The sequence below is a fragment of the Argopecten irradians genome, chromosome 12 (genome assembly GCF_041381155.1).
Source record: "Argopecten irradians isolate NY chromosome 12, Ai_NY, whole genome shotgun sequence".
NCBI classification, from domain to species: domain Eukaryota; kingdom Metazoa; phylum Mollusca; class Bivalvia; order Pectinida; family Pectinidae; genus Argopecten; species Argopecten irradians.
In genome coordinates, this window is record NC_091145.1 from 41,523,121 (window position 1) to 41,655,696 (window position 132,576).

General features: G+C 36.3%; 3 protein-coding genes across 8 annotated transcripts; 2 read left to right on the forward strand and 1 right to left on the reverse strand.

Annotated features, from left to right (window-relative positions):
• The first annotated feature begins 4,825 nt into the window (after positions 1-4,825).
• On the forward strand, positions 4,826-58,500 carry LOC138335872 (sortilin-like). Of its 4 annotated transcripts, XR_011210342.1 has the most exons (24): positions 4,826-5,077; positions 6,472-6,531; positions 6,915-6,982; positions 8,434-8,533; positions 9,076-9,252; positions 19,879-19,899; positions 21,435-21,505; positions 21,726-21,805; positions 22,697-22,830; positions 35,388-35,471; positions 36,008-36,068; positions 36,488-36,738; positions 37,309-37,411; positions 38,121-38,197; positions 38,873-39,158; positions 39,680-39,803; positions 40,431-40,505; positions 49,690-49,800; positions 50,804-50,924; positions 54,364-54,473; positions 54,947-55,064; positions 55,264-55,377; positions 56,472-56,593; positions 56,678-58,500. XR_011210342.1 is itself a non-coding variant. In XM_069285042.1 (23 exons), exons 1-23 carry the CDS (start codon positions 4,835-4,837, stop codon positions 56,484-56,486), a joined length of 2,604 nt encoding a protein of 867 aa, XP_069141143.1. In that variant the 5' UTR covers positions 4,826-4,834; the 3' UTR covers positions 56,487-56,638. The 4 variants fall into 4 exon arrangements, 3 of the variants coding, with proteins under 3 accessions (XP_069141143.1, XP_069141144.1, XP_069141145.1); XM_069285042.1 differs by lacking the exon at positions 56,678-58,500 and having other exon boundaries at positions 56,472-56,638; XM_069285043.1 differs by lacking the exons at positions 56,472-56,593; positions 56,678-58,500 and adding an exon at positions 56,351-56,392.
• An 8,875-nt stretch (positions 58,501-67,375) lies between these two features.
• Positions 67,376-72,149, forward strand: LOC138335873 (ATP synthase subunit gamma, mitochondrial-like). Its single transcript, XM_069285045.1, has 7 exons — positions 67,376-67,499; positions 68,042-68,076; positions 68,429-68,560; positions 69,552-69,753; positions 70,319-70,462; positions 71,057-71,277; positions 71,827-72,149. The coding sequence occupies exons 1-7, from the start codon at positions 67,462-67,464 to the stop codon at positions 71,925-71,927; spliced, it is 873 nt and encodes a 290-aa protein (XP_069141146.1). The 5' UTR covers positions 67,376-67,461; the 3' UTR covers positions 71,928-72,149.
• Positions 72,150-76,871: 4,722 nt separating this feature from the next.
• On the reverse strand, positions 76,872-103,355 carry LOC138335874 (protein SSUH2 homolog). 3 transcript variants are annotated; one of them, XM_069285049.1, is made up of 14 exons: positions 103,189-103,355; positions 98,955-99,268; positions 93,385-93,663; positions 92,520-92,684; positions 91,707-91,776; positions 91,235-91,364; positions 90,885-90,945; positions 90,381-90,505; positions 89,932-89,994; positions 86,798-86,901; positions 81,059-81,151; positions 80,562-80,664; positions 79,686-79,784; positions 76,872-78,598 (listed from the first exon to the last, which is right to left on the reverse strand). In XM_069285049.1, exons 1-14 carry the CDS (start codon positions 103,215-103,217, stop codon positions 78,452-78,454), a joined length of 1,782 nt encoding a protein of 593 aa, XP_069141150.1. In that variant the 5' UTR covers positions 103,218-103,355; the 3' UTR covers positions 76,872-78,451. The 3 variants fall into 3 exon arrangements, with proteins under 3 accessions (XP_069141150.1, XP_069141148.1, XP_069141147.1); XM_069285047.1 differs by lacking the exons at positions 98,955-99,268; positions 103,189-103,355 and adding an exon at positions 98,032-98,190 and having other exon boundaries at positions 93,385-93,698; XM_069285046.1 differs by lacking the exons at positions 98,955-99,268; positions 103,189-103,355 and adding an exon at positions 96,979-97,136 and having other exon boundaries at positions 93,385-93,698.
• Positions 103,356-132,576: the final 29,221 nt, after the last annotated feature.

Consider the following 132,576-nt stretch of genomic DNA (forward strand, 5'->3'; position numbering starts at 1 on the left):
GTCAAGGTCAAGTAAAGATAGTTGTCAATGTCATTTTGTGGTACATTTGTCAAGGTCAAGTAGAGATAGTTGTCAATGTCATTTGATGGTACATTTGTCAAGGTCAAGTGGAGATAGTTGTCAATGTCATTTGGTGGTATATTTGTCAAGGTCAAGTGGAGATAGTTGTCAATGTCATTTAGTGGTACATTTGTCAAGGTCAAGTAGAGATAGTTGTCAATGTCTTTTGGTGGTACATTTGTCAAGGTCAAGTAGAGATAGTTGACAATGTCATTTAGTGGTACATTTGTCAAGGTCAAGTAGAGATAGTTGTCAATGTCTTTTGGTGGTACATTTGTCAAGGTCAAGTAGAGATAGTTGTCAATGTCATTTGGTGGTACATTTGTCAAGGTCATGTAGAGATAGTTGTCAATGTCATTTGATGGTACATTTGTCAAGGTCAAGTGGAGATAGTTGTCAATGTCATTTTGTGGTATATTTGTCAAGGTCAAGTGGAGATAGTTGTCAATATCATTTAGTGGTACATTTGTCAAGGTCAAGTGGAGATAGTTGTCAATGTGCTTTGGTGGTATATTTGTCAAGGTCAAGTAAAGATAGTTGTCAATGTCATTTTGTGGTACATTTTTTGTGGTCATGTAGAGATAGTTGTCAATGTCATTTGATGGTACATTTGTCAAGGTCAAGTGGAGATAGTTGTCAATGTCATTTGGTGGTATATTTGTCAAGGTCAAGTGGAGATAGTTGTCAATGTCATTTAGTGGTACATTTGTCAAGGTCAAGTAGAGATAGTTGTCAATGTCTTTTGGTGGTACATTTGTCAAGGTCAAGTAGAGATAGTTGACAATGTCATTTAGTGGTACATTTGTCAAGGTCAAGTAGAGATAGTTGTCAATGTCTTTTGGTGGTATATTTGTCAAGGTCAAGTAGAGATAGTTGTCAATGTCATTTGGTGGTACATTTGTCAAGGTCAAGTAAAGATAGTTGTCAATGTCATTTGGTGGTACATTTGTCAAGTATATTTGTCATGGTATTGCGACAGAACAATAATGTCAGGTGCCAATGAAATTGTTAAGGGCATGTGGCAGAATATATGTTAGGGTCATTAGCCAATGCCATGTGGAAGGAACAATAGCCAAGGTCATGTGGAAGGTACAATAGCCAAGGTAATGTTGAAGGTACAATAGCCAATGTCATGTGGAAGGTACAATAATCAAGATCATGTGGAAGATACAATAGCCAAGGTCGTGTGGAAGGTACAATAGTCAAGGTCGTGTGGAAGGTACAATAGCCAAGGTCGTGTGGAAGGTACAATAGCCAAGGTCGTGTGGAAGGTACAATAATCAAGATCATGTGGAAGATACAATAGCCAAGGTCGTGTGGAAGGTACAATAGCCAAGGTCATGTGGAAGGTACAATAGTCAAGGTTGTGTGGAAGGTACAATAGCCAATGTCATGTGGAAGGTACAATAGCCATTGTCATGTGGAAGGTACAATAGTCAAGGTCGTGTGGATGGTACAATAGCCAATGTCATGTGGCAGGTACAATAGCCAATGTCATGTGGAAGGTACAATAATCAAGATCATGTGGAAGATACAATAGCCAAGGTCGTGTGGAAGGTACAATAGCCAATGTCATGTGGAAGGTACAATAGCCAAGGTCATGTGGAAGGTGCAATAGCAAAGGTCATGCGGAAGGTACAATAGCCAAGGTCGTGTGGAAGGTTAAATAGCCAAGGTCATGTTGAAGATACAATAGCCAAGGTCATGTAGAAGGAACAATAGCCAAGGTCATGTTGAAGATACAATAGCCAAGGTCATGTAGAAGGAACAATAGCCAAGGTCATGTTGAAGGTGCAATAACAAAAGTCATGTGGAAGGTACAATAATCAAGGTCATGGGGAAGGTACAATAGCCAAGGTCGTGTGGAAAGAACAATAGCCAAGGTCATGTGGAAGATACAATAGCCAATGTCATGTTGAAGGAACAATAGCCAAGGTCGTGTGAAAAGAACAATAACCAAGGTCATGTGGAAGGTACAATAGTCAATGTCATGTGGAAGGTACAATAGTCAAGGTCAAGTGGAAGGTACAATAGCCAAGGTCCTGTGGAAGGTACATAGTCAAGGTCGTGTGGAAGATACAGTAGCCAAGGTCATGTGGAAGGTACAATAGTCAAGGTCATGTGGAAGGTACAATAACCAAGGTCATGTGGAAGGTACAATTGCCAAGGTCATGTGGAAGGTACAACAGCAAAGGTCATGTTGAAGGAACAATAGTCAAGGTAATGTGGAAGGTACAATAGCCGAGGTCATGTTGAAGGTGCAATAACAAAGGTCATGTGCAAGGTACAATAGCCAAGGTCATGTGGAAGGTACAATAACCAAGGTCATGTGGAAGGAACAATAGCCAAGGTCATGTGGAAGGAACAATAGCCAAGGTCATATGGAAGGAACAATAGCCAAGGTAACGTGGAAGGTACAATAGCCAAGGTCATGTGGAAGGAACAATAGCCAAGGTCATGTGGAAGGTAAAATAGCCAATGTCATGTGGAAGGAACAATAGCCAAGGTCATGTGGAAGGTACAATAGCCAAGGTAATGTTGAAGGTACAATAGCCAATGTCATGTGGAAGGAACAATAGTCAAGATCATGTGGAAGGTACAATAGCCAAGGTCGTGTGGAAGGTACAATAGCCAAGGTCATGTGGAAGGAACAATAGTCAAGATCATGTGGAAGGTACAATAGCCAAGGTCATGTTGAAGATACAATAGCCAAGGTCATAGGGAAGATATAAAAGCCAAGGTCATGTAGAAGGAACAATAGCCAAGGTCATGTTAAAGGTGCAATAACAAAAGTCATGTGGAAGGTACAATAATCAAGGTCATGGGGAAGGTACAATAGCCAAGGTCGTGTGGAAAGAACAATAGCCAAGGTCATGTGGAAGATACAATAGCCAAGGTCGTGTGAAAAGAACAATAACCAAGGTCATGTGGAAGGTACAATAGTCAATGTCATGTGGAAGGTACAATAGTCAAGGTCAAGTGGAAGGTACAATAGCCAAGGTCCTGTGGAAGGTACAATAGCCAAGGTCGTGTGGAAGATACAATAGCCAAGGTCATGTGGAAGGTACAATAGTCAAGGTCATGTGGAAGGTACAATAGCCAAGGTCATGTTGAAGTTACAATAGCCAAGGTAATGTGGAAGGTACAATAACCAAGGTCATGTGGAAGATACAATAGCCAAGGTCATGTGGAATGTACAATAACCAAGGTCATGTGGAAGGTACAATAGCCAAGGTCATGTTGAAAGAACAATAGCCAAGGTCATGTGGAATGAACAATAGCCAAGGTCATGTGGAATGTACAATAACCAAGGTCATAACGAAGGTACAATAGCCAAGGTCATATGGAAGGTAAAATTGCCAAGGTCATGTAGTTAGAATGAATTTGATTTCCATTTCATTAGATTTTTTAATATATTGTATAGTTTTGATCACATCTCAAAGACTCTGCGGGGACTTTAAGAATAAGAATGGCATTAGTGATCCAGCGTCCTGCCGTCAACATTTTCCATTTAAGAACTTCTCAAAACTCAAGAAGTCCAGAGATAAGATATCGTACCTGTTACATGTTTGATAAAGGGCTTTTAATTTGTTCAAATGAATGACCTTGTCCTTCGTTAAGGGTCACAGGGGGCAAATAGTCTGAAATCTATAAACAACTTCCTATCAATAAGAAAGAGGCCTAAAGACCTGTTATTGGGTATGTACAGGGAATGCTGGGATGAAGGGCTTCCAAGTTCGTTAAAATGAATAACCTTGACTTTGATAAAAGCATGGGAAAATCTCCAATCTACTCTCTTGGACCTACGTAACAACATTCACCCTGATCACCAAACAGGTAGCAGGTGAGCGACTCGGGCCCATTCGGCCCTTGCAATTGGTTTATAAGATCTTAAATACCTTGATTGACAATCATTCATAGCAAAAAATCACTGCAGTTTTATAGTTTCAGTACACCCAAATATATTTGGTTATAAGCGCTTCTTAGTAATCAAAATTGTAAAAAAGATTGTTCTCATTTTAAAAACAACAAATTTGAGACATCAGTGTATTTAAAAGAATTAAGTATTAAATATTTCCACTTAAATAAACCGATAATTAGCTAAAAAGTCACTGACTTATTATCCATTAATGAATTATGAACAGTATCCAGCCTAATGCAGATATCATATTGAGGTAGATCTAAGTCATAGCTAGCTGTTATAATAATGGAACTTGTATCCAATCTTTTATTTATAATTGGGACATCCTTTTAATATTGAATTGCAAAATGTGTTTATGATCAAGGATTTATAAGTGAGACATATATATACGTCCTTGGTTTAATTGATTGATGAAACCATGCATCATTTGAGGAACTGACAATATTGTAGACAAGACTACGTACTTCGTGCAGGGCACTGATTTTTAAATATGTAGATCTACTAGGAGGTATATCACTTATAAATCCTGTAGATAGCTAGATCTATCAGAGATTTAAATAGTTAATTACTATTTAAATCTCTGGATCTATTATGGAAAAAAATTGGATATCCATAAATTTATTTTGGAAATTAGAATTAATTATATGTATGGATGTATTAGAGATTTGTTTTCCCCAAGGATTTAAATCTATATATCTTTATTTAATTTTATTATCAAAAATTATGATAAAAAATCACTACTGTATGTCATGAGGAGGAAGAAATCAGCAATGGTCTAAGGGCAGACAACTCCTGAATCGTTTCTTTGTTGATAGGTGGCGCGGTTCTGTCACGTGAAACAACATCACCAACATGGCGAACAGAATGTCAGCTGTGTGTTGTCAGCTTGTAATTGTGTACCTTCTCGTGGTCGAAGGCACTCTTAATGTGCATAAATTTGAAATGTCTGATGATATAAACCTAGAAGTTCCGTTGTCAAGATTAAGAAGATCGACAGGCAGACACAGGCGAAGTGTTGACGATCCTAACTGCAGGGAACAAGAAAGCAACTTTCTGCAAGACATCTTGTCCAAAAAAGTTCAGTTGGAAGAAAAAGTAAATTATCATGCCATAGACTGTCTAATTGAATCATTTCTTGAATAACGTGTACCATTCTATTTAATATGCCTTAACATAATAAGTATTCAGTGCACATATTACTTTCATTTTTATTTAGATTGGATCTAACATGAGTTTGTTGTTATCTAACTTTATCTTTTATATTTTATATAAACAGTGATACTATAAAGACTTTGAGACAGACCATTTCTATGGTAACACTTAAGTAAAGCAGCAGATCAACCTCCGATATCAACCAAATAAGGGTTTATTTCGTATGCATGGATGAAAAACAACCCATACATGTATAATTGATTTATTCTTCCTGTTTCACATAGAATTGACCATTATGTAGTTTATTAAAACAATAATAAACTTTCTCTATCTCCCAACTTACATTCTATGGTCCATATGAGAAGTCACAAAATAAAAATCCCATTTGGAGATCAGGAAATCCACATGCAATTACAGTTCACACTTAGTTATGACAGCAACATAAGCCTTAATTGTAGGTATGGATTTTGATTCGATTGATGTTTCGATATATTTTATAAACCCATTTTGCATAAATCTTTTTTGTGATATTGACATTTTTTGAAAATTTTGCTGAGAGTAAGTCAAACCAGATAAAGACCACACAAGGAAAAACGGTCATCATACGCAGGTAGAAATGGGTCATTTATAAATTAGGACCCTGAAAAATGGTCTTATTAAACAGGTGGTCTTTTATAACAGGTTTTACTGTGTAGGTTGACAAATGCATTCTGTGATATTGTACACAAGCAGGAGAAGGAACAGGGCGCCGCCAATAGAGCTATCCCAGGCCTTCATCATTACTATCATAACAGATCAATATACCAACAAATCTTACATTTGTTATATGCTAATGTTTGCCATCATACATATACACCACTTATATATCAATCTTGTTGTTGTGGCATGGCCTTGACATCTTAATTATCTTTATCAATGTCCATAACAAAAAATGGATAAATCATTATCATTTATGATTAGCCCCGGGCAATTAATCTGGTATAATTTTGATGACAGCAGTACAGTTCACATGGTGAAAGATCCTTTAAATATTAGTTCAGGTCGATGTAAACATTAGGTTGGGCTGTCAGTAAGCAAGAAAATAGTGAAATCTATTGCTGGGACACTAAAACACACTTTATATTACTGCATTGTTATTTACCATGATGTATAATTAATCCATGGGGCACTTCAAATTTTTCATTTAGATATAGGTAATTATAATGAAATAAATACATGGTTAATTAAAATCTTTCTTTCATTAAGTCAACATAGATATATTCATACCAACACCCCTGTGACTTAGACATTCAAAGTTGAGAATAAAAAAGAATTAAACCCCAAATTTCTTGTTTCAGAGTGTGTTTGATACTGACTCCAGTACCAGCATGGCACTAGCATGGGCTGGAATGAATGGGGTAAGTGATTAACGTTGGGTTGAGTTGTATCTAACTAGTCAGCTTCATGTATAACTGTCAACAAAATTCTCAATCTTAAAAGACTTACATTTGATGTCCAAAACTTTTCTGCCAAAGTTTGATTCTCCTACCACTGGTATTGATTAAAACCAGAAATTGGGACGACTTGTTACCCTAATAAATTTCCTGTGATTCTTAATTTCATAGATATTGGTATATTGATATTGTTATATAATATAACAATAGATATTGGTATATTGATATTGGTATATAATATAACAATAGATATTTGTATATTGATATTTTTATATTTAGTTTGCCAAATAGTTAAGATTTATTTTAATTATATGGATATAATATGGGTTGTTGTATCTATTGTACAGGGTTTGATGGTGGTGACCTCTCGTGTTAATGCAAATGGACTTACAAATTCCTCACATGTGTATAAAAGGTATGTGTTCTGTAGAGAAGAATTATCTGCTTTTCATTTGTAATTGCTACAAAAAGTGTCAGTGTATACATAGGTTAAAGACTCTCTTTAATTTGCACACATGGAATTGAAGACAGTCCTTAAATAACCCTATCTGGTAGTAGGACTTTAAACCCAATAAAACAAACAAATGAAATTAGTGTGCTGTCAATGCTTATTGTTTTTCAACAAATTGTAAGACAAGTTGCAGTGCTCGTTAATATTAAGTTAAAAGTATTGATAAAATGTAAGGTAAGTTAAAAGTATTGATAAAATGTAAGGTAAGTTAAAAGTATTAATAAAATGTAAGGTAAGTTAAAAGTATTAATAAAATGTAAGGTAAGTTAAAAGTATTGATAAAATGTAAGGTAAGTTAAAAGTATTAATAAAATGTAAGGTAAGTTAAAAGTATTAATAAAATGTAAGGTAAGTTAAAAGTATTGATAAAATGTAAGGTAAGTTAAAAGTATTAATAAAATGTAAGGTAAAAAGTATTGATAAAATGTAAGGTAAGTTAAAAGTATTGATAAAATGTAAGGTAAGTTAAAAGTATTGATAAAATGTAAGGTAAGTTAAAAGTATTATAAAATGTAAGGTAAGTTAAAAGTATTAATAAAATGTAAGGTAAGTTAAAAGGTATTAATAAAATGTAAGGTAAGTTAAAAGTATTAATAAAATGTAAGGTAAGTTAAAAGTATTGATAAAATGTAAGGTAAGTTAAAAGTATTAATAAAATGTAAGGTAAGTTAAAAGTATTAATAAAATGTAAGGTAAGTTAAAAGTATTAATAAAATGTAAGGTAAGTTAAAAGTATTGATAAAATGTAAGGTAAGTTAAAAGTATTGATAAAATGTAAGGTAAGTTAAAAGTATTAATAAAATGTAAGGTAAGTTAAAAGTATTGATAAATTGTAAGGTTTTATTGTGAGTAGTAATCTGAATATTCATAAATCAAAACCAAAGTTACATATATAATTACAAACCAATGACAACCTGTTGAGCATTTCGAGGACTATTATATATACAGAGGCTTACCATATTGGTTCCAGTAATACTGGTGTAAGGACGTATATAACTAAGGTGCTTAAAAATGAGAATTTGGACTTTTGATAAGTTATTTCACAAACTAATCTTCAGCCGTAAAACATAGAGTTGAAAGAAATGAAATAAAGGAAGTGTAATATAGTTTTAAAAAATTTAAGGCATTGAACTTGAGACTGTAAGAAGATGAAGTGTCACTTCTAACAGGAACTGTGGATCTTATTCAGTTAGTGGATCAAATACAGTATTTGTATAGACAAGAAATACGAAAATAACCAGAATATCAAACAGTGTCAGAATTTGGTTTTGTTCGAATACATAAACCTGTGTATAGTCAAGTAGAAATAGTTACCCGGTATTTTCCTTGGATTAATTTATTGATGTCTATTTCAGTACTGATTATGGCAAAACATTTAAAAAGATTGACAGATTAGACAGTGCAAAAGTGAGAAAACACAATGGACTACAAAGAAATCCTCACAACCCTAAAAAGGTAACTTGTTACACCAGGCATTATCACTGGTGATCTACTGAAACATGACCAATGTACAAGGATATGCATATATCAGGGAATAATAGCAGTCATTTTATAGAGATTATCATTAAGGCAGGATGAATCTAACCTCAAGGCAAGTTTTATGTTTGACAATATAAGCATTGTGTATGATTTAACTCACCCTTCTTGGTTTTAAGTGAGATAAAAGGTTCTATGAATCATTTGGTGCAGCATATGTAGAGATCTAAAATAGATCTTATTCCGTCTTTGCATATTACAGAGTTAACTCCCTTGCGGGTAGGTATCCATTGTGACTTCATTATTTTATGGCACAATTCCCATTGTTTTGTCTGAAAAACATGACGTTACACTCTCATACACATGGCATTACAATTAATACCTACCCGCAAGGACAGATAACTTTGTAATATGCAAATTCAGAATACTGTTGTAACAGTTAATCTGCAGATACTAATAATTTGTGTCTCTAGAGAAGAGAAAGTGTCATTTTAACCTGTTTTTATTGCTGTCTTGTCTAGCTGTACCTGGTTGGTGAGAACACAAGTAAGTCATCCCTGTTGTACATCACAGAAGATGCAGGTTTGACCTTCCAAACAGTCACTCTACCGTTCCTCCTCAGTGACGAGATCACCTTCCACTCTCAGCAAATGTACGAAGATTACCTTATTGTCAAGGAAGTCATTTACGGTAACAATGTAAGTCCACACAAAGAAACATTTACGGTAACAATGTAAGTCCACACAAAGAAACATTTACGGTAACAATGTAAGTCCACACAAAGAAACATTTACTGGTAACAATGTAAGTCCACACAAAGAAACATTTACGGTAACAATGAAGTCCACACAAAGAAACATTTACGGTAACAATGTAAGTCCACACAAAGAAACATTTACGGTAACAATGTAAGTCCACACAAAGAAACATTTACGGTAACAATGTAAGTCCACACAAAGAAACATTTACGGTAACAATGTAAGTCCACACAAAGAAACATTTACGGTAACAATGTAAGTCCACACAAAGAAACATTTACGGTAACAATGTAAGTCCACACAAAGAAACATTTACGGTAACAATGTAAGTCCACACAAAGAAACATTTACGGTAACAATGTAAGTCCACACAAAGAAACATTTACGGTAACAATGTAAGTCCACACAAAGAAACATTTACGGTAACAATGTAAGTCCACACAAAGAAACATTTACGGTAACAATGTAAGTCCACACAAAGAAACATTTACGGTAACAATGTAAGTCCACACAAAGAAACATTTACGGTAACAATGTAAGTCCACACAAAGAAACATTTACGGTAACAATGTAAGTCCACACAAAGAAAAACGGTACAATGTAAGTCCACACAAAGAAACATTACGTAACAATGTAAGTCCACACAAAGAAACATTTACGGTAACAATGTAAGTCCACACAAAGAAACATTTACGTAAAATGTAAGTCCACACATTTATGTAACAATGTAAGTCCACACAAAGAAACATTTACGGTAACAATGTAAGTCCACACAAAGAAACATTCCACACAAAGAAACGGTAACAATGTAAGTCCACACAAAAGAAACATTTACGGTAACAATGTAAGTTCCACACAAAGAAACATTTACGGTAACAATGTAAGTCCACACAAAGAAACATTTACGGTAACAATGTAAGTCCACACAAAGAAACATTTACGGTAACAATGTAAGTCCACACAAAGAAACATTTACGGTAACAATGTAAGTCCACACAAAGAAACATTTATTGTATACCAATGTAAGTCCACACAAAGAAACATTTACGTAACAATGTAAGTCCACACAAAGAAACATTTACGGTAACAATGTAAGTCCACACAAAGAAACATTTACGGTAACAATGTAAGTCCACACAAAGAAACATTTACGGTAACAATGTAAGTCCACACAAAGAAACATTTACGGTAACAATGTAAGTCCACACAAAGAAACATTTACGGTAACAATGTAAGTCCACACAAAGAAACATTTACGGTAACCAATGTAAGTCCACACAAAGAAACATTTACGGTAACAATGTAAGTCCACACAAAGAAACATTTACGACAATGTAAGTCCACACAAAGAAACATTTATGTAACAATGTAAGTCCACACAAAGAAACATTTACGGTAACAATGTAAGTCCACACAAAGAAACATTTAGTATACAATGTAAGTCCACACAAAGAAACATTTACGTAACAATGTAAGTCCACACAAAGAAACATTTACGGTAACAATGTAAGTCCACACAAAGAAACATTTACGGTAACAATGTAAGTCCACACAAAGAAACATTTACGGTAACAATGTAAGTCCACACAAAGAAACATTTACGGTAACAATGTAAGTCCACACAAAGAAACATTTACGGTAACAATGTAAGTCCACACAAAGAAACATTTACGGTAACAATGTAAGTCCACACAAAGAAACATTTACGGTAACAATGTAAGTCCACACAAAGAAACATTTACGGTAACAATGTAAGTCCACACAAAGAAACATTTACGGTAACAATGTAAGTCCACACAAAGAAACATTTATTGTATACCAATGTAAGTCCACACAAAGAAACATTTACGGTAACAATGTAAGTCCACACAAAGAAACATTTACGGTAACAATGTAAGTCCACACAAAGAAACATTTACGGTAACAATGTAAGTCCACACAAAGAAACATTACGGTAACAAGTACATGTAAGTCCACACAAAGAAACATTTACGGTAACAATGTAAGTCCACACAAAGAAACATTTATTGTATACCAATGTAAGTCCACACAAAGAAACATTTACGGTAACAATGTAAGTCCACACAAAGAAACATTTACGGTAACAATGTAAGTCCACACAAAGAAACATTTACGGTAACAATGTAAGTCCACACAAAGAAACATTTACGGTAACAATGTAAGTCCACACAAAGAAACATTTACGGTAACAATGTAAGTCCCACAAAGAAACAACAATGTAAGAAACATTTACGGTAACAATGTAAGTCCACACAAAGAAACATTTACGGTAACAATGTAAGTCCACACAAAGAAACATTTACGGTAACAATGTAAGTCCACACAAAGAAACATTTACGGTAACAATGTAAGTCCACACAAAGAAACATTTACGGTAACAATGTAAGTCCACACAAAGAAACATTTACGGTAACAATGTAAGTCCACACAAAGAAACATTTAGGTAACCAATGTAAGTCCACACAAAGAAACATTTACGGTAACAATGTAAGTCCACACAAAGAAACATTTATTGTATACCAATGTAAGTCCACACAAAGAAACATTTACGGTAACAATGTAAGTCCACACAAAGAAACATTTACGGTAACAATGTAAGTTCACACAAAGAAACATTTACGGTAACAATGTAAGTCCACACAAAGAAACATTTACGGTAACAATGTAAGTCCACACAAAGAAACATTTACGGTAACAATGTAAGTCCACACAAAGAAACATTTACGGTAACAATGTAAGTCCACACAAAGAAACATTTATTGTATACCAATGTAAGTCCACACAAAGAAACATTTATTGTATACCAATGTAAGTCCACACAAAGAAACATTTACGGTAACAATGTAAGTCCACACAAAGAAACATTTACGGTAACAATGTAAGTCCACACAAAGAAACATTTACGGTAAAACAATGTAAGTCCACACAAAGAAACATTTACGGTAACAATGTAAGTCCACACAAAGAAACATTTACGGTAACAATGTAAGTCCACACAAAGAAACATTTACGGTAACAATGTAAGTCCACACAAAGAAACATTTACGGTAACAATGTAAGTCCACACAAAGAAACATTTACGGTAACAATGTAAGTCCACACAAAGAAACATTTATTGTAACAATGTAAGTCCACACAAAGAAACATTTACGGTAACAATGTAAGTCCACACAAAGAAACATTTACGGTAACAATGTAAGTCCACACAAAGAAAACATTTACGGTAACAATGTAAGTCCACACAAAGAAACATTTACGGTAACAATGTAAGTCCACACAAAGAAACATTTACGGTAACAATGTAAGTCCACACAAAGAAACATTTACGGTAACAATGTAAGTCCACACAAAGAAACATTTACGGTAACAATGTAAGTCCACACAAAGAAACATTTACGGTAACAATGTAAGTCCACACAAAGAAACATTTACGGTAACAATGTAAGTCCACACAAAGAAACATTTACGGTAACAATGTAAGTCCACACAAAGAAACATTTACGGTAACAATGTAAGTCCACACAAAGAAACATTTACGGTAACAATGTAAGTCCACACAAAGAAACATTTACGGTAACAATGTAAGTCCACACAAAGAAACATTATTTATACAATGTAAGTCCACACAAAGAAACATTTAGTAACAATGTAAGTCCACACAAAGAAACATTTACGGTAACAATGTAAGTCCACACAAAGAAACATTTACGGTAACAATGTAAGTCCACACAAAGAAACATTTACGGTAACAATGTAAATTCACACAAAGAAACATTTACGGTAACAATGTAAGTCCACACAAAGAAACATTTTACGGTAACAATGTAAGTCCACACAAAGAAACATTTACGGTAACAATGTAAGTCCACACAAAGAAACATTTACGGTAACAATGTAAGTCCACACAAAGAAACATTTATTGTATACCAATGTAAGTCCACACAAAGAAACATTTACGGTAACAATGTAAGTCCACACAAAGAAACATTTACGGTAACAAATGTAAGTCCACACAAAGAAACATTTACGGTAACAATGTAAGTCCACACAAAGAAACATTTACGGTATACAATGTAAGTCCACACAAAGAAACATTTACGGTAACAATGTAAGTCCACACAAAGAAACATTTACGGTACCAATGTAAGTCCACACAAAGAAACATTTATTGTATACCAATGTAAGTCCACACAAAGAAACATTTGTAACAATGTAAGTCCACACAAAGAAACATTTACGGTAACAATGTAAGTCCACACAAAGAAACATTTACGGTACAATGAAGTCCACACAATGAAAAAGTCCACACAAAGAAACATTTACGGTAACAATGTAAGTCCACACAAAGAAACATTTACGGTAACAATGTAAGTCCACACAAAGAAACATTTACGGTAACAATGTAAGTCCACACAAAGAAACATTTACGGTAACAATGTAAGTCCACACAAAGAAACATTTACGGTAACAATGTAAGTCCACACAAAGAAACATTTACGGTAACCAATGTAAGTCCACACAAAGAAACATTTACGGTAACAATGTAAGTCCACACAAAGAAACATTTACGGTACAATGTAAGTCCACACAAAGAAACATTTACGTAACAAGTAAGTCCACACAAAGAAACATTTACGGTAACAATGTAAGTCCACACAAAGAAACATTTATTGTAACAATGTAAGTCCACACAAAGAAACATTTACGGTAACAATGTAAGTCCACACAAAGAAACATTTACGGTAACAATGTAAGTCCACACAAAGAAACATTTACGGTAACAATGTAAGTCCACACAAAGAAACATTTACGGTAACAATGTAAGTCCACACAAAGAAACATTTAACGGTAACAATGTAAGTCCACACAAAGAAACATTTACGGTAACCAATGTAAGTCCACACAAAGAAACATTTACGGTAACAATGTAAGTCCACACAAAGAAACATTTACGGTAACAATGTAAGTCCACACAAAGAAACATTTACGGTAACAATGTAAGTCCACACAAAGAAACATTTACGGTAACAATGTAAGTCCACACAAAGAAACATTTACGGTAACAATGTAAGTCCACACAAAGAAACATTTAGTAACAATGTAAGTCACACAAAGAAACAATACAATGTAAGTCCACACAAAGAAACATTTACGGTAACAATGTAAGTCCACACAAAGAAACATTTTACGGTAACAATGTAAGTCCACACAAAGAAACATTTACGGTAACAATGTAAGTCCACACAAAGAAACATTTACGGTAACAATGTAAGTCCACACAAAGAAACATTTACGTTACAATGTAAGTCACACAAAGAAACATTTACGGTAACAATGTAAGTCCACACAAAGAAACATTTACGGTAACAATGTAAGTCCACACAAAGAAACATTTACGGTAACAATGTAAGTCCACACAAAGAAACATTTACGGTAACAATGTAAGTCCACACAAAGAAACATTTACGGTAACAATGTAAGTCCACACAAAGAAACATTTACGGTAACAATGTAAGTCCACACAAAGAAACATTTACGGTAACAATGTAAGTCCACACAAAGAAACATTTACGGTAACAATGTAAGTCCACACAAAGAAACATTTATGTAACAATGTAAGTCCACACAAAGAAACATTTACGGTAACAATGTAAGTCCACACAAAGAAACATTTACGGTAACAATGTAAGTCCACACAAAGAAACATTTACGGTAACAATGTAAGTCCACACAAAGAAACATTTACGGTAACAATGTAAGTCCACACAAAGAAACATTTATTGTATACCAATGTAAGTCCACACAAAGAAACATTTACGGTAACAATGTAAGTCCACACAAAGAAACATTTACGGTAACAATGTAAGTCCACACAAAGAAACATTTACGGTAACAATGTAAGTCCACACAAAGAAACATTTACGGTAACAATGTAAGTCCACACAAAGAAACATTTACGGTAACAATGTAAGTCCACACAAAGAAACATTTACGGTATACCAATGTAAGTCCACACAAAGAAACATTTACGGTAACAATGTAAGTCCACACAAAGAAACATTTAGTAAATGTAAGTACACAATGTAAGCCACACAAGAAACACACATTAAGTCCACACAAAAACATTTATGGTAACAATGTAAGTCCACACAAAGAAACATTTATTGTAACAATGTAAGTCCACACAAAGAAACATTTAGGTAACAATGTAAGTCCACACAAAGAAACATTTACGGTAACAATGTAAGTCCACACAAAGAAACATTTACGGTAACAATGTAAGTCCACACAAAGAAACATTTATGTAACAATGTAAGTCCACACAAAGAAACATTTACGTAACAATGTAAGTCCACACAAAGAAACATTTACGGTAACAATGTAAGTCCACACAAAGAAACATTTACGGTAACAATGTAAGTCCACACAAAGAAACATTTACGTAACAATGTAAGTCACACAAAGAAACATTTACGGTAACAATGTAAGTCCACACAAAGAAACATTTACGGTAACAATGTAAGTCCACACAAAGAAACATTTACGGTAACAATGTAAGTCCACACAAAGAAACATTTACGGTAACAATGTAAGTCCACACAAAGAAACATTTACGGTAACAATGTAAGTCCACACAAAGAAACATTTACGGTAACAATGTAAGTCCACACAAAGAAACATTTAGTAACAATGTAAGTATACCAATGTAAGTCCACACAAAGAAACATTTACGGTAACAATGTAAGTCCACACAAAGAAACATTTACGGTAACAATGTAAAGTCCACACAAAGAAACATTTTACGTACAATGTAAGTCCACACAAAGAAACATTTAGTAACAATGTAAGTCCACACAAAGAAACATTTACGGTAACAATGTAAGTCCACACAAAGAAACATTTACGGTAACAATGTAAGTCCACACAAAGAAACATTTACGGTAACAATGTAAGTCCACACAAAGAAACATTTATTGTATACCAATGTAAGTCCACACAAAGAAACATTTACGGTAACAATGTAAGTCCACACAAAGAAACATTTTACGGTAACCAATGTAAGTCCACACAAAGAAACATTTACGGTAACAATGTAAGTCCACACAAAGAAACATTTACGGTAACAATGTAAGTCCACACAAAGAAACATTTACGGTAACAATGTAAGTCCACACAAAGAAACATTTACGGTAACAATGTAAGTCCACACAAAGAAACATTTACGGTAACAATGTAAGTCCACACAAAGAAACATTTATTGGTAACAATGTAAGTCCACACAAAGAAACATTTACGTAACAATGTAACACACAAAGAAAATTTGTAACAATGTAAGTCCACACAAAGAAACATTTACGTAACAATGTAAGTCCACACAAAGAAACATTTAGTAACCAATGTAAGTCCACACAAAGAAACATTTACGGTAACAATGTAAGTCCACACAAAGAAACATTTACGGTAACAATGTAAGTCCACACAAAGAAACATTTACGGTAACAATGTAAGTCCACACAAAGAAACATTTACGGTAACAATGTAAGTCCACACAAAGAAACATTTATTGTAACGGTACCAATGTAAGTCCACACAAAGAAACATTTACGGTAACAATGTAAGTCCACACAAAGAAACATTTATTGTATACCAATGTAAGTCCACACAAAGAAACATTTACGGTAACAATGTAAGTCCACACAAAGAAACATTTACGGTAACAATGTAAGTCCACACAAAGAAACATTTACGGTAACAATGTAAGTCCACACAAAGAAACATTTACGGTAACAATGTAAGTCCACACAAAGAAACATTTACGGTAACAATGTAAGTCCACACAAAGAAACATTTACGGTAACAATGTAAGTCCACACAAAGAAACATTTACGGTAACAATGTAAGTCCACACAAAGAAACATTTACGGTAACAATGTAAGTCCACACAAAGAAACATTTATTGTATACCAATGTAAGTCCACACAAAGAAACATTTACGGTAACAATGTAAGTCCACACAAAGAAACATTTACGGTAACAATGTAAGTCCACACAAAGAAACATTTACGGTAACAATGTAAGTCCACACAAAGAAACATTTATTGTACCAATGTAAGTCCACACAAAGAAACATTTAGAACAATGTAAGTCCACACAAAGAAACATTTACGGTAACAATGTAAGTCCACACAAAGAAACATTTACGGTAACAATGTAAGTCCACACACAAAGAAACATTTATTGTATAACAATGTAAGTCCACACAAAGAAACATTTACGGTAACAATGTAAGTCCACACAAAGAAACATTTACGGTAACAATGTAAGTCCACACAAAGAAACATTAACATGAATACAAAAACTGTAACCAATGTAAGTCCACACAAAGAAACATATTATTGTATACCACAATGTAACGTAAGTCCACACAAAGAAACATTTACGGTAACAATGTAAGTCCACACAAAAACTTACTACAATGTAAGTCCACACAAAGAAACATTTACGGTAACAATGTAAGTCCACACAAAGAAACATTTACGGTAACAATGTAAGTCCACACAAAGAAACATTTACGGTAACAATTAAGTCCACACAAGAACATTGTACACATGTAAGTCCACACAAAAAAACATTTACGGTAACAATGTAAGTCCACACAAAGAAACATTTACGGTAACAATGTAAGTCCACACAAAGAAACATTTACGGTAACAATGTAAGTCCACACAAAGAAACATTTACGGTAACCAATGTAAGTCCACACAAAGAAACATTTATTGTATACCAATGTAAGTCCACACAAAGAAACATTTACGGTAACAATGTAAGTCCACACAAAGAAACATTTACGGTAACAATGTAAGTCCACACAAAGAAACATTTACGGTAACAATGTAAGTCCACACAAAGAAACATTTACGGTAACAATGTAAGTCCACACAAAGAAACATTTACGGTAACAATGTAAGTCCACATAAAGAAAACATAGCTTGAATTTGCCAGTTTTATATAACTAGATAAAGTTGTGGGGTTAGGGGCTGCACCCTTGTAAGGAAGTACTGTGGGTTTTACTAATTCTTACCATACTGTATAGCCACATATTTTGTGATTTCCAGAATATCATATAATGTTATAATTGCAAAAATCTGTTCCTTGAAATATTAAGAAATGTTGAATCATATAAACCTTTTGAGCAAGATTGCAAAATTTTAAGACTGCAAAGTTTGTTTTTCTTGTTTTGAGATCAAATGATGAAAACTTCGACCCACGAATATAACTGGCTAAACAGTATTGCTCTGTATTGAATGTGTGGATATGTTCTTGTAGTATAACTGTACATCAATATCTATAATGTTATAACAAATTTTAATTAATTGGACAAAAAGAAACTTATACGATAAAGTCCTCAGTTCTACTAATGCTTTTCTGACGTTATTTCTCTGAATTGAATGTGTTATATATATGGCACTTACACCATGCAATGTCTGTGTGTTAAAGCAGTTAGAGTGCTATGTTTAAATTAATTAGGCAAAAAAATGTGTTCAGTAAAAAGTAAAATCATGTTTTCTAAACCAGTTATTGATTCTATTGCCCTGCAATAACAAAAGGAAGGAGAAACATAAAAACAATAATTGTTTACTGATGCGTTGTCAAGCTGCAAATTTTCAGTGATAATTGATATTCATTAAATATTTTGATAAGTACCTTTATTAAGGAATGTTTCAGGATTACAGAAAAATATACTTTACTGATTTAGTTCTGCATAGAAATTTCATTATAAACTCACAGATAACAATAATAATGTTTGTGCCTTGTGTTATAAATACCACTTGAGATATATATTCTGGTTTATAAACACGTGTTACCCTGGTCTATAAGGAATACACACTATCTGTAGGTAACAGATGGCACCACCTGTTTGACTGATCTTGTGTAACACTATGCCATAGTGGTATCAGTTAAATATGGATTAACTAGGTATCTATGTAATCTAAATTTAATTTTAAAATCAATTGTCCTTCTGTTATTACGTGATATAGTGGTGGGGGGGACATATTGATTTTGCTCATGATTATTACTTCTTCCACTTTCTTATGTAGTGAATGTGATGTGAATATGTGAATAAAATGGTAAGGTGAGCAGTTTATAGGATACTAAAATTGTTAAGTTTAAATGGTACAATAAATTAGGCCTCTACAATATCTTTTTTAATTTAATATTAAGGGGAGATAATCTAGTATAAGAATCAACCGTGGAATTCCTATTAAGAACTTATGGCTAGATGGCTGGTCTGGATGATAAAATATGCATATATTTGTGTAAAGTTGTACAATAAAGTTATGTTTACAAGGATTTCGTTTCTATACATCTCTCCTGACTCCTTATGCCAGGTATCTAGATTGAGTCAGTTTTACAATGCAATTAATTTAAAAGGTTGTTACAAGATACATGTTGTTGTAAAGTTTAATTCATTGTAATTCTGAGATAATTCCGAGAGGTATTTATCAGTGATTTCTGACCGATAATGTTATTCATGCTTTTTAGGCAAGGAATAAGCAGTTAATGGTATGTTGTATTCGTTCTACAGCCTTTTTCCAGCAGCAGTTAGTCGTGTACACACGTAAAGGTTCTCCAAGAGTTCAGTCATGTCCTAATTAGGGTGATTAAAATATACTTATCATAAACAATTTGACAAAACTGCTCTATCTACATGTACGACACTAAATTCAATATAGATTTCTCCAAGACATTGTTCCTTCTTAATTTCGTTGGTGTTTTCAACACCATACAATTGGAAAATCTACTGCCTATATATAATAAAATAGATTTGGATTTGATGAGTTACTGATTGAACTCTTGGGAGAATTTGTATTGATGTTGTGACATATATACCCACTGTTGCTGTACTTATATTAGGTGGCTACCATGTAAAAGATATGACACTGTATGGGATATGTTTGCAGATAAAGTATCTAATTCAAAAGTTCATTGCTTGGCTATTGCGATAAAATATATATACTTTAATGCATTATGTCTGAATGAGCCTGTTACTTTAATGATATAATAGTATGGTAAAAGCATCACAGTTACACAAACCTATTGAGCCTGTAGCATGACTTGTGTTTTATAATGTAAATTAATTTTAGAGACAATGCTAGTCCCTCCTCACAATTGTTGTCTGTTGTATCACCTGTCTAGCACCAATACCTCGTATAAACTACTGTGAACATATTGTATCCTTGTTTTTATGTCTGATTATTATTATTATATCAAGGTACTGTATACTCTAATTACTACCACCTTGTTTTGTTTACTTCAGTTCTGGCAGTATAGTGTTGATGGTGTTAGTATTGATGTGTGAGATATAAGATAAATTAATAGCTTAATCTTTTCTTTTTAAACAGTGATATATTAACGAGCATTTTCATTGGCTTAAAAATTTACTTTATCAGCCCATAAAGGACAAAATGGCATCGCCGTTTGTAACATTGTTTCTGATTGGCTGAGATAACGGCATAGCCAAAAGAGTCCCAAAATAAATTTTGAATATTATTGAGATAATCTTAAGTAAATTGAATTATAAGGATTAATTTGAAAAGATTTTTTATGTTATGGAGATATAACACAAAACTTTAAGTGTACTCTCATCATAAAACGCTTCGTGGTTTATTTAGAGTACACTCAGATTTTTGTGTTATATCTCTATAACATAGAATATCAATTTAAGTTAATGTTTACTAATTAAAGGTTAATTATCGCTTACAAAGTACACGAAATGTAATAGCACATGAAAATCAGTAGGTTTACAGTACCGGATGTTTGAAATTAATTGTAGGGATGAAAAATACATTATAACAAACTAGTAAAGATTCAGCATTACTTTATTATATTAAACACACATTTGAATCTACAAATGTAACAATGTCTCATTATCAGTAACTCGTGTGTGTTTTTGTATGATTAACTATAAATGATTCTTTAGATTTATTATGCTATATATATCATTGCTGATGGAAATAACACAGACACATTCTATTTTCTGATCTGTTCAATATTTTGTTAAATATGTATTTTAAGTGAAATCTGTTTTGCTGTTTCAGAACCTGTACATTAGTACAGACAATGGAAAGACATGGGAGAAAGTGGCTGATTATGTGGAATCCTTCAAATGGTTAGTACAATGTAGCTGGTTCATTAACTTTTGTAGAACAGTGTATATAACCCAGGTACACTGTTATAACAAGTAAAAACTGTATTACATAACTTCTTTATCTTTATGATTTGCACCGAAGACATCCAATTTCTAAGGATAGAAAGGCTTTGATCACTAATTCACTACACATGTTTTGTAGAGAGAATAGGATTCTGACGTGTAGTCATTTCTTTTTCAGGGGAAGTTACTCTTCTGAGCCTGGTACAACAATTTATGCAGCAGTTGATCCTAAAAGGACTCATCCATTTTTCGCTGCTTGTAAGTTTACATATTCATGCATTAAAGGTAGGTCTTGCCCAATGATATATAAAGACAACGAAATCGAAATTTATCCTGTACATAGATATAATCTTCAGACCATTTTCAATGTATACAGTGAACAAAATAGATGCCATAGTGGTTAGTTGCCTAGCTTGACCAGGAAAATACTCTTCTAAAAATAGAGCGAAGTCCAGCTTTACATAGAACATAACATATTTTTTTCCAAAACGAGGCTGCATCAACAAACGTAAGCGTGCAAAAAAATGTCCGATAGCAGTGACAGTCTTGACATGGTATGTTTGGTAAAAAAAACCAACAACTGGAAGTCACTACAGCGATGGATTGTTTATACATAACATATAATTTAAAACATTTCATGTTACTGACATACGCTTGCTAGCTTAGCACATCAAACATATATATTTACATTTTCACTGCAATCCCATTAAGTAACCTTACCAAACGCAGTTGGCTGTCATATAGATAATGAACTTCAAGCGCTTATTATGACGTCATTATAATTGTGACGTCACAAATGTCGTGCCAGCGATCAGGGAAGACGGCTGTTCAAATGGCTGTTCCATCCATGACGATAACGAATGATTATTTCATTATTGATGCAAAATTCCTTGGGATTTCATCATAAAATTGTAACCAAATGTAAATATAATAAAAAAAATTATTTGGTTGGGCGAAACTTACCTTTAATTAAGCAGGCCAGCTAATTAGCTTTTTGTTGTGTTGTGTTTTCTTTTCATTCGATGTACTCTTGTTTTCTTCCAATACACTTTTCATCCACATTCACCATTCATGCATGTCAGGTCTTTATCTCACCATTTTGTGTTGTCACAATTTTAATTGACCTTGTTCTTGTGTCTTCAAATGCAGTTTACCAAGTGATATATGAGCTGAGGAAATCAACTGATGCTGGTAAAACCTGGACACCCATTATGAAGAATGTTGTGTCGTTTGGACACCAGGGGAAGTTCCTATATGCCTCTGTGTTAAAGCATGTAGGGGAGGTGAGGATCATAGTACAGTGTTAAATCTTCTTCATCAGTGTTATACTCTTTCTTTACACAAATGTGAATGTATTATGTACAGTTTTCAGTTTTATTTGTTTTCTCACACTATTATCAAAAGTACAGATAAGGAATTCAGAATTCACAAATTTCTGATGTGAAAAAACAAACAAAAAAGAAGAAAAATATGATATATGATATGCTTGTTACATTAAAATTTTCTCTGGAACAATTTAGTGTGTAAAAAGAGAAGAAACCTCCTTGTAAACTGACTCCAGAAGTATAGTTTTGTTAATTAGGTGTATATTGTGGATTAGGAAAGATCATCTCTTCATATAAATATTTTGCAGCAGCAACAACAACGGACGTTATGGGATGACGATGATGTGGTATAAAGACATTATAATTTTATCTTGTTATCATTAGCTTGGTGACCTTATACCATGGTGCCCCTGTCCATCTGTCTGTGTGGCATCAACTTTTACTTTAAACAACTTCTTCTCCAAAAGTTGGTCTAGACATCTGATATTGGACCTGTAGCATGAAGGGTTTTAAAGATTGTTCATATATATGACCTTGACGTTTATTCAATGTCATGGAGGTCAAAAAGACTAGAATATTTAAACAAGTTATTGTCCATAACATAGAGGCCTAGAGACCTGATATTAGGTCTGTAGTATCCTGGGATAAAGGATTACCAAATTATTCAAATGAAGGACATTGACCTTCAATCAAAGCCACAGAGGTCAAATAGGGCATAGGCTAATAATCTTAAAAGGACTTCTTGGCAACAACTAAGAGGCATAGAGAACTGATGTTGGGGCCTGTAGAATGCTGCAATGAAGGATTACCAAGTTTGTTGTCATATGTAGAAAATCTTATTGATTACCAGATGACTTAAGTATGCACCATGATTCAGACCCACTGGACCTTTTATGTATTTTACCAAAAACTTAGATCTTATCACATTTGAACCATATTTCGGTATCCACACAATCCCTTCAGTTCTAATTGACATGGAGAGGCTGCTTGGTGTGTGGGGCAGTAGTATTATCACATCTTTGTGACATTCTATATCAGAACTCAGGTGATTGAAATAAGTTATATCCTGTTTTGTCAAGTTTTGTGGTATTTATTGGATCAGAGGGAGGCTGAGTATAAACTTATAGTGTACCCATCACTTTGGTAAACCTCTGTGACTTTGCCTCATTCTTTTTGATGCTTTACCTTGTATTTCCTTACCCATCACTTTGGTAAACCTAGGCGACTTTGCCTCATTCTTTATGATGCTTTACCTTGTATTTCCTTACCCATCACTTTGGTAAACCTAGGCGACATTGCCTCATTCTTTATGAAGCTTTATCCTGTATTTCCTTACCCATCACTTTGGTAAACCTCGGCGACTGTGCCTCATTCTTTTTGATGCTTTACCCTGTATTTCCTTACCCATCTTTTTGGTAAACCTCAGTGACTTTGCCTCATTCTTTATGAAGCTTTACCCTGTATTTCCTTACCCATCACTTTGGTAAACCTAGGCGACTTTGCCTCATTCTTTTTGATGCTTTACCCTGTATTTCCTTACCCATCATTTTGGTAAACCTCGGTGACTTTGCCTCATTCTTTATGAAGCTTTACCCTGTATTTCCTTACCCATCACTTTGGTAAACCTAGGCGACTTTGCCTCATTCTTTTTGATGCTTTACCCTGTATTTCCTTACCCATCATTTTGGTAAACCTCGGTGACTTTGCCTCCTTCTTTATGAAGCTTTACCCTTATTTCCTTACCCATCACTTTGGTAAACCTCAGTGACTTTGCCTCATTCTTTATGAAGCTTTACCCTGTATTTCCTTACCCATCACTTTGGTAAACCTAGGCGACTTTGCCTCCTTCTTTATGAAGCTTTACCCTGTATTTCCTTACCCATCACTTTGGCAAACCTCGGTGACTTTGCCTCCTTCTTTATGATGCTTTACCTTGTATTTCCTTACCCATCACTTTGGTAAACCTCGGCGACTTTGCCTCATTCTTTATGATACTTTACCCTCTATTTCCTTACCCATCACTTTGGTAAACCTCGGTGACTTTGCCTCCTTCTTTATGAAGCTTTACCCTGTATTTCCTTACCCATCACTTTAGTGAACCTAGGCGACTTTGCCTCATTCTTTTTGATGCTTTACCTTGTATTTCCTTACCCATCACTTTAGTGAACCTCGGCGACTTTGCCTCATTCTTTATGATACTTTACCCTCTATTTCCTTACCCATCACTTTGGTAAACCTCGGTGACTTTGCCTCATTCTTTTTGATGCTTTACCCTGTATTTCCTTACCCATCACTTTGGTAAACCTCGGTGACTTTGCCTCCTTCTTTATGAAGCTTTACCTTGTATTTCCTTACCCATCATTTTGGTAAACCTCGGTGACTTTGCCTCCTTCTTTATGAAGCTTTACCTTGTATTTCCTTACCCATCACTTTGGTAAACCTAGGCGACTTTGCCTCCTTCTTTATGAAGCTTTACCCTGTATTTCCTTACCCATCACTTTAGTGAACCTCCGCGACTTTGCCTCATTCTTTTTGATACTTTTCCCTGTATTTCCTTACCCATCACTTTGGTAAACCTCGGTGACTTTGCCTCATTCTTTTTGATGCTTTACCCTGTATTTCCTTACCCATCACTTTGGTAAGCCTCGGCGACTTTGCCTCATTCTTTATGATACTTTACCCTGTATTTCCTTACCCATCACTTTGGTAAACCTCGGTGACTTTGCCTCATTCTTTTTGATGCTTTACCCTGTATTTCCTTACCCATCACTTTGGTAAACCTCGGTGACTTTGCCTCATTCTTTTTGATGCTTTACCCTGTATTTCCTTACCCATCACTTTGGTAAACCTCGGTGACTTTGCCTCCTTCTTTATGAAGCTTTACCTTGTATTTCCTTACCCATCACTTTGGTAAACCTCGGTGACTTTGCCTCCTTCTTTATGAAGCTTTACCTTGTATTTCCTTACCCATCACTTTGGTAAACCTCGGTGACTTTGCCTCCTTCTTTATGAAGCTTTACCTTGTATTTCCTTACCCATCACTTTAGTGAACCTCGGCGACTTTGCCTCATTCTTTATGAAGCTTTACCCTGTATTTCCTTACCCATCACTTTAGTGAACCTCGGCGACTTTGCCTCATTCTTTTTGATGCTTTACCCTGTATTTCCTTACCCATCATTTTGGTAAACCTCGGTGACTTTGCCTCCTTCTTTATGAAGCTTTACCCTGTATTTCCTTACTCATCACTTTGGTGAAACTCGGTGACTTTGCCTCATTCTTTTTGATGCTTTACCCTGTATTTCCTTACCCATCATTTTGGTAAACCTCGGTGACTTTGCCTCCTTCTTTATGAAGCTTTACCCTTATTTCCTTACCCATCACTTTGGTAAACCTCAGTGACTTTGCCTCCTTCTTTATGATGCTTTACCCTGTATTTGCTTACCCATCACTTTGGTAAACCTAGGCGACTTTGCCTCCTTCTTTATGATGCTTTACCCTGTATTTCCTTACCCATCACTTTGGTAAACCTCGGTGACTTTGCCTCCTTCTTTATGATGCTTTACCCTGTATTTCCTTACCCATCACTTTGGTAAACCTTGGTGACTTTGCCTCCTTCTTTATGAAGCTTTACCCTGTATTTCCTTACCCATCACTTTAGTAAACCTCGGTGACTTTTCCTCCTTCTTTATGAAGCTTTACCCTGTATTTCCTTACCCATCACTTTGGTAAACCTCGGTGACTTTGCCTCCTTCTTTATGAAGCTTTACCCTGTATTTCCTTACCCATCACTTTGGTAAACCTAGGCGACATTGCCTCATTCTTTATGAAGCTTTACCCTGTATTTCCTTACCCATCACTTTGGTAAACCTCGGTGACTTTGCCTCCTTCTTTATGAAGCTTTACCCTGTATTTCCTTACCCATCACTTTGGTAAACCTCGGTGACTTTGCCTCCTTCTTTATGAAGCTTTACCCTGTATTTCCTTACCCATCACTTTGGTAAACCTAGGCGACATTGCCTCATGCTTTATGAAGCTTTACCCTGTATTTACTTACCCATCACTTTGGTAAACCTCGGCGACTTTGCCTCCTTCTTTATGAAGCTTTACCTTGTATTTACTTACCCATCACTTTGGTAAACCTAGGCGACATTGCCTCATTCTTTATGAAGCTTTACCCTGTATTTCCTTACCCATCACTTTGGTAAACCTCGGCGACTTTGCCTCATTCTTTATGAAGCTTTACCCTGTATTTCCTTACCCATCACTTTGGTAAACCTCCGCGACTTTGCCTCCTTCTTTATGAAGCTTTACCCTGTATTTCCTTACCCATCACTTTGGTAAACCTCGGCGACTTTGCCTCCTTCTTTATGAAGCTTTACCTTGTATTTCCTTACCCATCACTTTGGTAAACCTCGGTGACTTTGCCTCCTTCTTTATGAAGCTTTACCCTTATTTCCTTACCCATGACTTTGGTAAACCTCGGTGACTTTGCCTCCTTCTTTATGAAGCTTTACCCTGTATTTCCTTACCCATCACTTTGGTAAACCTAGGCGACTTTGCCTCATTCTTTATGATGCTTTACCCTGTATTTCCTTACCCATCACTTTGGTAAACCTCGGCAACTTTGCCTCATTCTTTATGAAGCTTTACCCTGTATTTCCTTACCCATCACTTTGGTAAACCTCGGCGACTTTGCCTCATTCTTTATGAAGCTTTACCCTGTATTTCCTTACCCATCACTTTGGTAAACCTCGACGACTTTGCCTCCTTCTTTATGAAGCTTTACCCTGTATTTCCTTACCCATCACTTTGGTAAACCTCGGCGACTTTGCCTCCTTCTTTATGAAGCTTTACCTTGTATTTCCTTACCCATCACTTTGGTAAACCTCGGTGACTTTGCCTCCTTCTTTATGAAGCTTTACCTTGTATTTCCTTACCCATCACTTTGGTAAACCTCGGTGACTTTGCCTCCTTCTTTATGAAGCTTTACCCTGTATTTCCTTACCCATCACTTTGGTAAACCTAGGCGACTTTGCCTCATTCTTTATGATGCTTTACCCTGTATTTCCTTACCCATCACTTTGGTAAACCTCGGCGACTTTGCCTCATTCTTTATGAAGCTTTACCCTGTATTTCCTTACCCATCACTTTGGTAAACCTCGGCGACTTTGCCTCCTTCTTTATGAAGCTTTACCCTGTATTTCCTTACCCATCACTTTGGTAAACCTCGGCGACTTTGCCTCCTTCTTTATGATGCTTTACCCTGTATTTCCTTACCCATCACTTTGGTAAACCTAGGCGACATTGCCTCATTCTTTATGAAGCTTTACCCTGTATTTCCTTACCCATCACTTTGGTAAACCTCGGCGACTTTGCCTCATTCTTTATGAAGCTTTACCCTGTATTTCCTTACCCATCACTTTGGTAAACCTCGGTGACTTTGCCTCATTCTTTATGAAGCTTTACCCTGTATTTCCTTACCCATCACTTTGGTAAACCTAGGCGACTTTGCCTCATTCTTTTTGATGCTTTACCCTGTATTTCCTTACCCATCACTTTGGTAAACCTCGGCGACTTTGCCTCATTCTTTATTAAGCTTTACCCTGTATTTCCTTACCCATCACTTTGGTAAACCTAGGCGACATTGCCTCATTCTTTATGAAGCTTTACCCTGTATTTCCTTACCCATCACTTTGGTAAACCTCGGTGACTTTGCCTCCTTCTTTATGAAGCTTTACCCTGTATTTCCTTACCCATCACTTTGGTAAACCTAGGTGACTTTGCCTCATTCTTTATGAAGCTTTACCCTGTATTTCCTTACCCATCACTTTGGTAAACCTCGGCGACTTTGCCTCCTTCTTTATGAAGCTTTACCCTGTATTTCCTTACCCATCACTTTGGTAAACCTAGGCGACATTGCCTCATTCTTTATGAAGCTTTACCCTGTATTTCCTTACCCATCACTTTGGTAAACCTCGGTGACTTTGCCTCCTTCTTTATGAAGCTTTACCCTGTATTTCCTTACCCATCACTTTGGTAAACCTCGGCGACTTTGCCTCATTCTTTATGAAGCTTTACCCTGTATTTCCTTACCCATCACTTTAGTGAACCTCGGCGACTTTGCCTCCTTCTTTATGAAGCTTTACCCTGTATTTCCTTACCCATCACTTTGGTAAACCTAGGCGACATTGCCTCATTCTTTATGAAGCTTTACCCTGTATTTCCTTACCCATCACTTTGGTAAACCTCGGTGACTTTGCCTCCTTCTTTATGAAGCTTTACCCTGTATTTCCTTACCCATCACTTTGGTAAACCTCGGTGACTTTGCCTCCTTCTTTATGAAGCTTTACCCTGTATTTCCTTACCCATCACTTTGGTAAACCTGCGGTGACTTTGCCTCCTTCTTTATGAAGCTTTACCCTGTATTTCCTTACCCATCACTTTGGTAAACCTCGGTGACTTTGCCTCCTTCTTTATGAAGCTTTACCCTGTATTTCCTTACCCATCACTTTGGTAAACCTCGGTGACTTTGCCTCCTTCTTTATGAAGCTTTACCCTGTATTTCCTTACCCATCACTTTGGTAAACCTCGGCGACTTTGCCTCATTCTTTATGAAGCTTTACCCTGTATTTCCTTACCCATCACTTTGGTAAACCTCGGTGACTTTGCCTCCTTCTTTATGAAGCTTTACCCTGTATTTCCTTACCCATCACTTTGGTAAACCTCGGTGACTTTGCCTCCTTTCTTTATCTTTATGAAGCTTTACCCTGTATTTCCTTACCCATCACTTTGGTAAACCTCGGCGACTTTGCCTCATTCTTTATGAAGCTTTACCCTGTATTTCCTTACCCATCACTTTGGTAAACCTCGGCGACTTTGCCTCCTTCTTTATGAAGCTTTACCCTGTATTTCCTTACCCATCACTTTGGTAAACCTAGGCGACATTGCCTCATTCTTTATGAAGCTTTACCCTGTATTTCCTTACCCATCACTTTGGTAAACCTCGGCGACTTTGCCTCATTCTTTATGAAGCTTTACCCTGTATTTCCTTACCCATCACTTTGGTAAACCTCGGCGACTTTGCCTCCTTCTTTATGAAGCTTTACCCTGTATTTCCTTACCCATCACTTTGGTAAACCTCGGCGACTTTGCCTCCTTCTTTATGAAGCTTTACCCTGTATTTCCTTACCCATCACTTTGGTAAACCTCGGCGACTTTGCCTCCTTCTTTATGAAGCTTTACCCTGTATTTCCTTACCCATCACTTTGGTAAACCTAGGCGACATTGCCTCATTCTTTATGAAGCTTTACCCTGTATTTCCTTACCCATCACTTTGGTAAACCTCGGTGACTTTGCCTCCTTCTTTATGAAGCTTTACCCTGTATTTCCTTACCCATCACTTTGGTAAACCTCGGCGACTTTGCCTCATTCTTTATGAAGCTTTACCCTGTATTTCCTTACCCATCACTTTGGTAAACCTCGGCGACTTTGCCTCCTTCTTTATGAAGCTTTACCCTGTATTTCCTTACCCATCACTTTGGTAAACCTCGGCGACTTTGCCTCCTTCTTTATGAAGCTTTACCCTGTATTTCCTTACCCATCACTTTGGTAAACCTCGGTGACTTTGCCTCCTTCTTTATGAAGCTTTACCCTGTATTTCCTTACCCATCACTTTGGTAAACCTCAGTGACTTTGCCTCCTTCTTTATGAAGCTTTACCCTGTATTTCCTTACCCATCACTTTGGTAAACCTCAGTGACTTTGCCTCCTTCTTTATGAAGCTTTACCCTGTATTTCCTTACCCATCACTTTGGTAAACCTCGGCGACTTTGCCTCCTTCTTTATGAAGCTTTACCCTGTATTTCCTTACCCATCACTTTGGTAAACCTCGGCGACTTTGCCTCCTTCTTTATGAAGCTTTACCTTGTATTTCCTTACCCATCACTTTGGTAAACCTCAGTGACTTTGCCTCCTTCTTTATGAAGCTTTACCCTGTATTTCCTTACCCATCACTTTGGTAAACCTCAGTGACTTTGCCTCCTTCTTTATGAAGCTTTACCCTGTATTTCCTTACCCATCACTTTGGTAAACCTCGGCGACTTTGCCTCCTTCTTTATGATGCTTTACCCTGTATTTCCTTACCCATCACTTTGGTAAACCTCGGCGACTTTGCCTCATTCTTTATGAAGCTTTACCCTGTATTTCCTTACCCATCACTTTGGTAAACCTAGGCGACTTTGCCTCATTCTTTATGAAGCTTTACCCTGTATTTCCTTACCCATCACTTTGGTAAACCTCGGCGACTTTGCCTCCTTCTTTATGAAGCTTTACCCTGTATTTCCTTACCCATCACTTTGGTAAACCTAGGCGACATTGCCTCATTCTTTATGAAGCTTTACCCTGTATTTCCTTACCCATCACTTTGGTAAACCTCGGTGACTTTGCCTCCTTCTTTATGAAGCTTTACCCTGTATTTCCTTACCCATCACTTTGGTAAACCTCGGCGACATTGCCTCATTCTTTATGAAGCTTTACCCTGTATTTCCTTACCCATCACTTTGGTAAACCTCGGTGACTTTGCCTCCTTCTTTATGAAGCTTTACCCTGTATTTCCTTACCCATCACTTTGGTAAACCTAGGCGACATTGCCTCATTCTTTATGAAGCTTTACCCTGTATTTCCTTACCCATCACTTTGGTAAACCTCGGTGACTTTGCCTCCTTCTTTATGAAGCTTTACCCTGTATTTCCTTACCCATCACTTTGGTAAACCTAGGCGACATTGCCTCATTCTTTATGAAGCTTTACCCTGTATTTCCTTACCCATCACTTTGGTAAACCTCGGCGACTTTGCCTCATTCTTTATGAAGCTTTACCCTGTATTTCCTTACCCATCACTTTGGTAAACCTCGGCGACTTTGCCTCCTTCTTTATGAAGCTTTACCCTGTATTTCCTTACCCATCACTTTGGTAAACCTCGGCGACTTTGCCTCCTTCTTTATGAAGCTTTACCTTGTATTTCCTTACCCATCACTTTGGTAAACCTCAGTGACTTTGCCTCCTTCTTTATGAAGCTTTACCCTGTATTTCCTTACCCATCACTTTGGTAAACCTCAGTGACTTTGCCTCCTTCTTTATGAAGCTTTACCCTGTATTTCCTTACCCATCACTTTGGTAAACCTAGGCGACTTTGCCTCATTCTTTATGATGCTTTACCCTGTATTTCCTTACCCATCACTTTGGTAAACCTCGGCGACTTTGCCTCCTTCTTTATGAAGCTTTACCCTGTATTTCCTTACCCATCACTTTGGTAAACCTCGGCGACTTTGCCTCATTCTTTATGAAGCTTTACCCTGTATTTCCTTACCCATCACTTTGGTAAACCTCGGCGACTTTGCCTCCTTCTTTATGAAGCTTTACCCTGTATTTCCTTACCCATCACTTTGGTAAACCTCGGCGACTTTGCCTCATTCTTTATGAAGCTTTACCCTGTATTTCCTTACCCATCACTTTGGTAAACCTCTCGGCGACTTTGCCTCATTCTTTATGAAGCTTTACCCTGTATTTCCTTACCCATCACTTTGGTAAACCTCGGCGACTTTGCCTCATTCTTTATGAAGCTTTACCCTGTATTTCCTTACCCATCACTTTGGTAAACCTCGGCGACTTTGCCTCATTCTTTATGAAGCTTTACCCTGTATTTCCTTACCCATCACTTTGGTAAACCTCGGGCGACTTTGCCTCATTCTTTATGAAGCTTTACCCTGTATTTCCTTACCCATCACTTTGGTAAACCTCGGCGACTTTGCCTCATTCTTTATGAAGCTTTACCCTGTATTTCCTTACCCATCACTTTGGTAAACCTCGGTGACTTTGCCTCCTTCTTTATGAAGCTTTACCCTGTATTTCCTTACCCATCACTTTGGTAAACCTCGGTGACTTTGCCTCCTTCTTTATGAAGCTTTACCCTGTATTTCCTTACCCATCACTTTGGTAAACCTAGGCGACATTGCCTCATGCTTTATGAAGCTTTACCCTGTATTTACTTACCCATCACTTTGGTAAACCTCGGCGACTTTGCCTCCTTCTTTATGAAGCTTTACCTTGTATTTACTTACCCATCACTTTGGTAAACCTAGGCGACATTGCCTCATGCTTTATGAAGCTTTACCCTGTATTTACTTACCCATCACTTTGGTAAACCTCGGCGACTTTGCCTCATTCTTTATGAAGCTTTACCCTGTATTTCCTTACCCATCACTTTGGTAAACCTCGGCGACTTTGCCTCATTCTTTATGAAGCTTTACCCTGTATTTCCTTACCCATCACTTTGGTAAACCTCGGCGACTTTGCCTCCTTCTTTATGAAGCTTTACCCTGTATTTCCTTACCCATCACTTTGGTAAACCTCGGTGACTTTGCCTCCTTCTTTATGAAGCTTTACCCTGTATTTCCTTACCCATCACTTTGGTAAACCTAGGCGACTTTGCCTCCTTCTTTATGATGCTTTACCCTGTATTTCCTTACCCATCACTTTGGTAAACCTAGGCGACTTTGCCTCCTTCTTTATGATGCTTTACCCTGTATTTCCTTACCCATCACTTTGGTAAACCTCGGCGACTTTGCCTCATTCTTTATGATGCTTTACCCTGTATTTCCTTACCCATCACTTTGGTAAACCTCGGCGACTTTGCCTCATTCTTTATGAAGCTTTACCCTGTATTTCCTTACCCATCACTTTGGTAAACCTCGACGACTTTGCCTCCTTCTTTATGAAGCTTTACCCTGTATTTCCTTACCCATCACTTTGGTAAACCTCGGCGACTTTGCCTCCTTCTTTATGAAGCTTTACCTTGTATTTCCTTACCCATCACTTTGGTAAACCTCGGTGACTTTGCCTCCTTCTTTATGAAGCTTTACCTTGTATTTCCTTACCCATCACTTTGGTAAACCTCAGTGACTTTGCCTCCTTCTTTATGAAGCTTTACCCTGTATTTCCTTACCCATCACTTTGGTAAACCTAGGCGACTTTGCCTCATTCTTTATGATGCTTTACCCTGTATTTCCTTACCCATCACTTTGGTAAACCTCGGCGACTTTGCCTCATTCTTTATGAAGCTTTACCCTGTATTTCCTTACCCATCATTTGGTAAACCTCGGCGACTTTGCCTCATTCTTTATGATGCTTTACCCTGTATTTCCTTACCCATCACTTTGGTAAACCTCGGCGACTTTGCCTCCTTCTTTATGATGCTTTACCTTGTATTTCCTTACCCATCACTTTGGTAAACCTCGGCGACTTTGCCTCATTCTTTATGATACTTTACCCTCTATTTCCTTACCCATCACTTTGGTAAACCTCGGTGACTTTGCCTCATTCTTTTTGATGCTTTACCCTGTATTTCCTTACCCATCACTTTGGTAAACCTCAGTGACTTTGCCTCCTTCTTTATGAAGCTTTACCCTGTATTTCCTTACCCATCACTTTGGTAAACCTCGGCGACTTTGCCTCCTTCTTTATGATGCTTTACCTTGTATTTCCTTACCCATCACTTTGGTAAACCTCGGCGACTTTGCCTCCTTCTTTATGAAGCTTTACCCTGTATTTCCTTACCCATCACTTTGGTAAACCTCGGCGACTTTGCCTCCTTCTTTATGATGCTTTACCTTGTATTTCCTTACCCATCACTTTGGTAAACCTCGGCGACTTTGCCTCCTTCTTTATGAAGCTTTACCCTGTATTTCCTTACAGTCTAGTGTTGATTTGGTCAATTTAATGGTGCTTCTTCATAAAGTTATCCTCTTGGCCTACTTAGATAACAAAGGATTATTTTAAAACGAGCTGTATTGTAATTGATAAGAAAACATATTCTGTAGGACAAAACTAAATATTTTCTTTGATAGAGTATGTACGGTATTCTATCCCCTGTCTTATTTTTGAGCCCTCAAATTAACCTTCCTTGAATTAAAACTTTAGTTAAATGCAGACTGAAAATTTTGACTTTTAGAAAAAAAGGGTACCTTAATTTTCATTTTCTATGCTTAAATAGGATATGGGGACAGGGTAAATGCAAACCCTGTTTAGCTGGGACTGTGATCCTTTATGTAGTATGATAAAATTGGATTATTCATTGCTTGAAACTTCATTATATCAAAATGAATGAAATTGAAGTCACACCAAAGATGTTCTTGGTGTTTGGTGTTAGAAGAGAAGATTGAATGTACATAGAATAAGGTTTTATGTCTGTTACTGGGTAAAATACTCAGACAAATTCTGATTGTTGCAGAAAATAATTATTTTGAAGTCTTCAATATTATTTTGAAGTCTTCAATAATTGGAAACTTTCACCTAGAAAATTATCATGATAGACAATGCATGTTTTCCATGTGTTTTGAATGTTTAAAGTACTTCAGGCCGGTAAACATGTTGTGATAAGAAATTACCTATTTACAGCTTATTGTTGACAGATCAGTAACATAATGTCAAAATTGTACATGTATCACATATTTTGTTACAGTCAAATGAACGTATCATGAAGGTTTCCGCAGATGGTGGAAAGAAATGGTTTGAGGCACAACTTCCTACACTCGACTCTGACATGGTAGGTGTCAAGGTTATAAATGTTCGCCGGAATACACATATGGCTCTGATTGCTCTAAATAAAAAAACACTTTACTTATGTCAAAACATCAGTCATTTCTTTATATAACTTAAATCCGTTTTTGAGTTTCGATTTTGGGTTAGAATTTCTTATTTAACTATTGGTAATTATGTCGTTTTTAAATTTGCAAGAAATTACAAAAAAAAAGCACTTTCAAAAAGGATAGAAAACTTTTTATTTTCAATAAAAATCAGCATTTTCCTGTCTTACTTACACATCACGTTGGCGCTTACCATCCGAGAGCTCTCTGTGTAGACCTTTAATATCAAAATATTACACAACTAAATGTTAAAATGGATCAAGACAGGTAGCAGTCCTAAATGAACACTTTCCTTCGTCAGATGTATTCATTATCTTTCTAAATCAAAGGATGACTGCTACATGCAATACACACAGTTAATTATATAATATGTATTACATGTATTGCTTTATAGTACATTCTTCACTGAGTTACCAGTATGTTTTTATGCCTTCAGTTTTACTCTGTCATGGACATGGAAGAAGATTTGGTTTTCATGCACGTCGATGATCCAGGAGGTTTGTTTATATTTCACAATTAAAATCACTTATTTGATGCAACTGAAGAGTACTAGGTGGATCAAAAGTTCATATACATCATGGCTTAAAACAGTTCTTACTGTTGACACATAATGTATTAAACTAAACATGAAAATTGTGTGATATTTTCAACACAAATCCTTTCGTTTGCATCTTTTATAGTAAAGCCAGCCTAGTTTTGAATAAAATGTTAAAATCTTGCTGAGTGTTAAAATCTCGCTGAGAACATACTGATTTTGTTGATGCTGTGACGTCACGAGGCTGCAGTGAATGGGTAGCCATGTGATACAACCTCTGGCGTGTGTATTGCCCTAGACTAGCCAGTATTACACCCATAGGTATAGGAGATAATAAAATATTACCAAGATTGACTTTACCTAAATGCTGACCTTTTACAGATACAGGGCACGGTACCCTATACACATCTGGAGGTAAGGGTGTAATCTACTCACGTTCTCTGGAGAAACACTTATACCCAAACTACGGCGACACCACCGACTTCTACAGGATGGACTCCATGAGGGGCGTGTACTTCGCCAGTCAGATGAGTGGTGACGACAGCATACACTCCATGATAACCTACAATCAAGGAGGCAGCTGGCAGCCTCTCCCTCGCCCACAAGGCGCTGACTGTAAAGATGAATCCAAGGTACAGGGAAATATTTTGATGTTCATGTTTCATTTAAAGGCATATTTTTGTTTAATACTTTTAATACTTTATTTACAATTTTTATATCACTGATTATCATCATTATATAATTGATTATCATTATTATATCACTGATTATCATTATTATATCACTAATTATCATTAGTATATCATTAATTATAAATTGTTATATAATTAATTATCATTATTATATCACTGATGATCATTATTATATCACTGATTGTCATTATTATATCATTAATTATAATTGTTATATAATTAATTTTAATTTTTATATCACTGATTATCATCATTATATCACTGATTGTCATTATTATATCATTAATTATAATTGTTATATAATTAATTATAATTGTTATATCACTGATTATCATTATTATATCACTGATTGTCATTATTATATCACTGATTATCATTATTATATCATTGATTATCATTATATTAGCATTATCATATCATTGATTTAAATCTGTCTAACTATGTAACACAATGGCACTTCAGACTCAATGTTGTTACCTGGATTTTGATTGTCTTTATTTTTTGTGCCAGGCCTGTAACCTACAGATACACAACACCTACAGTATAACCCGAGGTATCCTGGCTCAGTCTCCGGTCAGTGTTTCTAGTGCGGTCGGTGTGGCCATGGTACATGGTAAGTATAATCAGCCATTTACGTGGCGTTGTTATCACACAACTGGCCCGTCCAGCCATGTCATATGGCCATGTCATAAATATTGTAAGACACACATGTAATAACACTATTATGGCATCATATGTAGTTTTGACGTGATAATCTTCATGTGACGTCACATGATTGTTCCTGTAGACTGAAACGTCACATCCGAGCAGGATTTTTAGAGACGAAATTAAAAGTTTCACCTGGATTTCTATTAATAAAGGTTATGTGATTAATTGAATCTTACACTCATGACTATGTAATATAAATTTTATCAAACTTTTTAGATAATTTGATATGCCACTCGGCTAAAGGCTCTTTAGCAATGATTGTGTTTCATCTTATGATCTGTCATAATGTGTTCTGTGAGTTTGCTGTCCATAAATTTTTCATAATTTTAGCTTGCTTCTCAAAGAGCGGAATCTCTGGCATCAGTGTCAGCATCAATGTCTGCATTGGTTAAAGGTTTGGTGCAAGTGGTGATATTGTACTGTTATCTTACAAACGATATTGATCTTTTTATTTGATTGTTGTGAAGGGTATGGACAATCATTTTAAAGAAGAAAATGCTAAATTTTGATAACTTCAAAGAGGCCAAATGGGCCAAAATTATCAGGTGGAATTTTTGGTACAAGTTGTGAGATGTTGTCCTTGTACAATGATTGATGTAATCCTTGTATTGTAGGACACGTGGCTGATGCTCTCCAGACAACCAATCCTGATGTGTATGTAACTCGAGATGGTGGATACAAATGGTTCAAGGTAAACCTAACTTTGATGTGATAACTATTCAGGTGTTTTCTTAACACTTATTTATTGCTTAAATAGCTGAGAAACTTAATGGTATGTTAGTGTTGATTTTTGAGTGCCCTGTCTTTGATGATTTATGTTTTACTATCCACTCAAACAGAATCTTGGTCAAGTTACTCTTTGTCAACAAAAATGACTTTTAGATTAAAACCTAACATTTACATGTAATGCTCTTGTTGTTGACCTTTAGTTGCTTTAGGCCAAGGATGGTGACTGTCTGATCATTGATTAAGTGTTTGACTTTGAGTGACTTGATTCAAGTCATGAGTTACCACTGACCTGGAGTGGCTTGTTTAGGCCATGAGTTGCCCCTTGACCTCTAATGAGTTATTTGTTACCTTGAATGAATTCATTCAATTCATGAGTTGCCCCTTGACCTATGTCAGTTTAATTTTGACCTTGAATGACTTGTTTAGGCCATGAGATGCCCCTTCACTTTGAGTTACTTGTATAGGCCCCGAGTTGCCCCTGGACCTTTGTCGGTTTATTTTTGACCTTGTGTGGCTTTATTTCAGACTCTAAATTGTCTCTACTGTCCGTTTATTTTTGACTTTGTGTGGCTCTGTTTCAGGCCCTGAGTTGTCCCTACTTTCAATTTATTTTTGACCTTGTGTGGCTCTGTTTCAGGCCCTGGATGGCCCCCATCACTACCACATCGCTGACAGTGGCAGTCTCCTGGTGGCTGTCCCCTCCGACACTGACAGACCAACCGTCATCAAGTTTTCCACAGACGAGGGGCGGTGCTGGCACTCCTACAAGTTTATAGCCAATGAGACAGAGGCCATCAAGTTTACTGGTCTACTGACTGAGCCTGGCTCAACGTCCATGACAGTGTCTGTCTGGGGCTACCATCCAACAACCAGAAAATGGACCACCTTCGTATTTGACTTCCAAAATGTCCTCAAACAGAAGTGTAAGTGTAGAAAATTATTGACAAAACGAAACATCAGAACTCAAAATATGGCCTATTTATCTGTGTACAATATATTTCTCTAGTTATTATATAGAGTCGGTGTAGCAATATACACCCAAGGAATTACTGTAAAGGTGACATATGTCATTTATTGTAAGTTATATCAGATCTAACATGTCCTGATTGAAAAGGTTTAATTACAAGTGACACAGCTCACTAATCATATACTTAAAGACTCCTTATTGATAACAAAAATGATAGAGTTGAAGAAACTTGTGTCTTAGTCAGGTTACTATTACCTAGACACTGGAGCATTGTACTTGGGCCGTGGGTTCACTAAGACGAGGCATTGTATCATTTTCAAACAGCAAATCACTCAGACACATGTTCAGGCACATTTTCACCGTTGATGAACATATATGATCTGTAGATTTGTCATGTAAATCTGTTTTTCAGTTTCTTGTTACATGTATCAAAAACTTAAGGCTAGGAAGATAATATTTGTTTTTACTGATTTCCAGGTACATCCAATGACTATGAAGACTGGCTCGCTCATGAATCTTTACGAAAATATGAAAGTGATTCAATGAAGGGCTGCTTACTGGGAGAGAAAGAAACATTTAAGAGATTAAAACAGGACTCTTGGTAAGATTTCAAATTCTCTTGGACATGTTGTTTATACCATAATTTAACAACACAAAATATCAGTTACTGATAGATAAACAACACAAAATATCAGTTACGGATTGATAAACAACACAAAATATCAGTTACGTATTGATAAACAACACAAAATATCAGTTACTGATAGATAAACAACACAAACTGCCAGTTACTCATAGATAAACAACACACAATATCAGTAACTGATAGACAAACAACACAAAATATCAGTTATGGATTGATAAACAACACAAAATATCAATTACTGATAGATAAACAACACAAAATATCAGTTACTGATAGATAAACAACACAAAATATCAGTTACTGATAGATAAACAACACTAAATATCAGTTACTGATAGATAAACAACACAAAATATCAGTTACTGATAGATAAACAACACAAAATATCAGTTATGGATTGATAAACAACACAAAATATCAGTTACTGATAGATAAACAACACAAAATATCAGTTACTGATAAACAACACAAAACGTCAGTTACTGATAGATAAACAACACAAAACATCAGTTACTGTTTTATAAACAACAACTTCTCTGTCTTGTATTGGTAATGTAATTGGATACTGATTTGATGTTTCAGGTGTCACAACGGTAACGACTACAAAGTGGAAAAAGATCTACAAGCTTGTACCTGTTCCAGGGAAGATTATGAATGGTATGTAATCAGATAAAACTGAAGATAAAGTAAAATGCTGTGACAATCATATGTATCCTCATATGTATAATGTAGATGTTCTGTCATACAGAATGTACCAGAAACTGACCTACACAAACTACCTACTTGATGTTCTGTCATACAGAATGTACCAGAAACTGACCTACACAAACTACCTACTTGATGTTCTGTCATACAGAATGTACCAGAAACTGACCTACACAAACTACTTACTGGATGTTCTGTCATACAGAATGTACCAGAAACTGACCTACACAAACTACCTACTTGATGTTCTGTCATACAGAATGTACCAGAAACTGACCTACACAAACTACCTACTTGATGTTCTGTCATACAGAATGTACCAGAAACTGTACACAAAAAAGAATGTACCAGAAACTGACCTACACAAACTACTACTTGATGTTCTGTCATACAATTACCAGAAATGCTAACAAACTGACCTACAGAAACTGACTACACAAACTACTACTGTTGTTCTGTCATACAGAGTACCAGAAACTGACCTACACAAACTACCTACTTGATTTCTGTCATACAGAATGTACCAGAAACTGACCTACACAAACTACCTACTTGATGTTCTGTCATACAGAATGTACCAGAAACTGACCTACACAAACTACCTACTTGATGTTCTGTCATACAGAATGTACCAGAAACTGACCTACACAAACTACCTACTTGATGTTCTGTCATACAGAATGTACCAGAAACTGACCTACACAAACTACTTACTGTTGTTCTGTCATACAAATGTACCAGAAACTGACCTACACAAACTACCTACTTGATGTTCTGTCATACAGAATGTACCAGAAACTGACCTACACAAACTACCTACTTGATGTTCTGTCATACAGAATGTACCAGAAACTGACCTACACAAACTACTTACTGTTTGTTCTGTCATACAGAATGTACCAGAAACTGACCTACACAAACTACCTACTTGATGTTCTGTCATACAGAATGTACCAGAAACTGACCTACACAAACTACTTACTGTTGTTCTGTCATACAGAATGTACCAGAAACTGACCTACACAAACTACCTACTTGATGTTCTGTCATACAGAATGTACCAGAAACAGACCTACACAAACTACCTACTTGATGTTCTGTCATACAGAATGTACCAGAAACTGACCTACACAAACTACCTACTTGATGTTCTGTCATACAGAATGTACCAGAAACTGACCTACACAAACTACCTACTTGATGTTCTGTCATACAGAATGTACCAGAAACTGACCTACACAAACTACCTACTTGATGTTCTGTCATACAGAATGTACCAGAAACTGACCTACACAAACTACTTACTGGATGTTCTGTCATACAGAATGTACCAGAAACTGACCTACACAAACTACTTACTGTTTGTTCTGTCATACAGAATGTACCAGAAACTGACCTACACAAACTACCTACTTGATGTTCTGTCATACAGAATGTACCAGAAACTGACCTACACAAACTACCTACTTGATGTTCTGTCATACAGAATGTACCAGAAACTGACCTACACAAACTACCTACTTGATGTTCTGTCATACAGAATGTACCAGAAACAGACCTACACAAACTACTTACTTGATGTTCTGTCATACAGAATGTACCAGAAACTGACCTACACAAACTACTTACTGGATGTTCTGTCATACAGAATGTACCAGAAACTGACCTACACAAACTACCTACTTGATGTTCTGTCATACAGAATGTACCAGAAACTGACCTACACAAACTACTTACTGGAGGTTCTGTCATACAGAATGTACCAGAAACTGACCTACACAAACTACCTACTTGATGTTCTGTCATACAGAATGTACCAGAAACTGACCTACACAAACTACTTACTTGATGTTCTGTCATACAGAATGTACCAGAAACTGACCTACACAAACTACCTACTTGATGTTCTGTCATACAGAATGTACCAGAAACTGACCTACACAAACTACCTACTTGATGTTCTGTCATACAGAATGTACCAGAAACAGACCTACACAAACTACCTACTTGATGTTCTGTCATACAGAATGTACCAGAAACTGACCTACACAAACTACTTACTGTTTGTTCTGTCATACAGAATGTACCAGAAACTGACCTACACAAACTACCTACTTGATGTTCTGTCATACAGAATGTACCAGAAACTGACCTACACAAACTACTTACTGGATGTTCTGTCATACAGAATGTACCAGAAACTGACCTACACAAACTACCTACTGGAGGTTCTGTCATACAGAATGTACCAGAAACTGACCTACACAAACTACTTACTGTTTGTTCTGTCATACAGAATGTACCAGAAACTGACCTACACAAACTACCTACTTGATGTTCTGTCATACAGAATGTACCAGAAACTGACCTACACAAACTACCTACTTGATGTTCTGTCATACAGAATGTACCAGAAACTGACCTACACAAACTACCTACTTGATGTTCTGTCATACAGAATGTACCAGAAACTGACCTAAACAAACTACCTACTTGTCAGTTTGTCTAACATACCAGACTATGTTAGGTATTTGTGTTACATCAGCTATGGTAATGTTAGACCAGGATCAAACATCAAAGTTGTACAGATCAGACTGTATTTAAGGTATTTGTTTAACAGGGACTATGGTAGGTTAAGACCAATATCTAAGGTACAACATCCTAGTTTTACAAACCACACATGGTAACACACACTTGGACCAGTTGGTCAGTGCTAATGATCCATGCCTGGCCATGGCTTGTACCTGGATATAGTGCATGCCCTGATTTTCACTTGTAAATACGTATATATAAAACGTGTGCACTCAAAGCGCAAAAATATGGTACTTGACATATTTATTTTACTACGACATTAGTATATGTAGACAATTATTAAGTTTTACAGACGAGATTAAATTTGTTTATTTTACTGGGAAATTAGTATCATTAGACAATTATTAAGTATTACAGACTAGATTGTATTTTTTACTTTACTACGACATTAGTATCTGTAGACAATTATTAAGTATTACAGACTAGATTGTATTTGTTTACTTTACTACGACATTAGTATCATTAGACAATTATTAAGTATTACAGACTAGATTGTATTTGTTTACTTTACTACGACATTAGTATCATTAGACAATTATTAAGTATTACAGACTAGATTGTATTTTTTACTTTACTACGACATTAGTATATGTAGACAATTATTAAGTATTACAGACTAGATTGTATTTTTTACTTTACTACGACATTAGTAATATTAGACAATTATTAAGTATTACAGACTAGATTGTATTTGTTTATTTTACTACGACATTGTATCATTAGACAATTATTAAGTATTACAGACTAGATTGTATTTGTTTATTTTACTACGACATTAGTATCTGTAGACAATTATTAAGTTTTACAGACTAGATTGTATTTGTTTACTTTACTACGACATTAGTATCATTAGACAATTATTAAGTATTACAGACTAGATTGTATTTGTTTACTTTACTACGACATTAGTATCATTAGACAATTATTAAGTTTTACAGACTAGATTGTATTTGTTTATTTTACTACGACATTAGTATCATTAGACAATTATTAAGTATTACAGACTAGATTGTATTTTTTACTTTACTACGACATTAGTATCATTAGACAATTATTAAGTATTACAGACTAGATTGTATTTTTTTACTTTACTACGACATTAGTATCATTAGACAATTATTAAGTATTACAGACTAGATTGTATTTGTTTACTTTACTACTACACATTAGTATCATTAGACAATTATTAAGTATTACAGACTAGATTGTATTTGTTTATTTTACTACGACATTAGTATCATTAGACAATTATTAAGTATTACAGACTAGATTGTATTTGTTTACTTTACTACGACATTAGTATCATTAGACAATTATTAAGTATTACAGACTAGATTGTATTTGTTTACTTTACTACGACATTAGTATTATTAGACAATTATTAAGTATTACAGACTAGATTGTATTTGTTTACTTTACTACGACATTAGTATCATTAGACAATTATTAAGTTTTACAGACTAGATTGTATTTGTTTATTTTACTACGACATTAGTATCTGTAGACAATTATTAAGTTTTACAGACTAGATTGTATTTGTTTATTTTACTGGGAAATTAGTATCATTAGACAATTATTAAGTTTTACAGACTAGATTGTATTTGTTTACTTTACTACGACATTAGTATCATTAGACAATTATTAAGTATTACAGACTAGATTGTATTTGTTTACTTTACTACGACATTAGTATCTGTAGACAATTATTAAGTATTACAGACTAGATTGTATTTGTTTATTTTACTACGACATTAGTATCATTAGACAATTATTAAGTTTTACAGACTAGATTGTATTTTTTACTTTACTACGACATTAGTATCATTAGACAATTATTAAGTATTACAGACTAGATTGTATTTGTTTACTTTACTACGACATTAGTATCATTAGACAATTATTAAGTATTACAGACTAGATTGTATTTTTAGCTCACCTGGCCCGAAGGGCCGGTGAGCTTATGTCATGGCGCGGCGTCCGTCGTCCGTCGTCCGTCGTCCGTCCGTCCGTCAACATTTCCTTTAAATCGCTACTAGTCATAGAGTTCTGCATGGATTGTAACCAAATTTGGCCACAAACATCCTTGGGGGAAGGGGAACAGAACTTGTATAAAGTTTGGCTCTGAACCCCTGGGGGCAGGAGGGGCGGGGCCCAATAGGGGAAATAGAGGTAAATCCTATAAATCGCTACTTGTCATAGAGTTCTGCATGGATTGTAACCAAATTTGGCCACAAACATCCTTGGGGGAAGGGGAACAGAACTTGTATAAATTTTGGCTCTGACCCCCCGGGAGCAGGAGGGGCGGGGCCCAATAGGGGAAATAGAGGTAAATCCTATAAATCGCTACTTGTCCTAGAGTTCTGCATGGATTGTAACCAAATTTGGCCACAAACATCCTTGGGGGAAGGGGAACAGAACTTGTATAAATTTTGGCTCTGACCCCCCGGGGGCAGGAGGGGCGGGGCCCAATAGGGGAAATAGAGGTAAATCCTATAAATCGCTACTTGTCCTAGAGTTCTGCATGGATTGTAACCAAATTTGGCCACAAACATCCTTGGGGGAAGGGGAACAGAACTTGTATAAATTTTGGCTCTGACCCCCTGGGAGCAGGAGGGGCGGGGCCCAATAGGGGAAATAGAGGTAAATCCTATAAATCGCTACTTGTCCTAGAGTTCTGCATGGATTGTAACCAAATTTGGCCACAAACATCCTTGGGGGAAGGGGAACAGAACTTGTATAAATTTTGGCTCTGACCCCCCGGGGGCAGGAGGGGCGGGGCCCAATAGGGGAAATAGAGGTATATCCTATAAATCGCTACTTGTCCTAGAGTTCTGCATGGATTGTAACCAAATTTGGCCACAAACATCCTTGGGGGAAGGGGAACAGAACTTGTATAAAGTTTGGCTCTGACCCCCTGGGGGCAGGAGGGGCGGGGCCCAATAGGGGAAATAGAGGTAAATCCTATAAATCGCTACTTGTCCTAGAGTTCTGCATGGATTGTAACCAAATTTGGCCACAAACATCCTTGGGGGAAGGGGAACAGAACTTCTATAAATGTTGGCTCTGACCCCCCGGGGGCAGGAGGGGTGGAGCCCAATAGGGGAAATAGAGGTAAATCCTATAAATCGCTACTTGTCCTAGAGTTCTGCATGGATTGTGACCAAATTTGGCCACAAACATCCATGGGGGAAGGGGAACAGAACTTCTATAAATGTTGGCTCTGACCCCCCGGGGGCAGGATGGGTAGGGCCCAGTAGGTGAATTAGAGGTAAATATTCGAATTCCTTCAGAAAAGAAACAATGAACCTTAGAACATTACTTGGCATTACAAACCAGGTGAGCGATACAGGCCCTCTGGGCCTCTTGTTTACTTTACTACGACATTAGTATCATTAGACAATTATTAAGTATTACAGACTAGATTGTATTTTTTACTTTACTACGACATTAGTATTATTAGACAATTATTAAGTATTACAGACTAGATTGTATTTGTTTACTTTACTACGACATTAGTATCATTAGACAATTATTAAGTATTACAGACTAGATTGTATTTGTTTATTTTACTACGACATTAGTATCATTAGACAATTATTAAGTATTACAGACTAGATTGTATTTGTTTATTTTACTACGACATTAGTATCATTAGACAATTATTAAGTATTACAGACTAGATTGTATTTGTTTACTTTACTACGACATTAGTATCATTAGACAATTATTAAGTTTTACAGACTAGATTGTATTTGTTTACTTTACTACGACATTAGTATCTGTAGACAATTATTAAGTATTACAGACTAGATTGTATTTGTTTACTTTACTACGACATTAGTATCATTAGACAATTATTAAGTATTACAGACTAGATTGTATTTTTTACTTTACTACGACATTAGTATCATTAGACAATTATTAAGTATTACAGACTAGATTGTATTTTTTACTTTACTACGACATTAGTATCTGTAGACAATTATTAAGTATTACAGACTAGATTGTATTTGTTTACTACGACATTAGTATCATTAGACAATTATTAAGTTTTACAGACTAGATTGTATTTGTTTATTTTACTGGGAAATTAGTATCATTAGACAATTATTAAGTATTACAGACTAGATTGTATTTTTTACTTTACTACGACATTAGTATCATTAGACAATTATTAAGTATTACAGACTAGATTGTATTTTTTACTTTACTACGACATTAGTAATATTAGACAATTATTAAGTTTTACAGACTAGATTGTATTTGTTTATTTTACTACGACATTAGTATCATTAGACAATTATTAAGTTTTACAGACTAGATTGTATTTGTTTATTTTACTACGACATTAGTATCATTAGACAATTATTAAGTTTTACAGACTAGATTGTATTTGTTTATTTTACTGGGAAATTAGTATCATTAGACAATTATTAAGTTTTACAGACTAGATTGTATTTGTTTATTTTACTACGACATTAGTATCATTAGACAATTATTAAGTTTTACAGACTAGATTGTATTTGTTTATTTTACTACGACATTAGTATCATTAGACAATTATTAAGTTTTACAGACTAGATTGTATTTGTTTACTTTACTACGACATTAGTATCATTAGACAATTATTAAGTTTTACAGACTAGATTGTATTTGTTTATTTTACTGGGAAATTAGTATCATTAGACAATTATTAAGTTTTACAGACTAGATTGTATTTGTTTATTTTACTGGGAAATTAGTATCATTAGACAATTATTAAGTTTTACAGACTAGATTGTATTTGTTTACTTTACTACGACATTAGTATCATTAGACAATTATTAAGTATTACAGACTAGATTGTATTTTTTACTTTACTACGACATTAGTATCATTAGACAATTATTAAGTATTACAGACTAGATTGTATTTGTTTATTTTACTACGACATTAGTATCATTAGACAATTATTAAGTATTACAGACTAGATTGTATTTGTTTACTTTACTACGACATTAATATCATTAGACAATTATTAAGTTTTACAGACTAGATTGTATTTTTTACTTTACTATGACATTAGTATTATTAGACAATTATTAAGTATTACAGACTAGATTGTATTTGTTTATTTTACTGGGAAATTAGTATCATTAGACAATTATTAAGTATTACAGACTAGATTGTATTTTTTACTTTACTACGACATTAGTATTATTAGACAATTATTAAGTATTACAGACTAGATTGTATTTGTTTACTTTACTACGACATTAGTATCATTAGACAATTATTAAGTATTACAGACTAGATTGTATTTCTTACTTTACTACGACATTAATATCATTAGACAATTATTAAGTTTTACAGACTAGATTGTATTTGTTTATTTTACTACGACATTAGTATCATTAGACAATTATTAAGTTTTACAGACTAGATTGTATTTGTTTATTTTACTACGACATTAGTATCATTAGACAATTATTAAGTATTACAGACTAGATTGTATTTGTTTACTTTACTACGACATTAGTATCATTAGACAATTATTAAGTTTTACAGACTAGATTGTATTTGTTTATTTTACTACGACATTAGTATCATTAGACAATTATTAAGTTTTACAGACTAGATTGTATTTTTTACTTTACTACGACATTAGTATCATTAGACAATTATTAAGTATTACAGACTAGATTGTATTTTTTACTTTACTACGACATTAGTATCATTAGACAATTATTAAGTATTACAGACTAGATTGTATTTGTTTATTTTACTACGACATTAGTATCATTAGACAATTATTAAGTATTACAGACTAGATTGTATTTGTTTACTTTACTACGACATTAGTATCATTAGACAATTATTAAGTATTACAGACTAGATTGTATTTGTTTATTTTACTGGGAAATTAGTATCATTAGACAATTATTAAGTATTACAGACTAGATTGTATTTGTTTACTTTACTACGACATTAGTATCATTAGACAATTATTAAGTATTACAGACTAGATTGTATTTGTTTATTTTACTACGACATTAGTATCATTAGACAATTATTAAGTTTTACAGACTAGATTGTATTTGTTTATTTTACTACGACATTAGTATCATTAGACAATTATTAAGTATTACAGACTAGATTGTATTTGTTTATTTTACTGGGAAATTAGTATCATTAGACAATTATTAAGTATTACAGACTAGATTGTATTTTTTACTTTACTACGACATTAGTATCTGTAGACAATTATTAAGTATTACAGACTAGATTGTATTTGTTTACTTTACTACGACATTAGTATCATTAGACAATTATTAAGTATTACAGACTAGATTGTATTTTTTACTTTACTACGACATTAGTATTATTAGACAATTATTAAGTATTACAGACTAGATTGTATTTGTTTACTTTACTACGACATTAGTATCATTAGACAATTATTAAGTATTACAGACTAGATTGTATTTTTTACTTTACTATGACATTAGTATCATTAGACAATTATTAAGTTTTACAGACTAGATTGTATTTGTTTATTTTACAGTGATTATGGTTACTATCGACCTGTTGGGGGATTGAACTGTGTCCGTAATCAGTCCATTGCAGCTCTTGATATATGTATGCAGGGAAGAGAAGAGGAGATTATAACACAAGGGTGTGTCTGCTATGAGATGTGTTCAAATACAGAATGTTTTCACTCATTTAAACATTAGTCACATACGATGCCATTTAATGTGTTTAAAACTACCTTAATCTACAAGCCCCACTACCCAAGAAATAAATGTTCGGATTTTAAAGGCGCTCCACCACTGACCGATGGTATTTTTTCTCTATCAAAAACAGGAGCAAACGAATTAGTGTTTTTCTTCAGTTACAAGAATTACTTATTTTACACCAATACCACCATTGAAAAATTTGAGCTTCTAATTTTACTTCAGGATAAAAATATTAAAAGTAAATAATTACGTCCCGAAAAAATTCCATAGCACTATGTCCTATATGGAATGAAGTACTGATTGGGCATGCACCAAAAGCAAAATAAATTATTATATATTTTTAGACGTAAATACACGATTAAACACCAATTATTTTTTGAATGATGAGTATCGTTTTAGCTTTGTCGGTGGTGGAGCATCTTTAAGGGGATGGGGGTTATCACCGAATGTAAGCCTAAAGTTTTTCGTACCTCAGAGTTTTCAAAAAGAGGAAATGAAGAAGTGACTTACATGTATATCACTTAAATTCAAACCTTGAATCTTTGACAATTTTGACACAGATTTAGGACTGAAATAACATAATTTACTCCCTCTCCTTTTCTAATTATAAATTCTGTAATTTATACAACCTAGCAAGGGCGACACATATAAAACGTTTCTGTGCGATAACTTTTGTTAGTATTTATTATCCGATTTCAACCAAATTCTGTATATTGCTTTATATCAATGAGATCTCTTAGTGGTTTGATACTGGTCAAAATCCGTCAATATTTGCAAGAGTTAGGGGACTTTATAACTTCACCTAATTATTAACAGTATATTTTAAACTGTAAATAACTATTTTTTGTGATGTTGTGCAGACGACACATCCACTTCCATGGAATTCTTGTTGTCTGTAGTATTAAAAGTTGTTGTTATATCATCATACTGTCTGTTTTACAGATATAGAAAGATACCTGGTGATAAATGTCGGGATGGCTTCAGCCCAACTGGTAAAATCATCAATCTCAGTAAACAGTGTGTAGAAGGAGACAAGTCCATGTTTAACACAGCCACACCACAGGTTAGTTCATTAATACCTACATGTGTTTGGCTCTGTCTATTACTAAGACTCTGTCTCATCGAGTTATTTTTTTGCAGAAATTATATTTTTTCCATTTCACAGGATACTGCTATAATTGTGAACATTTAATCCATGAAATAATGAGAAATATTGAAACATATATACCCTTAAAGCCAGATCACAAAAATTGAAAACCGCTTAATTTGAATTTCTTTGCTAAATTTGTAAAATGATTAATCATTGATATGTTACTAAGGCAGCATATCCAGAAGTTCAAGATGGATTTTACATGGCTGTATTGTGTTTTCATGTGCCTGTTAGTGAATGAGCAAGAGGCAGGAAAGTAAAAGAGGAAACATCTGTATTGTTTAAATTGCATATTTTCTCCCTCATTAGACATTTGATTTGCTTAAAAATGGTACAATTCTTTGGTTTGGTGAAATTAGATTCAGTATTTATCTAATATCTACGTGTCTGGTTTGTCTAATATCTACGTGTCTGATGTCTCTGATATCTACGTGTCTGGTGTGTCTAATATCTACGTGTCTGATGTCTCTGATATCTACGTGTCTGGTGTGTCTAATATCTATGTGTCTGATGTGTCTAATATCTACGTGTCTGATGTGTCTAGTATCTACGTGTCTGATGTGTCTAATATCTACGTGTCTGATGTGTCTAATATCTACGTGTCTGGTGTGTCTAATATCTATGTGTCTGATGTGTCTAATATCTACGTGTCTGATGTGTCTAATATCTACGTGTCTGATGTGTCTAATATCTACGTGTCTGATGTGTCTAATATCTATGTGTCTGATGTGTCTAATATCTACATGTCAGATGTGTCTAATATCTATGTGTCAGATGTGTCTAATATCTACGTGTCAGATGTGTCTAATATCTACGTGTCTGATGTGTCTAATATCTATGTGTCTGATGTGTCTAATATTTATGTGTCTGATGTGTCTAATATCTACATGTCAGATGTGTCTAATATCTATGTGTCAGATGTGTCTAATATCTACGTGTCAGATGTTTCTAATATCTACGTGTCTGGTATGTCTAAAATCTACGTGTCTGATGTCTCTGATATCTACGTGTCTGGTGTGTCTAATATCTACGTGTCTGATGTGTCTAATATCTACGTGTCTGGTATGTCTAATATCTACGTGTCTGATGTGTCTAATATCTACGTGTCTGATGTCTCTGATATCTATTTGTCTGATGTGTCTAATATCAACATGTCTGATGTGTCTAATATCTACGTGTCTGATGTCTCTGATATCTATGTGTCTGATGTGTCTAATATCAACATGTCTGATGTGTCTAATATCTACGTGTCTGGTGTGTCTAATATCTACGTGTCTGATGTGTCTTATATCTACGTGTCTGGTATGTCTAATATCTACGTGTCTGATGTGTCTAATATCTACGTGTCTGATGTGTCTAATATCTATGTGTCTGATGTGTCTAATATCTATGTGTCTGGGTGTTAATATCTACGTGTCTGATGTGTCTAATATCTACGTGTCTGATATGTCTAATATCTACGTGTCTGAAGTGTCTAATATCTACGTGTCTGAAGTGTCTAATATCTATGTGTCTGGTGTGTCTAATATCTATGTGTCTAATATCTACGTGTCTGATATGTCTAATATCTACGTGTCTGAAGTGTCTAATATCTATGTGTCTGATGTGTCTAATATCTACGTGTCTGATGTGTCTAATATCTACGTGTCTGATGTGTCTAATATCTATGTGTCTGATGTGTCTAATATCTATGTGTCTAATATCTACGTGTCTGATATGTCTAATATCTACGTGTCTGAAGTGTCTAATATCTACGTGTCTGATGTGTCTAATATCTATGTGTCTGGTGTGTCTAATATCTATGTGTCTGATGTGTCTAATATCTACGTGTCTGATGTGTCTAATATCTATGTGTCTGGTGTGTCTAATATCTACGTGTCTGATGTGTCTAATATCTACGTGTCTGATGTGTCTAATATCTATGTGTCTGATGTGTCTAATATCTATGTGTCTGATGTGTCTAATATCTACGTGTCTGATGTGTCTAATATCTACGTGTCTGGTGTGTCTAATATCTACGTGTCTGATGTGTCTAATATCTACGTGTCTGATGTGTCTAATATCTACGTGTCTGATGTGTCTAATATCTACGTGTCTGATGTGTCTAATATCTACGTGTCTGATGTGTCTAATATCTACGTGTCTGATGTGTCTAATATCTACGTGTCTGATGTGTCTAATATCTATGTGTCTGATGTGTCTAATATCTACGTGTCTGATGTGTCTAATATCTACGTGTCTGATGTGTCTAATATCTATGTGTCTGATGTGTCTAATATCTATGTGTCTGATGTGTCTAATATCTACGTGTCTGATGTGTCTAATATCTACGTGTCTGATGTGTCTAATATCTATGTGTCTGATGTGTCTAATATCTATGTGTCTAATATCTACGTGTCTGATGTGTCTAATATCTACGTGTCTGGTATGTCTAATATCTACGTGTCTGATGTGTCTAATATCTACGTGTCTGGTATGTCTAATATCTACGTGTCTGATGTGTCTAATATCTACGTGTCTGATGTGTCTAATATCTACGTGTCTGGTATGTCTAATATCTACGTGTCTGATGTGTCTAATATCTACGTGTCTGATGTGTCTAATATCTACGTGTCTGGTATGTCTAATATCTACGTGTCTGATGTGTCTAATATCTACGTGTCTGATGTGTCTAATATCTACGTGTCTGGTATGTCTAATATCTACGTGTCTGATGTGTCTAATATCTACGTGTCTGGTATGTCTAATATCTACGTGTCTGGTGTGTCTAATACCTACGTGTCAGATGTGTCTAATAACTACGTGTCTGATGTGTCTAATATCTACGTGCCTGGTATGTCTAATATCTACGTGTCTGATGTGTCTAATAATTACGTGTCTGATGTGTCTAATATCTACGTGTCTGGTGTGTCTAATATCTACGTGTCTGATGTGTCTTATATCTACGTGTCTGGTGTGTCTAACATCTACGTGTCTGAAGTGTCTAATATCTATGTGTCTGATGTGTCTAATATCTACATGTCAGATGTGTCTAATATCTATGTGTCAGATGTGTCTAATATCTACGTGTCTGATGTGTCTAATATCTACTTGTCTGATGTGTCTAATATATACGTGTCTGGTGTGTCTAATATCTACGTGTCTGGTGTGTCTAATATCTACGTGTCTGTTGTGTGTCTAATAACTACGTGTCTGATGTGTCTAATATCTATGTGTCTGATGTGTCTAATATCTACGTGTCTGATGTGTCTAATATCTATGTGTCTGATGTGTCTAATATATACGTGTCTGATGTGTCTAGTATCTATTTGTCTGATGTGTCTAATATCTATTTGTCTTGTGTGTGTTTCAGAAAAAGGCGACCAATGGAACAGTGGTAGCGGCAATAGTGATGGTGGTCATCCTTATCGTGGTGCTCATGTCTCTGTACTTTGGTTACAAACTTTGGATCATTCGTAAACAGTAAATATTCTTATTTATCATTCGTAAACACTAAATATTCCTATGGATCATTCGTAAATAGTAAGTATTCTTATGGATCATTCGTAAATATTACATATTCTCATGGATCATTCATAAACCGTAAGATTCTTATTGTTACAAAAAAGGCTACCCATCCTAAAATATTGGAGGGATTTCAATTAAACTTGGTAGCAATAATCTTTATACAATATAAATGTTCAGAGTTATCCAATTTTGTTACAAAACAAGAGATGGGAGGGTTTGTGAGGTTTAGATTTGGCCTCTTGGATGACAGCTTTAGTATAAGTAGAAATGTATTCATTAGAAAGAGATGGCATTGTCTGATAATATAAAGCCCATACCGTCACATGAAGATCATTGTTATTGTTTATTATTTCAGTCGTGTGGTGTACCACTACTCCTTACTGAACATACCGTCAGATGAAGATCATCATTATTGTTTGTTATTTCAGTCGTGTGGTGTACCGCTACTCCTTACTGAACCAGTCTGAAGCCAGTGACTACGATAACGAGTTCGAAAATGCTTTATCTCCAAAGTCTGTGGTTTACCAAGATTCTTCTGATGACGAGGTATAAACGTTTTAATTGGCTGTTCTGTGACTTAATTCTATAAAAATAATGATTCTGAATAGATTCTATTTGTTCAAAAGTCTTTTGTGACATCATTACATCATTATTACATGACATATTTTATTCTCCAGCTATGAATATTTAAGAAGGTTTATTCTCCTCCACTTATAACTAATTAAGGAGGTTCTTTCTTTTAAAGGAATTGAATTCTCCAGCAGTGAAGAAAGAGGCAGCCAACAAGAGTCGTCAAAGTGGTTATAATAAGGCTGGGAATGGCCATGTATTCCAGTCCTACCACGACGACTCAGATGTAGTAAGTACATGTAGCCTTGGTGAATACTAGCTTGATATAAAGAGAACTTTTCTTTAGCTTGGTTTGTTGAGTTTAAGAGTAGTAAACCAGAGAAATTGATTGACTTAATCAAAACCTCCATGTACTGTTACATACTGAACTGTTACTAAGGGAAAAGTTGCGTAAAACCCATCTGCTTACTTTTTGGTAGAATTTCTAGAAAATATAAGAGAATTGGAAATTGTTTTTAACTTTGGGTCTTCACTTTTGGGGCTAAGATGATTAAAATGGAAAGAGGGACAGGTTGTTCCTTCAAAAGCACACACGTTATGTCAGATTAACTTGATCCATACTGTTCACTCCCTCTTCCTCATTTGTTTACACTAGTCGACACTCAGGAGATATGCCCAGAAAACTTTTCATCATAAACTGTAAATTGCATACCTTAACTACCAAAGTCATTCATAAATTTCAAGCTATAACATATTTTAATATTGTCTATCATTTTCCTTTAGTATTTTATTATATACTACAGCTATTGTTTACTTTGTAGAACATGATTAACTGATGGATGACTGTGATAGTTACAGCTATTGTTTACTTTGTAGAACATGATTAACTGATGGATGACTGTGATAGTTACAGCTATTGTTTACTTTGTAGAACATGATTAACTGATGGATGACTGTGATAGTTACAGCTATTGTTTACTTTGTAGAACATGATTAACTGATGGATGACTGTGATATACTACAGCTATTGTTTACTTTGTAGAACATGATTAACTGATGGATGACTGTGATAGTTACAGCTATTGTTTACTTTGTAGAACATGATTAACTGATGGATGACTGTGATAGTTACAGCTATTGTTTACTTTGTAGAACATGATTAACTGATGGATGACTGTGATAGTTACAGCTATTGTTTACTTTGTAGAACATGATTAACTGATGGATGACTGTGATAGTTACAGCTATTGTTCACTTTGTAGGACATGATTAACTGATGATTTTCTGATGGATGACTGTGATAGTTACAGCTATTGTTTACTTTGTAGAACATGATTAACTGATGGATGACTGTGATAGTTACAGCTATTGTTCACTTTGTAGGACATGATTAACTGATGATTTTCTGATGGATGACTGTGATAGACTTTTTCCAAGAGGAGCTACATTCCAGTAAATATGTGATCATATGGAAGAACATTGCTTCTAATGTATCCATGGGAGAGGCAAAGGGCATCTATTGACAATTCCCATTGTAAGAAGAGAGATGTCAGACGAAGAACATTGCTTCTAATGTATCCATGGGAGAGGCAAAGGGCATCTATTGACAATTCCCATTGTAAGAAGAGAGATGTCAGACGTCTATCATCTGTCGTCAATTTCCATTGTAAGAGGAGAGATGTCGGATGTCTGGCATCTGTCACCAATTTCCATCGTAAGAGGAGAGATGTTGGACGTCTATCATCTGTCGTCAATTTCCATTGTAAGAGGAGAGATGTCGGATGTCTGGCATCTGTCACCAATTTCCATCGTAAGAGGAGAGATGTTGGACGTCTATCATCTGTCGTCAATTTCCATTGTAAGAGGAGAGATGTCGGACGTCTATCATTTATCGTCAATTCCATTGTCAGAGGAAAGTTGTCTGACATGTTTCGCCAGTTTCCATTGTAAGATGAAAGATGTCTGACATCTTTCGTCTATCCCAATATCCATTATAATAGGGGAGATATGTGAATCTAGTTCTGAGCAATAAAGCATATTACCACTGTGTCCTGTCAAGTGTTGGAAGGTGTTCCTGTATAAGGTCTTTTATTAGAATGCTCCATGATGGTATTTAATTTGAAAAGAATGTATCGGTACTAACTACATGAAGAATGTCATATGCAAACATCTAAAATACATGTAAGTGTTTTGAGTTTGTAAATAGGAACAATTTCATAAAGAATAAAAAAATTAAGCAGGACATTTAAATTTTGAAATATGTTAGTGCAATTATCACTTTGAGCATTCTCAAAACTTGTTATATTAATGACACAAAGGATAACTCAATTATTGAAAGCTCAAATGTTATTTGGAGTAATAAGTAATTGCATATGATTACCCTAGGTAAACTAGAAATTGTGCGCTTCAGTGGTTATGTGAAATAAGATAGATAAACTAGCGATTGATTGTTGGATACAGTGGTAATGATCTTAGCAACCAATTCTCTGTGATTTAGACAGTGTTTCATATTTTGTTATGAACACTGAATGTATATATTTTTGCTTGTGAATTTTTTCACTATGTTAATCTTAAATCTGTTTGTGATCATTTTTGTGCTGTGCATCAATTATGATAGTGAAATTATTCACCTGGCAAAATTTGCACTCAGTGATATGTTGCATTTGGATATATTTGTGGAGATTTTATGTAAGCTAAAAAGTCAATATTTCCATGTGACATATTAATCCAGTTTGATAGTATGAACAAGTGTAAAGTTTATTATTGAGGTCTGTAATATGACTTTTGTAACCTCAGAAGTGAAAAGGTAATCATTAAATTGTGTACCATTTCTTTGGTTTTACCAAATAAACAAATGTACTAAATGCAGTGGACAATGTACCAAAGTTGTTAATGGAAAAAAAGATTGAATAGATACTGAATTATTTGAACTTATTTGACAACAATTTTGATGGTTGTAATATATACATGTATTCTTATTAATGTTACAACTGTTGAATCTTTTGTAAATAAAATAAAAATCATCTTATTCAGCATTCCAAAATTAGTAAGAAAATGTGGTGAAGATGACAATGCTTTTGAAATGATAACATGAAAATTGTGTTTGGTCTGTACAAGTCATCATCGATACTCCAGGGGTTCCTTTCACTTACGATCTCTTCACCCCTGGACTATCTCATAGTAAAACTGGAGGCAACAGAACAGAACAGGTAATTTAGTCATTTGATGTACACCAAAAGAGCCGTATAACGGTACACTGTGGTTGACTGTGTGGCTTTGATGTTAGGCGTCGCCCTCTCTGTAGTTTCAGAGGAAATCTTTACTGGCCTGTGATTAGTTAAGATGTTTTCCACTGAGCTGCCTTCAATTTTACTATGAGATAGTCCAGGGTGTAGAGATCATAAGTGATCGTAACCCTGATGGTAAGTGATCGTAAACCCTTGGAATATGGAGGATGGTACAAGTAAACCCCTTCATCAAGTACTGTTGTCTTACTGTAATGTAAGTGATCGTAACCCTTGGAATATGGAGGATGGTACAAGTAAACCCCTTCATCAAGTACTGTTGTCTTACTGTAATGTCACTGTGTACGTCCTCTTTGGCTTTAATTAGATTCCTATATCACTTGAATTCATCACTTGTTTATCCTGATATTTTATCAATGATTTTATCTTGTCTTCTGATCTCACCATGTCATACCTCGTTGTTGCTGTATTTACACAGGGACTTGGTTGACTGTCACCATTGTATTAATTGGTGACATTTACTGTGCAGCAAAAGGTTTGTACCAAGCCCCTGTGCTTCTATACTATACTTTCTCTCTTTAGGTTATTGTCCTCAGCTTGAGCTGTTTATGATATAGAATTAGGTCACAGTTTCCCAGTTTCACAAACTCAGTTATTGCTCCTATCGTGTGTCCCTTGGGCTAAAATACCACTAAATCTTCTTATTTCATTCATAGGATAGGGTATCGGGCAATCAATATGAAATATTTATAACTTAGACTATTTGAGATGATACAGGTGTTTTGTGTTCATGTTTTTATTTGCTCATTATTTTGTACTCATTTTTATCTTTTGACATTGTTTTTGTTTTCTACGACTTCCTGTGTGTCCATGAAAGTATTTGTCAAGATGACTATTAATTCTGATAAGTTTCACCTCTAAGGTAAAGTTAGGACTTAAAATAATGAAACTGTCTTAATGTAGACTTGAGCCAATCAAAGAGGATGTTAAGGAAAGTTACGTGATTTGATTGACTAACTAAGTCAAAACTAAAGTCTAAGATTGTTTCATGATTCTGTAACTAGGTCATGACTTTAACGCATTGTGATACCACATCATTAACCAACTTCACTACAAGTTATTACCTTTGAACATTTGTATGATGTATAGCTTTTGGTTTGTTGGAAAAGTGCTTTTATAGGTGAATATTAAAGGGGATGGCCATGAAATGTTGAATTAAACTGTTCTCTGTGTTAATGAAGATTTGACATTCATCAGATTTGTTTTTTGTATCTGTTTTGTGCTATTTCTAGATCTATTTATTTTTATTATTTATGTTGTGTTAGTTTGCTCACAGACCTTTTGTGTTGCTTACCTTTTACTATAGATATACACACAATGTACAGAACTTATACTGTAGAGCCAAGCATTTGCACGGAGATCATATTTTCAGCATTTCACAGATATCCAAATTTTATCTAAAGTTTGATCCATGAAACGTGCTAATTATATACATGTACCTGTATACATGTATAATTAGGTTGTCTTTTTGATTAAGTATTTCTCATTTTAAGTCAAAATTGAAAATATGTTCACCTGCAAAACTATCTGTCTATACAGTATATGTATTTATTGATTGTTATTTGGATACCAACAGTGCACTGTCTGCTCTTCAGTTACTCTGGACATTAAGTTTTTATATGTGATGTGTAGTATAGTGAAATGTACCATTACCTTATAAGGAAGTTATGTGTTAATTCTAAAGGGGAGTTTCGGTTTTATATGTTTTGTATGTGTTGTAATAAAGCTTTTGTATGTGTACATATCATTAACCGTGACATAAGTTAATAATGCATTTAGTTTTTGGTGTAAATGATGTTTAGAGTTGGGAGCCGGTTACCCTGTGTCAACCATAGCTAGCTGGTGTATAGATTTTGTACATTTTCAATGAAAACATGTTGTTGTTGTTGAACAAAGTCTCATAATAATATATATAGGATATTTGCCATAAAGGTATTTACACAAAGTTATATATGTTTGTAATCATGAACAATGTGATTTATATAACAGGAGAGCAAATATCCAGAATTCTCCATGTAACCATTTATCTCTGATTCTATTATTTCTAAATATGGGCTTTTCTGCACAACTCATTTAATTTTGAAATATTTGATTTTTATCATTTATATTTTAATTAATTATTATGAAAATTGAAAACAATTCTTTACATATGCCATGTTTTCATATCCTCTGTTGTTATAAACCAGATCCTCCTGATGTAAACCAAAGCCTCACCTTAAACTGAGCTAGCCTTTCATAGCTACAGTTTTAATTTATGTGTCTACACTTACTTATGTATTACGTGTCCAATCATATGAAGATGTTACAGGTCTGTGTATATCATAGTGTATTACTCTAACTTTGTATCAGAAAAGTTTGAAGAAATCCATGAATGTTAAGCTCTATCTTTCGTCTGTTTTGTCATTTTATTTTTCTCAGTTATATCATACCATTTTTGTCAGACTCAGAGAATATACTTTGGACATGTAATAACTTACTTGTCTGCCAGATTCTATGTAAAATGGCAACAACTTTTGGTGTGTAATACATTCATTTAATTGGTACTGTTGGTTGCATGTCACCATAGTCTAATTGTCTGCTTCATCCCGGGGCAAACATGTTTCATTTGGTAATGGTGTCACTGTACCATTGCTTAGTGTCCTAAATTTCATTTTATGTTTTCAATTTTTGGGCAATGTGGTGAGAGTTAAAAAAAAACTGATCTGTTACATTTGAAATATGTAATACATAATAAAGTTGACCCTTGATAATCTAAACTTCAACACTCCAGAAAACTCCAGACAGAAATGACATGAAACGGATTTTGATTATTGAATAAGATGTAAACAAAGTTTGGTAGTCCAGAAAATTTGCAATATGGACAATTAAGGCTGGAAATGTGAGTTTCCGTAGTATCAAGGGTCTACTCTATATATGTATTGTTATACATTTTTACTACCATCTAGCATTTAATATGAATGTTGTAACACTAGTATGGATTACATCCACTACACTGAGCTTCCATGTACTGTCCAGTACAGTACATACACCAGTATTGCTATGGAACAGTGTAATAATTATACTGATCTATTAGAGTTACTCCCCTTTCTTTTTCTCTACTGACGGTGTGAAGGGAAGTAACTCTGATGTATCATAATGAATGATGAGTTATTTAAAAATAATTCTTAAAATATTCTGGGTACTAACAATTTCTCTTCACTAAATTATCAAAAAAGGATTTTTATGTCTAAAATTAGAATGACATGTCATGTGAATATGGAATTCATTCATTTTTATAACTTCAAATTCTTCTTGAAGAATTTCTTGATTTTTTATAAGAGACTTTTCTTATAAGAGACTAGATAAATGCCTTGGCCTACAGTTCAATGTTTTAAAGGATTTATGTTTCTGTTTGATTAAAGTAAATCAGGATCATTGGGTTTTTTTCATGCAAGCAGACCATGTCATACAAATGAACAAATGTTTCTTAGTTATCAATTATCACAAATAACACAAAGTAACAGTGAGAATTTTTGCTACATCATTTGATAGTGGCAATATGTCACATTCTATATACCAAAATGACATTGATGAAATACAATTGCCGCCAATTAGTCCTGCCTCATGGTGTGATGTCATAATTTAACATGATATTTTGATGTCATATTTGCTAGAAGGTGGGGCTAAACTCCACACACATCATTTTAGTACATTTCTATAAGCCCTATCCACTACCTAAAATGGAATATTGGAGCATAATTGTTTTTTTACTATTTGTAATTAATTAAGAACCTTGTCTTATTGTGATTGGTATCTCTGATAAATCCTGCCTGATATTCTATACCCTGAAATATGTTGTTAAAATCTTATTTTAAAAATAATTGATTTGTAAAAGAGATGCTATTGATACCATAGAATACAATTTTGAAAAAGAAAAGATTTGTTGTTAAAGTAGGGAGCTGTACTTTGTAAACTGTGTATAGTACACAACACAATGTACCAATTTACTCCTACTTTCATTTCGATTGTTTCACCATGTGTACCACTCTGATCGACCTGCAGAGCTACTTCCCTTCATTTCATTCTATCGCAGAGTAACTCTGACAGAACAGAACTATAATGTAAGTGTACCTGGTGCTTGTAAGGAAGAAATCTCGACAGTGTTTTTAAGTTTAGAATTGAATATGTTAGTCCCATGTTTTTGTTCATTACATTTAAATCACAAGACTATGTTAATGAACAGCTTTAAATCACATTTTAACATCTAAGTTCCATTGTTATCAAATGGAGATGGGTTTTAAAAAGCTTGATCATATGGTTAACAATTGTTACACACTAGGCTATGAGAACTCTTGTTTGTAAAAATCAGTGAAAGAAATGTATGATACCATTCTAAATAGGAAATGGCTTTTACTGAATACTCTATATCCAATTGGAAAATGAAATTTGAGTCTTTGTGGCTTAAATCATATCTTTGCTGTGTATCTGCAATTGAAGATATGAACAAATCTTTGCTAAGGGTTAGAATTGATTCCTAACTCACTAAAAGTCCTATGGAATTCACTGGTTAAAGTGTGAGTTGAACATATGCAATAAATATGTAATTTAACTTATGATTTGTCTCTGTTGTTATTGACGTGTCTCCTCCTGGAAAGCATTCTTAAGGTCTGTATTGTGCCTGTCCATTATGATATTAATTAATTAATTATCTTTGTTTATTATTCTCTTTGTCAACCTCTTGTCAAGGACTTCATTACATGATGGTGGGCTGTTTAAATTGCCTTTGATTCATAATCCCTTGTTCGTCAGTTTGTTCCTTTGTGACTCTGTTCCTCGATCTTTTCTCAACACTTCTTGCTCTCACTATTTTCTAGAAGTTACTAAAGAGAAAATTGCTACTAGTTCTGCTTGGATTGAAACAAAATTTGGCCAGAAACATTCTTGGGGAAGGGGGACAGAGTATGTATAAATTATGGCTCTGACCCCCCTCCCCTGGGGCAGGAGGGGTGGGGTCCAATAGGGGAAATAGAGGTAAGTCTTATAAATCGCTACTACTCCTAGAGTTCTGCATGGATTGAAACCAAATTTGGCCAAAAACATCCTGGGGGGATTTTTGACTCCGAGAGATTATGCTGTGGTGCAGCGTCCGTTGTCTGTTAGTCGTCTGTTCGTCAACTCTTCCATTTAAACAACTTCTCCAAAACTTGGAGACCTAGAGTTCTGAAATTTGACTTATAGCATGCTGAGATGAAGGTTTACCAAATGTGTTCAAATGAATGACCTTGACCTTCATTCAAGGTCACAGGTGTCAAATAGGTAAAAATCTCGATCAGACTTCTTCTTAATAACAAAGAGGCTTAGACACCTGATAGTGGGTCTGTGCCATGTTGGGATGAAGGGCTACCAAGTTTGTTCAAATGAATGACCTTGACCTTGATTCAAGGTCACAGGGTCAAATAGGCTAAAATCTTTAAGCGACTTCTTAATAACCAAGAGGCCTAGAAACTTGATATTGGGCGCCTGACATGCTGGGATGAATAGCTACCAAATGTGTTCAAATAAATGACCTTGGTCTTCATTCAAGGTTATGGGGTCAAATAGGTTAAAATATTTAAATGACTTCTTCTTTATAAACAAGAGGCCTGGGGACCTTATATTGGGCTATACAGAAAAAAATACTATTGTTATCTGACTGACTTATCTTAGTTGTAAAAATAGCTTTGAACATATTGTATCGATTCCTTGGGAAATCGTTTTAAGATGCAACGCATCTTCAAAATTTAACAGCTTTAAAATTAGATTTAGACTTTATTTCTGTCAGTTGTATTTTGTGAGCAACCATGAAATAATAAGATGCTATTATCACAGGAGATCCACAACTGAAACCACTACATCTTTTCTGTCAGTCGCTAATGTCAGCCAAAGTTAAAACCTATATGCATATCATGTATTTATCGAAGAAACTCAAAGGTGATTTTTTTGATAAACGAGATTCATCGATAGATAGATATGATTAAACATAACTTATTAGCAATAAATTAATTGGGTTAATCAATTGTGATTTTCCCCGTTCTATGACAAGTAGGCCTAAATGATCATCGAAGTTACGAAAGGACGTCATACATGTAGGTTTTCGCATGGAAGAAACATTCCCGGAAAAGGGAACATATACGTGTATAAATATATACATCCTAGGATAACATCCATTATAAAATGTTTTTAAAAAAGTTAACAATATTTTTGTGGCTATACTTTCTCATTATCACCCTGGTTTCTGTCGTAGTTGTTTTTACAATATGTTTACATATCAATCATAATCATTCGTCGCATATGATCGGACTCATTTCATTGAGGGGTGTTGTAAAATGAAAGGACCCAAATTACCATAAAAAATGAAATATATATGAACAAAATGTTTCACGTTATACCGAATTCCCTGATCATTAAAATGGCATACACCTATTATTAGGATAATAAAAGGCGAATAAAAAAGTAACTGCCAATGTTAAATTTTGTTTTCATTGATAATAAATGGTATCCTAAAGAGGATCCTACAGTGAATTTTGATAGGATCTAATGACTATAAAACAAGAAGAAAACCCACATATATATTTCATAACGTTATTATTAAAATAAAAATCTGAAAGCATTGATCATTACGTTGTATTTAAGTAAAATTTACAATTAGTTTTTGGTATACTATATAGATATCTGTTAATCTATATATATTATAACTATAGGCCTGTAAGTCTCACGTCAGTTGTTTGTAAAACACTAGAAACTCTAATAAGGGATCATATAGTAACATTTATGAGGAAAAACAAGTACTTCTCCAACAAACAATACGGTTTCTTATCAGGAAGATCAACAACATTACAACTTTTAGAAGTTCTGGATAAATGGACAACTGCTTTAGATAAAGGTGACGTAGTCGATTGTAACATGGATTATCAGAAAGCTTTTGATGCAGTTCCGCACAACCGTTTACTGAATAAATTAAACTCATATAATTTCAACCAATAGATGAAAACTTGGATTTCATCTTTTTTGAAAGGAAGACATCAAATGGTAACAGTGAATGGCAAAAATTCCGATTGGACAAGTGTAACATCAGGAATTCCACAAGGATCGGTTCTTGGACCCTTATTATTTGTGATATTTGTTAATGATCTTCCAGACATAGTGCAGTCAGACGTATACTTATTTGCGGATGATACTAAATATTCAAGGCTATCCGTGGCAAAGATGATGCTTTAGATCTGCAAAGTGATTTAGATACAATGTCGAAATGGAGTGAAACGTGGCTTCTAAAAATGCACCCAGATAAATGCATATACAATACCAGCTCAATGGAAAAACACTGCAACATATAGACCAAGAAAAAGATATAGGAGTAGTTGTAGATTCCACGTTAAGCTTCGACAGCCATATATCAGAGAAAGTAAAAAAAGCCAATTCCATGTTTGGACTTTTGAGAAGAACTTTTCAGTTTTTAGACATCAAATCATTTATTCCGCTATATAAATGTTTAGTTCGGTCTCATTTGGACTATGCTTGCCCCGTATGGGCGCCTTACCTGCAGAAGCATATAGAAATGATAGAAAGTGTCCAAAGAAGAGCGACAAAATGTCTACCAGGAATGTCACATCTAGCATACAGTCAAAGGCTGGAGAAACTGAAATTACCAACATTGGCATATAGAAGAATACGAGGAGACATGATAGAACTCTTCAAAATTTTAGATGGAGTACATGACTCCGAATGTTGTAACATTTTATCTCTATGGAAAGATGCTACGGACCGCGAGAGCAGCAGGGGGCATAGGAGGAAGCTATTCCATACAAAATCTAAATATGAGATTAGGAGAAACTTTTTTTCACTAAGAGCTACTAAGATATGGAACGATCTACCAGAGAATGTAGTGATGGCGCCAAATATAAACTCCTTCAAAAATGCATTAGACAAACATTGGAATGAACAAGAACTCTTATACAACTACAAAGCCTTTATACATCATTAATTTATTATTATTACCGGATAAAAATGTATTAACTGTAAACTCTATATTTTGTATGAGTCTGGTATAGAGGACTTTACATATAAGTCCTGAACCAGAAATAAACTTATCCTATCTTATCTTAATCATTTGGTATTGATATGTAACGTATACAGCGGATGTAAGTATATATGTCTCTGCACCATGCCTCGACAACCCAGTGTCTTAATCCACCATGCCTCGACAACCCAGTGTCTTAATCCACCATGCCTCGACAACCCAGTGTCTTAATCCACCATGCTCCTTTTATACGAACGTGCACGTGGGTAACTAGTCCGCTAAACCTGCCTATATTACCGGTATTAGTTTTTTCCTAATTTTGTTTTGCCTTATATAAAATAATAAAAAGGCCTAATAATATAGGCAGGTTTAGCGGACTAGTGGGTAACCGACGATAATGTTTCTGATAAAACTATTAGATTTAAAATGATATCAAAATGAAGTAAAACTGCATAAAGCTACATTAATAATCCGAAACAAAAGGTTAAAATAAATTCAAAGTAAAATCAAAAATATTTTCTATGGAATATATATTCAGCCACTATAGGACCTTCTTCAGTCCAAAATAACACATAAAATGATATATTCTTTAGTTTGTTTTTGCGGCAATCTTCTGCAAAAGAAAATCCATTTGCATAAATAGCCGTTGGTCAGAAAATAATATTGATCACTGATTATCTTTCTTATCATTTCCATGACTTTAGGAGATTCTATAGATCTAGTAGACCTACAAATTTATTTATTCTAACTCGTTAGGCCTATTTATCAGATTATAGCCTACTAGTACAATGAAACTAAATATCACGTGTCCTTTGTCATTTAATCTTTGATTTAATCTAATCACTTTATTTTTTTATCAATACGGCAATGCTAAAAGCATACGAATTAGACCTAGGCTACATAAAATAGTGGTAAGAATTATGTGTGACACACCATCATGTCTTGCTACCATGAAGTTTACTATCGTAGTTATCTCCCTTTTTCACCCTTCACCTTGGATTAGCCTCGTTTGGAGAACTCCAACTCCATCACCATGTTCTCCAGGACAGCTCAAGTTTTCGTTCCACAATGGTTTGTTACTGCATTTTATAGTATTTATTTATAATCGGCAGATTTATAAGATGCTAATAAATGCGTCTGCATAATTCACATGAATGCCACTGGCATTTTACTTGTTACCGAGCGCACCGGCAGTGTGACCTCTAACAGGCTCCAACTAATAAACTAACGTTTGGGAGGGGGGGGGGGTCACCTTTCTTTAGTTTCTGTTGACTTCTGAAGTTCTTCCATACCATATTATGCAGACTAATTTGGATTTTCTCTAAAAATTGCAGAGGTTTCAATTTATACTAACTTGAATTGCCCAATTTAGTCCTTTTTAAACATGGACGATCAACAGATTTGGCCCAAACAAATTAACTGTTCAATATGAAACAAGGTAGAAACTGGTATCAGAGATTTTAGTATCTAAATTTCTGCGGGTATATAATATTATTTGTGAGTAGACGGTGTCTGTCTACGAGATTCGACACTTGTTGTACTTAATTGTTGGAATTTGATGTATGTTGGTTGTTGATGTAATCACTGCATATGTAAATTAATTTACTTTTCAGCACGCAAGTGCGTGGAATGGCAACTTTGAAGGAAAGTAAGTAGACAAGGCCTGACTTATGCATTTTGTGTCCTTAAAAGATTGATATTTACACATATAATGCTGTAATGGCATAGCTAGATTGACTCTGTGCAAGACTGCACAGAGATCATTTTGTTTTAATGTTGTTGAATTCTTAATTTTTTTCCTAATGAAATAAAAAGGTTGAAATAAGCTGACTGAATATTATATTAAACCCCTGATCTGATGTTAAGTTTCTGACAAGAGTGTTAACTTCATATTTGACATACTTGTGAGATTTTTTTTCATTGACAAGACTTGTAAATAAGTTTAAAGCAGCCAACTTGATAGGCCAAATGTGTATGATCTGGATTTTTTGTTTTTTTAGTTCGACTACGTTTGAAATCTATTACCAACATCCAGAAAATCACAAAGTCCATGCAGATGGTGTCCGCTGCAAAGTTTGCCAAAGCAGAGAAAGAGCTTCAACCAGCTCGAGTGTATGGAGATGCAACAAAAGGTAAGTCACAGAGTTGAAAATCCTGAAAACTTGGATATTTACACAAGGGGGAAATTTTACACTAAATCATGCGAGTGCCTTTTTAGTATGAAAATTTCCCCTTCTCTTAAGATTTTGTGTCTGTATGAAACTATGTTGCAAAATGGTAACATCACTAATTATCGTGAAAATAACTATGTTGTGAAATGTTCACACATGAAAATCACGAAATTAAACAATCGTGTTTATATATGTAACCTTGTTTACTGTGGATCTAAATATATAAATCGGATTAAATCCTTTGTGTCTATATTAAACTGAGCAGAGATGGTTGGTGTTTATATCATATGATAACAATTGTGTCAAAAATGCTATTCCACCATGGTTGAAAATTCAAGAACAACATTGGGCTATAGTTTGGTAAGGCCTGATAAGGATACAATTTTCTCGGAAAAGTATAATTCCTTGACCACGAAACATTGTATGTCAGATTGTCTATATGGATAATAGCATTGGATGATAGTGTAAAACACAAATCTAATCATGGGTTGGACAGAACAAGAGTAACACTCTCAAAGCCACTAACCATTCACATACAAGATCAATAAAACATGACGGTTCATATAAATCTAAAAAAACTAAGGTTAAATTGTTGGCTGTATGTTGCCGGTGGCCGAGTGGTTAAGATGTCCCGACATATTACCACAAGCCCCCCACCTCTGAGATGCGGGTTCGAATCCCATGTGGGGCAGTTGCCAGGTACTGACCGCTGGCCGGTGGTTTTTCTCCGGGTACTCCGGCTTTCCTCCACCAACAAACCTGGCACGTCCTTACATGACCCTGGCTGTTAATAGGACGTAAAACTAAACAAACCAAACCAAGTTTAAAAATAAGGTTGTAACATAAAGTGGACGTCAAACAACTTCTCACGAAATCTAGATCTAGAGCGTAGATCTGCATTTGTGGCATTGTCTTATCTGCTAATCATTGAATTTGTTCTTCAATTTGACAGCTTTTTATGAACATACTGAAGTAGCGGCTCCAGAAAATGTTGAGGCCAAGGTGTTGTTGGCTATGACATCAGATAGGGGGCTGTGTGGTGCCTGTCACTCCAACATTGCTAAGTGCATCAAGGCAGAGATGGCTGACGAAAAGGCAGTAGCCAATACTAAACTTGTGCTTGTGGGCGATAAGGCAAAGGCCATTTTACAGAAGTAAGTCCTTACATATTGGAAACTTGATCTGAAAACATAAAACTGTCTAAATGGAATAACCTGTCTTGGAATGAGACAGTGACAAATTTTGTAGACTTCTGTCTGCAAGCAATATCAATGATTAACTTTTACTATTTTCTCCTTGTTAGCTTTAGTTTCTGAGATTTTGTACAGAAGCTCCTGTTATGTGTTGTCAATCAAATTCAAACTTTACTTAACTTAATACATATTCTTCTTTTAATATCAAAAGTGCTTGTTAGAGATTTCTCTTCAAGTTTAAAGGTTACAGATGTTTCCCGTTACTATAGATAAAAAACTATCGCCATGTAATAGAAATGAAATGCAATCCCACATGGAAGGTTTTCTTGTAATAGCAAGAAGATCATGCATTCAGAGTTCAAAATGTGCAGATAAGAATAAAATTTTATAGCAAAATAAAATACCTATTCCATGAACATCTAAAAAATACTAACATTTCACCTACTCCAGCAACTATAAATGAATGGCCTTTGGTTAATTTATAGTACAGGAAACACAATATGATGTGCACATGTTTAATTTTCAGGCCTTTTGCAAAAAACATGTTGCTGTCATTTAATGAAATTGGAAAGAAGCCACCACTGTTTGAAGATGCTGCCACTGTAGCTCAATCCATCATTGACTCCGGATTTAAATTTGATGTCACCACCATGTATTACAACGCTTACAAGTAAGATTGGTTGTACTTTCCATTCTCTTACTTCTATATAATACTTGATGTTTTCATGTTTACTAATTCACCCCTGAAAATTAATAATGGACTGACCTAGTCTTTTATTAAGTCTGTATGTACAAATAATCTAATGGACTGACCTAGTCTTTGATAAAGTAGATGTATGTACAAATGATTTAATCTTGCCTTGGAAAATTAAATGTAGATAGACTAAATATTTTTGTTGGACAATTATAATTAGAAAAGTCCAGTATTTCTAGTTAAAATGTAGTACTATTTCTCACTACCTGTTATATCTTAACACTGTTCTATACAATCCCATTTCTGCCTCACTATATTTCACACCTATTTTATTGTCAATGTTTTTTATCCTTAATGTCCATGCACAACTCTGTAACAGACAAGAAGCTATGTGATTATTTAGTTCAGACTAGTTAAATCTAACATGCTGCTTTGTTAATTCATATCTACAATCACAAGAGTGTGCAGGAGATATAATTTATCTAGTAGGAATTATCTCCAGATTTTGACAATCTCTAAAATACAGAGGTTCATTATTATTAAAATGTTATTGCTTTATTTTCCTTTCAGAACGGTTGTTTCCTACGATACAAAAGAGCTACCATTATATTCTCCTGCTGCGATATTTGGATCTAAAAACATCACTCAGTACGACAGTGTAGATCAGTTGACCCTGGCCTCCTATAACGAGTTTACCATGGCTAATGTCATTTATTACGGAATGAAGGAGTCAGCTTGTAGTGAACAGAGCTCCAGGATGACAGCTATGGATGGTGCAAGCAAGAACGCTGGTACGTGATTTATGATACAGTATCAGACAATGGTCTTTGAAATCTATACCTTCAGGGCTACCCACAGTCATGTCTTTGGACTTCGATAAATTGTCTTCATATGTGAAAAAAAAGGCAAACATGTACAGACATGGTTATAACAAACACACATACACTCCATCGTTATGATGTAGATTCTTTCATTCTTGTCAATAATTTTACTATAAGTTGTATTACAATTATAAATGCTTATAATGGAGTCAATTCTGTGTTGTACAGTAATATGATTACATTGTAGAATTCATGTTTAGGTCAGTGAAAATCACATCCAGCCTATTCCTGTCATGTTTTGGTTATCGTTGTTGTTCAAGGATAAACAATAATCCTACCTTCCATTTCTCAAACACCTCTTGGTGTAAATGTTATGCTAATGTCAGTACTATTGAATACCTTTGACCCGAGTTTCTTAGTAGCTATTTATTTGATATGAAAAATATGCTATTCCACATATATATTTAAACTCCTTCATGATTTCAAACGTGTGAAATAATTGTTTTTGTTTCTTTGCAGGTGAAATGATTGATTCACTGACCTTGACCTTCAACAGAACTCGACAGGCCGTCATCACAAGGGAACTTATAGAAATCATCTCTGGAGCTGCTGCTCTTTAACGACAAATTTCTCTACTGCGCCAGTATGGCAGCACTTTGTAGTGTGATAAACTATATATTAGGACTGATCACCGGTGGTGTAAAGACCCAAACACCTTTATTGGAACCATAGTGCTGGAATTTTGTTATATACTTTTATTTAAACGTGTGATGTGTTGAAAGGGCAAACGAGCAGAAGTTTATTTGTGGAAAACTAATGAAGTAAAGTTCAAAGTATATGTATGACTTTTTCTTTCGTTATTCTTGTGATGGCTATTCCAATGAAATATCTACCTGACTCGAGAACCCTGTAGCAAATCACTGGTAACCAGCATTTAAAGGATTATTAATGGTAACTTCTTTGTACTTTTTCGGTCTAATCGTTGAGTTTAGGTAGATATTTCAACTCAACAGATATTATATCATGTTTGCAGATGCCAACGCTTTCTTCCCAGACTGGAGATACTTTTTGTGAAAGGTCTACTTGCGATTTGACAGACACCAAGAATCCTGAAGACAAATATTACAATGCAGTAAAAACACTCTAACTGATATCATGAACGCACATTCCTCTATCACCTCTCGTTTCATAAAGTGACTGCTTAATTAGTCCTGACAAAATCTTATATAGTTCATACGTAAACAAACCCTTATTTGTTAAAAACCATGAACAGAAATACCAGTAAATTCTCTTAAGGTACTAAAACCCACCATTTATCAAAACAGATGAATTTATTTTTAAGTTTACATTCAAATTTCTAAGAGTATGCATATTATATATAATTAGCATACTGTGTTGTCAGTAACTATCGAAAATATGCTTTGTATCTACAGTGAAACTTCAAAAAGAAATTAATTTCTAATACTTAAAGTATAAATTTAAAACAAAGACAAAGTTGTCAAGCTTTGAACAATATATTATCAACTAGCTAACCAGTGTTTGATGACTTGAATATACTGGACCTCAAACTATTGACAGAGTCTCAGATGTACGAGTTAGTGAAATGTTACTGTGTATCCAGACCACTTATAGCCATTATTAGTTATATAGTCAGTTACTGACCTGCTATAAAGACATAGAGGGTCAGTAAAATTTATAGGGAGCGAGGGCGTAGCCCGAGCCTCCTATACTTCTTCAGTAACTGACTATATAACATATTTATCGCATTGAGGATCACTGGTTTGTTTCATTAGGTCTTTGCTACCTATTTCTTTTGTCAAGAATCTGAAATCGAACTTATATCATGTTGGTGAATAAAGGATACAAACAATTGCCGGTTTCAAAATAATTTGGAAGTGGCCTAGGCTTCCATAATTATTTATGTATTTCTTTACAAATATACTGTATATGGAACCTGTAGAATACATACTGAATAATTCATAAATCAACATTAATTTCGACATTCCTAGTGCATATTGTAGTAAGTTAGGCCTACCTCAATACGACACCAGACTGGCTGTATATTGCATCATAAACAAATTAAAAGTGACACAAACTTCCATCCAACATTTAAAGCACAATCTCAATGATCATCTCTGCATTCTCGCTGAGATAATCACTTAAAAGTTATGCTGAAAAATTTATTGTAGAGTGAGGATTGATCTGTAGGGACGAACCCCTCAATTTGTTTATATTTAAATCACAGACTAGAAAACGCTTCAATTGTTACGTTTGACTTTGACCACGTCATCAACTTTCAAACTGAGGGGAAGCAACTGTATTTAAAAAATGCATTTCATTTAATTTGAAGTATCAAAATGATTTAAGTTAATTTTTACACAAAAAAACAATAAGTAATATATAGTTTTACGGTAATGAAATTGTATATATAGTTGAAGAGAAAGTGTTTAAATTTTGAAGCGAGGGTGACAGCCGCCGTATTGCACCATAATAAAATTTACTTATAAAGTGTTAGGGAGTCACCACCTGACGGTTCTCCGCCAATTATTTGGGGACATTTCTATCCGAGGTACAATAAATTTAAATAATCACATTTTCTCTGCACAGTACCTAGATTTGAGTCCCATTATATGTTAACTTGATGGAAATGGCAGGACTTTGCTGTCATCTGTCTGGAATGAAGTTATTTCATCCACATAGATTTTCATTCATAGATCTGAACTCTATTGAAAGCAGGTCAATAATGAAAACAACAACAGGTTTCCATACTATTTTGATTTATTTAGATAGTTATACCAGCAGTATTACAACACACCGGTTAATAGTAGATAAAGCACTGTTCTCATTACAATGGTATTATAAGTAATGAAGACTTCATTTACTGAATAGACTAGGCATAAACATTTCAGAAATAACACAACTTTAACAATTTAAAGATTGAAATCTGTCACTGTATATAAAAAATACTTAACACAACACATACAAGATAACAATTATCAATCCAGATAAAAAATGAACAAATAAAGCGGACATGTCACTGGTCCCTATGTCTAAAGTACTATAAGTTCTGCCTCACATGCACTCTACTGGATTATCTTGCTGATCATGAGATTAAAGCAGTGTACTCTATAGTAATGATGATATTTATAGGCATTAAATCTAAAGACATGGTGTAGAAATCATATTAAAATAGGGAGCCTAGTAAACGTTAGAAATCCAGGGGAAATTCACTCACATATCCACTAACCTGTTCTATTGGACTTATCACATAAACATCTGGTTTTATTTGCTTATCAACATACAAAAGATTTGCATTAATAGTGAACGTTTTTCCTTTGAAATGTATGACACTATTCATAAACGAAAACCAATTGCATTACATTAGATGTTTTAAATAGGAAAGGTGTAAGATATCTTATCCACTTTATGACGTAAATTATAATTATATCATGTTTAAATTACATGAATATAAGATATCTTTATAATTTGGTTGTATTTTTAGATCAACATTGATCCATGAATATAAGACAACTTGGCTATAGTCCTAACTTTTTGTAAAGAAAGGCACTGAAAAAAGTTCTGGTCTCAATTTAAAAATTAAAAAAAAAAAAAAAAATCACTTGTATTAAAAATTGCACTGAAAACAAATTGTACTTCATGTCACTTCTATTAAAATTGCTATATTACTATACAAAATATAATACATTACAGAACATCATTGTACAGATACCAGGTACATACAAAATAGTTTTTTTTGTAGAAAGAACATTGAATTTCAATGATGAGCTTCATATAATAATTAAAACATTTTCATTGGGACGCATGAATTATTATCACAGTAAGAAAACAAAAACTTGCATTAATGCTTGTTGGTATGGTTACAAACATGTATATCATGCATATATAAGTATCAGTTTTTTAAGGTTACAACTTGATTGTTTCATTGAACAAAAATCATGAATGAAAACTGAGCTGATTTTAGAAATGAGAAATGTTGCATTGATCCTGTATGAATTACATATATGTGTCAAATAATTGGACTAACTATATATGTTAAGGTAGCTCCATACTTTTGGTAAAACCCATGTCATTTTTTTCTAATAGGTCTTATTTTCTTGCATTTTTCATGTAGATTTCAAATTTGTAAAGAAAAATTGGTGTTCTCGAACTACTTTTTGAGATATTTGAGCTTGAAATATACCATCCGTACAAATTTGCTGGCAGCAAAAAAGAAAAATTCATCAAAATATGTTTTCCGTAATATTAGGGTGTATGTAGTCTCAATCCTGTTGATTTTTTGTCCTTAATTTCTAACGATAAAACAATATACAAAACTGTTGTATTTTTTCAAATAATAACTAATTTTCTTTATTTCCGATGACCGTTTCTATACGTAATTATTATGTTTTGCCATGTTTTCCCACTTAAAAAAACAATGAATAGGCAAAAAAAGAAATGAAAACCCATGTCAATTTCCCAATATTTGTATATGATATGCCCAGGGTAATATATTTTTCAAATATCATATAAAAACATGGGGTCCTCGATCAAATTTTCACAATTTTGTAAGCTTAAAGTTTGTAACTCACAACCCTACCCCCATTTCATCCAGAGCTAAGATTGGTCATATTTGACTATTTTTAAAAATCATGCCACAAAAAAAACATTCTACATCAATTCATATGTTTTTGTCATATTCTATCTGGTTTATGTCTGTTTATTTTTATGATTTTCTCCAAATTTTGTGTTTTAAGAAAATCCGTGGGCGATTATTTTTTGAATTCCGGAATTTCAGTCCGGACGGGTCCCCTCTTATCATTTATTGCGACGAACGTTACTTCCGGTGTTTGAAAGTTACGATAGGGGCCGCAAAAACCTCAGAGATAGCATGTTATATTCACTTCATTGCTTTTATTGATTTATGTAATGATTTCAGACATTTAATATTATATGTAGACAATTTTCACTTATTGAAAAAATATCCAAATGGAATGTCGTAGCTTATCGGAAACCATTCTGGTATTCAAAACAACCTCGGCAGCTTCCGGTTTAGCGTCATATGAATTGGCGCGGTTTTCAAAAGTATGGACCTACCTTTATATTTCAGCAAAATTGAGAGTAAAGCATTTAAAAACCAACATGTAAAAGTATTCACAACAAGCAAACTCGTGGAATTTCCATCCCCCGCTTTCACGACATATTGTAGGTAAACATTATTGAGGTTTGGTTACCTTGGTTGAAACGTGTAAAAATAAACTGAAGTCTTATTTGGAAAACAAGATGTGTAAAATAATGTCCTTTGAAAGTGACTATTAAACTTGGCTGAGCTTTAAGGCATTTAACTTTGATACTAACTTTTAAGAAAATCGGTTTACATTTGTTACAATTATTGCACAGGGAATGACAGAAAATGACATTTTTAGTACATCAAAGGGCCATAACTCCACAACATTATGTCGGCCAAAAGTGGCAGATTCAAGTTTTAAGAATATTAGTTGTAACATTTGTTAGTTTATTAGGTACACAGAAAACTTGCAGAAATAGAAAAATGACATTTGTATTTATCCATAACTCAGATAAATAACATCTGCTGAAAGAATTGATTGAACTTAGCCGAGTCCTTAAGGCATTAAACCTTGTTACTAAGTTTTAAAAAAATTGGTGGTTTACATTTGTTACACTTATTGCACGGAAATGGCAGTAAATGACTTTTTTAGTAATTCAAAGGGTCATAACTCCGCTAAATAAGGTCCATCGACAGTCGCGATCGAACTTGGCTGAGCCCTTAAGGCATTTAACCTTGTCACCAAGTTTGAAGAAAATCGGTTAACATTTGTTACAGTTATTGCATGGAAACGAAGTGTTACAGACAGACGGACGGACGGACAGACAGACAGAAAGACAGACAGACAAACCCAAATTAATATCCCCCGTTTCAGAGAAAGCGGGGGATAATAACTTAAATATCATTTGAAATAATTACCCTTGTCCAGTTGTGTAAATATGATTTTAATACAGAAAATGTATTGATTTATGGGACATTCTAAAATCTGAAAAATAATTTTCATCTATTCAATTTTTATACAAACTGTAAAACAAGCCCCCCTCACCCCCAATAGGAATTATAAAACAATATTGCAATACTAAAACAAGAACGTAGAAAACATATACACAAGAACATAGAAAACATATATACTCTCATGGCACATATGTAGGTTTATATAATATAGTTATGTACATGTATACTAAAACTCACCGTTCACACCCTTCACAGTATCTGAAATTTGTTCTTTTAGATTGATCATTACCCACATAAAAGTATAAACCATAGATTGATTGATTTGTAAACAATACATATTCTTTGTTCCGTGTAACAATGTGTGGTTACAAAACATTTCTGTCTTGTTCCAGTGAGTTAACAATACAAGAGGCCCAGAGGGCCTGTATCGCTCACCCGGTTTGTAATGCCAAGTAATGTTTTAAATACAGGTTCATTGTTTCTTTTCTAAAGGAATATTAATTAGAATATTTACCTCTAATTCCCCTATTGGACCCCATCCCTCCAGCCCCCAGGGGGCCAGAGCCAAAATTTATACAAGTTCTGTTTCCCTTCCTCCAAGGATGTTTGTGGCCAAATTTGGTTACAATTCATGTAGAACTCTATGATTAGTAGCGATTCAAAGGAAATGTTGATGGACAGACGGACGGAAGACGGACGGACGGACGACGCGCTATGACATAAGCTCACCGGCCCTTCAGGTCAGGTGAGCTAAAATTTACCAATATGTGTAGTTCTAAATACATCATGTATAATGTGATTTTTGAGTCATTTAATTTGTAATAAAGAGTCGCTGCAATTAATAACTTGTTTAAAAAAGTAAGATTATTATGTGCTTAGAGGATGGAAAGGCCACAGCAGTATTGTTTTCTGACGTTCAGATGTATCCTGAAGATGAAATGGTCAATGAAGGAATCATCAGATGTAGAGGTAGGTTAAAAGATAGAACACAGCAGTAATGTTCTTAGATATGCAGAGGTATCCATAAGATGGAATAGCATTACAGACTTAAAGGTATGTTTAGAGGATGGAACAGCCACATTAGTTTTTTGTTCCAAGATAAGCCATATAGACTTGAAGGTACGTTTAGAGGATGGAACAGCCACAGCAGCACTGTTGAGGGTAGTTAGGAGCGTAAACTTTGTGTTCAAATCCATACACGAAGTAATCCGAGTCTGTGTTTTTCCACTTGTACAGACACTGCGTCACTGGTACAATTCTAACTCGGTGTCTCTGTGGAGAAATATCATAAAGCAATGAAAATATAATATACATTTGTACAAATCTCAAGGAGCCTGTTCTCTGTATATAATTTTACATTTGTACAAATCTCAAGGAGCCTGTTCTCTGTATATAATTTTACATTTGTACAAATCTCAAGGAGCCTGTTCTCTGTATATAATTTTTACATTTGTACAAATCTCAAGGAGCCTGTTCTCTGTATATAATTTTACATTTGTACAAATCTCAAGGAGCCTGTTCTCTGTATATAATTTTATTTACATTTGTAAATCTCAACGGTGTCTCTGTATATAATTTAACATTGACAAATTTACATTTTAATCTAAGGAGCCTGTTCTCTGTATATAATTTTACATTTGTACAAATCTCAAGGAGCCTGTTCTCTGTATATAATTTTACATTTGTACAAATCTCAAGGAGCCTGTTCTCTGTATATAATTTTACATTTGTACAAATCTCAAGGAGCCTGTTCTCTGTATATAATTTTACATTTGTACAAATCTCAAGGAGCCTGTTCTCTGTATATAATTTTACATTTGTACAAATCTCAAGGAGCCTGTTCTCTGTACTTGCCTATTACAGAGTTATCTGCCTTTGCGGGTTGGTATTGACTGTGATGTCATGTATTTACAAGTGGATGAATTATACTTTTCAGAGAAAACGACATGAGGTTTTATCATAAAATACTAAGGTCACTAACCATAAGGGAGGAAACTCTGTAATATGCAAAGACGAAATACATGTAACATAACAGCCAACTTCAATAAATCGTCTGTGATATTATCCTATCCAATAATACCTAAATAATGTTTTTGAGGACAAAACACACTGTATTTGTTAACATCTGTTTTGTTTTTATTTGATTTTACTTATTTTTTCATAGATATAATTGGAGACTCAACATAATAAGATGAAAAAGAATGAATAGAGATGAAAAAGAATGAATAGACTTGAATGCATGTCCATTCTGCTTATTATATACAAGTACCATGATTTACAGGTACTATTGATATTTGGTTTTGTTTTGAGTTTTTTTCAGATTTTTTCCAGAGAATTACAGTAGTAGATAATGAAATACCTGTTGAAGAATTCTTTCTGTTGGATGTTGTTGCTGTTGAATCAGATTCCTTGATGCATCGTTTACCTCAGCATCAGGGAAATGCTGGATTGGCCATACCTGTAGAACGTTTACAAGAATTATAACTCAACTAAAGAATGGCAAAGTTATATCTAAAACTAAACAAGTCACATATAATTGATTTTTCAAGATCAGAAACCTGCGACTCAATTAAAATGTTCGGCTATTTACATTTAACTGCACAGATAATTGACAGCAAAAAAAAGCCAACAGTTGTATTTGGTAGCCAATAAGGGGGCGAAGGTCATGTTTCAAGTTAAGAGGAAGACATTTTCTCACTATTTGCCCTTCACTTCTGAATCTATGTACTGCCAGGATTTGGCCATAGGTCAGTGTTTTAAACCCTCTCATTTGAACCTACAGCTGCCACCAAAACTACATATCATCAAAAGATGAAGTCAACTGAACATTTTAATTTGTGGACACAACATATGTCCTTGGGGTCAAGGCCAAATTTACAATGCACTTAACATGAAAGATAAGCTCAGACTTCACATGTCTGAATTATTGACACTTACTTGACATTGAAAGCATGGTGACAGGTAGCGTTTGACATTTGACCCTGAAAACAGTGTCACAGTGACCTTTTGACATTTGACCTTGATAGCATGGTCACAGTGGCCTTTGATGTTTGACCTTGAAAACATTATCACAGTGACCTAACAGCAGTGCACTTTTCAGCTGAAGTCATTGAGAAGAACCAGGAGAATTTAACCTAGAAGAACTATACAGTGTATTATGTTCCCTTCCCTCTCCCTTGACCTCCATTGAAATGAAAACATTATGAAGCTATAAACCGTGATAACAATAACGTACCCTTGGGTAAGTTTCCTCGAAGGCTGTCTGTCCCGACACTCCTCTGATCAGATGATCTGGTAGAGGAGTCCTCTCCACAATGTGGTCCACAGTATGGTTAGTCCTTAGGAGGAAATCACACTAATTATACATTAATGTTATACCGTAAATATCTCAAATAACATCATAAAAGTTATTTCAAATAATAAGAAAATGTGCATTTGTTATTCCATATCATAAACTAACTACACAATCTCCCCTGAATTGTCCCTTGTAGATAGAAAAGCTAAATTGAACACTTGGTCCATAAGTATATTCTTGTCTAACAATTGTTTCAAAACTCTGCTTGACATCCCTCAAAATTATTACTATGTGGAATTATAAAACTGAACAGTTTTTATGTAAATCTATTGAAATCTATTACAGTTGCTATTGAAACAAACTGTGAGTGGACAGAAAGAACCATCAATATTAAAACTAAGTAAGAATAATTTAGATCTTTCTGATATTTTACTCACCAAATGATGGACAGTTTGATGTAACACTTTAGCTGTCTGTAGCCAGCACAGGAAGTACAGGTGATAGAACCACAGCCATGACATGTATCACATCTGTAATATACAGGTCACAATTATCTATCTCAGAGAACAACGGCCGTGACATGTATCACATCTGTAATATACAGGTCACAATTATCTATCTCAGAGAACCGTAACATGTATCACATCTGTAATATACAGGTCACAATTATCTATCTCAGAGAACAACGGCCGTGACATGTATCACATCTGTAATATACAGGTCACAATTATCTATCTCAGAGAACCATAGCCGTGACATGTATCACATCTGTAATATACAGGTCACAATTATCTATCTCAGAGAACCATAGCCGTAACATGTATCACATCTGTAATATACATGTCAAAATTATCTATCTCAGAGAACCACGGCCTTGATATGTATCACATTTGTAATATACAGGTCACAATTATCTATCTCAGAGAACCATAGCCGTAACATGTATCACATCTGTAATATACATGTCAAAATTATCTATCTCAGAGAACCACGGCCGTGACATGTATCACATCTGTAATATACAGGTCACAATTATCTATCTCAGAGAACAACGGCCGTGACATGTATCACATCTGTAATATACAGGTCACAATTATCTATCTCAGAGAACAACGGCCGTGACATGTATCACATCTGTAATATACAGGTCACAATTATCTATCTCAGAGAACAACGGCCGTGACATGTATCACATCTGTAATATACAGGTCACAATTATCTATCTCAGAGAACCGTAACATATATCACATCTGTAATATACAGGTCACAATTATCTATCTCAGAGAACCATAGCCGTGACATGTATCACATCTGTAATATACAGGTCACAATTATCTATCTCAGAGAACAACGGCCGTGACATGTATCACATCTGTAACATACAGGTCACAATTATCTATCTCAGAGAACCACAGACGTGACATGTATCACATCTGTAATATACAGGTCACAATTATCTATCTCAGAGAACCACGGCCGTGACATGTATCACATCTGTAATATACAGGTCAAAATTATCTATCTCAGAGAACCATAGCCGTGACATGTATCACATCTGTAACATACAGGTCACAATTATCTATCTCAGAGAACCACAGATGTGACATGTATCACATCTGTAATATACAGGTCACAATTATCTATCTCAGAGAACCACAGACGTGACATGTATCACATTTGTAATATACAGGTCACAATTATCTATCTCAGAGAACCACAGCCGTGACATGTATCACATCTGTAACATACAGGTCACAATTATCTATCTCAGAGAACCACAGCCGTGACATGTATCACATCTGTAATATACAGGTCACAATTATCTATCTCAGAGAACCACAGCCGTGACATGTATCACATCTGTAACATACAGGTCACAATTATCTATCTCAGAGAACCACAGACGTGACATGTATCACATCTGTTATATACAAGTCACAATTATCTATCTCAGAGAACCACAGCCGTGACATGTATCACATCTGTAACATACAGGTCACAATTATCTATCTCAGAGAACCACAGACGTGACATGTATCACATCTGTTATATACAAGTCACAATTATCTATCTCAGGGAACCACAGACGTGACATGTATCACATCTGTTATATACAAGTCACAATTATCTATCTCAGAGAACCACAGACGTGACATGTATCACATCTGTAACATACAGGTCACAATTATCTATCTCAGAGAACCACAGACGTGACATGTATCACATCTGTTATATACAAGTCACAATTATCTATCTCAGAGAACCACAGCCGTGACATGTATCACATCTGTAACATACAGGTCACAATTATCTATCTCAGAGAACAACGGCCGTGACATGTATCACATCTGTTTATATACAGGTCACAATTATCTATCTCAGAGAACCTCAGATGTGACATGTATCACATCTGTAATATACAGGTCACAATTATCTATCTCAGAGAACCACAGACGTGACATGTATCACATCTGTAATATACAGGTCACAATTATCTATCTCAGAGAACCACAGACGTGACATGTATCACATCTGTTATATACAGGTCACAATTATCTATCTCAGAGAACCACGGCCGTGATATGTATCACATCTGTAATATACAGGTCACAATTATCTATCTCAGAGAACCACGGCCGTGACATGTATCACATCTGTAATATACAGGTCACAATTATCTATCTCAGAGAACCACGGCCGTGACATGTATCACATCTGTAATATACAGGTCACAATTATCTATCTCAGAGAACCATAGCCGTGACATGTATCACATCTGTAATATACAGGTCACAATTATCTATCTCAGAGAACCACGGCCGTAACATGTATCACATCTGTAATATACAGGTCACAATTATCTATCTCAGAGAACCACGGCCGTGACATGTATCACATCTGTAACATACAGGTCACAATTATCTATCTCAGAGAACTACGGCCGTGACATGTATCACATCTGTAATATACAGGTCACAATTATCTATCTCAGAGAACAACGGCCGTGACATGTATCACATCTGTAATATACAGGTCACAATTATCTATCTCAGAGAACCACAGACGTGACATGTATCACATCTGTAATATACAGGTCACAGTTATCTATCTCAGAGAACCGTAACATGTATCACATCTGTAATATACAGGTCACAATTATCTATCTCAGAGAACAACGGCCGTAACATGTATCACATCTGTAACATACAGGTCACAATTATCTATCTCAGAGAACCACAGACGTGACATGTATCACATCTGTAATATACAGGTCACAATTATCTATCTCAGAGAACCACAGCCGTGACATGTATCACATCTGTAATATACAGGTCACAATTATCTATCTCAGAGAACCACAGCCGTGACATGTATCACATCTGTAATATACAGGTCACAATTATCTATCTCAGAGAACCATAGCCGTGACATGTATCACATCTGTAATATACAGGTCACAATTATCTATCTCAGAGAACCACAGCCGTGACATGTATCACATCTGTAATATACAGGTCACAATTATCTATCTCAGAGAACCACAGACGTGACATGTATCACATCTGTAATATACAGGTCACAATTATCTATCTCAGAGAACCACAGCCGTGACATGTATCACATCTGTAATATACAGGTCACAATTATCTATCTCATAGAACCACAGCCGTGACATGTATCACATCTGTAATATACAGGTCACAATTATCTATCTCAGAGAACCACGGCCGTGACATGTATCACATCTGTAATATACAGGTCACAATTATCTATCTCAGAGAACTACGGCCGTGACATGTATCACATCTGTAATATACAGGTCACAATTATCTATCTCAGAGAACCACGGCCGTGACATGTATCACATCTGTAACATACAGGTCACAATTATCTATCTCAGAGAACCACGGCCGTGACATGTATCACATCTGTAATATACAGGTCACAATTATCTATCTCAGAGAACCACGGCCGTGACATGTATCACATCTGTAACATACAGGTCACAATTATCTATCTCAGAGAACTACGGCCGTGACATGTATCACATCTGTAATATACAGGTCACAATTATCTCTCTTGATATTTGGACAGACAGACAACCATACAACAACATAGATGAAGAGCTAACCCTATAATTCCTTTTGGTTTTACCAGTGACTTACAAATCAGGATACTGAAGTCCCATACTGCATGTGAGATATATTTTATAATTTGCTTGCCACAACGGGCGGATATATACCACGAAGGATGTTCAAGTACATTAAAGTGCATGTACAGTAAAACCCCTCTAACTCGAACCCGGATTCCTCGAATACCCCCTATTCGTCGAACTGGTCGTACGGTTCCGACCGTCTCCCTTTATAATCTATGTAACAAAACCCCGGATAGCTCGAACAGCTATTCGTCGAATACCCCTTATTCCTCGAACAGAATTATGTCCCCATTTCATCAAATACATAGTACCCATTTACCCATGTGTTCGTCAAACAGGTGTTCAGCCCTTGAGATTTTTTTCACCTGTGTCACACCTGACTTCACTGACCGACATGGAAAATTGCTCACGATCTTATGTTTATACATGTACATGTACACCATGTAAGCTGTGCCCTGATGACGGCCTGCCTTTAAGGCCGAAACATGTCGGCAACCAGCAGCACCAGATGAACCAAGAATATACCGTTTAGTACCTGGCTCAGGAGTTGCATCTCTTATTTTCTTGATGATCCTTCTATGTTTTTAAGAGAGCTCTGTATTCATTAGGATCCTCCTGACGACCAGAAGATGAACCACAACACACATGAACTTATAGCAGGACGTTGGTTCTTAAGAATTTCTCCTTCTGGAGTTTTTCTTTTTGTTCACCTTATGTTTATACAGTTGGCGTGTCGAGCCTTTAGGTAATTAAGAGATTAACGGTGTCATTATTACCTTCCTACATGATCGCAAGTCGTTGTTTGATACTAACTTTACTTAAATATTTTAAAAAAGGCATTAAATTATTGATGTTTCTATCATAATAATCTTCGCTGTAAATACGGAAGTTGTTGATCCGTGTTAATAGAAAGTACGCATTGTGAAATGACAAAAGAGGCGGAAGATATTGCTGACTTCTGCCTAATTATAAAAGTGTTTTTTTTTTTTTAATTTCTTTGTTGGTTTCATTTGACAGACTAACACAATGTTATCGAAAGATGTAAACGATATCAAACGATATATGCAAAGTACACTTTATCATTGCGTTCCGTATCTCGTAAATTTTATTTTGTAACTTTACTCGTAAACACATGTAACCCAATGTTACGCTTTTACTAAACAGACATCTATAAATATCATTTCTTATGTCCGTAAATATGCTGGTTAATAACTTTATTGTGATTACATATTTTGTAAATGTTTTAAATGATTTATGATAATTAAATAATAGAAAATGTACTCCTTGTTGACCAATATGGATTCTACATTGACCTAGATGATGATCGCTTACTCTGCTGTGAATGATTTAGGGCTTTCTCGTTAACTTTTTCAAACGCTAAATTTATGTTATACATTTTTTTGCAACTTGATATTGCTATCAATAAAACACTTAAATAAAGAAATCCAAAATGTTGAAAGATAGGGTAATTAAAATGTCATTGTCGTGCATTGTTTGTCATAGTTTGAGACCGGACATTTTGATCGTGACCAACCTCTGATGGGTCGAATACCCCGTATTCCTCGAACTATTGACCTGGTCCCCTGCTGTTCGAGTTATAGGGGTTTTACTGTAAATGTATGTTACTAAAATGTCCATATGTAGGTCAAAGTGTTTTTTCTGCATAAGATATTACATGACACATTTGTGTATATGTGCATATTTTGTTTCATGGTTTGATGCTAACAAACTGTTTTGAAAATAGAAAATCAGTACCACCAGGTAGTAGTCATTATTAGGTTTTGCAACATGGTAATATAGAAAACATTTTTTTCTGTTTCTATATACATGTATATGGTTTTATAGCAACCAAGAAAAACAAGTTTCTGCACAATGAAGGTTTCATGTTATATAGTGCATGTACGACTGAAAACACGTCACATTAGTTATAGCAAGGAATTCATTGTTGTCCAGATGTGTGCATTTCAAAGGCATTAAATTGTACTGGCAATGCAGGAACAGGGTTTTTTGATCTCCTCACCTGCGTCTGCCATTACCATGACACCAAGTACACCTCTCTCTGTGGCTCTCACCCCCTCTGTGTACCGTCCTGTGGCCACTACCATGACACCAAGTACACCTTACCTACAGTAGAAAGGTGAAACTGCATATAACATCTCAAATCTGGTTATTTTCCTAGAAAAAAGATTGTATGATTTTGTATGATTATTTTATTACAAAGTTGTTTCCAGTTGTGGGTAGAATTGTGGCGTCATACGAGCATAACAGACTATTTTTCAAAGAAAATGATGTGAATATAAGTCATAAAATAATGATTGCACAATTGATTGCAAGGCCAGATAACTCTTTAATATGCAAAGACTGAAAACAAAACGTACTATGTACTTTTATTAATACAGGATACAGGTACAACATTATATGTACAACATAACATGTACAACATTACATGTACAACATAGCATGTACAACATTACATGTACAACGTACAACATTACATGTACAACATTACACGTACAACATTACATGTACAACGTACAACATAACACGTACAACATTACATGTACAACGTACAACATTACATGTACAACATTACATGTACAACGTACAACATAACACGTACAACATTACATGTACAACGTACAACATTACATGTACAACATTACACGTACAACATTACATGTACAACATTACATGTACAATGTACAACATTACACGTACAACATTACACGTACAATATTACATGTACAATGTACAACATACAACATTACATGTACAACATTACACGTACAACATTACATGTACAACATTACACGTACAACATTACATGTACAACATTACACGTACAACATTACATGTACAACATTACATACAACATAACATGTACAACATTACATGTACAACATGTACACAACATTACATGTACAACATTACATGTACAACATAAACGTACAACATTACATGTACAACAACGTACAACATTACATGTACAACATAACATGTACAACATACAACATTACATTTACAACATTACATGTACAACATTACATGTACAACATTACATGTACAACATTACATGTACAACATAGTATGTACAACATTACATGTACAACATTACATGTAACATGTAAAACATTACACGTACAACATTACATGTACAACATTACATGTACAACGTACAACATTACACGTACAACATTACATGTACAACATTACATGTACAACATTACACGTACAACATACAACATTACACGTACAACATTACATGTACAATGTACAATATTACATGTACAACATTACACGTACAACATTACATGTACAACATACAACATTACACGTACAACATTACATGTACAACATTACATGTACAACATTACATGTACAACATTACACGTACAACATACAACATTACACGTACAACATTACATGTACAACATTACATGTACAACATTACACGTACAACATTACATGTACAACATTACATGTACAACATTACATGTACAACATACAACAATACACATACAACATTACACGTACAACATTACATGTACAACGTACAACATTACATGTACAACATGTACAACATACAACATTACACGTACAACATTACACGTACAACATTACATGTACAACATTACATGTACAACATTACATGTACAACATTACACGTACAACATTACATGTACAACATAACATGTACAACATTACATGTACAACATTACATGTACAACATAACATGTACAACATAACATGTACAACATTACATGTACAACATAACATGTACAACATTACATGTACAACATTACATGTACAACATTACATGTACAACATTACATGTACAACATTACATGTACAACACATACATGTACATACATTACATGTACAACATTACATGTACAACATTACAGTAACATACAACATACAACATTACATGTACAACATACATGTACAACATACACATGTACAACATTACAACATTACATGTACAACATTACATGTACAACATTACATGTACAACATACATGTACACAACATGTACAAACATTACATTACAACATACAACATTACATGTTTGACACATTACATGTACAACATTACATGTACAACATTACATGTACAACATTAACAGAAACATACATTACATTACATTTACAACATTACACTGTACAACATTACATTGTACAACATTAACACGTACAACATACAACATTACAAGAAACATACAATGTAAAATTACAGTGTACAAATTACATGTAAACATAACATGTACAAATAACTACTGTACATCTTCTTTCTCTGGAAAAACTTACTTCAGGATAAATTAAAAAATATCAAGTTAGATGAAACTGTTCTAAGTGAATATTGTATACTAGTTCATAGTAAATGTTATTTCTTACCCATCACATAAGATCTACAAATAATTTTTTTAAATTTGACCTTGACCTTTGACTTAGTAACCTTGGCCCATGACCTTACCTTTGGACAGTCAACTCCTTGTTTAATTCTGAACAACTTTGCATCATAATTGTTATAACAAAATGTTTATCATTTAAGAGCAACAACATTGTGATTTTTTTAAATGTTAAAATCCAAGATGGCCGATTTTTTAATTTAATTTCAGCCTGAAAAATTACCAAGCAGATCTAGGATGGATGGGGAATCATCATGTAAAATATGGGGAAAATACTCCACTCCCTTCCATCATTAATGTGCAAAAGAAAAAAAAAAACGGACGACGGACGGACAGACAGACAGACGGACGGACGGACAGACGGACGGACAACCTGATTACTATAGGGCACCCGCATCTCGATGCGGGGCCCTAATAATTTCATGTGTGCTGCCTTCATCTTCTTGTTTGAGTATATGTAGTTTTTCATCATTTTTACTCAACGTGTGAACATCAGTGAACATCAGAGGTTCAAGTGGTTCAGAGTCCCATCATTTAACCATAAGCCCCCCCACCTCTTGGTCACAAGTTCAAAAGCAATTTGGGGCAGTTGACAGGTAATGAAAGTAGGATGGTGTTTTTTTCCAGGTACTCCATCTTTCTGCCAACACCTAAAAGTCTGTCCAGTCCGTGAATAATCTTGGCTGTTTGAAGAATGTTAAAGGAAATAAACCAAACTAAACGTTTGTGTAAAGTGAGATACATACCCTTCCCCTTCCCATACACCGATGACAGCGGATAAATCCCGAGGCAAAGCAGGTATGGCACGGCTGTAACAAACAGCATCACATTAAACATACACCTTCTGTATAACATGGAAAAGTTCAATAAGAATTTGATTGTTACTCAATTTGAATTGAAAAGAATTACTTTTAAAAGCAGGGAGTGTAAAAGCAATAGATAAAACCTGGAATAAACAAATGAGGTAGGTTGATAGTGTCTGCATATAAACACAAATACCTTCAACATGATAAACTTTTCTTATCTTATATTTTCTGAATAGAGGAGGCAACTATTCAGGAACCAGAAGCCACTGATAGTGAGAGACAGTCAAATCATGGAGGACTTTCTGACCTTCTAGAATTAATGATTTTGTGACAGCTGAATAGACATGTCTGATGATGTTGGTGTATCTGTAGTACCTACTAAGACTTACCTTGACCGACGCTGTGTGAGGGACCTCCAAATCAATTTTCTGGTTCGCGAACAGGGCACTAGCCTGGGCAGGGATGTCCCAGGGACCGGGGGCCTGGCCATTCATAGGACCGTCAATTACCTGACCTATAAACAGGCAAAACATTTAAAATTAGTTATTGCTTCAGTAATCTACTTTAATGCAGGTGTTTTCACCTTTATTTTATCACCTGGCCTTTACAGACAAAATAGTTTCAAAATATCAGTAAGTTGCTTTATTACCATTTTGACTTCGGCAAATCTGATGATTTGATTAATTTTTACTGAGAAATAGTTCTGAGAATTTATCCTTGATGGTTAAAGACCAAATATCAACCTACCTAGGACAAGACAACAAGGAAAAAGATGGACAGACAAAGACTGAATATCAATGGGTCATTCCTTATTCCCCAGAAAGGACAATTGACCTGATCAGCCAATGTCTCACCAGTTGATGGGTGGGAGATCGGAGAGTGGTGATACTCACCTGTGTACGGTTCATAGGCCCATGCTGTCTGTCTACCTTCCGCAAACGTTTCCAGGGTATACTGGCAAATAAATGTACAGCATATGTATATCATCATAGGGTGAAAACAAACAAAATATCTCAGAGGGATCTTGACAACCATCAAAGAATTATCTATGTCTGACAATCCAGAGAGAAATCTTTTCTCTGCTTTTCAAACTTTGACTATCGAAATCCATCAATCAGTCTAAAAATAGCTTGCTGCAAAGAAATTATATCTCACTTAAAGTTCTACAACCTACAACGGGAAGTGGGCCTTATATGATGGGATATATGAATCAATAGGATATCTAAAATCTGTAATAACTTACATGAAATGCACTTGTTGACTTTAGATCCATATACTTCAAGTCTTCTGCGGCCCCTTTACCATAGCAACAGTGTTCTGCTACGTGTTTAAGGAGAGCTTCTCTTGCATCCTGTTCAGAGATGGTGGGAACACTGTGGAACACAAACACAGAGAGATGTTTATAGCAACTGTTATACAATTATTCACAAGTTTTCAGGCGGATATGGTGATTTATCAACTCAAGTAAGTGAATCCCTACCCGCGAGTATCTGCCTTAGCTTCCACTCCAATAATCTACTCCAATATATCAATACCATATTACATTTTTCAAATGAAAACTTAACAGAACAAAGTCAGTTAGAACGTCATTATGCTATGTTACCGGTAATATCAAGCCGTAAACGACAAGTCACTGTTATAAAGCTTGTTAAGTTAATTTGATTACCATGGAATCATTATGAAAATGAGTTAATTATTCCTGACAGAATTCTTACTTTGCGACATTTTGCCGTTCTGGTGGAGGTCCCTGCATTGCTTCATCATATGATGGCGGGGGAAGCATACCTGTAAAATTAGCATTTAAATATTAGAATTAATTCCTTGGTAGGACAAACTTAGCATGTACACGTAGCATGGGTAAGCTATCATCAGGTGTATGACCACAGTTTTTTATTAAACAATACTGCTTTATCTCCTGTATATATTTGTGAACCCTGAAGCCTCAATATTAAGAGTGAAGGCACTATATATTATATATATATAAGCAGTGTAGAACTTACATCACAGTTTACTTATTCATTGAGGTCACCTCAGTAAAAGATCCACAGAAAATTGAAAATTCCCGAAAAAACCTTAGGGATGCATAATAAAACTCTTTCATAAATACATTTCAAATTTCCTTTTGTATCATTCTCTTATAAACAACTGCTAGTTAAATAGTCTCTATTTGTATACAACGTCCGCATTTCAAAAACAATCGCTGTGATGTAATCTATAAGATGTCACCACCAGGACCAGCAGATTTGGTAGGTATATACAGGTTGTCAGATTATACAGGTTCTCATTACTATAAATAATGATTAGACAAGGGCTAGCTTTGACAAATTATACTGTACTAAACAAGCACTGTGACACAATATTCTGTGACTCTAGGTCAACAGTTTACCAGGGAGTCCCTGAACTGTTGACAGAGGTGAATATGGGGACCGCAATGAAGCCTGGGAGGGATTCCAGTTTTCTGTCCCCTACAAATTAAAGAAATTTGATTTTTACTAAGACTGATATTAAAGAAACAGATTTTCTCTTGCCTCCACTGAATCCAACATTAGCATATCCACCGATGTTGTCCATTTTCTCCAGGGGCGGGGCTGTGGCCTGGGCAGGGACAGCATTAGGGTTATCATCTACATCATCCCCGGGCATCTCTCCCTGGTATTGGGGAGGGGTACTGCCCTGGGGTGGAGCTCCAGGACCTAAAGACAATATCAGTAATATTGGCTGTTAAAACCAATATCATATATCATGTATAAATTTACATTCCTTTATTCTGTGGATGTTACAGACCATAAGAGCACATCTGCACATGAACTCACACTATCATAAGCAGTCATATACCGGTAGAAATTTACAATTTATCTCATTAAGACATGAATAAACAGCATCAGTCAGTATATCTACAGATAAGATGTAAAATGTGGTCAGAGCTCCAGATACTTTTTCGAGGGTTAGTAAATGTACAGTTTTGAAGATAGGGAGTACAACTCTGTTTTCTGTGAGAACCAAAAACTTAATTAGAGATATGTCACAAAGAATTCTATGGTTATTATAGTTAAGTATTCGATCACAAACCAGCAATTGTGCAAATATCTATCTGGAACAAGAGCACAGTTGATGCAGACTCTTGAGCACAACTTGAATTCTTCTGATTTAAGTTATTTTATTATATTTTTTTTTTAATTTTATTTCTGGATGTAAGCACTCATAATGATTGCATTGCGTAATAAAATATTTGTAAGGGTAGTTAGTACCGGTACTCATGCCAGTCATACTATTTTTAGAGGTAATTAGCAAACTTAAATGGGTATTTTACTCATTTACGCATCTGAACTGGAGCACTGACAGTGGTAGATTAAAACCCTGACAACAATGATATGATCACTTAACAATTCTTACCTGGTGGTGGTGCTCCACCTCCTTGGTATGCCCCCGCTGGTGGGTAGCCTCCCTGGGGTGGTCCAGGCTGAGGGTATCCTTGTTGAGGTGGTGCTCCTGGATATCCTTGTTGGGGTGGTGCACCCTGATAGGCACCCTGTGTTGGTGGAGGTTGTCCCCCTTGATATGCTCCTTGAGGAGCAGGATAACCTCCCCCTGGATATTGTGGAACCCCACCAGGTGGAGCCCCTCCAGGATAACCTCCCCCTGGATATTGTGGAGCCCCACCAGGTGGAGCCCCTCCAGGATAACCGCCAGAATAGTTTGGTTGTGAGCTGAAAATTAAATAAACAGATGCATTATTTTTTTTTCTTTTCATATTGCAATGTTAATGTCAAAATCTTCATGATACTGAACAGATATTGTAAATTCTTGCAGGTCCTTTTTACAACTAATAGAAAAAACGTGGACATTACCCCACAAGTGGTTCATATTTGTAACCCTGAGGTACATATACTGGTAATATGTCGCAGAATCTAAACCCCTTGGCCCATAAATAATTCTATAAGGTCATATATATAGGTCATATCACCTGAGTAAGTCTATAACATTGTCATTCTTTAAATGATTTTACACACAATAAACTTTCATATTTAATGTATTAATGGCCCAATACCGTTTTGAAAGGGCTTTTGATTATTAAAATGGGAATGTATTTATAATGAAACCGATTTGTTATTAGATTACCATTAATATTACACTTATCATTACCTCATTATTTTAATTAAAACAAATTAAATGTTACTTTTCATAATGCGGGTCATGTTATGTTTCCCGCCGTCGTCTTAATTACTGCATTAGTTGATTTTCACTGTGAGGGCCAAACAGCCAAATGAATCTAGATTGTTTATGTAGATTACGCAGGGAAACCTGCATTTGTTTGGTGCTATAACTTCATCTTAGGCCATCAATATAAAGTTTTGTATGATGTCATTGTTTTTAAGAAACTTTCATTATTTGTTTAAGAACGGTATAATGGGCTTTTAGTTTTTGACAGATAATTTTGTCCACATTTCGTAACAGTATGTATGATACCAATTCTAATTTTGGAACGGATTTGTATAGGCTTTGCCTGTTATCTAATCCAATGGCTAATACATTGTACTTTATCATATTTATGATCTATATTATAATTTTGTTTATATTTATTGTATTACCAATAAAATGTTTTGAAATGAAATACCAATTCTAACTGCTGACAGTCCTGGCAGAATCATGTGCTAGCTAATATAGGCTATATTTACAGCACTCAAAGTTTACTTATTTTATCTAACACCAGATAACAGGTATAGTACTAGTAGTTCTGAATTAGTATTCAAGTTGTTCTGCCTTTACAAATGTACATTTGTATCATTACAAATAATAGTTGGTGATTTGTATATTAGTTTAAAGTAATATAAAAGAAACAGATTTGTTCAATATCTACAAAATACCAAAACTATCTTAAAGAAAACTTTGTCTCATTGTAGATATATCCCAGTCATGACTGTATTTCCTGTTACAATGAATGTATACAAGTACCAGTACAATAAAAACTCTCTGTCTTATATTACGGAAGTGAATACGAGATTAAAGTATAGGTTCTTCTCTGATATAGGGGCCAAGTAAAGGAAATTATACTACAAGGAATATAACATGACAGTGGTTATAATTATGGTTTAACACGACAGTGGTTATAATTATGGTTTAACATGACAGTGGTTATAATTATGGTTTAACATGACAGTGGTTATAATTATGGTTTAACATGACAGTGGTTATAATTATGGTTTAACATGACAGTGGTTATAATTATGGTTTAACATGACAGTGGTTATAATTATGGTTTAACATGACAGTGGTTATAATTATGGTTTAACATGACAGTGGTTATAATTATGGTTTAACATGACAGTGGTTATAATTATGGTTTAACATGACAGTGGTTATAATTATGGTTTAACATGACAGTGGTTATAATTATGGTTTAACATGACAGTGGTTATAATTATGGTTTAACATGACAGTGGTTATAATTATGGTTTAACATGACAGTGGTTATAATTATGGTTTAACATGACAGTGGTTATAATTATGGTTTAACATGACAGTGGTTATAATTATGGTTTAACATGACAGTGGTTATAATTATGGTTTAACATGACAGTGGTTATAATTATGGTTTAACATGACAGTGGTTATAATTATGGTTTAACATGACAGTGGTTATAATTATGGTTTAACATGACAGTGGTTATAATTATGGTTTAACATGACAGTGGTTATAATTATGGTTTAACATGACAGTGGTTATAATTATGGTTTAACATGACAGTGGTTATAACTAGAACACTGACACGTCAGAAAGGGCCCCGCTATGTGTCTGACGTGCCAAGATGACTGATTTGCAGCCTTTTGATTCCATATCATGTTTTTGATTCTAATCATATCATGTACGACAAGCATTGATTCAAATCATATTGACTTTAATATAATATATTAAGCAATGAATAATTTTATTTATTATGTCATAACAAATGTGTTAATATAATCGCTGCTCTTTTGAGAAAAAAACTTTTACGAGTCCAAAAATGGAAAATGTGTCCACAACCTTTGATGCAGTGACCCCATGATCTTACCTTTGGTCAGTCAAAACTTTGGTGAGTTGACTTCTTGTTTAATTCTGAACAACTCTGCTTCATTATAAATGTTGTAGCAAAATGTTCATGAGAAAATAATTTTTTTAAATTTGACCTTGACCTTTGACTTAGTAACCTTGGCCCATGACCTTACCTTTGGACAGTCAACTCCTTGTTTAATTCTGAACAACTTTGTATCATAATGTTATAACAAAATGTTTATCAGTTAAGAGCAACAACATTGTGATTTTTTTAAATGTTAAAATCTAAGATGGCCGATTTTTTAATTTAATTTCAGCCTGAAAAATTACCAAGCAGATCTAGGATGGATGGGGAATCATCATGTAAAATATGGGGAAAATACTCCACTCCCTTCCATCATTAATGTGCAAAAGAAAAAAAACGGACAGACGGACGGACGGACAGACAGACGGACGGACAACCTGATTACTATAGGGCACCCGCATCTCGATGCGGGGCCCTAATTATGGTTTAACATGACAGTGGTTATAATTATGGTTTAACATGACAGTGGTTATAATTATGGTTTAACATGACAGTGGTTATAATTATGGTTTAACATGACAGTGGTTATAATTATGGTTTAACATGACAGTGGTTATAATTATGGTTTAACATGACAGTGGTTATAATTATGGTTTAACATGACAGTGGTTATAATTATGGTTTAACATGACAGTGGTTATAATTATGGTTTAACATGACAGTGGTTATAATTATGGTTTAACATGACAGTGGTTATAATTATGGTTTAACATGACAGTGGTTATAATTATGGTTTAACATGACAGTGGTTATAATTATGGTTTAAATAAAAACTGATGATAACAAGATTGTGAATGAACTTTATAGTTTGATATTTTACAACAAATATTTCCTACACAGTACGTATATACACAATATACATTGTACAAACCTGGTTTCCTCATGACCATTAGGGTAGTATAGCTTAGCTTTATCGTTGGTTGACATCTTAAAGCCTCATGTGAGTGTCTAGTTTTGGTGTTAATCTATATTCACTGTACATGTATTTGTTAATGTTGTGCAATGTGTAAAATGTAGTTCTACGAAACTGGGCAAAGCTGCCTACAGAGCCATGCTCTGTTACACACCAATTCAAGTTATTTATGGCTAACAGGTATATTGTTTATGCTCCAGCGCTGAATTCTTCATTACATAGGTAATCCAATTAATCAAATTCTCATTTGAATAAAATATTCAAGATTCTTAAAATTTTGCCTGTCCTTATAATGTTAAGGTCAATTTAGGGAGTTCCCCAAAATGATAAATAAGAAATCATCATTGTCATATCCTAATTAGTCTTATTATTATTATGAAAATGAAACTTACTCTTTTAGTCTGTCAGCAGCTGATTCATTTAAACCATTTATAACAGTCAAATAAATTGAATCAATTATTCACAAAGTACCGTATTTGAAATCTGTGAAATCTATTTCATGTAAAAAAAAATTTAGTGCCAAAGATACATATAAATAGTACCTAAGTGTCTGATTGCACTGAACATGTACCTAGAGTAGCTATAGTGATTTATTACATATATAGAAACCAAAACTTTAAGCACCTGTGAATCAATTTATGGTATATAAAAATATAATTCAATTCAATTTTATTGCTTCCTTACAATTCCATACAAAAGGGATCGATAGCAAAACATACATGTACATAACACACAGTAAATCAAAACAACAACTTAAACATTTATCATTTTATATTTAGCCAGCTTTCCTCAGTTCAAATGACTTTTTAACAAAGACGCCTAAATCCTGCAGAAGTTTTAGATCATTAGACGACAAGAGTCGTGTATAATAGCATTATAAATATACCAGCTGCATTAATCAAATTCACTTAAGAACCAATATTGTCATTTTAAGCACTATCTTTAACTTTTACTTTAAGTATAATTCTGTAATCTCTTAATAATTTTACTAAATAATCTATTAAAACTTACCTAGAGCCCAAAGGCTGTTTTTCTGACATTTTCTACTGATCAGTTGACTGTAGGCCTATAAGCTAATTTTATGCGAGCTGAGAGCTAGTCATTAACACATGGGAAGGTAAATACGCTGGCACGGATATAAATACTTTGTCAAAGTTCATAGTCACATGACTAAACACACCCACCCATGGTAGCTAGCGTCTAAAAGAAATATTGCACAACCGTTTGACTTTCCGAACGTATTGCCTTCGATAATCCTCGAAATTTATCCTATTGAAATATACATAGGCCATAGTATTTCAACAGGTAATAACTGCCTTATAAGAGCACATCTGCACATGAACTCACACTATCATAAGCAGTCATATACCGGTAGAAATTTACAATTTATCTCATTAAGACATGAATAAACAGCATCAGTCAGTATATCTACAGATAAGATGTAAAATGTGGTCAGAGCTCCAGATACTTTTTCGAGGGTTAGTAAATGTACAGTTTTGAAGATAGGGAGTACAACTCTGTTTTCTGTGAGAACCAAAAACTTAATTAGAGATATGTCACAAAGAATTCTATGGTTATTATAGTTAAGTATTCGATCACAAACCAGCAATTGTGCAAATATCTATCTGGAACAAGAGCACAGTTGATGCAGACTCTTGAGCACAACTTGAATTCTTATGATTTAAGTTATTTTATTATATTTTTTTTTTAATTTTATTTCTGGATGTAAGCACTCATAATGATTGCATTGCGTAATAAAATATTTGTAAGGGTAGTTAGTACCGGTACTCATGCCAGTCATACTATTTTTAGAGGTAATTAGCAAACTTAAATGGGTATTTTACTCATTTACGCATCTGAACTGGAGCACTGACAGTGGTACGTGTTAGATTAAAACCCTGACAACAATGATATGATCACTTAACAATTCTTACCTGGTGGTGGTGCTCCACCTCCTTGGTATGCCCCCGCTGGTGGGTAGCCTCCCTGGGGTGGTCCAGGCTGAGGGTATCCTTGTTGAGGTGGTGCTCCTGGATATCCTTGTTGAGGTGGTGCACCCTGATAGGCACCCTGTGTTGGTGGAGGTTGTCCCCCTTGATATGCTCCTTGAGGAGCAGGATAACCTCCCCCTGGATATTGTGGAACCCCACCAGGTGGAGCCCCTCCAGGATAACCTCCCCCTGGATATTGTGGAGCCCCACCAGGTGGAGCCCCTCCAGGATAACCGCCAGAATAGTTTGGTTGTGAGCTGAAAATTAAATAAACAGATGCATTATTTTTTTTTCTTTTCATATTGCAATGTTAATGTCAAAATCTTCATGATACTGAACAGATATTGTAAATTCTTGCAGGTCCTTTTTACAACTAATAGAAAAAACATGGACATTACCCCACAAGTGGTTCATATTTGTAACCCTGAGGTACATATACTGGTAATATGTCGCAGAATCTAAACCCCTTGGCCCATAAATAATTCTATAAGGTCATATCACCTGAGTAAGTCTATAACATTGTCATTCTTTAAATGATTTTACACGCAATAAACTTTCATATTTAATGTATTAATGGCCCAATACCGTTTTGAAAGGGCTTTTGATTATTAAAATGGGAATGTATTTATAATGAAACCGATTTGTTATTAGATTACCATTAATATTACACTTATCATTACCTCATTATTTTAATTAAAACAAATTAAATGTTACTTTTCATAATGCGGGTCATGTTATGTTTCCCGCCGTCGTCTTAATTACTGCATTAGTTGATTTTCACTGTGAGGGCCAAACAGCCAAATGAATCTAGATTGTTTATGTAGATTACGCAGGGAAACCTGCATTTGTTTGGTGCTATAACTTCATCTTAGGCCATCAATATAAAGTTTTGTATGATGTCATTGTTTTTAAGAAACTTTCATTATTTGTTTAAGAACGGTATAATGGGCTTTTAGTTTTTGACAGATAATTTTGTCCACATTTCGTAACAGTATGTATGATACCAATTCTAATTTTGGAACGGATTTGTATAGGCTTTGCCTGTTATCTAATCCAATGGCTAATACATTGTACTTTATCATATTTATGATCTATATCATAATTTTGTTTATATTTATTGTATTACCAATAAAATGTTTTGAAATGAAATACCAATTCTAACTGCTGACAGTCCTGGCAGAATCATGTGCTAGCTAATATAGGCTATATTTACAGCACTCAAAGTTTACTTATTTTATCTAACACCAGATAACAGGTATAGTACTAGTAGTTCTGAATTAGTATTCAAGTTGTTCTGCCTTTACAAATGTACATTTGTATCATTACAAATAATAGTTGGTGATTTGTATATTAGTTTAAAGTAATATAAAAGAAACAGATTTGTTCAATATCTACAAAATACCAAAACTATCTTAAAGAAAACTTTGTCTCATTGTAGATATATCCCAGTCATGACTGTATTTCCTGTTACAATGAATGTATACAAGTACCAGTACAATAAAAACTCTCTGTCTTATATTACGGAAGTGAATACGAGATTAAAGTATAGGTTCTTCTCTGATATAGGGGCCAAGTAAAGGAAATTATACTACAAGGAATATAACATGACAGTGGTTATAATTATGGTTTAACATGACAGTGGTTATAATTATGGTTTAACATGACAGTGGTTATAATTATGGTTTAACATGACAGTGGTTATAATTATGGTTTAAATGACAGTGGTTATAATTATGGTTTTAACATGACAGTGGTTATAATTATGGTTTAACATGACAGTGGTTATAATTATGGTTTAACATGACAGTGGTTATAATTATGGTTTAACATGACAGTGGTTATAATTATGGTTTAACATGACAGTGGTTATAATTATGGTTTAACATGACAGTGGTTATATTATGGTTTAACATAGTGGTTATAACACATGACAGTGGTTATAATTATGGTTTAACATGACAGTGGTTATAATTATGGTTTAAATGACAGTGGTTATAATTATGGTTTAACTTTTATAATTATGGTTTAACATGACAGTGGTTATAATTATGGTTTAACATGACAGTGGTTATTAATTATGGTTTAACATGACAGTGGTTATAATTGGTTTAAACATGACAGTGGTTATAATTATGGTTTAACATGACAGTGGTTATAATTATGGTTTAACATGACAGTGGTTATTAAATTATGGTTTTAACATGACAGTGGTTATAAATGGTTTTTAACATGACAGTTTATAATTATGGTTTAACATGACAGTGGTTAATAATTATGGTTTAACATGACAGTGGTTTAATTATGGTTTGACATGAAACATGTGTTGGTTGACTAATTTAGCCTTTTTGATTTAAAATATATGGTTTAAACATGACAGTTTATATTAAGCCAATGAATAATTTTATTTATGGTTTAACATGACAAGTCCAAAGTGGTTATGATACAAATTATGGTTTAACATGACAGTGGTTATAACATGGTAACATGACAGTGTTTAATTCTGAAAAAGACTCTGCAATCATTATAAATGTTGTTAGCAAAATGTTCATGAACATTTTGACCTTGACCTTTACTTATAACCTTTACCTTATTTCAAACTCATTGTTTAATTTTGAACAATTTGTATCATAATTTTTATAACAAAATGTTTTATTTAAAGACAACAACATTGTGATTTTTTAATTTAAAAAATCTAAATGCCGTGAAAAATTCCACAAGATCTGGATGGGAAAACATTATGAAAATGGGGTTCCACTCCCTTCCATCATGTTGAAAAAATTAAACAGACAGAGACAACCTGATTATAACCCGCTTCGAGATTTATGACAGTTGGTTTACAATTATGTTCAAACAGATAGTGTTTAACATGACAGTGGTTATAATTATGTTTTGACAGTGGTGGTTTTATTTATATTATGGTTTAACATGACAGTGGTTATAATTATGTTTAACATGACAGTTTTATAATTATGGTTTTAACATGACAGTGGTTATATTATTTTTAACATGACATATAATTATAAAATGATACATGTTATATATTAATTAACATGAACATGGTTATAATTATGCTTTAACAGACATGGTTAAATGACAGTGGTTATGTTTAAATAAAAAAATGAAAAAACAAGATTGTGAAATGAATAGTTGATATTTTACAACAAATATTTCCACAACTTATATACAATACAAAAACCTGGTTTCCTCATGACAGAGTATAATTAGCTTTATGACTATGTTGACACAAAGCCTCATGTCAATTCACTGTCTTATTTATGTTTGGCAATGTGAAAAATGTAGTTCAAAACTTTGTGATGCCTACAGACATGCTCTGTCAAGTTAATTTCTTTGAAACATTACAGCTAGCGCTGAATTCTTCATTACAAGGTAATCCAAATTTTCAACATTCTCATTTGAATAAAATATTCAAGATTCTTAAAATTTTGCCTGTCCTTATAATGTTAAGGTCAATTTAGGGAGTTCCCCAAAATGATAAATAAGAAATCATCATTGTCATATCCTAATTAGTCTTATTATTATTATGAAAATGAAACTTACTCTTTTAGTCTGTCAGCAGCTGATTCATTTAAACCATTTATAACAGTCAAATAAATTGAATCAATTATTCACAAAGTACCGTATTTGAAATCTGTGAAATCTATTTCATGTAAAAAAAAATTTAGTGCCAAAGATACATATAAATAGTACCTAAGTGTCTGATTGCACTGAACATGTACCTAGAGTAGCTATAGTGATTTATTACATATATAGAAACCAAAACTTTAAGCACCTGTGAATCAATTTATGGTATATAAAAATATAATTCAATTCAATTTTATTGCTTCCTTACAATTCCATACAAAAGGGATCGATAGCAAAACATACATGTACATAACACACAGTAGATCAAAACAACAACTTAAACATTTATCACTTTATATTTAGCCAGCTTTCCTCAGTTCAAATGACTTTTTAACAAAGACGCCTAAATCCTGCAGAAGTTTTAGATCATTAGACGACAAGAGTCGTGTATAATAGCATTATAAATATACCAGCTGCATTAATCAAATTCACTTAAGAACCAATATTTTCATTTTAAGCACTATCTTTAACTTTTACTTTAAGTATAATTCTATAGTCTCTTAATAATTTTACTAAATAATCTATTAAAACTTACCTAGAGCCCAAAGGCTGTTTTTCTGACATTTTCTACTGATCAGTTGACTGTAGGCCTATAAGCTAATTTTATGCGAGCTGAGAGCTAGTCATTAACACATGGGAAGGTAAATACGCTGGCACGGATATAAATACTTTGTCAAAGTTCATAGTCACATGACTAAACACACCCACCCATGGTAGCTAGCGTCTAAAAGAAATATTGCACAACCGTTTGACTTTCCGAACGTATTGCCTTCGATAATCCTCGAAATTTATCCTATTGAAATATACATAGGCCATGTATTTCAACAGGTAATAACTGCCTTAGCAAACAAATAAAAAAAGTAATAAATATCTGTACGGTATGCGTTTTCTTACTTATATGTCAAACTAAAAACGTGCACGTGTTGGCAGTGAATTACCTGTAGGCTATATTTAAGTTCATAATCTTGTAGATCAGTCAATGTACATGTTTGTTTCGTTATGACTGCTAAGCTTTAAAACTAGTTTTCACTTGAAATGTATTGACATTGTTATTCATTATTTCATTACATGTATTTAGCCACATCTAGACCCATATATATATACGTGTGGTTCTGTACCCTTGACGTGTTTTAGCGATTGTAATTTTTTACTCCGCGATGACATGTTTTATATCAAACAGCATGTAGACGTGTTTTAGTTTACTCCCCCACGTTTCCATGTGTGTTTTTTTATGATTAAACATTGTTACTATCAACACGTTGTAGACGTGTTTTAGCTACCTACCCCACGTTTCTATCCAAACACGTGTAGACGTGTTTTAGCTACTCCCCATGTTACTATCAACACGTGTAGACGTGTTTTAGCTACTCCCCATGTTACTATCAACACGTGTAGACGTGTTTTAGCTACTCCCCCACGTTACTATCAACACGTGTAGACGTGTTTTAGCTACTCCCCACGTTACTATCAACACGTGTAGACGTGTTTTAGATACTCCCCACACTTTACTATCAACACGTGTAGACGTGTTTTAGCTACTCCCCACCGTTACTATCAACACGTGTAGACGTGTTTTAGCTACTCCCCACGTTACATTTTATATCAACACGTTTGTAGACGTGTTTTAGCTACTCCCCCACGTTCACTATCAACACGTGTAGACGTGTTTTAGCTACTCCCCACGTTACTATCAACACGTGTAGACGTGTTTTAGCTACTCCCCACGTTTACTATCAACACGTGTAGTCGTTGTTTTAGCTACTCCCCACGTTACTATCAACACGTGTAGACGTGTTTTAGCTACTCCCCACGTTACTTTCAACACGTGTAGACGTGTTTTAGGCTACTCCCCACGTTACTATCAACACGTGTAGACGTGTTTTAGCTATTCCCCACGTTACTATGAAACACGTGTAGACGTGTTTTGCGCTACTCCCCACGTTACTATCAACACGTGTAGACGTGTTTTAGCTACTCCCCACATTTACTATCAACACGTGTAGACGTGTTTTTTAGCTACTCCCCACGTTTACTATCAACACGTTGTAGACGTGTTTTAGCTACTCCCCATCGTTACTATCAACACCGTGTAGACGTGTTTTAGCTACTTCCCCACTTTGACTATCAAACGTGTGACGTGTAGACGTGTGTTTTAGCTACTCCCCACGTTACTATCAACACGTGTAGACGTGTTTTAGCTACTCCCCACGTTACTATCAACACGTGTAGACGTGTTTTAGTGCTACTTCCCATGTTACATCATGAACGGACGTGTAGACGTGTTTTAGCTACTCCCCACGTTACTATTCAACACGTGTAGACGTGTGTTTTAGCTACTCCCCACGTTACTATGAACACGTGTAGACGTGTTTTTTTTAGCTACTCCCCACGTTACTATCAACACGTGTGTAGACGTGTTTTAGCTATTCCCCACGTCACTATGAACACGTGTAGACGTGTTTTAGCTACTCCCCACGTTACTTATCAACACATGTAGACGTGTTTTAGCTACTCCCCACGTTCACTATCAACACGTGTAGACGTGTTTTAGCTACTCCCCATGTTACTATCAACACATGTAGACGTGTTTTAGCTACTCCCCATGTTACAAATCAAACACATGTAGACGTGTTTTAGCTACTTCCCCTACTCCCCACGTTTTTACTATGAACACGTGTAGGACGTGTTTTAGCTACTCCCAAATGTATTACTATCAACACGTGTAGACGTTGTTTTAGCTACTCCCCATGTTACTATCAACATGTGTAGTGACGTGTTTTAGCTACTCCCAACATTACTATCAACACGTGTAGACGTGTTTTAGCTACTCCCCACGTTACTATCAACACATGTAGACGTGTTTTTAGCTACTCCCCAATGTTACTATCAATACGTGTAAGACGTGTTTTCGCTACTCCCCACGTTACTATCAACACACTTGTAGACGTGTTTTAGCTACTCCCCAACGTTACTATCAACACGTGAAGACGTGTTTTAGCTACACCCCACGTTACTATCAACACGTGTTGACGTGTTTTTAGCTACTCCCCACGTTACTATCAACACGTGTAGACGTGTTTTAGCTACTCCCCACGTTACTATCAACACGTGTAGACGTGTTTTAGCTACTCCCCACGTTACTATCAACACGTGTAGACGTGTTTTAAGCTACTCTCCACTGTTACTATGAACACGTTGTAGACGTGTTTTAGCTACTCCCCACTTTACTATCAACACACGTGTAGACGTGTTTTAGCTATTCCCCACGTTACTATCAACACGTGTAGACGTGTTTTAGCTACTCCCCACGTTACTATCAACACGTGTAGACGTGTTTTTAGCTTCCCCACGTTACTATCAACACATGTAGACGTGTTTTAGCTACTCCCCACTTTACTATCAATACTTGTAGACGTGTTTTAGCTACTCCCCACGTTACTATCAACACGTGTAGACGTGTTTTAGCTACTCCCCACGTTACTATCAATACGTGTAGACGTGTTTTAGCTACTCCCCACGTTACTATCAACACGTGTAGACGTGTTTTAGCTACTCCCCACGTTACTATCAACACGTGTAGACATGTTTTTAGCTACTCCCCATGTTACTATGAACACGTGTAGACGTGTTTTAGCTACTCCCCACGTTACTATCAACACGTGTAGACGTGTTTTAGCTACTCCCCACGTTACTATCAACACGTGTAGACGTGTTTTAGCTACTCCCCACGTTACTATCAACACGTGTAGACGTGTTTTAGCTACTCCCCACGTTACTATCAACACGTGTAGACGTGTTTTAGCTACTCCCCACGTTACTATCAACACGTGTAGACGTGTTTTAGCTACTCCCCACGTTACTATCAACACGTGTAGACGTGTTTTAGCTACTCCCCACGTTACTATCAACACGTGTAGACGTGTTTTAGCTACTCCCCACGTTACTATCAACACGTGTAGACGTGTTTTAGCTACTCCCCACGTTACTATCAACACGTGTAGACGTGTTTTAGCTACTCCCCACGTTACTATCAACACGTGTAGACGTGTTTTAGCTACTCCCCACGTTACTATCAACACGTGTAGACGTGTTTTAGCTACTCCCCACGTTAGTTCAACATAGACAACACGTATCAACACGTGTAGACGTGTTTTAGCTACTCCCCACGTTACTATCAACACGTGTAGACGTGTTTTAGCTACTCCCCACGTTTACTATCAACACGTGTAGACGTGTTTTAGCTACTCCCCACGTTACTATCAACACGTGTAGACGTGTTTTAGCTATTCCCCACTTTACTATCAACACGTGTAGACGTGTTTTAGCTACTCCCACGTTTACTATCAACACGTGTAGACGTGTTTTAGCTTACTCCCCACGTTACTATCAACACGTGTAGACGTGTTTTAGCTACTCCCCACGTTACTATCAAACACGTGTAGACGTGTTTTAGCTACTCCACCCACGTTACTATCAACACGTGTAGACGTGTTTTAGCTACTCCCCACGTTACTATCAACACGTGTAGACGTGTTTTAGCTACTCCCCACGTTACTATCAACACGTGTAGACGTGTTTTAGCTATACTCCCCACGTTACTATCAAACACGTGTAGACGTGTTTTAGCTACTACTCCCCACGTTACTATCAACACGTGTAGACGTGTTTTAGCTACTCCCCACGTTACTATCAACACGTGTAGACGTGTTTTAGCTACTCCCCACGATTTACTATCAACACGTGTAGACGTGTTTTAGCTACTCCCCACGTTACTATCAACACGTGTAGACGTGTTTTAGCTACTCCCCATTTTCCACCCACGTTACTATCAACACGTTTACAACACGTGTAGACGTGTTTTAGCTACTCCCCACGTTACTATCAACACGTGTAGACGTGTTTTAGCTACTCCCCACGTTACTATCAACACGTGTAGACGTGTTTTAGCTACTCCCCACGTTACTATCAACACGTGTAGACGTGTTTTAGCTACTCCCCACGTTACTATCAACACGTGTGTAGACGTGTTTTAGCTACTCCCCACGTTACTATCAACACGTGTAGACGTGTTTTAGCTACTCCCCACGTTACTATCAACACGTGTAGACGTGTTTTAGCTACTACCCCACGTTACTATCAAACACGTGTAGACGTGTTTTAGCTACTCCCCACGTTACTATCAACACGTGTAGACGTGTTTTAGCTACTCCCCACGTTACTATCAAACACGTGTAGACGTGTTTTAGCTACTCCCCACGTTACTATCAACACGTTGTAGACGTGTTTTAGCTACTCCCCACGTTACTATCAACACGTGTAGACGTGTTTTAGCTACTCCCCACGTTACTATCAACACGTGTAGACGTGTTTTAGCTACTCCCCACGTTACTATCAACACGTGTAGACGTGTTTTAGCTACTCCCCACGTTACTATCAACACGTGTAGACGTGTTTTAGCTACTCCCCACGTTACTATCAACACGTGTAGACGTGTTTTAGCTACTCCCCACGTTACTATCAACACGTGTAGACGTGTTTTAGCTACTCCCCACATTACTATCAACACGTGTAGACGTGTTTTAGCTACTCCCCACGTTACTATCAACACGTGTAGACGTGTTTTAGCTACTCCCCACGTTACTATCAAACACGTGTAGACGTGTTTTAGCTACTCCCCACGTTACTATAAACACGTGTAGACGTGTTTTAGCTACTCCCCACGTTACTATCAACACGTGTAGACGTGTTTTAGCTACTCCCCACGTTACTATCAACACATGTAGACGTGTTTTAGCTACTCCCCACGTTACTATCAACACGTGTAGACGTGTTTTAGCTACTCCCCACGTTACTATCAACACGTGTAGACGTGTTTTAGCTACTCCCCACGTTACTATCAACACGTGTAGACGTGTTTTAGCTACTCCCCACGTTACTATGAACACGTGTAGACGTGTTTTAGCTACTCCCCCACGTTACTATCAACACGTGTAGACGTGTTTTAGCTACTCCCCACGTTACTATCAACACGTGTAGACGTGTTTTAGCTACTCCCCACGTTACTATCAACACGTGTAGACGTGTTTTAGCTACTCCCCACGTTACTATCAACACGTGTAGACGTGTTTTAGCTACTCCCCACGTTACTATCAACACGTGTAGACGTGTTTTAGCTATCCCCACGTTACTATCAACACGTGTAGACGTGTTTTAGCTACTCCCCACGTTACTATCAACACATGTAGACGTGTTTTAGCTACTCCCCACGTTACTATCAAACACGTGTAGACGTGTTTTAGCTACTCCCCACGTTTACTATCAACACGTGTAGACGTGTTTTAGCTACTCCCCACGTTACTATTAGAACACGTGTAGACGTGTTTTAGCTACTCCCCACGTTACTATCAACACGTGTAGACGTGTTTTAGCTACTCCCCACGTCACTATCAACACGTGTAGACGTGTTTTAGCTACTCCCCACGTTACTATCAACACGTGTAGACGTGTTTTAGCTACTCCCCATGTTACTATCAACACGTGTAGACGTGTTTTAGCTACTCCCCACGTTACTATCAACACGTGTAGACGTGTTTTAGCTACTCCCCACGTTACTATCAACACGTGTAGACGTGTTTTAGCTACTCCCCACGTTACTATCAACACGTGTAGACGTGTTTTAGCTACTCCCCACGTCACTATGAACATGTGTAGACGTGTTTTAGCTACTCCCCACGTCACTATGAACACGTGTAGACGTGTTTTAGCTACTCCCCACGTTACTATCAACACGTGTAGACGTGTTTTAGCTACTCCCCACGTTACTATGAACACGTGTAGACGTGTTTTAGCTACTCCCCACGTTACTATGAACACGTGTAGACGTGTTTTAGCTACTCCCCACGTCACTATGAACACGTGTAGACGTGTTTTAGCTACTCCCCACGTTACTATCAACACATGTAGACGTGTTTTAGCTACTCCCCACGTCACTATGAACACGTGTAGACGTGTTTTAGCTACTCCCCACGTTACTATGAACACGTGTGACGTGTTTTAGCTACTCCCCACGTCACTATGAACATGTGTAGACGTGTTTTAGCTACTCCCCACGTTACTATCAACACGTGTAGACGTGTTTTAGCTACTCCCCACGTTACTATGAACACGTGTAGACGTGTTTTAGCTACTCCCCACGTTACTATGAACACGTGTAGACGTGTTTTAGCTACTCCCCACGTTACTATGAACACGTGTAGACGTGTTTTAGCTACTCCCCACGTCACTATCAACACGTGTAGACGTGTTTTAGCTACTCCCCACGTTACTATCAACACGTGTAGACGTGTTTTAGCTACTCCCCACGTTACTATCAACACGTGTAGACGTGTTTTAGCTACTCCCCACGTTACTATCAACACGTGTAGACGTGTTTTAGCTACTCCCCACGTTACTATCAACACGTGTAGACGTGTTTTAGCTACTCCCCACGTTACTATGAACACGTGTAGACGTGTTTTAGCTTCCCAGTACTATTTTCCCCACGTTACTATCAACACGTGTAGACGTGTTTTAGCTACTCCCCACGTTACTATGAACACGTGTAGACGTGTTTTAGCTACTCCCCACATTACTATCAACACGTGTAGACGTGTTTTAGCTACTCCCCACGTTACTATCAACACGTGTGACGTGTTTTAGCTACTCCCCACGTCACTATCAACACGTGTAGACGTGTTTTAGCTACTCCCCATGTTACTATCAACACGTGTAGACGTGTTTTTAGCTACTCCCCACGTTACTATGAACACGTGTAGACGTGTTTTAGCTACTCCCCATGTTACTATCAACACGTGTAGACGTGTTTTAGCTACTCCCCATGTTACTATCAACACGTGTAGACGTGTTTTAGCTACTCCCCACGTTACTATCAACACGTGTAGACGTGTTTTAGCTACTCCCCATGTTACTATCAACACGTGTAGACGTGTTTTAGCTACTCCCCACGTTACTATCAACACGTGTAGACGTGTTTTAGCTACTCCCCACGTTACTATCAACACGTGTAGACGTGTTTTAGCTACTCCCCATGTTACTATCAACACGTGTAGACGTGTTTTAGCTACTCCCCACGTTACTATGAACACGTGTAGACGTGTTTTAGCTACTCCCCACGTTACTATCAACACGTGTAGACGTGTTTTAGCTATTCCCCACGTCACTATGAACACGTGTAGACGTGTTTTAGCTACTCCCCATGTTACTATCAACACATGTAGACGTGTTTTAGCTATTCCCCACGTCACTATCATAAGGAATATTTTACCCTTATGAAACTAATAATCATTGCATCGTCATATCCGGTCAAGTAAGACGTAAAAAGTTTTCAGAGCTGAAGAATTATGTGTAAAATGGATATTAATCCAAGTATTGAGTTTCCGAGAAGATAATGTGTTGGATTACACTGTTCTAGAAAGCCCCTATGCTTTCCAAAACATTGATTATGTGTGCATTCCTGGGAGAACTAAATTTTTAACAATGTGAGTGAACGGTAACTCAACTCTACGTGTCTCCTTTGTCTTCATTGTTGCCTGTAGTCGGCGACGGACACATACCGGTAGGCTTCTTTTTAACTCCATGTATAAATCTGTGTTTAAGAAACCAGGACAGATTATATTTTTATCGACACTCTACTGTACTAATGAGTATTCAGAAAATAAATTGAAGACTTGACACTGAACTACGGTTATGTGGGATTGATGACAGCTCACTATGTAGTAAACCCATCTTAGTATCAGACAGTAAAGGATTTACTCTACGTAACAGCTATATAAAACAACATCCGGAATATAACAACTTCCCATGTGAACTCTGGTGTTTTGCAGGAGCCAGTACCAAAAAACTTATTGATGTTATAAAATCCCGGCTTTCGAAAGCGGTGAACAGACATGGCGTAATAACTATATATCTTTAGTCCGGCACATGTGACCTGACAACAAAAAAGAATGGATATATCTCACTGGCAAGTCAGGACAACACTGTCGTTAACTCTATAAAGAATAAATTCATTGAGGCATTCGCAGTAATTTCGGAATTTTCAACAGTTACGCTAAAACTTTTAGAGTGTCCTCAGTATTCTATTGCTGAATATAACAAACGTATCACCCAAAAGTGTCACGCAATCTATCTCAGGATAAATACATCTTTCCTCAGGAAGACCACGAGCTTCATCGTCAAATTTGTTCCCTAAATGAACACATCCGAAGCCTCAACCGTAGCCATGGAAATGAAACGGTGAGATTGAACAATTGTATTGTACGCGCCCGTGGTGGAAAGAAATGTAAACGTAACAGAATTTCTATCAATACCAAACTATACCGGGACGGTATTCATCCAGGAGATAAATTGTGTGATATATGGACTAGACTAATCATTAAAGACATCAAGGACAACTGTTGCGTAGAACTTGAAGACTGTTGATGGAGTTACGCGACAACTGATGTAAGACGGACTCCACGATTAAAAGTAGAATACTAGTATCGTAAGTACAAATATGGTGTAAGGTTCTCGGCAAATAATTTGCCAGAGCTCATATAATCTTATCTTGACAATAAGTCTAATAGACTCATCCCAACTCTCGGCAAGGTTCTTTGCCAGAATGTTGTAGAGTATACCAATAATACAAAATCGGCAAAGGAGCTTTGCCATTTACAGTGTATAACAAGGTCTCGGCAAGGTACTTTGCCAAACCTATGAAACGTTGGTATTTATAGATAATTGTCAAGATTAAACTATCTGAGATACAGTATTATGTCAATCCTATGTCACTCTAGTTCGGCAAAGTAGTTTGCCACTAAATATTCACAAAAACCATTTAACTTAGGCAAACTCGATTCGCCAAGTATTTAGCACGAGCTGCACAGCCTACCCAACTACTAGATCCCAAAATGGCCACTGCAAGCTTTCCTGACCCGAAACGATACAGGACAGACGATTCTATCGATGTATTCTGCAACAAATGTGACGCCAAGATTACAAACAACAGGTTTTTGGACTGCGCCGTCTGTAAGCTTCAATACTGTTACGTCTGCACAGGACAGAAAACAAGCGTGTTACGTCTACTGGAGGCTGGCGATCTGGAAGGCTTCACATGGTCCTGTAACTGTTGTAAAGGAACAGAAGCAACACTTCTTAGAATAGAAAGTTCACTCACACAGTTGAAACATACCAGTGAACATAGAATTACGAAGATTGAAGAAAGAATAGAAACAATAGAAGAAAGGCAAGACAAGCACGAAAACCAAATATCGGCAAAAATGGAAAATCTGAAACTTTCTATGAAGGACGAGATAATCCAAGAAATAAAGGGCGAAAGACGGAAATGGTAGATAAAAGGACTCGGGAATTACAAGACCGAAAGAGCAGGGACTCTAATGTCATCATCTTCAATCTGCCTGAATCAAACAATTGTGACTCTGTTAATAGACAAGAGGAGGATCGAAGGAATTTTCAAAAAGTAGCTGATTCTATTGGTGTTTCAAATTTGGACACGACTGCAATTTTTAGATTAGGACGGCCCGACCCAACTAACAAAAAAACAAGACCTCTTAAAATCATCATAAATAATAAGAAACAACGAAAAACCCTACTAGAAAATTCCAGACAAATCAAAGACAAAGCTCCAAGAGAATTCAAAAAGGTCATCGTGATCCGCGATCTGACTATCGAGCAGCGTGAAGTCAGAAAAAGAAAATTCGAAACAAAAAGAGTACAAGCTCATGAATCCAACTCCAATGAAGATCAGATGGAAGTCGAAGATATAAATGCGCCAAACACAGATATAATATCAAGCCAACCAATGACGACAATGGAGAACATTAGCCCTATCAGACGTTCTCTAAACATGACGTCATATAATCATGACGTCTCATCAAATGAATCCACTTTAGTATACAGCCAAGACACTATTCTGGATAGCAACGCCCCGACTTCTCCAGTCGTGGATAGAGCATAGGAAACTACTTTTATGGAGGTTTTTAATACAATAACAATTGCCAATGACAAAAACAATCGTCCTTCGACCATCCTTGTTTATTACTCAAACATTGACACGTTAACCCCAAGCAAGCGAATAGAATTAGAACAAATAATTTCTCAGAAATCACCTGACGTAATTGGATTAACAGAAATATATCCAAAGTCGTCATCTACAGTATACGAAGAGCTATACAACCTGGCGGGTTATGATTCCTTCAGAAATGGAAACGGAAAACGCGGAGTCCTTATTTTAACCAAATCAATCCTTCAAGCAAGTCCAGTACATGTGCCGGTTGAATTTGACGAACATGTTTGGTGTAGTATCAAACTATTAAAAAATGATACACTGCTTATTGGAAACGTGTACAGAAGTCCAAATAGCGATTCCAACAACAATGATAAATTATTAGAGCTATTATCAGCAACAGAACAACTAAACTTCAGTCATATACTTATCACTGGTGATTTTAACTATAAAGAAATAGTCTGGAGCACTTTATCAACTACAGTCTCTGCACACCATCCAGCTACATATTTTGTAGAGAAAACGAAAGACTTGTTTTTGCATCAACATGTACTTTCCCCAACAAGATACAGAGACAGACAAACTGCTAATTGCTTGGATTTAGTTTTTACCAATGAGGAAGGTATGATAGACAATATTGCACATATGCCCGGCCTAGGCCGAAGTGACCACTTGTTATTGGTTTTTAATCTGAACTTGTACAGTGATTGTAATTCGCATATTATTGAAAAAAGAGACTTCTTCAAAGGAAACTACAATAACATACGTGAAGGCCTACATAATACTGATTGGCAAGCGTTGCTATACGGAAAAGGTACCGAGGAATCATGGGAGATTTTCGCTGAAACCATATCAACATTAGTAGTAAATAACATACCAGTGAGCAAAATCACCATGGATCGTCCAAAGAACCGCATTCCTCTAGACGAACAAGCACGCAAAAACATCAAGAAAAAACAAAGGAAATGGTATAAATATCAACATTGCCATACAACAGAAAACTGGGAAAATTATAAAAGAGCAAGAAATCATGCAACAACTTCGATTAGAGCATCTAAATACCATTTCGAACAAAATATCGCCAATCAAATAAAGGAGAACCCGAAGCAGTTCTGGAAATATGTGAGGACTAATACCAAAATAAAACGAACTGTAGGAAATTTGGAGATCTCAAACGGCTTAATATGTAGCGACAGCAGAGAAAAGGCTGAACTGCTCAACGAATACTTCTGCAGTGTATTTACTGTTGAATCTGATACAGATCATCTACCCCATTTTAATGATAGAAATGTAGACACTCCACTGCTAGATATTAACATCACAAAAGAAAAAATCAAGTCGGCGATTTCTAAGTTAAAACCAAATTCTTCTGCTGGCCCTGATGTATTCCATCCCAAACTGTTAATTGAGACATCCTATGAAATTCTGGAACCTCTCGAAAACATTTTTAATAAATCCATCATTGAAGAGAAATTACCAAACGGTTGGAAAAATGCTTTGGTAACACCAATTCATAAAAGCGGTTCAAAAACAAAAAAAGAAAACTATCGCCCGATAGGTCTTACTTCCGTTCCTTGCAAGATATTACAGCGAATTATTAAAGACGAAATAAGAACGCATATGGAACGGAATGGCTTTTTTTCAACCTGCCAACATGGATTCACAAAAGGGAGGTCGTGTGTGACTCAACTTATTGAAGTTGTTGACTATGTCACGTCAGAAATGGAAAAAGGAAACAACGTTGACGTCATTTACCTCGACTTAAGCAAAGCCTTTGACAAAGTACCACATAGTCGATTACTACTTAAGATGGAAAAATATGGTATAAAAGGAAATATTCTAGGATGGATAAAAGATTTTTTGAAGGGTATGAAGCAAAGAGTTTTGTATGAACGGCGAACTGTCTGTGTTGCGTGACGTCACAAGCGGCGTCCCCCAGGGGAGCGTCCTCGGGCCGATTTTGTTCTTGATATTTATCAATGATATGCCTGAAGTTTTAAACTCGGTCGTGAAAATGTTTGCCGACGACGCTAAGCTGATGAAGGGTATTGGATGTGTCAGAGACAGACTAGACCTACAGAACGACGTCGACAATGTTATTAAATGGTCTGAGACATGGAACATGGAATTTAACACCAAAAAGTGCAAACACATGTCTATTGGAAATTTACATCAACATGACAACTTCTGCTACAAAATGGGCACAAATGAAGAAATAAGCAAATGTAGTTCGGAAAAAGATCTTGGTGTTACATTCGATTCTCACCTCAAATTTAGTCAGCATGTAAATAATTCAGTCTCTAAAGCCAACCGAATTACAGGATTGATATTCAAAACATTTAGCTATATCAACAAAGACATGTTTTTGAACCTTTACAAAACTCTTGTCAGGCCTCATCTGGAATACGGATCATGCGTTTGGAACCAAATTTCCATTAAGGACCAAATTTTGATTGAAAATGTCCAAAGACGAGCTACAAAAAGAGTGAAAGGTTTACACAACCTGACGTATGAACAACGTCTCAGATCACTAGGAATACCAAGTCTTCAATATCGACGGAAACGAGCAGATATTGTCCAGGTCTACAAAATAATCAATGACATCGATATTATGGACAAGGACAAGCTCTTTACGATGTCTCCTGTTACTGTCACCAGAGGGCACTCAAAAAAGATTCTGAAGCGCGGGGCAAGATTGAATGTCACAAAGAACAAATTCAACAGTAGAACTGTGGATACATGGAACAGTCTACCTGAAAATGTGGTATCTGCAATGACTCTGAACTCATTTAAGTCACGCCTGGACAAGCACTGGCACAATGAGCCCTCTAAATTCACTCCTACATGTTTTTAATGTTACTTGATTGGACAACTATTGTATACAAGGATACGCCTCCAGAAGCCATTGAGCTTACAACGGTGTTAATTTACATAATTACATAATTACATTATTTGTAAACACATTGAACTTTCAAAAGTATCATTTTATAGCTAAGGTATATTGTGTATATATATATATTTATCAGTGTGTGTAACACATTTCATTTAAACATTGATATGAGAAAAATGTGTCGGCTTATCAATTAGCCATCAATATATTTGAAGTCAATAATCGTTCTGACCGACACGTATGAATTCAAAAGGTAGATTAACTTCCGGATGTTTCGGTCATCTTGAAATTGTTAATCAAAGGAAATCACACGTAATGTGAAGATTACTTAAGTGATAGCGGAACCTATCTTATTGTCATAGAATATGTTTTTTACCCTTTGGCACCGTACAGCGGTCACCATTGTTTTCGTGTCGGCTGTCAAAATTTTAGCTGAAAAAGCCGGTTTGCGTGTGATTATCACCTGTAGCCATCCAGTGTCTATATAAGAGTAGAGGCTTAAATGGTCAATACCAATAAACCTCTGAACCTTATTGATGGCTTGACTATTATTTCAGGTAAGAAATTCTATGTTATTGTATACATTTGTTTATAACCTATTTTTACTATTATGATTACTTATTAACTGTATATCTTCAAATTGTCAATTATTCATTGATCTAATTATTATTTTTGTACTTAATAACACAATGCGATTAATCAGGTATTATGATTGTAAAATGTATTTCAAACTCAAAAGTAAATAATTGGAATTGATGTTAATTAATTTTATTATCGTCCTAAGTTACTTATATGTTAGAAATCTATCTTAATTATGGAAGTCGATAATATAATTGTAATTAACCATCTTTGATAAGGTCCCGCAAAGCGGAGACCGCCATATTGTATTTAAACCTATTGAGTTACGTCTCTTTACATTGCACTGTGTAACGTTAACTTTACAGGTTAATTATAATGGTGTATCTTTGTAAATATGATCATTTTAATTATAATAATATCGGCATATGTTAATTATTGTAGGAATATAGATCATTAGGATTTAAATAATAAATCTTCTTGAACAGACATGATTATTTTGAGACAACAGCCGTGACCTGTTTGCTTTTAATACTTGTTGTAAATATGAAATTATTACATGTTGTAGTCATGGAATTGTTAGCCATAACTAGGTTATTGTCTTTAGAATTAGCATATTTACTCATAAATCTTTCTGTATTTTATTATAATTAAGAGCATCGGTGATGTTGTCATCTTCGGAAGTAATGTCATTACATGCTCATTGCTATTGCTTTGATTATTTCATATTAAGAAATTATCTTGTTTTGCTAAAATCTGTAGTTGGTCAATTTATTGAATTACTTATAATTAAGATTTTAATATTGTTAATTTTCCCGTCGGCTCCTTTCACGCAAAGCGTATATTATGTACTCTACCATAAAATAATTATTTCCCCCCATTTTATGAGTATTTCCCCAGAACAAAAGAATTGTTTATTCAATATTGTAATCAGTTTATATTACTTAGAAAATAATTTGTATTGAACTACTACAATGTAAATTATGATTTATTAATTTCGATTGTATGTTTTGAATTATGAAACATCATGACCAATAAACCTCTGAACCTTATTGATGGCTTGACTATTATTTCAGAACCAACTACAGCTATATAGACCAACTACAACCGAACAACAAACCACAAAAAACTACATAAAATTACTATGAACACGTGTTGACGTGTTTTAGCTACTCCCCACGTTACTATCAACACATGTAGACGTGTTTTAGCTACTCCCCACGTTACTAAGAACACGTGTAGACGTGTTTTAGCTACTCCCCACGTTACTATCAACACATGTAGACGTGTTTTAGCTACTCCCCACGTTACTATCAACACGTGTAGACGTGTTTAAGCTACACCCCACGTTACTATCAACACGTGTAGACGTGTTTTAGCTACTCCCCACGTTACTATCAACACGTGTAGACGTGTTTTAGCTACTCCCCACGTTACTATCAACACGTGTAGACGTGTTTTAGCTACTCCCCATGTTACTATCAACACGTGTAGACGTGTTTTAGCTACTCCCCACGTTACTATCAACACGTGTAGACGTGTTTTAGCTACTCCCCACGTTACTATCAACACGTGTAGACGTGTTTTAGCTACTCCCCACGTTACTATCAACACGTGTAGACGTGTTTTAGCTACTCCCCACGTTACTATCAACACGTGTAGACGTGTTTTAGCTACTCCCCACGTTACTATCAACACGTGTAGACGTGTTTTTAGCTACTCCCCACGTTACTATCAACACGTGTAGACGTGTTTTAGCTACTCCCCACGTTACTATCAACACGTGTAGACGTGTTTTAGCTACTCCCCACGTTACTATCAACACGTGTAGACGTGTTTTAGCTACTCCCCACGTTACTATCAACACGTGTAGACGTGTTTTAGCTACTCCCCACGTTACTATCAACACGTGTAGACGTGTTTTAGCTACTCCCCACGTTACTATCAACACGTGTTGACGTTTTTTTAGCTACTCCACGTTACTATCAACACGTGTAGACGTGTTTTAGCTACTCCCCACGTTACTATCAACACGTGTAGACGTGTTTTAGCTACTCCCCACGTTACTATCAACACGTGTAGACGTGTTTTAGCTACTCCCCACGTTACTATCAACACGTGTAGACGTGTTTTAGCTACTCCCCACGTTACTATCAACACGTGTAGACGTGTTTTAGCTACTCCCCACGTTACTATCAACACGTGTAGACGTGTTTTAGCTACTCCCCACGTTACTATCAACACGTGTAGACGTGTTTTAGCTACTCCCCACGTTACTATCAACACGTGTAGACGTGTTTTAGCTACTCCCCACGTTACTATCAACACGTGTAGACGTGTTTTAGCTACTCCCCACGTTACTATCAACACGTGTAGACGTGTTTTAGCTACTCCCCACGTTACTATCAACACGTGTAGACGTGTTTTAGCTACTCCCCATGTTACTATCAACACGTGTAGACGTGTTTTAGCTACTCCCCACGTTACTATCAACACGTGTAGACGTGTTTTAGCTACTCCCCACGTTACTATCAACACATGTAGACGTGTTTTAGCTACTCCCCACGTTACTATCAACACGTGTAGACGTGTTTTAGCTACTCCCCACGTTACTATCAACACGTGTAGACGTGTTTTAGCTACTCCCCACGTTACTATCAACACGTGTAGACGTGTTTTAGCTACTCCCCACGTTACTATCAACACGTGTAGACGTGTTTTAGCTACTCCCCACGTTACTATCAACACGTGTAGACGTGTTTTAGCTACTCCCCACGTTACTATCAACACGTGTAGACGTGTTTTAGCTACTCCCCACGTTACTATCAACACGTGTAGACGTGTTTTAGCTACTCCCCATGTTACTATCAACACGTGTAGACGTGTTTTAGCTACTCCCCACGTTACTATCAACACGTGTAGACGTGTTTTAGCTACTCCCCACGTTACTATCAACACGTGTAGACGTGTTTTAGCTACTCCCCACGTTACTATCAACACGTGTAGACGTGTTTTAGCTACTCCCCACGTTACTATCAACACGTGTAGACGTGTTTTAGCTACTCCCCACGTTACTATCAACACATGTAGACGTGTTTTAGCTACTCCCCACGTTACTATCAACACGTGTAGACGTGTTTTAGCTACTCCCCACGTTACTATCAACACGTGTAGACGTGTTTTAGCTACTCCCCACGTTACTATCAACACGTGTAGACGTGTTTTAGCTACTCCCCACGTTACTATCAACACGTGTAGACGTGTTTTAGCTACTCCCCACGTTACTATCAACACGTGTAGACGTGTTTTAGCTACTCTCCCCACGTTACTATCAACACGTGTAGACGTGTTTTAGCTACTCCCCACGTTACTATCAACACGTGTAGACGTGTTTTAGCTACTCCCCACGTTACTATCAACACGTGTAGACGTGTTTTAGCTACTCCCCACGTTACTATCAACACGTGTAGACGTGTTTTAGCTACTCCCCACGTTACTATCAACACGTGTAGACGTGTTTTAGCTACTCCCCACGTTACTATCAACACGTGTAGACGTGTTTTTAGCTACTCCCCACGTTACTATCAACACGTGTAGACGTGTTTTAGCTACTCCCCACGTTACTATCAACACGTGTAGACGTGTTTTAGCTACTCCCCACGTTACTATCAACACGTGTAGACGTGTTTGAGCTACTCCCCACGTTACTATCAACACGTGTATACGTGTTTAAGCTACTCCCCAAGTTACTATCAACACGTGTTGACGTTTTTTAGCTACTCCCCACGTTACTATCAACACTTGTAGACGTGTTTTAGCTACTCCCCACGTTAAGTACTATCAACACGTGTAAACGTGTTTAAGCTACTCCCCGTGTTGCTGTCAACATGTGTAGACGTGTTTTAGCTACTCCCCACGTTACTATGAACACGTGTAGACGTGTTTTAGCTACTCCCCACGTTACTATCAACACGTGTAGACGTGTTTTAGCTACTCCCCACGTTACTATCAACACGTGTAGACGTGTTTTAGCTACTCCCCACGTTACTATCAACACGTGTAGACGTGTTTTAGCTACTCCCCACGTTACTATCAACACGTGTAGACGTGTTTTAGCTACTCCCCACGTTACTATCAACACGTGTAGACGTGTTTTAGCTACTCCCCACGTTACTATCAACACGTGTAGACGTGTTTTAGCTACTCCCCACGTTACTATCAACACGTGTAGACGTGTTTTAGCTACTCCCCACGTTACTATCAACACGTGTAGACGTGTTTTAGCTACTCCCCACGTTACTATCAACACGTGTAGACGTGTTTTAGCTACTCCCCATGTTACTATCAACACGTGTAGACGTGTTTTAGCTACTCCCCACGTTACTATCAACACGTGTAGACGTGTTTTAGCTACACCCCACGTTACTATCAACACGTGTTGACGTGTTTTAGCTACTCCCCACGTTACTATGAACACGTGTAGACGTGTTTTAGCTACTCCCCACGTTACTATCAACACGTGTAGACGTGTTTTAGCTACTCCCCACGTTACTATCAACACGTGTAGACGTGTTTTAGCTACTCCCCACACTTTACTATCAACACGTGTAGACGTGTTTTAGCTACTCCCCACGTTACTATCAACACGTGTAGACGTGTTTTAGCTACTCCCCACGTTACTATCAACACGTGTAGACGTGTTTTAGCTACTCCCCACGTTACTATCAACACGTGTAGACGTGTTTTAGCTACTCCCCACGTTACTATCAACACGTGTAGACGTGTTTTAGCTACTCCCCACGTTACTATCAACACGTGTAGACGTGTTTTAGCTACTCCCCACGTTACTATCAACACGTGTAGACGTGTTTTAGCTACTCCCCACGTTACTATCAACACGTGTAGACGTGTTTTAGGCTACTCCCCACGTTTACTATCAACACGTGTAGACGTGTTTTAGCTACTCCCCACGTTACTATCAACACGTGTAGACGTGTTTTAGCTACTCCCCACGTTACTATCAACACGTGTAGACGTGTTTTAGCTACTCCCCACGTTACTATCAACACGTGTAGACGTGTTTTAGCTACTCCCCACGTTACTATCAACACGTGTAGACGTGTTTTAGCTACTCCCCACGTTACTATCAACACGTGTAGACGTGTTTTAGCTACTCCCCACGTTACTATCAACACGTGTAGACGTGTTTTAGCTACTCCCCACGTTACTATCAACACGTGTAGACGTGTTTTAGCTACTCCCCACGTTACTATCAACACGTGTAGACGTGTTTTAGCTACTCCCCACGTTACTATCAACACGTGTAGACGTGTTTTTACTACTCCCCACGTTACTATCAACACGTGTAGACGTGTTTTAGCTACTCCCCACGTTACTATCAACACGTGTAGACGTGTTTTAGCTACTCCCCACGTTACTATCAACACGTGTAGACGTGTTTTAGCTACTCCCCACGTTACTATCAACACGTGTAGACGTGTTTTAGCTACTCCCCACGTTACTATCAACACGTGTAGACGTGTTTTAGCTACTCCCCACGTTACTATCAACACTTGTAGACGTGTTTTAGCTACTCCCCACGTTAAGTACTATCAACACGTGTAAACGTGTTTTAGCTACTCCCCACGTTACTATCAACACGTGTAGACATGTTTTAGCTATTCCCCACTTTACTATCAACACGTGTAGACGTGTTTTAGCTACTCCCCACGTTACTATCAACACGTGTAGACGTGTTTTAGCTACTCCCCACGTTACTATCAACACGTGTAGACGTGTTTTAGCTACTCCCACGTTACTATCAACAGTATCCCACGTTACTATCAACACGTGTAGACGTGTTTTAGCTACTCCCCACGTTACTATCAACACGTGTAGACGTGTTTTAGCTACTCCCCACGTTACTATCAACACGTGTAGACGTGTTTTAGCTACTCCCCACGTTACTATCAACACGTGTAGACGTGTTTTAGCTACTCCCCACGTTACTATCAACACGTGTAGACGTGTTTTAGCTACTCCCCACGTTACTATCAACACGTGTAGACGTGTTTTAGCTACTCCCCACGTTACTATCAACACGTGTAGACGTGTTTTAGCTACTCCCCACGTTACTATCAACACGTGTAGACGTGTTTTAGCTACTCCCCACGTTACTATCAACACGTGTAGACGTGTTTTAGCTACTCCCCACGTTACTATCAACACGTGTAGACGTGTTTTAGCTACTCCCCACGTTACTATCAACACGTGTAGACGTTTTTAGCTACTCCCCACGTTACTATCAACACGTGTAGACGTGTTTTAGCTACTCCCCACGTTACTATCAACACGTGTAGACGTGTTTTAGCTACTCCCCACGTTACTATCAACACGTGTAGACGTGTTTTAGCTACTCCCCACGTTACTATCAACACGTGTAGACGTGTTTTAGCTACTCCCCACGTTACTATCAACACGTGTAGACGTGTTTTAGCTACTCCCCACGTTACTATCAACACGTGTAGACGTGTTTTAGCTACTCCCACGTTACTATCAACACGTGTAGACGTGTTTTAGCTACTCCCCACGTTACTATCAACACGTGTAGACGTGTTTTAGCTACTCCCCACGTTACTATCAACACGTGTTGACGTTTTTTAGCTACTCCCCACGTTACTATCAACACTTGTAGACGTGTTTTAGCTACTCCCCACGTTAAGTACTATCAACACGTGTAGACGTGTTTTAGCTACTCCCCACGTTACTATCAACACGTGTAGACGTGTTTTAGCTACTCCCCACGTTACTATCAACACGTGTAGACGTGTTTTAGCTACTCCCCACGTTACTATCAACACGTGTAGACGTGTTTTAGCTACTCCCCACGTTACTATCAACACGTGTAGACGTGTTTTAGCTACTCCCCACGTTACTATCAACACGTGTAGACGTGTTTTAGCTACTCCCCACGTTACTATCAACACGTGTAGACGTGTTTTAGCTACTCCCCACGTTACTATCAACACGTGTAGACGTGTTTTAGCTACTCCCCACGTTACTATCAACACGTGTATACGTGTTTTAGCTACTCCCCACGTTACTATCAACACGTGTAGACGTTGTTTTAGCTACTCCCCACGTTACTATCAACACGTGTAGACGTGTTTTAGCTACTCCCCACTTTACTATCAACACGTGTAGACGTGTTTTAGCTACTCCCCACGTTACTATCAACACGTGTAGACGTGTTTTAGCTACTCCCCACGTTACTATCAACACGTGTAGACGTGTTTTAGCTACTCCCCACGTTACTATCAACACGTGTAGACGTGTTTTAGCTACTCCCCACGTTACTATCAACACGTGTAGACGTGTTTTAGCTACTCCCCACGTTACTATCAACACGTGTAGACGTGTTTTAGCTATTCCCCATTTTACTATCAACACGTGTAGACGTGTTTTAGCTACTCCCCACGTTACTATCAACACGTGTAGACGTGTTTTAGCTACTCCCCACGTTACTATCAACACGTGTAGACGTGTTTTAGCTACTCCCCACGTTACTATCAACACGTGTAGACGTGTTTTAGCTACTCCCCACGTTACTATCAACACGTGTAGACGTGTTTTAGCTACTCCCCACGTTACTATCAACACGTGTAGACGTGTTTTAGCTACTCCCCACGTTACTATCAACACGTGTAGACGTGTTTTAGCTACTCCCCACGTTACTATCAACACGTGTAGACGTGTTTTAGCTACTCCCCACGTTACTATCAACACGTGTAGACGTGTTTTAGCTACTCCCCACGTTTACTATCAACACGTGTAGACGTGTTTTAGCTACTCCCCACGTTACTATCAACACGTGTAGACGTGTTTTAGCTCTCCCCACGTTAAGTACTATCAACACGTGTAGACGTGTTTTAGCTACTCCCCGAGTTACTATCAACACGTGTAGACGTGTTTTAGCTACTCCCCACGTTACTATCAACACGTGTAGACGTGTTTTAGCTACTCCCCACGTTACTATCAACACGTGTAGACGTGTTTTAGCTACTCCCCACGTTACTATCAACACGTGTAGACGTGTTTTAGCTACTCCCCACGTTACTATCAACACGTGTAGACGTGTTTTAGCTACTCCCCACGTTACTATCAACACGTGTAGACGTGTTTTAGCTACTCCCCACGTTACTATCAACACGTGTAGACGTGTTTTAGCTACTCCCCACGTTACTATCAACACGTGTAGACGTGTTTTAGCTACTCCCCACGTTACTATCAACACGTGTAGACGTGTTTTAGCTACTCCCCACGTTACTATCAACACGTGTAGACGTGTTTTAGCTACTCCCCAAGTTACTATCAACACGTGTTGACGTTTTTTAGCTACTCCCCACGTTACTATCAACACTTGTAGACGTGTTTTAGCTACTCCCCACGTTAAGTACTATCAACACGTGTAAACGTGTTTAAGCTACTCCCCGAGTTGCTGTCAACATGTGTAGACGTGTTTTAGCTATTCCCCACGTTACTATGAACACGTGTAGACGTGTTTTAGCTACTCCCCACGTTACTATCAACACGTGTAGACGTGTTTTAGCTACTCCCCACGTTACTATCAACACGTGTAGACGTGTTTTAGCTACTCCCCACGTTACTATCAACACGTGTAGACGTGTTTTAGCTACTCCCCACGTTACTATCAACACGTGTAGACGTGTTTTAGCTACTCCCCACGTTACTATCAACACGTGTAGACGTGTTTTAGCTACTCCCCACGTTACTATCAACACGTGTAGACGTGTTTTAGCTACTCCCACGTTACTATCAACACGTGTAGACGTGTTTTAGCTACTCCCCACGTTACTATCAACACGTGTAGACGTGTTTTAGCTACTCCCCACGTTACTATCAACACGTGTAGACGTGTTTTAGCTACTCCCCACGTTACTATCAACACGTGTAGACGTGTTTTAGCTACCCCCACTCTATAAACGTTTTACCTTCTATAACACGTGTAGACGTGTTTTAGCTACTCCCCACGTTACTATCAACACGTGTTGACGTGTTTTAGCTACTCCCCACGTTACTATGAACACGTGTAGACGTGTTTTAGCTACTCCCCACGTTACTATCAACACGTGTAGACGTGTTTTAGCTACTCCCCACGTTACTATCAACACGTGTAGACGTGTTTTAGCTACTCCCCACGTTACTATCAACACGTGTAGACGTGTTTTAGCTACTCCCCACGTTACTATCAACACGTGTAGACGTGTTTTAGCTACTCCCCACGTTACTATCAACACGTGTAGACGTGTTTTAGCTACTCCCCACGTTACTATCAACACGTGTAGACGTGTTTTAGCTACTCCCCACGTTACTATCAACACGTGTAGACGTGTTTTAGCTACTCCCCACGTTACTATCAACACGTGTAGACGTGTTTTAGCTACTCCCCACGTTACTATCAACACGTGTAGACGTGTTTTAGCTACTCCCCACGTTACTATCAACACGTGTTGACGTTTTTTAGCTACTCCCCACGTTACTATCAACACTTGTAGACGTGTTTTAGCTACTCCCCACGTTAAGTACTATCAACACGTGTAAACGTGTTTAAGCTACTCCCCGTGTTGCTGTCAACATGTGTAGACGTGTTTTAGCTATTCCCCACGTCACTATGAACACGTGTAGACGTGTTTTAGCTACTCCCCACGTTACTATCAACACGTGTAGACGTGTTTTAGCTACTCCCCACGTTACCTATCAACACGTGTAGACGTGTTTTAGCTACTCCCCACGTTACTATCAACACGTGTAGACGTGTTTTAGCTACTCCCCACGTTACTATCAACACGTGTAGACGTGTTTTAGCTACTCCCCACGTTACTATCAACACGTGTAGACGTGTTTTAGCTACTCCCCACGTTACTATCAACACGTGTAGACGTGTTTTAGCTACTCCCCACGTTACTATCAACACGTGTAGACGTGTTTTAGCTACTCCCCACGTTACTATCAACACGTGTAGACGTGTTTTAGCTACTCCCCACGTTACTATCAACACGTGTAGACGTGTTTTAGCTACTCCCCACGTTACTATCAACACGTGTAGACGTGTTTTAGCTACTCCCCACGTTACTATCAACACGTGTAGACGTGTTTTAGCTACTCCCCACGTTACTATCAACACGTGTAGACGTGTTTTAGCTACTCCCCACGTTACTATCAACACGTGTAGACGTGTTTTAGCTACTCCCCACGTTACTATCAACACGTGTAGACGTGTTTTAGCTACTCCCCACGTTACTATCAACACGTGTAGACGTGTTTTAGCTACTCCCCACGTTACTATCAACACGTGTAGACGTGTTTTAGCTACTCCCCACGTTACTATCAACACGTGTAGACGTGTTTTTACTACTCCCCACGTTACTATCAACACGTGTAGACGTGTTTTAGCTACTCCCCACTTACTATCAACACGTGTAGACGTGTTTTAGCTACTCCCCACGTTACTATCAACACGTGTAGACGTGTTTTAGCTACTCCCCACGTTACTATCAACACGTGTAGACGTGTTTTAGCTACTCCCCACGTTACTATCAACACGTGTAGACGTGTTTTAGCTACTCCCCACTTACTATCAACACGTGTAGACGTGTTTTAGCTACTCCCCACGTTACTATCAACACGTGTAGACGTGTTTTAGCTACTCCCCACGTTACTATCAACACGTGTAGACGTGTTTTAGCTACTCCCCACGTTACTATATGACAACATACGTGTAGACGTGTTTTAGCTACTCCCCACGTTACTATCAACACGTGTAGACGTGTTTTAGCTACTCCCCACGTTACTATCAACACGTGTAGACGTGTTTTAGCTACTCCCCACGTTACTATCAACACGTGTAGACGTGTTTTAGCTACTCCCCACGTTACTATCAACACGTGTAGACGTGTTTTAGCTACTCCCCACGTTACTATCAACACGTGTAGACGTGTTTTAGCTACTCCCCACGTTACTATCAACACGTGTAGACGTGTTTTAGCTACTCCCCACGTTACTATCAACACGTGTAGACGTGTTTTAGCTACTCCCCACGTTACTATCAACACGTGTAGACGTGTTTTAGCTACTCCCCACGTTACTATCAACACGTGTAGACGTGTTTTAGCTACTCCCCACGTTACTATCAACACGTGTAGACGTGTTTTAGCTACTCCCCACGTTACTATCAACACGTGTAGACGTGTTTTAGCTACTCCCCACGTTACTATCAACACGTGTAGACGTGTTTTAGCTACTCCCCACGTTACTATCAACACGTGTAGACGTGTTTTAGCTATTCCCCACTTTACTATCAACACGTGTAGACGTGTTTTAGCTACTCCCCACGTTACTATCAACACGTGTAGACGTGTTTTAGCTACTCCCCACGTTACTATCAACACGTGTAGACGTGTTTTAGCTACTCCCCACCGTTACTATCAACACGTGTAGACGTGTTTTAGCTACTCCCCACGTTACTATCAACACGTGTAGACGTGTTTTAGCTACTCCCCACGTTACTATCAACACGTGTAGACGTGTTTTAGCTACTCCCCACGTTACTATCAACACGTGTAGACGTGTTTTAGCTACTCCCCACGTTACTATCAACACGTGTAGACGTGTTTTAGCTACTCCCCACGTTACTATCAACACGTGTAGACGTGTTTTAGCTACTCCCCACGTTACTATCAAACGTGTAGACGTGTTTTAGCTACTCCCCACGTTACTATCAACACGTGTAGACGTGTTTTAGCTACTCCCCACGTTACTATCAACACGTGTAGACGTGTTTTAGCTACTCCCCACGTTACTATCAACACGTGTAGACGTGTTTTAGCTACTCCCCACGTTACTATCAACACGTGTAGACGTGTTTTAGCTACTCCCCACGTTACTATCAACACGTGTAGACGTGTTTTAGCTACTCCCCACGTTACTATCAACACGTGTAGACGTGTTTTAGCTACTCCCCACGTTAAGTACTATCAACACGTGTAAACGTGTTTAAGCTACTCCCCGTGTTGCTATCAACACGTGTAGACGTGTTTTAGCTACTCCCCACACGTTACTATCAACACGTGTAGACGTGTTTTAGCTACTCCCCACGTTACTATCAACACGTGTTGACGTGTTTTAGCTACTCCCCACGTTACTATCAACACGTGTAGACGTGTTTTAGCTACTCCCCACGTTACTATCAACACGTGTAGACGTGTTTTAGCTACTCCCCACGTTACTATCAACACATGTAGACGTGTTTTAGCTACTCCCCACGTTACTATCAACACGTGTAGACGTGTTTTAGCTACTCCCCACGTTACTATCAACACGTGTTGACGTGTTTTAGCTACTCCCCACGTTACTATCAACACGTGTAGACGTGTTTTTAGCTACTCCCCACGTTTACTATCAACACGTGTAGACGTGTTTTAGCTACTCCCCACGTTACTATCAACACGTGTAGACGTGTTTTAGCTACTCCCCACGTTACTATCAACACGTGTAGACGTGTTTTAGCTACCCCCACTTACTATCAACACGTGTAGACGTGTTTTAGCTATCCCCACTTACTATCAACACGTGTAGACGTGTTTTAGCTACTCCCCACGTTACTATCAACACGTGTAGACGTGTTTTAGCTACTCCCCACGTTACTATCAACACGTGTAGACGTGTTTTAGCTACTCCCCACGTTACTATCAACACGTGTAGACGTGTTTTAGCTACTCCCCACGTTACTATCAACACGTGTAGACGTGTTTTAGCTACTCCCCACGTTACTATCAACACGTGTAGACGTGTTTTAGCTACTCCCCACGTTACTATCAACACGTGTAGACGTGTTTTAGCTACTCCCCACGTTACTATCAACACGTGTAGACGTGTTTTAGCTACTCCCCACTTACTATCAACACGTGTAGACGTGTTTTAGCTACTCCCCACGTTACTATCAACACGTGTAGACGTGTTTTAGCTACTCCCCACGTTACTATCAACACGTGTAGACGTGTTTTAGCTACTCCCCACGTTACTATCAACACTGTGTAGACGTGTTTTAGCTACTCCCCACGTTACTATCAACACGTGTAGACGTGTTTTAGCTACTCCCCACGTTACTATCAACACGTGTAGACGTGTTTTAGCTACTCCCCACGTTACTATCAACACGTGTAGACGTGTTTTAGCTACTCCCCACGTTACTATCAACACGTGTAGACGTGTTTTAGCTACTCCCCACGTTACTATCAACACGTGTAGACGTGTTTTAGCTACTCCCCACGTTACTATCAACACGTGTAGACGTGTTTTAGCTACTCCCCACGTTACTATCAACACGTGTAGACGTGTTTTAGCTACTCCCCACGTTACTATCAACACGTGTAGACGTGTTTTAGCTACTCCCCACGTTACTATCAACACGTGTAGACGTGTTTTAGCTACTCCCCACGTTACTATCAACACGTGTAGACGTGTTTTAGCTACTCCCCACGTTACTATCAACACGTGTAGACGTGTTTTAGCTACTCCCCACGTTACTATCAACACGTGTAGACGTGTTTTAGCTACTCCCCACGTTACTATCAACACGTGAAGACGTGTTTTAGCTACTCCCCACGTTACTATCAACACGTGTAGACGTGTTTTAGCTACTCCCCACGTTACTATCAACACGTGTAGACGTGTTTTAGCTACTCCCCACGTTACTATCAACACGTGTAGACGTGTTTTAGCTACTCCCCACGTTACTATCAACACGTGTAGACGTGTTTTAGCTACTCCCCACGTTACTATCAACACGTGTAGACGTGTTTTAGCTACTCCCCACGTTACTATCAACACGTGTAGACGTGTTTTAGCTACTCCCCACGTTACTATCAACACGTGTAGACGTGTTTTAGCTACTCCCCACGTTTACTATCAACACGTGTAGACGTGTTTTAGCTACTCCCCACGTTACTATCAACACGTGTAGACGTGTTTTAGCTACTCCCACGTTACTATCAACACGTGTAGACGTGTTTTAGCTACTCCCCACGTTACTATCAACACGTGTAGACGTGTTTTAGCTACTCCCCACGTTACTATCAACACGTGTAGACGTGTTTTAGCTACTCCCCACGTTACTATCAACACGTGTAGACGTGTTTTAGCTACTCCCCACGTTACTATCAACACGTGTAGACGTGTTTTGCTACTCCCCACGTTACTATCAACACGTGTAGACGTGTTTTAGCTACTCCCCACGTTACTATCAACACGTGTAGACGTGTTTTAGCTACTCCCCACGTTACTATGAACACGTGTAGACGTGTTTTAGCTACTCCCCACGTTACTATCAACACGTGTAGACGTGTTTTAGCTACTCCCCACGTTACTATCAACACGTGTAGACGTGTTTTAGCTACTCCCCACGTTACTATCAACACGTGTAGACGTGTTTTAGCTACTCCCCACGTTACTATCAACACGTGTAGACATGTTTTAGCTATTCCCCACTTTACTATCAACACGTGTAGACGTGTTTTAGCTATTCCCCACTTTACTATCAACACGTGTAGACATGTTTTAGCTATTCCCCACTTTACTATCAATACGTGTAGACGTGTTTTAGCTACTCCCCACGTTACTATCAACACGTGTAGACGTGTTTTAGCTACTCCCCACTTTACTATCAATACGTGTAGACGTGTTTTAGCTACTCCCCACGTTACTATCAACACGTGTAGACGTGTTTTAGCTACTCCCCACGTTACTATCAACACGTGTAGACGTGTTTTAGCTACTCCCCACGTTACTATCAACACGTGTAGACGTGTTTTAGCTACTCCCCACGTTACTATCAACACGTGTAGACGTGTTTTAGCTACTCCCCACGTTACTATCAACACGTGTAGACGTGTTTTAGCTACTCCCCACGTTACTATGAACACGTGTAGACGTGTTTTAGCTACTCCCCACTTTACTATCAATACGTGTAGACGTGTTTTAGCTACTCCCCACGTTACTATCAACACGTGTAGACGTGTTTTAGCTACTCCCCACATTACTATCAACACGTGTAGACGTGTTTTAGCTACTCCCCACGTTACTATCAACACGTGTAGACATGTTTTAGCTACTCTCCATGTTACTATGAACATAACCACATGTTCTGTTGATGCTAACAATGTTCCACATAAAAATCACGTAACATGCTGGCAATAAGAAGGGAGTTTAAAATAATAACCATGCACAATCAATAATAACATCAACCACTGAATCTAACATCATTTATAAATGACTAACGCATGCAAAGATAAAGATAACTCAGTAGCAAACATATAACGTGT

Coding starts and splice junctions, on each gene's coding strand:
- LOC138335872 (XM_069285042.1), top strand. CDS start 4,835: ATGGCGAACAGAATGTCAGCTGTGTGTTGTCAGCTTGTAATTGTGTAC. Junction 49,801..50,803: donor GAGGAGATTATAACACAAGG/GTGTGTCTGCTA, acceptor TCTGTTTTACAG/ATATAGAAAGATACCTGGTG. Junction 54,474..54,946: donor CTTTGGATCATTCGTAAACA/GTAAATATTCTT, acceptor TTGTTATTTCAG/TCGTGTGGTGTACCGCTACT.
- LOC138335873 (XM_069285045.1), top strand. CDS start 67,462: ATGTTCTCCAGGACAGCTCAAGTTTTCGTTCCACAATG. Junction 68,077..68,428: donor AATGGCAACTTTGAAGGAAA/GTAAGTAGACAA, acceptor TTGTTTTTTTAG/TTCGACTACGTTTGAAATCT. Junction 71,278..71,826: donor TGGTGCAAGCAAGAACGCTG/GTACGTGATTTA, acceptor GTTTCTTTGCAG/GTGAAATGATTGATTCACTG.
- LOC138335874 (XM_069285049.1), bottom strand. CDS start 103,217: ATGTCAGAAAAACAGCCTTTGGGCTCTAG. Junction 99,269..103,188: donor AAACAGCCTTTGGGCTCTAG/GTAAGTTTTAAT, acceptor TTTAATTTTCAG/CTCACAACCAAACTATTCTG. Junction 81,152..86,797: donor CATGGTAATGGCAGACGCAG/GTGAGGAGATCA, acceptor TGTATATTACAG/ATGTGATACATGTCATGGCT.